This window comes from Rhea americana, unplaced genomic scaffold, assembly GCF_003343005.1.
Source record: "Rhea americana isolate MKP2758 unplaced genomic scaffold, rheAme1 scaffold_80, whole genome shotgun sequence".
NCBI lineage: Eukaryota > Metazoa > Chordata > Aves > Rheiformes > Rheidae > Rhea > Rhea americana.
In genome coordinates this window covers 10010-154188 of record NW_028186979.1, presented here as the reverse complement: position 1 = coordinate 154188, position 144179 = coordinate 10010, and the positions used below count along the sequence as shown (strand labels likewise).

General features: G+C 36.6%; 1 protein-coding gene and 1 long non-coding RNA gene across 2 annotated transcripts; both read left to right on the top strand.

The window, feature by feature from the left end:
- Positions 1-22676: 22676 nt before the first annotated feature.
- PXDN (peroxidasin) lies at positions 22677-82857 on the top strand (the record flags this gene model as incomplete). The annotated part of the gene is made up of 22 exons (XM_085322938.1): positions 22677-22792; positions 24339-24410; positions 30963-31034; positions 37992-38063; positions 38634-38705; positions 40755-40924; positions 42970-43087; positions 45241-45410; positions 46415-46687; positions 47986-48102; positions 49328-49486; positions 51898-52010; positions 52771-52927; positions 55771-55879; positions 56318-56475; positions 60310-61813; positions 62655-62789; positions 66721-66929; positions 75872-75992; positions 78353-78485; positions 79165-79278; positions 79864-82857. Coding segments are annotated over 22 exons (4290 nt in total), but the record flags the coding sequence as incomplete, so codon positions are not given.
- A 44290-nt stretch (positions 82858-127147) lies between these two features.
- LOC146585424 (uncharacterized) lies at positions 127148-131504 on the top strand. The gene is made up of 3 exons (XR_014898001.1): positions 127148-127264; positions 128373-128445; positions 131438-131504. It is a non-coding gene; the product is annotated as an uncharacterized LOC146585424 (long non-coding RNA).
- Positions 131505-144179: the final 12675 nt, after the last annotated feature.

Below are 144179 nucleotides of genomic sequence, written 5' to 3'. Positions count from 1 at the left end.
AAGAACAATGATAGAACTCATTTGGCATCAGTAGCTTGAAGATACCAATTGCATATAAATAGCTAAGAGATAATGTTACTTACTTCTAGCTCTGGGATGTACATTAAGAATAATTATGTGTTATTCTTACATTTGAAACCGCAGTCCTCAGGTCTAAGGTTCTTACTGAATTAGTTGGTGATTTACCAATTATTTTTATCTCCTTACTAAAATTTCTTGTAGGGCTCTGCGTAGCAAAGTTATGCATTATGGAGGTGGCCTATCATCTACAGAGAGATTTCTACTTTCAGAAATAATTTCTTCTTAAGCATGAAAATAAGAAGCAGTTATTTTCTTTCTAGTTTGTCTGTTACAGTTTTTCTTTATTTGGAGACTGTACATTAAACATACTTTTTAGTGTTGGTGATGATAGCTGGGTTTTTAGAAATAATGTATTACTTCAAATTAAATACCTTTCCCCTTTAAAACATGGACATATGAAATCCTGCAAACTCAACTGCTGGTGGGCTAAGCACATTTTTACTGGCATTCCACATTGTCTGTTTTGTCTGTTTTATTTCTTCCTTAAGATATGTATCGACTATGCAAAGTAATTTTCTGAAAACATCATGTTAAGTTTTTCCTTGTTTAAAAGTATATATTTATATGATACTTTGCCAAGCACCAGTACTGAAAAAATGTCCCATTTTGGAAGCTGAATTGACTTTGGTCTACTTCACATATAATTTGTTACATGGATGAAAACAGCATGGGGCCACAACAGCAGGGCAGCCAAATGTTTTTCCCCACATATCAAAAATGTCTACTCCTAATCTTAGACTTGCTTTTGAGAACTATTCACAGCATTACTATTTGCTTACCTTGCTAGTGCTACTTCTGGCCGTACATTTTCTCACTCTCTACTCCCCTTGCTTTCTGGCGCTCTCCCTTCCCTACTGCAGGCCAGGTCCATAGCTTGGGTTTCTTGGGCACAGTGGATGCTGCCAGCACAGAAACTGTCTGTGGAGCTGCCCATGAGCACAAGGTTTTATTCACCCAAGGAGAATGGAGACCCACCTCCAAGGGGGCTTGCAAAGCCTCAGCTCCTTCAGTCCTGTCCTGAAAGTTTACTTCAGACCCATCTACAGACCAGACCTGCYGACACATACTCAGACCAATACTAAAATTCATTCTAAGTTTGTGGATGCTTTTTGATTTTTTTTCCTAGCCATACAAGTATAATTGAATTCCCTATAGTTCAGACTCAAAGACTAAATAAGAAGAGAACCTAACTTGTTCTGTTGTAAACATGCAGTATAAATTGGACTAAAACTGACAAAGAGTTGGCACAGAAGAAAGTGGGCTTGATTTGCATGAACCATGGAATTCAAATTATTGATGAGAAAAATGTATTTGTAAGGCACTAGTAGTACTTCTGCCACATGCAGTTATTACATTGACTCCCCTGTTTGTCTGTTATGAATATTATGTATTTTCAATAAGTGAGTACCATTTTAACTGATCAGAGCTTTGTAGGACATTTTGTAGGAGTCAATTCATTGGCTAGCTATAGATATCTAAGACCACTTGAATTCCCTTATGGTATCCTTTCTGGCCTCCAGCTGCCTCTCCTAAAAGAGCATAGGTCTCCCATTAGTCCTGTATCCTATCTACTAGCTTCTTCTCACATAGGCTCGGACATCTAAACCAACAGCAGACACCACTGTCTGGGCAAACTCCTAGTGTGTGTGCAGTTTAATCATTCCCAAGCTTCGCATGGTGTTGACTGCTCTTTTGTTGACAGTAATGGGAGTTTAAACATGTGTGTAGATATTGATAAGTATTTGTCTAAACAAAAGCTAAAAATATTTTCAGATATCAGTAGAAAGAAACTGGTTGCAAAAAATCAAAGGCCAAGGTGTCAATGCAGAAAATAATTTACTTCAAAGTTCGTTAACTATTGCTAAAAGGAGAGAATTTCTGCTGGCATATCCATTAGATCCTTTTCTCTAAGTACTAACAGATCAAGTGCATATTACAAAAAATACCATCTCCCCAGCAAAGTAGCTTTAGAGGATGTGTAGGATGTGAACCCTGCTAAAACCATCCCCAGGCAATGTGTTGATACTGCCAAGGGAGTGAGCAAGGGCCAAAGAATGAACGTGCTAAAGAGACATTTACACAGCTTGCAGCACTGTGCTTGGTCATTAGCACCACATGAAGGGGGCAAAATGGCAGGCAGCTGGTACAATGTTTGGCATTTACTGGAGGATATTAGAGAAAGTTGCTGAGGGATGCAGCAAAAGGCCCCAAAAAGTATTAATTTGAAGAAAATATCTGCAAGTCACTAGATCCACTAGTGGGAAAGTATTTCTGTCATCTCAGCAGCAAGTCAGGCCTTATCAAATTCTTAATTGAAGAATGGAAAAATGTCTGTAGCAAAATCATACCCATCATTCTTGCAAGTATCTCACTGTATATTTAACACATTCCCATCAGAAGAATATATTGTATTATGTTACCATGAATAAATACAATTTTTAGTTTCAGTCTTTTGTACTAAGATGTATTTTTTACCAGTAAATGCATAACATTTGAGTGTTAGAACATTCAATGTGTATTTATTTTTGGAAAGATATCCAAAACCAAAGATCCATTTGACCTAATGTATGTTCTCTAAGGGTGGCTGACAATGCTGCTTACAAACAAGCGTAGAGCAAGAATGTAGACATTCTTCCCTATAACTTAGAGCCTTCAGTTTAGTGATTTCCTGAGTTACAGGTAATTTCTGTATTTTAAATAAACTTCGATGGATTTCTCCTCTGTGAATTTGTTTAGTCTGTTTTTTTCAACTAATCATACCATTATTTACACCCATGGCAAGAAGTTTTACTAAATTGCCATCTTCTGTAGTTTTAAGCCTGCAGCCTGCCAGCTTCATTTGATGTCCCTGTTACTCTTGTGTAGAGACAATGAATACTGAATCCTTCTCCGTCGGCTCTATGCCAGACATGAATTTATAATCGTAGAATCATAGAATCCATAAGGTTGGAAGGTACCTCTGGAGATCATCTAGTCCAACACCTCTGCTCAGCAGGTCACCTAGAGCATGTTAGACAGGGTTGCATCCAGGCAGACCTTGAAGATCTCCAGAGGAGGCTCCACAACCTCTCTGGGCAACCTGTGCCAGKGCTCCGTCACTCTCACGGGGAAGAAATTCCCCCTCACGGTCAGGCAGAACTTCCTGTGCTTCAATTTCTGCCCATTGCCTCTTGTCCTGTCACACRGGACAACTGAAAAGAGTTTGTCCCTGTCCCCTTGACACCCTCCCTTCRGGTACTTGTACACACTGATAAGATCCCCCCCTCAGTCTTCTCTTCCCCAGGCTGAAGAGGCCCAGCTCTCGCAGCCGTTCCTCCTAGGGCAGATGCTCCAGCCCTCTGATCATCTTTGTAGCCCTGTGCTGGACTCTCTGCAGTAGCTCCACGTCTCTCTTGTAGTTGGGAGCCCAGAACTGGACACAGGACTCGAGATGAGGCCTCYGCAGGGCTGAGTAGAGGGGCAGGATCACCTCCCTCGACCTGCTGGAAACAGTCTTCCTCATGCACCCCAGGAGACCCATTGGCCTTCCTGGCCACAAGGGCACACTGCTGGCTCATGGTCCATCTGTCATCCTCCAGCACTCCCAGGTCCTTCTCTACAGAGCTGTTCTCCACAAGGTCAGCCCCCAGCTTGTCCTGGTGGCCGGGGTTATCTTTCCCTAGGTGCAGGACTCTGCACTTGCCCTTGTTGAACCTCAGGAGGTTCCTCTCTGCCCAGCTCTCCAGCCTGTCCAGGTCTCTCTGAATGGCAGCACAGCCCTCAGGTGTGTCAGCCGCTCCTCCCGGCTTGGTATCATCAGTGAACTTGCTGGGGAGGCACTCTGTCCCTTCATCCAGGTCATTGATGAAGAAGTTGAACAGGATGGGACCCAGTCCTGAGCCCTGGGGGACGCCACTAGCCACAGGCCTCCTAAGCTTCTTCGTTTGTCTCTTTTCAAAGTTGAGAAGTTTTATTGGCATGATGCTCCCTACCTTTCATCACCTGAACTGCCCCTTCCCTCTCTACTGTGTTTTGAGATGAAGAACTAGAAATTCCTATGGTATTTGCGTGGGGTATGTGAGCTAACTGGGAGTTTACAGAGCAGCATGATGGTCTCTCTTGTCATCTTCTGTTCCTTTCCTAGTAATTTCCAGCATAATGCTTCCTAGTTTTTGAGCTGTTACTTTCATGCAGTCATGAAATGTAACTTAAGGTCATGTTTGTAAGTAATAGTCACCAGTTCTAGGCCCCATTTTATTTGTAGAGTTTAGATTGTTTTTTCCATGTGAAAAAAAAATTTTGTTTATATATATATTATATCTACATTTTAATACCCAATCATGGAATTTTAAAAGGTCCTTCTGCAGTTCTTCCCAGTCAAATTTTGTCTAAATAAATGAATATTGTCAGCAGAACTCTCTCATCTCACTACTCACCCCTTGTCCACTTATGAATAAATTCAATAGTGCAGATTCCATCACAGATCCTTGTGAAATTCAACTAGTGACCTCCCTCCACTATGAAAATTCAACATTTGCTAGTAACATTTCTTTACACATTTATCTAGACTTTGYAGGATATTTGCTCTCCAGGTGTTTCAAAAAATTGTCTTTTAATTCCCCAATCTTTTGGAGCTTGGACTATGGTTAGCACAAGATTTTTTTCATTCATTCTACTGAAACATTAAAAAAAGCCCATAAAGGTGATATAGTTCTGTGGGCCACTTAATGTTGCTGTCTAGACCCCCAGCTGAAAATCAGTGCTTTAAATTTCTTTCTGCCTTACTGATTTTGCTGACAGATAGCTCCAATGTTTTCTCAAAACACAGCAAATTTAAAAATGACAAGTTAGGTCAGTTTTCATCATTGCTTGTGGGAATTCATGGGCAGGAGGGACATTGAAGAGAATGGAAAATTTATAAGGAGCAGAGACAAACATGGGATTATTCATTGGAAAGACTAAAAAATGGATCCTTGGGCATGAGCTTACATCCTCTTTATCTCCTCATTCCCAAAGAAGGCTGGTGGAGAAATAACATAGACATGCCTTTCGCTTGCATCATCAGGAAGTTCGGGATCCGTGACACAGGGAGAGGGGTGAGCGGTCTAGTCGGACGTTCTGGTAAACACAAGCCTAAGAGAAAAATAATGACTAATAAATATTCCAGCCTCCTCATTTTTCCCAGTAGCTCTTATTGACTTCTTTCATGGGTGAGGTCAGTGCTTGCTAAGGGATGGGAACGGGATGTCACTGGCCAGCAGCAAATGCTAGCTCTCCGTGTGTGTAAAGGGCCTGGCTTGTAAGGAAACTAAGTTTAAATTACAAAGTTGAAAGTTTAGCAGGAAATAGGATATATGGTGAATAAAAAAGAGAACAGAGTTTGGGGTAAATGTTGAAGGAAGCTGTAAGAAGAAAGCATAATATAGTGGAAGAAATTGCTATTATGAAATTAAAAATAGCAGAGAACTGTTTGGAAAATATCAAAAGAAGAGAAATAGTGCATGCTGTGTCATATTGCATAATGTTTTGTTCTTGGAGTTATAAAATATTCCTTTACAAGAAGATTTTACTTTATATAACAAGTAAAACAAAAATGCTAGATTAATGTTTTCAGGCTCTAATTCTATTCTATACAATGGAAAATCAAATTGTCTCAATATTCACCCATCTTGATTCATCTGTCAGAATGGTATTTTTTCAATTATTTCATGTTGGACTCACATTACTGAGACCCTTTCAAAGCTTACAGTAGTTTACAGTATTATTCCCCACTTCATATTGCTATTTGTGATGGAATATTTTGAACATTGCACGCCTGATCTTGCAAATGTGTGCTGACGCTTAGCTTTGTATATGCTAGTAATGCCCAGGCTTCTGAGTCTCCCGGGGCCTGGCCTTTTGCAAGACTCTTCCCAAAAAGTCAAACTAAGTGTTTACAGGCTTATAGGCCATTTACAGAAAAGGTGCATTTATAAAGGTAACATTTAAAAATTGGTGTCACACATGATAAATATTTATTGTTATTTATCTTTTCAGAGGACTTTATGCATAAGTTCATATTTTAAGTATTTTGTATATGTGTGTATTTATATAATGCATACAGTATATACTATATATATACACATATATACATATGATAGATATATATATTTACCATATGTATTTTTTATATAGAAAGAGGGAATGTCTCTGTGAGTATGTGTATATATATGTTACACATACAGTAAAACTGAAATGACTGGGGTAAATTGTCTTTATTATTTGTTCAATTTGGATTTAATGAAGAAAAAGAAAACCCTGAATCCTACAGGGTTTATTATTGCAAACATGGGCAGAGATTCAAGACACTCCAAAGAGGTGGTGCAATGAGGACTGCCTGGGTTGGAATGGAATGGAATGGCTCGAATATTTCCCTTTGCTTCTTTTGCTTATCCAGCTGCCACATCTGATTTCTTTTTTGGTATGGAATTTTTACTATTGCTAATGAGAGCCAAGTGATTCTTGTAAGAAGAAAATTGAATGAACATTTAAGTTATTGCAAGTAACAGAAGTATTCTCAAACTTCTTGACAAGGAGACACAAGGGAAAGACTGCCGTGGGCTCTCAGCTTCATATCGAATCTGTATTTATGCATACTGATTATCTGTAGCAAAGATTAGGACATTTAAGAGTTTGTGCAGTGTCTGGCATAGATTCTAGATCCTTGTGAAAGCCTGTGGAATGAAAAAGTTTGGTACACTGTCTTGTTCTCTCGTGGGGTTTCTGAGTTACACTGACCAAAACCATCAGCATATGTGCTTTAACACCAAAATTAGTCTCCATGACTGTGACATTGCTCCCTTTTTTTTGGTGGGATCTGTTGTTGTTTGGACTTTCAGATCTTTTCTTCTCTTTCCAATTTCCACTCCCCAGAACTTACTGAAACTTCTTGTTTCAACATTCTTTCCCCTTAAATCATCTATTACCACATTCGGCTCATTGCCTCTCTGGTCTAAAAAAGGGAAAATAATATTATTTTGTACACAGCATTACGTTAACAGTAATGACTATTTTTGTTGAGAAGGGTGATGCCAAATGTCAGTTATACGCATAACATTAGCCAGAGTGGTGGATTTAGTACCTGTTTGTTAGCCTTTGGCTGCCAGTTTCCTTCTTAGGAGATGATAATATCTATTAAGTGAGTCAGTGCTTGCTTTGACTTACCTCCAGGCAGTGTGAGCATCATAGCTGTGGCAGTTTTCTGGACCTGTCAACATAGTTGTTAAATTCAGAGGCCTCTGTCCAAGGTCCACTATGCTCTACAGGAGATAAAAATTATTTGTCTTTGCCTGGTTTCGATTGACCATGTTGAATATAAAACCTCACTCTGATGTCTTATGGTGGCTTCTATTTAGTAACTGATTCAATAAATCTGTCCTCTATYGCCTGATCTTTACACTGTGTGAATCAAAGTCTTACAATGCTTCAATGGTGAGTGATAACGCTTCTTTAATTCCCCCCCCCCTTTTTTTTGAGAATAGATAAGACACCAATATGTGGTCAGTCTGGTGTGCACTGGTGAACCATTCGAAAATCAACATAAATGAAAAAAAATTCCCTCACTATCTTGTTTGTTACGGGAACCTAAAAAGCTGGACCAGCAGTGTGGTGGCATAGAAAGTAAAAAAAAAAAAAAAAAGTAAAAAATACACAACAGCTGTTTTGCTGCTGGGAGGCTGCCTATGAAAGCAGGATGGCTTTTGAGCAGTATTGTGCCACATTCTAGTTCTAGGATAATAGCTGCAGTTTGGACTCAGGATAAAGTTCTGGTTTGATGGTCTTTTGATAGAATTTCTCTGGGAAAATTTGAGAGATGAGAATATTTTAAGTTATCTTTTAAAGATTCAAGCTAAATTATAAATTGCTTGTCTTTTATTCTGACTTAATTAGACTCAGATCTCTAAGCCATGCTTAAAAAAGTGTAAGAGTGCCCAAGCAGGGACAGAATCAGCTTATGTAAATCAATTTAAAATGTTAGATAGTTAGATTTCAATGCATAGATAAAGTATGTTTTATGTGCAGGTTGAAGACATAGCTATCAGGAATGTAAATGATTGTTATCAGGCTTTCTGTGAAGATTTTTTTAGTAGAGAAAAATCTCCTATGCTTTGTTTAGAGGAATTTTTAAAAACTCAGGACATTCTGTTTACTGAGTGCTCTATCAGTAAGCTAAATCACTTGAAATTTCTAATATTTTAATATATACTGCAGCTAGTTCTTTTACTCAGTAAAAGACAATTTTGAGAACTTAAACAGAAAATCCTTGAATTGTACAATTGTGATATAAATATTGTTTGTGATGTTTTCTATTGTATCGACTTTAGGTTCTTTCTGGAGTAGAGGTTGCTTTTCGACATATTTTCTTTGCGTGTTTTGGGTACATCTTGTATGTGAAGAAATACATAAAAATTATTGAAAACAGATCAACTTTCATCCAAAATGTAAGAATAGTCTGCGACAGAGTATTTATTGAAGATTTCTGTCTGAACAGTTTGGCAAAATAACAAATGGCAGAAAACAGAAGTTTATAATAAAAAAATATTAGATAGCATTCAGTGTTGATCTGGTTATATCTGCCTAGAAGATCCATCAGTAAATATAAGATACAGCTATCATTTGAGGAAATTTTGAGCTATGCCAAACACTATTTTCAATGGGTTTACAATATGAATAGCGCTCAGAAAACAGATATAAGAGATACTCAAACTTGCTTACAGCCTACATACTCAGCTGCTGAATATATACATAAATCAGTTATGTAACTATAGTGTGTGCTTATAATCCCTTATTCGTCAAAGCAAGAAACAAGGATTTTTCTTAATTAATCAGTTATGGTTTTGGACTCACCAACCAGCAATCTCAAGGCTAGTTTAAAGGTATTTTACCTTCAAACTTAGTTTGTCTTTTCAATACTGGTAAATTTGTGAATTCCAAGAATATATTGAACAAGTAATATCTGTGTAATCCAGATATATAACATAATAGTTCTTCATTTAATAAATTTTCATTTATTTTTATTCACTTTTTCCTTTGGCTATCCATGAGGAATTGTTTTCTAATAGATCAGCATAAAGCCGATATCTGTCTTGCTTGTTAGTTGTTATTTATGACAGAATTTGTATTTTTTTTTTTTACTATAACTACCTTCCCAAAACATTTTTTTGAAAATCAGACAACATATTTGTAATCTTTAATCTTGAATAATAAATTACATCCTCATCTGTTCTATGAAGTAGAATTTACACTTACAGTATCCTTAAAAATTAAAATAATTTTTCTTTACTTATTGACTTTTCCAATTGTGTTTACTTGGAATTCCAATGATTGGATCGGAATTTATTTGCTTTATTTTTGAACTTTGAACTTTGGAGATAAGTAAACATGATGGTAGATACCCATAAAATAAATTCCCTTTAAGATCTGGTCACACTTGTAAGAAATTCCCAATAGCATAAGGACTTGGAAAAAACTTCTAGAATAGCTGCTTGCATTCAAAATTTGCTTTTTCTTTCTTTCTTCTTGGTTGCTGTCTCTTTGGTTCCATAAATCTTTTGCCTGCATAGTGCTAATGCTTCAGTGGGTGGGAAATGAAACGTCGATTCAGTGCAGCTTATCTTTAGCCCTGTGGCTTGGATGTGCCTGTAGAGACAATTTGATCCTCCTGAAACTTCAGGGAAGGTATAATATGTCTCCAGCTATCGTAGGAGTGCTTGTGTGCCATTAGTGGTTACTTAAAACCTGGATACTGTCATGTCCTAATGCATATTTTAATGCTGATGGGTTTTTTTTGGTTGTGCTGACCTCAGTGGTGGGACATATGTGAAGGGTCCGACCCTCCGAGACTTCGGAGTGAGTGGTCTGAGCCACCAGGGCAGAGATTACAGCCAAGGCGCTRCTGCTCCAGCACAACATCCATCACCTTAGGAAACGTTAGTGGTAGAAATTTAAGCTTTTAAAAGGCTAAGTACTAGGTTTGTGGCTTGCACTCTTGAACCTCCTACATTCCACTTAAAGTATCCAAGGAAATCCCAACTTTAGACTGGAATTTGTATGCCTCTGGATAGATGGCATATTTGTTCTTCTGACCAGTTTTACCACAATGGTATTTAATCATTGATCCAGAAAACTTTCTTTGCAGGGGGGCTTGCAATTTGGTGAATAATACTTAAAGGAGAGAACCTTTTGCACTGGCTTCTAAGGCATTTGTATGGCTGTGTTCTTAGCAGAGCAGAGTATTTTATACATTTCCAAAACGTATAAAAATGTATTTTTGGGTGGTAAACAAAAGTTTCAAGAATCTATAATTCATAGCTGAAAAATAATTAGCATATCTTTTTATTGAAATAGTTACTATTTTTAATATTTGGCCGCAGATAGTACTCGTAAACATGATTCTGTTTGAGATGGCTATTTATATGGTATATTAAGAGAAAATGGTCTAATATCAAGCAGCTGGTCTATTTAGTGTGTTAATGCTAGTGAGTACCTACTTGATTTGTTTCATTTTTTTTGGATTGGAAACATTTGCATCATTTTTAATTCACAGAACAAGTTATACCTCCTTTGTGGTTAAGAACCTAAACCACTTCTCTAGCTGAACCAGAAGTGGTACTTGAAGTTTCTTTTGGTTACTGGCTGCCAACAGTAGTTGCTCATTCCTCTGCCTTTGGTCTACTCAGTTCTCAAAGTTAGCTGAAAAATAAACAAGGAAAAAACATTTATTTTTACTCTGAGTCATTTCAATGGTTTAGGGTAGTGCTCCATACACGCTTGTACTTGCACCAGTGGAAAGGTGATCTGGAAAGGTGCAAGAAGCAGGAGGGAAGGAACAGTTTTGGCCCTAGGGCCACTGCAGGACATGTATGCTAACTATACCTTAAGCCTGTTCCCTTTATCACCAAAGCAGTCCTGCCCTCAGGGAATGCATTAAAAATAAGCTGAGTTTGTAATGCAACTTGAAGAGTCACATTCTGTGCACAGAGAGGGATGTAGACCATAAATTCCAGTGCGGAGGACTTATTTGCTGGAAAAGTCCCATTACGCTCTCTGTTGAAAACTGCCTGCCCTTAGCTCAGCTCTTTCAATCAGATCTGCTGCTGTATCACCCGAGAGCAAAAGCAAAGACCATTTATACTTTTGGAAATATTTAGAATTTTGACTTTCTTAAATTAAGTTTTAATTAATACTATTCTCCTCTAATCAGTTCTCATGCTAGGTATTTATTATGTGTGTGATTTAAAACATTTGATTTTCTTAAAATGCGGGTTTGTGGTTAACTTTATCTTTTAGAGATACTTTCTTTTTAGTCTGTTTTTTCAAGACTGATCAAATGTTCTGTCTTTTCCCCTATTGTTGCATATGGATGTGGTTGAAAGCATTTTTCTTTCAGTTTGAACACTAATGAAGATTTATAGAGTCCAAGTGAAATGCAGTGTTTTTGTGGGAAGTATGGGAAGTTGCTCTCCATGTGACCCAAGTGGTATTTATATTGTCTTAGTGATAGCTAGTTTGTAACTGATAAGGGGTGATGACAACAAGTTGAAAGATTTGTGTTCAAAATGGAAAAATCAGATTAAATGCTAATTCTTAAATATTATAGCATTAAAGAATGAAGGCTGAAGTGCTGTAGGATATATATTGTATCTGCTTGTCTTCACTTACAGTCTGAAATAAACTTTTTTGTCTTAGGAATAAAATACGAGTGCGTAAACATTCCTTTTTTTAATCTAACAATGTTTTATTCTTTCTGGTATTTTTTTGCTTTTGTTAATATGATGAAATAATTCCAGAGATATTACAAAGTGCTTTTTAATTAATTGTTGTCTTAATACTGGCAATATTAGAACTGCAAAGAAGAGAGTACATAATTTAAGCCAAATAAATGTGATCTCATGAAGCCATTGGAATTTAAAATAACTAGCAAACACAGAGAAGACTAATAACTCTTCTTTGGAAGTTTCAAGCCCAGCCACACTATTTGCAGCACTCTGATTTTTCAGTTTTTTATCTGGGTGATCCAAAATCACTTTTCGCAGGGGAAGAAGACAGAAGATGGGAGAAGAGTTGYGGGCATTTTATTTAGTTCAGTTTTKCTTTCACAACGCGAGGTAAAGAGACGGGGGCATTGGCAGGTCCCGTACAGCCTCTCCCGGGGGGTCCATCAGCGGGCTCCTCGGCGTTGCCCTGGCCGGTCCTCGCCCTGGCCGCGGCGCTGGAGGCAGAGCGAGGGAAACGCTGGCTGCTCCGCTCAGCGGCACCTGGCTGCAGCCAGGTGATGACGTACCCGAATCTTTGCTTTTCCTTTCTAAGTCAGTAGGGCTTTGAACGTTGATAGTGGGATGGCCTTGGCGTCCCTGAAGAACCCAGTAATTTCTAATACCTCTGCGTACATTTGGATCTAATAGGGCAATCACTGTATAGAAATAGCTCAGAAATACATAACCGTTGGAAATATGTTCTGTTAAAATCCGCCTAGTGAAGAGGGAGGACTGACGGATTAATAATGAACAAAAAGTTTTTGAGTCAAATTCAGATGATACTTTTAGCTGCAGTAATTCCTTCGATTTTCCACATCCTTTGGCTTGATGTTGATTTTGCATTGCAAGTTCTCTGAACTGAAGAAGACAAAATGAACATTTTTTTAGAAAGGTTATTGTACACRTTGAACATTATTCAGTGACAAAACTTCACTGGTAACACCAGATCGCGTCCACTGCATCAGCGAAGCTGTGTACCGCAAGGAAAGAAAAGTCCATAAAAATGCCGTGATGGGGAAATTGCACTTGGGTGCTATTTTCGCAGTTTACCTGGCCAGACTCTTGCTTCTTTCCCAGGGGTCCCACGTGGCCAGGCGCTGAGCAGTGGGCCCTGCTGCAAGCTGGCGGGTCTGATACTCCGRTACGCGTACCAGTGACCATGAGAGTGCATATCTTCTTTCATTAATTTGCATGCTCATTTGCTTGCACCTGCATCCTGTTTTCCTGACAGGAAAGAAAGAACTAATCCTTCGCAGAACAAAATCAGAAAAATCCTCTTTGCAAAGGATAGCCTTTGTGCATGCGTTCCCCTGCCAAGTCTGTTAGGGGGAGGGACAGGATTTTCATTTATTTTTCTTGATTAGGTTTTAAGAAGGACTGCAGAAAATTTCGTGGATGAACTTTAATATTCCTCCGGAACTATTTTTAGAAAAATAACCAAAGGTACTTCTCACCTATAGCTGATTACTTCCAGGGAGTGGAACCTGAAGATAAATGCATTTGAGCTGGAAACAAATTCAGACTAACCCATTTCATCAGTGAACACTGCTAACAACCAGAGTGACTTGCTTTAGGTTGTGCCTCATTCTTGGTCCTTTTGAGTCACAGTTTTATGTTTTGTCAAAGGCCTGTTTCAGCTTTGTCAGAAATCATTGCTGTAGGAGCAAAATTTCTCTGCTATTTTAGGACCTCTTATACGTGGGAAGTCAAAGGATTGTGGTGTTTCTTTCAGACTGAATTTCATCAGTCGTTGCTCTGAGAATTTCAATATTTTGTGGATATAAAATTTCATCGGAAGCATCCCTGTGAGACAGAGATTGTAAAAATATTATTACTTATTTTGTGAAACGGTAAATAGGGAACAAGAGGCTAATTTATGGTCATAGTAGAAAAACAGTACTTCTATATATATTTTTTTCAAAGTAGTAACTTACATGACAATTAACTGTGAAACCAAAGTAAAATATTAATTACATTTGTTTCAGTGGTTCGTGATGTACCATAAACTAGTCAGTGTCTCCTTCTTGTTTCCTCCTTAACATACTAAAGAAGAGAAACTTTTTTTTTAAAGAAAAGTAGAGTTAAAATGGTAACTATTGAGAAAGAAACTGGAGAGAGGTTGTATCTCCAACTGTTTCTAATCCTTTAAAAATATTACAGTATATCAGTATTTCTTTCCAGTACCAGATGTGCCAATCATCAGTTCCTCTGCGCTTGATCCAAGACCATACCCCGTGGAGCTGTGCAGTAGCATCACGCTCCGGCACAGCTGTTGTGCCCCAGTCTATTGGGCGTGGTACAAACCTAGGGCAAAAAGGCAGGCCTTCCACAAGGCTATTTCTGTCAAAAATAATCATTAATGAATCGTATGACAGTTCTGTCAATAACCTTTTCATCRCTTGGTTTTAGAACTGAACAGGTTTCAGGTTTTTATATTATTTCTCCAGGCTATGCACATAGTGTTACATCTATTTCAATTCTGCTCATTCTTTTAATTTTTTTAAGATAGTGTGAGAATTAAAGGCAATGATAAAACAAAATCTCTGATTTTAAACACTTTTTTTTCTGTAATGGATGTACTTTGGAAAATTCTGAAGTAGCACAAAGAGCCATGATTATGCCAGGGTAATATTTCCATATGTAATGCTTGTAAATTAAGTCTATGTGCATTAAACTTTGAACCAGCAAACTCTACTGGAGGCTTAACGGCACTACATAGCTGGTTGGAAAAATTGGCAGTGAAGACACTGGAAGGATCTAAGGACTTAATAAGACAATACTGTATTGCTTTTAATTGAATTCACATTTAAATGTTTTCTTTTCAACTGTAAAGGCAAAATAATTGTTAGTTATAGCAAATCCTTAGCTCTTGTAGAAGGCTCTGCCATGGACTTGGCATTCACCAGAGAAGAGACCTGATAAATGTATTTTAAGGCTTATAAACTTAAAACCTCTTCAACAAATATTACGTATTTGTGCAAACTAGGTATTATTTAAAATAGAAAACTAATGTGTCTATCACATTTAATTCTGCATATTTTTGTAAGCATTGTTTTATGATCAAGGTGAGTATTGCCAAATGCATTTGCATCTTGTTCTATAGATTTTAATAATTTTATGGTCTTACTCTCCACTTTTCTTACTAAACTTAATGGTATAGCAAATATTATTGACAACAATATCCACTTACTATGTAAGAATTCTGTTCTAATTTTTGCTCTAAAAGGACTAAGTACGATGTACAGATAATAAAATGTCTCAATGTTAATTAGAGAAAATCACATATTGTATATAGCAATTAGGCTGGGGAAGAATTCATCCAGAACATGAATTGCCAAGAAAATGGGAAAGATACAGCTCTGTTTGTAAAAGAATCACTTAGGCTAAATCTTAAAATTAGATGAAAGAAATGTGTATTTCCACTGATATTCCAGGAAGAGTTATGCTGCTTGTAGTGCAGTTTAATATAACTAGCGATATAGTTGAAAGCGAGTTTTGGCTTTATTTTTTTTAGAGTGGTGGACTTTTCTTTGTTTGTTCAACAAAGTGACACATTTTTTTTACAGGGCAGTAGTTAAAGCAGCATTAAAGTGCCATTGACATCATCCAGTTACTGCACTGACTTGATTATATAACCTCTTTTGTGCAATTTTCATGCTCTGTTCTGTTTGAATGTTTTTACTATGCTGATGGCTGTTTTTCATTTCCTGCTGGGATGACCTTGAATAAAAAAAGAATAAGAATAAAGTAGACATAAGCAATGTAGTCTTGCTGGCATTTGCAGATCCTTTGTTCTGCACTGAGAAACATAGTAGTTTGGCATTTATGTTATAGGTTATTTCTGCTGGGTAGTAATTAATCTTCTACTGTTAGAAAAAATTACTTTCTTTTCTCTTATTTTGTTCCTTTGAATTACTTTGCCCTTGGCAAAGTGATCCACTTATGACAATTCCTACTTTATTAAAATATCTGAAGAGAGCAAAACAAATAATCAAGGCGATGACCATTCTTATAAAAAAGGCTATAAAATTACTCCCTCTTTCTTAAAAGGAAAAGAGATTAACTAGTTTTCAATTTTTCCTGGATTCACTGTATATCATGCAGCTGAAGAAACTGTCATTTGTCAGCTTTGGCATTTGTTATTAGTGTTAATCAACATTTTGTGACTACTTTTATGTATGAATAAGAGAATTCATCATATTTTACATCCAACTCTTTTTCAGACTTCTTGTATCTCTGAGTTTCAGGGAGGGTGCATCCATGTGGATCTATCCTTTGAAAGTAGTTTACATTATTCCTGTTGATTCCTATCAAATCAAAGCCACCACCTCCTTTTAATTTGTCAAATCAAAGTAGTGCAGATTTTATTACCATGCAATGTATGGTAATAAAACGTAACATATTCATGTATGGGGGAAGAAATTCTTGTTTAAATAGTTTTCGTTACTTTGAAAAATATCTACTATGCAGGGTTGGGATGAGGGCTTGTTCTTTTATGGTCTACACTCAGCATGCGAGAGCCTTTCAATATTTAAGATACTTAGGAGATATTTCCATTTTGCTGCTGTGGGGATTTTGCTTAATTTGCACTGAGGAAATACCTCTGATGTAGCTGGGAATTAAATTCAAGATCTTTCATGTCCTAAATTAATATCCGAATTGCTGTCTTGAAAAGCGGTAATGAGGTACTTAACTTCACTACTAGTAAAAAATCAAGATTTAATTTAATTTCACTGACAAATATTGAAGCATTTTGCTTATTAATAATGATTGACTAATAAGTCATTAATGCATCAACTTCGTGTTTCAAACATCAGTATATCATACAACTACGTTGATTATATCCAAATTGCTTTTGTCTTTTCTAGAGTTAAAAGATAAATAAGTATTTTCATTTCAAAATATAAAAACAGATGCTTTTCGTATGGTAGGCTAATACAAATTATTACCTTTTAAACCTGAGTTTAAGCGCATTGTTCTGTTTTGCCAGTGTTAAATCTGATGCTTTTGTCTTTATTCTGTCTTGATAGATAACATTTTTGGAGAAACATAGCAGCCCCTCCTTTCCTTTGGAACATTTGTGGGTTTTCTTTATTTTGTTTGACTTTAATTTTTGTGTAGTGTTTATTAGCAAGTATGAACATGAGATACCCTGTTATATCTAAGAATGGTACACTGGAAAATAATCCTTCAGAGCAGATCTAGTAAGTGCAAGTGTAAAAAGGTGTTTAGGATGTTCTGTTGATAACATCTAACATACTAAGCAAAGAAATATTTTCATTTTTGGACAGGAAAAATTTCTGATTACAGTGATCTTGTACAATTCTGAATTATAGGTGATATGGTATGGCAGGTCTACCCAAAAGTGATTTACTAAATAAGAAAAAAATCTCATGACACAAGATTAGTTAGGGGGACTAGAAATAATGCTTGATTAGCCTAGCCTGAGGGTAGTCTTCTTCAGCCTCAACAGTAGAACAGTAACTAATGACTGTATTATTTAATATGTATTTTGTCATCTGAGAGAAGTAGGGTGTATAACCTGTTTTTGAATTAAACCCTTGTCAAAATCAGCAAAGGGTTATAAACAGAAGATGAGATTGCACATCATGGCTCAAATTTTACATTTGCATAACAGTAAGTTCTCCTCTCAAGCATTTTTTAATGATGGAACAAAAAAGTGTCTAAAGTAAACCTAGTTACCTCCTTTTTATTAATTTGAGATTTGGCAGATGCCCTTATTTGGGAAATATGTTGGTGATTCCAGCTGTTAAAGTTGGCAACTATATGTGTGTCCTGATGTTATGTGTTGGAAATCTCACTGTTGTACCTAGCAAATGAGCCTTCGGTTTGATTTTTGTTTAGATTTCTTTACTATCTGTCTGTAGTGTTAGGTTTTGTATGAATGTTTAAAGCTATTGTTTCCATCCTACAGCCAGGAAGATGAATACCTAAGGTCTGAATATTTTCATCTCTCTTTGCTTTTATGAAGTATTTTCTTTAAAGTTATTAATTTGAAAGCTTTGCATTCAGCTTTAAGTGCACTGTAATTAATTCACAGAAGACTTCATAGAAAAAAAAAACTTGCATAACCTGTAAAAATGGAAACTGTACTTCTAATACTAGATTTGAAATCTGGTTAGTCTTTGCAATTGCAGCATTTCAGTGAGATGTGTGTGACACAGAGAGAGCTTTGCTAATGTCCTGGTTTGTCCATTACATACATATATAATGGCACAAAAGAAACATTTTTAAAGAAATCGTCACACTATAAGTGTTTCTATGTCCTTAATGTAGCTAATGGCTAAAGTTATGAATATACAAAGAGAAATAGCTATGAATGAAGCAATGATTTAACATAGAATCACAGAATCACAGAATGGTTGAGGTCAGAAGGGACCTCTGGAGATCATCTAGTCCAACCCCCTCTGCTCAAGCAAGGTCACCTAGAGCATGTTAGACAGAGTTGCATCCAGGTGGACCTTGAAGATCTCCAGAGAAGGAGACTCCACAACCTCTCTGGGCAACCTGTGCCAGTGCTCCGTCACTCTCACAGGGAAGAAATTCCCCCTCACGGTCAGGCGGAACTTCCTGTGCTTCAATTTCTGCCCATTGCCTCTTGTCCTGTCACACGGGACAACTGAAAAGAGTTTGCCCCCATCCCCTTGACACCCTCCCTTCAGGTACTTGTACACACTGGTAAGATCCCCCCTCAGTCTTCTCTTCCCCAGGCTGAAGAGGCCCAGCTCTCACAGACGTTCCTCCTAGGGCAGATGCTCCAGCCCTCTGATCTTCTTTGTAGCCCTACGCTGGACTCTCTCCAGTAGCTCCATGTCTCTCTTGTAGTGGGGAGCCCAGAACTGGACACAGGACTGGAGATGAGGCCTCTGCAGGGCTGAGTAAAGGGGCAGGATCACCTCCCTCGACCTGCTGGCAACACTCTTCCTCATGCACCCCAGGAGACCCATTGGCCTTCTTGGCCACAAGGGCACACTGCTGGCTCATGGTCAGTCTGTCATCCTCCAGCACTCCCAGGTCCTTCTCTACAGAGCTGTTCTCCACAAGGTCAGCCCCCAGCTTGTCCTGGTGGCCGGGGTTATTTTTCCCTAGGTGCAGGACTCTGCACTTGCCCTTGTTGAACCTCAGGAGGTTCCTCTCTGCCCAACTCTCCAGCCTGTCCAGGTCTCTCTGAATGGCAGCACAGCCCTCAGGTGTGTCAGCCACTYCTCCCAGCTTGGTAGCATCAGCAAACTTGCTGAGGAGGCACTCTGTCCCTGCATCCAGGTCATTGATGAAGAAGTTGAACAGGATGGGACCCAGTACTGTCATTTTTTGTTTTACCTTTTTTGTTAAAGATCTTAATATAAGGTCATGACCAGATTTTGTGGTATGAATTAGAAATGACAAATGAAGAGCAATTTCCTACATAAACTCAATACAGTATTTAGGGGATTTCTTTTGATGTGAAGATCCACAACTTGATAAATAGACTGTCATCTTTTGAGGTGCGTGACAGTAGCGCCTGACAGCCTGCTGTCAGCCTGTGGATTAATGTTTTTAGAGAGGCATGCTAATTTAAAAGTCCACCTTGTATAACATTTTATAAAAATAATGAAATCTAAAGCCTTAATCCTTCTCCTTATGTGTCCTTTTGTGACAACAGGACACTGTCCTGTCCCACCCCCCTGGAAATCAAAACGACACCCAATGTGCTTTTTGAAGTATTATATTTTAATTGCAGTATATGGTCTGCTCTGAGTAAAAGAAGTTCTTTCCCTAGYAGAGATTGCTGCATTTGGAATAGAGGACAGTATGAAACTTCTTAAATTGAATTTTCTTAAAAGTGGCATGATGTTCAAGTTCAATGTATTTGGAAGATGTATAATTCACTGTATATTCTATTGTGTGGTTTTCACCAAAAAAGCCCACAAATAATTTGCACGTCCTCAGGCTTGCGCTGCTGTTCCTGCTGTGCTCGGAGCTCTTGTCTCCTGCCCCCGTGCTCCCCGAAAAAGCTTCCCAAAGCCCCGCACGGATTCCCACAGACACGTGGTTGCTATTGGGGCCGGATGGCACTGCGAGGCTGAGAAACGGTGCCTCGGTTTAGTATCGTATTGGTTTCTTCTTCACAGTGGTATGGCATTGGTAAATGATGCTCATTTTGGTCATCGACTGAGACCTTCATCGGTTTTCTGAAGGACTGAGAGCTGTCCAGCTGCTCTGCGTCTCCTAACTGTGCCGTTGAACTGAATTATTTCTACTTCTTAGGGCTTTATAGCTCCTGATCTGAGACATCTTCCAGAATATTTGCGGCCACTCCAAACTTGCCAACATGTTCGTATTTAATAAGGTTACTTTTCCTTCCACCATCCGTATCTTGAAACACTGAAGAATATCTTACGGCAGGTGTCTGCACGATACTTCTTGATTCCACCTTTCAGTTGGATAACAAATTTTTCCTTATTCTCTATCTTTTTCCTCTACCAGTGGTATAATTACTTTGTAGAAATTTCCTCTAAACCATTTCTCTGATTTGTTTATGTGAATGGCCTGTATCAAACCCCTCAAACTATGTATATAGCTAACGGCTGCTAGTAACTCCTTTGTTTCCCTTATCTACCTAGCTTATTATGCTGTTGCACAGGGCAATTCAGATAATTTGATGTAATTTCTTCCTGAGACATCTCTAGTGGTTATGGCTTAACAACTTTCATCTTCTGTGTACAAATAACGCAAGAAGTGTAATTATAACAATTTAGAGAACAAAAGAGATTGTGTGTTCTTTATTTTGAACTACATTTGTGGTCTCTCTGTTGTTATTATGGAGAATTTGGGGCTGAAAACTTAATGTCAAGACTTTAAATTTATGCATAGCAATTTGTTGAATTAACATATAAGCTCTCCTTTGAAGGAATATACCAAAATCTTAATCTTCCATTAACAAATAGGTTGTTTGTTTTCCTCTAATTTTAATGCAAATTTAGTACGTTTTAAACAAAAACATATAGTTATTCTCTATAAAAACATATTTTGTCATCATAGCTCTCTGTGAAACATTTTACTTATAGGCACCTGGTGCCCCCAGCTCTAGGGAAAACGTGACTGCTGTGGTTTGTATGGCTCTTTTTGAAGACCGTTACACAGAATGAGAACAAATGGGTAGGCTTCCAAATACATTTTTTTTCTATAGCCTTAACAAGTTAATATGAGAAAGGAAATAGTGTCAGGAGTTGGGATAAAATATCACCATCTACACTGATAATAAAAATAACACAAATTATTTTGACTGGCATTATGGGTCCAGTTGCTGTAATGAATTACTGTAGAATGGATTTGACAAATCGAAGTGGTGCTCGTTTTGATGCAGACTCGGAGGACCGTCTCCTCGCTTCATTTCATTCGTTAACTTTAACTACTTATTTAACAGCTTTGCTCCGTTATAGCCATTACTGTTGTACTGTATATGGATGAATGTATACTCTTTTACAGCTAGAAAGAAAAGCTACGTTCTGTCAGCGTTCACTTTTGATAAAGATTTATTTTCAGTTATATTTACACATAAATATATATAAAATTTTAACTGTTTAGTAGCTAAATCTTACTAAGTTGTAATAGTATTTTGAAGCTTTTGAAAAATTGAATTGAGCTCCAAAATCCAACTGAATATGGGATTTTTGCCCTTTGGAATTTTACTTGAAATTAAAATATGTTTTTTTTTYGAATCGCAATAGATTTCCAGATAATCTAAGAAAAGTTTGCAGTGCATTGGCATGTATAGTCAATAGTGATTGGAGAGGGATCTTAAGAAGAGACAAGCTGTGTTCATATATATGTATAATATATATACGTGCATATATATACACACAGACATGTATATGTATATGTACACACACASAGCATGCCATGCTTGTCAAAGGAGCTGTCTGACTATCAACATTTCAGCATCTGAGATTCATACAGTGTTAGGATGACTTTTTTTCCTTAGAGGAACGTGTGTTTCGTGTGTGGTAAATGGGTATTTCATGCGCAAATGATGCGTGAAACATGAGTGTCGTTATAACATTTTTTTCAAATCAAGCTAAAACAGTTTGTGCTTCGAAATCTCGAGGCGCCCTGCTCAGCGGGGAGCTGAGTAGCGGCGCGGCCGTGCTGTACGGGGAGTTTGGCCCCGTGCCTTCTGAGTAAGGGATAGCGGCTTGTGTCACTCGTATTTTCCAGTCACCGATCAGTTTTTGCACTGACGAGTGCAGGAGGGGCTGGGATTTTCCTTCTCCATGAGCTGCACCTCCGAAAAGCATATGAAAAACTAAGGGAAAGTATAATTAATTCAGAAAATTATGAAAATCATTTGCTTTGAGCAACTGGATTTGAGGTTTTAGAAGCAGGCCAAGGTGCAAAGCATTTAGACCACCTTATCCAGAGCAGCAGARTGGAGCGTCTCGGCAGTCTCGAAAGCTGCCCCTTCTTCCTTTTTTTCTCCTGATTTCCCCATCTGTTCTGGGGTATTGTTTCCAAACAGATTTCAGGATGCAAAGACGATTCGATTTAGCGAGATGCAGTCCGAGAGCCCGCTAGCAGGCGGCTCCCCGAGGAGGTGGACATCCCTCGCGAAGGCAGGGCCAGCTCGGAGGCAGCCTCCGTGCTGCCTGCGGGTGCCGGATCTGCACCGCTGTGGTGCATCGTCTAGCTAAACGTGTTGCACAGGGGTTGGATTCGGTTTGCTTTGTCCCCCGGTCAAAAGCTACGGTTTACGGACAGAGGCAAACGTCCACAATGGTCACAAAAGACTTGTGCTTAATTCGCTTTTTCGTCTGAAAAAAATACGGAGATTTTTCTAATGCGATTCTTCTCTCTTTATTCTACAGAGACCTAAGATTTAATAGGATTAAAGAAATCCAGCCTGGAGAGTTTAGACGGCTTAAAAACCTGAACACGCTGTAAGTTATTTTTCAACCTAAGGTACTTTCCCTTTTTGAAATAATATGGTTAGTTTGATACCRTGCCAAATTTTCTTTCCTTTCATAGGTAAGTAGTCTCATAGATTTCAGCTGTAATATTTACACAGGTGAGGGAAGCAAGATTTAGACCTGAATTATTTGAAAGCGAGCAAAACCAAAGTATATGCCTATTACAGTAAAAAATCAAATGATTAACTTCCGAATTTTTTATTAACATTCTTCGATAAGAATATGAAAAGTACAGAACTTTATCATTTTTTTCCAAATCTTGTTAAATGACCTAGGTGTAATATCACGTATTAGATCATGCAGTTACAGCAAAGATGTTCAAACGTGTTGCAGTTACAAAATATTTGATAGACTATTCCTAATGTTTCAAAGCAGTCCTGTTCTAATTGGGTAGCCAGGGCAATAGCAGAAGTTGGAAGACTTTGTTCCTGCCCAGCTTCCCTTTATAGAGGTCTCTGGTACCATATATTTGTGAAGAGAAATCCATCTTTTTTACTCTCCCAGAAGGCACATAATGTGTGTACAGTCATAACTTAGTATCTCAGTTTTTCCCTCAAACATGACTTTTGGGACAGATGCATGCGTGTTTCTGTTCTCTTACATATTTGCAGACATGAGGTGGAATTCCTAACGTGGACAGTTGTTTTTCTTTTAAATATAAACAACTGATGATGGCAAATGTGATTGTTTTCTAGAACACAAGTRGTGCGTGAATTGAAATAAAATGCAGTGATATCCATGAGTTTTGCATCATTATTATGTATTTGCCCTGCAAGCATATAAAAGTAATTTCCTGAGACATCTTGGTGTGTAGTCGCATCAGAAAATGATAGGACTTTCCCSCAAAGTCTGTTGTCCAGTCTGTACTACCTAGACGTTTTCGGTCACCTTTCATCACGCCTCTGTTGGTGCTCAGTCCCCAGTTCTGCATTTCAGTTTTTGTCAGATATCCCCCTTCRTGTTTTAGCTGCCCAGATCCCTGAGTCGAGGCTTGCAAGTCCCAGATAAAGACAGGATTCATTGGGTTTGGAATTTCATACATCCGTGCGGTGAAGGCCGGGGGCAAAGCTGTGAATACGGACTGCTCTGTTCCTGTACAACGTAAAGGGTCCAGTACACTGAATATTGCCAAGGAGCACTCTAGGGAAAGCCGCTTAGGTCTACCTGTGAATAAGAWATCTTTGGTTAATATCAATTTTATTGATTTCAACCCTCTGTTTAGGCTCCATTTTAACCTCAGATACCTGCAAAAAGTCAGACTATTTCAGCTTTTAGATGATTTTTTTTTTGTTAATTTCTCTCTAATCTTTATAGAGTTCACATCTGAAAAGGACTAAGAAGCTGTGAGCAGTTCACTTTTTTTCTGCCAACTGTTACTATTAAGGAACAATTGTTATTATTGTTATTTTTTAAATTTTCTTTTTCATGCTGCATTTATATCTGCAGTTACACATTTTGTTTTCTTTCCTACAGATCTTGTATGTTAAAATAAACAGTTGTTTATTTCTTTTTATAGGCTTCTAAACAACAATCAAATTAAAAGAATACCTAGTGGGGCATTTGAAGACCTTGAAAATCTGAAATATCTGTAAGTTAAATGAATATGACCTTTTGTATCAAAATGGAATAGAACTTCTGAAATGGGGAAGTATTTTAATCTGAAACTGTGTTTTAGTCTGACTCACTGTTTCATGTCATAAACTGCTTTGAGAATCTGTGAAATTAAATTACTAGGGGTGAAGGGAGAGAGAATTGTGAACCTTTGTTTCTATAAATAAATCATTTGAGGTTTGCTAACACAAGACTGAGATATTTGTTTAGAGGCTGCTGGTTTTAAAGGAGTTACTATTTACCAAATGCATTTTGTAAAATAATTTTAAAAGGAATAGGTTGAAAGATGTAGGAGGTCACCTCTTAAAAGGTTCACTGAAATTTTCATACTGATACTTTTTTAGTTTGTGTTTTGAAAAATGGTTTAAGAGTAACTAGTCCAAGATTTCTGTTTATATAAGCTTGGAATTTATATAAGCTTTTTAACTACCCCCAAATTGTTCACTGAATGCAGTATAAAGGTTATAAGAGAAAAATCAAGTCAAACCGAAAAAAGAAAATTATCTTTTTGATTATCCATAGAGTCTAGGTCTTAAAGTAACATGTACATTTTAAGAATAGTTCTTCCCATTCTTAGCAAATGTGTCATTTGTCTTAATTACTCAAATAAACAACAGATGTCAAAAAAGCTTTTTCTATAGAAAGGACTCTACAGCTAAATAGTAAACTGTCATGGATTGTGTCTATCTCGTGTAGTATCATATAAGAAACTTTTATTGATTATTTTGAGAGTAATGTACAGGAAAAGAATGATCACTTTGAGAAATCACTGTTTTGTAAATAATTCAATAATACTATTTTYCATCTAATTTTCAAGAATGTAACCTGGATAGATCTAAGGAGGGAGGAGATGGGAGGGAAATAAAAATCACATAGATTTGTGCAGATGTGCCACTTGGTTTTCAAAGCTGTGTTTGATTACATTCCCTAGTCTCATTTTTATGTATATCATCTTTCAGTAATAAAATTGTTTACTCAGTATAAAACTGGAGGGAAGAAAATATTGAACAGACTGTCCCCAATGCATTATTAAAGTCCATACTGTATTTGTTACAGGATATGTTTGTATGATGGAGCTGGTGTTTTGTAACCTTAGATGTAAAATAAGTGAAGTACTTAAGGTGTACTTACTCAGGATGACTAAGCTACTTGACATAGTAACTGTACTGAAATGTTGTTAGGTTCTTATTCGTTCTTTATTTTCATGTGCTTGTTTTTATATAGCTGTATTAAAACTGAGATAATACTTACTGATCCTATGATCCTGTGACCTATGCACCCTGTTCAGTTCAAGTGTGAAAAGAGGTTGCTGAGCTACTACATATGTTTATTTTCATATTTATGTGTTAATGTATTTGTATATCCATATTACCAAGAGGAAGAGTTTTTTCCTTTTYCTCTTGTTCCTTGGAAATTTTAAATATAATACAGAAGTTGAATATAGAAGCTAATTGTGGTAAMGGATTCAGGAGGAGAGAGCTCTTCTTTAAAACTATCCTCTCAGTTTTGCTAAAATGGACTTCAAAACCTTATTGCCTATTTCAGTGGACTGTGCTATAAATGTCCAGAATTGTACAGCCTTAACATTACGAAATTCCCCATACTGCAGATACTATAGAAGATATATAGRAGATATAGAAGGCTTGAATGTACCAAATACAGCTGAGCTGCAGTGACAATGTCAGTTGAGTAAGCACAGGTTAARTCTATTCTGTGGAATGAAGGAAACAAAACCTTTGACCATTTTTTCCCAGTAGGATCAGATGAAATAGAAATTGGGAAGAAGGAGATTGTTATTTAATTAAAGTTAGAAATACTGTTTGGGATTTAATGTTGTATAGACAAATGATCTGAAATGTTTCGGATTTTTTTACTAAGGATGGCCTGATCCTATGGATATTTGCAAATCTAGCTTGTCTTGTTTCACAGGATGAGGTTATTAGTACATTATGCTATTTGTTATTAAGAGAACTGAAGTACTGAATTGCAGTTTGTTCTGAAAATGGGCACTTTACTGAGTAATTTTAGAAAGCCTGTCTTTTCTCAGTGGTTAGCTCTGGCAAAATGTATGTTTTATTGTATATAAAGAAACAAGGTCAGTGTCTGAGAGGGACATATCAAGATCCGTCCCTATATTTCTGTTGCACATCATTTTTTATGCTTTCAGACAAAACCTTCTCCTGCAAATCTCACCAAAACCCCAGAATTTTCGGATGATTCTTTTCATCATTTGTGTCTGAAAATGACTGTAGAGTTTTGTAATACATTTATTTTCAAAATTGTCTGTCTAGAGAGCAAATATTGACAAAGATTAATGATCTTGCATTTATTTTCTGTACACTAAAAATATTAATCATTGTAGAAATTGGCATTTAAATTATAAAAAAAATTATGCACATATGATTTTTGAAGCTCATTTTTATGATTTTTTTTGCTCTTTATATAATTGAAATGTTGACAGTTCCATAAACAGTTTTGCATGTTTGAGCTGTTTGTGGTAATAAAGTGTCTTTGAATTCACATACTGAAAGTTGGACATAAACAAATGTCATTATCATTGTTTTGCTGTGACACCAAGAGGCTGCTTTTTCTGTCTTTCTGTCTTTCTTCTGTCATGTACCTTACAGTTGTCAATTTGATTCTTTAGCAAAGACCAAAAATACATTAGTAGCTTGGATCTCAGCTGCAGTATATTTTCTATGTGTTTATACTGTCCTTTGGTAATTCAGGATAGTTTTCTGGTGTTACATTCCCTATTTTACAAGGGATAAAGTAAACACTGATCTCTAAAATAAACTTTAAAAGTTACCTTCATATGAGCAAAGTAATTGATAACATGTTTGTAATTTTTTGCTCCTGATAAATCATGTGTATGTATATGTATACATGATATATAAAGTACACTATGTATATTTTATTGACTTCCTGTAAGTTGTTCAGCTCGTGGTGATAGTGCAGAAAGATGAGAAAGAAAAGCTCACCAAACTTATAATATAGATGCATGCAAATTTGTGAAAAATTAGTAGGATAATCCTTTCTGATCCTGAAACTCAACAATTTACTCCCCAAGGTAGAAGATAACTGAAAGTTGAAGGTAGAGACATATTACGGGTATAATATGTAGGGTGTTATGTGATCTGGAATCAGCAGTGGAAAAATTGAAGTTAAAGTAAAAAGAAGAAAGAATTTAAGGAGGAGATATAGGGAAAATGTAAGTCAAATGTACAGTAGGAATTGCAAAGAGCTTTCTGGATAAGAGAAGATGCTTGATAGCTACAGAGCAGTAAGCTAGAAGACAGTTTAAAGGAAGTGCTGCAAACGAAAATGGAAAACTAAAATTATTTTGGCAGCAGTATCTAGACATATTCACTTCATAAGAAAAGATGGGATTAGGAATCACATGAGAAAACTATGATAAAAGGGAATGTAAACCATTTTTTAGCAGTATGAAATATATCAGCTTTGGAAATGTATCCAGATTTGATTTGCCTTTGGTGAATCGAGTAATAGTGATGGAATATGCGGTGCAGGTTTGCCAGATTGCTGAATTGCTGACCTTTCTTAAGGACTCACAGGTCCTTATATCTTCTGCTCATATTACATTCTTTCCGTGTAGTCTTTTGCCGTTGTTGCTGTTATGGACATGCTACTTTTTTCTTTGACTACCCTCAGCGGTTCCCAATCTCATGGCTTTGCAGTCTATCAACCATCTCTTTTATGTTTCTATGCAAGTCTCTCTTTGCTATTTTTATTTACTTGTCGTGTTTGACTATACGCTGCCTCATACTGCCATTACTTTTTACCTTTTTTTCTCTACCACACAAGTACCTCTGTTGCTACCTGACTTTTTACAGTCCTTAAAATTATCCTTATAAAGAACTTTATTTTTTCTTTTTTTAATTTAAGACTCATTGACCTACTTTTTTGACAACTGATTACTATTTGGCTGTTCATTTCCAAACTGTATGACCAGTACCTATTGTGACAATTGGTTTTAATTGCATTTCTGGAAGGTGCTAGTTCTTTGTGAACTCTACAGAAAAAAATTAATAGTAATTTTAGAAAATAATATAATGTCATATTAGAATATACCCTTGTTATTTTAGTCCACTGTTATTCATCCTTTGAAAAATACTAATGGTTTAGATGTGTTAACAGAGCTCTTAGGTAAGTCAAGTTACTTTGTCCTTAATTATACTTTTAATCAGTTTTATTCTAGGATAAATTTTGAGAATATTTTTGTTAAGGATTGATTCAGTATTTATAAAGTCTCACTTGTTAGGCACAGCTGAATTTTAGAAAGATGAATATTTTTGTGAGCTCTGCTTACTTTGTATTCTATCATCTCTGATCACTAGGTAAATATATATATATATATGCGCGTTTTTTTCTTTCAGTTAATATCATATTCAGTTCTCCTCTGGGAAACATCTACAGTAGTCTAACTGAAAGTGTGGTGAAAATTCTGTCATAGGAGATCCCGTTTTTTAGTCTTGGGGTTACTGGTATTTTGTCTGTAGAAARGGTCAGTGATGGAGGGAAGTCAGTGGCCTGTCCTGTAGCTGCTGCTTGAGAGGGTTTTCTGATCAGCATGGAAAAAGCTGTAGCTGAAGGATGAATTTGAGCTCATTCTGTAGATTCAAAATTGCGAGGRGTTCAAATCTGCAGATCCACTGTGTAACTGAAGCTTTTTATCAAAAGCATCTGAAAGCACTCTTGTTCATGAGTCTGTTCAGAAGTTTAGTACTCAGGGGAAGAAGCATCAGTTTCCAAACTGCTGAGCTGAGTATGTTGCAGAACAGTGAACGGGCTATTAAGTCTTTGAATTTTTCCAAGTAGTGAGAAGAAATGGCACATTTAAAGTTCTTGCTGGAGTAAAAGGTAGGAATTTAATGTCATACAGATAGGAAAATTAAGAAGAGACAAAGCAGTCATAACTGTATAGTGATCCTCAAATAAATTGATATATCTGAGTCTAAGAAAATACTTGAATACCTATAAGTGGGTATTTTTTGAAAACGGAATAAAAACTAATTCTTCATCCAAAATAAGCATACACTTATTCTCCCACTTTTAAAATRCATTTCTGAGTTTTTTACAGTCATTTCACCTGACAGTATTTTTCTTTCAGTTTAATTTGTTCAGATTTTTATCATTTCAAAAAGTTCAATTTTTTTATTTCCTAGTTGTTCTCTTATTGGGGGAACTCTTCTTTTTGTTCARATACATGTCTATATTAAGCAAGCACCCTGAGTCTATATATCAATATGCTGGGATTTCAGCAACTGATAAATTGAAAAGCTTTACACTCAAGAGAAGGATGCCACTCCATATTGCCTCCCAAAGTTGTCATGGAGTGAACATCAGGTGCCTACAGCCTTTTTCCTTATTAGGGCCTGCTGTGAAATGTTGGACTTTCTCAAGTCAGTGTGAAAACTTCCACCAGCTCCAACAAGGCCAGTATTTTATCTGTTGTGTCAAAAGAAGTTTGCAATATTTCAAGTAAGTTACAGAAAACTACAATGATACAAAAGCCAAAAAGACTACTAATAAAATGATACATGGTTCAAAATGTCTTCATCTCTGTTTTGTTGAAGTCCATGCCTGATTAACTTAGTCCCAAATCATTTGTCAAATAATTGTGAAATAGTTAGGGAACCTGCAACTTAACCTAACACAAAAAGAGAAGGACCGAAAAAGGACTTTCTGTTGTTGCCTCCGTGCAGGAATTGCCGTCATCAGCTGAACTGTGTGATTTTCTCAAACTCTTTCACTAAACCATCATTACTGTTAAGAGCATGATAAACATGAGCACATACACTGATCCATCCAGAAACTGGTGAATTTTATTTCTGTAAGAAAGGTATAGACGACACATGTAAACATACTGATACCCTGCATGTGTTTATTYTGGTTATGTTATGAGTATCAATGGGGATCCATCTTGTATACAGTGATAAAACAAATAAAATACTGTTTTTCTGATACAGTAGCAATATTCTGACTTGTATTTCTGTGTAAATATTTTAAAGGTGATGCAGRAGAAGTTATAAAAATTCTCACTTTTTGTTCTCTGAATCCGGTAAAGAGAAAAATTCCTCTATARTTTGAAAATTTACACCAGTGTTCAGATGAGATATGTTAACAAAAACAAGAGGCCAATGGCATCCCTRATGTATTTTGGAAAAAGCAATTTGATGCAATTCTTTCATTAAGTTGAATTTATTCTGACTTTGGGCAAGCCCATCAAGAAAATGAGGGGCAAAGAAACAGTAAGTAATAGCAACAAGACCTGGGAAGCCAAAGAGAGCCTTAGGGCCTACAAGGCCCCAGATTTTTTTTCCTGGCAAACCTTTGGGATGAATTCTCAAGAGCAAAGTATTTTTTGTGTATGTGTTTGGTTTTTGTTTTGTATTTTTTCCTAATATGTAGTTGAAAAGCTGTCTCCATGTGTCAACTTAATTCTTCTTTCCCACCTCCATGTACCTCTTGTTTGTGTACTAATATTACTGATTGTTTCTTGTTTCAGCTATTTGTACAAGAATGAAATCCAGTCAATTGACAGGCAAGCATTTAAGGGACTTGCCTCTCTAGAACAACTGTAAGTGCCTTTTCTCTTCTGTGCTGTCCTCGCCATGGTTCCCTTGCAGAGGAAAAGTGCACGCCTTGGACAGTGCATTCTGCCTGCATGCTTTGCATGTCTGCACTGACGGGGGTGTTAGTCACATAGTCCTATAATCATTTGCATGTGAAAAAACCAAAAGTGATCTCTGTGTCAAGCTCCTCATTTCTATGTTTGTCTTTTATTTGTGATTTGCATTCCCACTGCCCCTATACATTACAAAATAGCTTTGAAGAAAAAGCAAAATCCTGGGAAAATGTTGAAGAGCAGTGTGTATCACTAAGAGATTCGAGTTTCATTTCCCTAGGTTTTTGCAATTCCTTTGACTACAGCCGTTGTTTTACAGCATAACTAAAGCTCTTGAATTCAGAATAGACTTTAAAATTAAAATCTTACTGTTATTGATACATGCTAATGTTAGTGTACCTGTTAATCATTGCCATATAGAGGCATTTAAAAAGTAAGAAAATTAAATGTTTGTAATGTAGATATTTCAGCAATCTATCTTCTAAAAAGATTGATTAAAATCTTACTCCTTTTCATGTGTAATGACTGACAACTAATATCTGTTGAAAATGAATGAAAAATACAGTCAATAGCATGTCAAAAACTGATTGTATTGATTTCCATTAAGTTTAACTACATTTTGTTTTATAATCAGAAAGCACCACTATACATTCGTTATGGTAATGTTTAGAAAAATAGAAAGTGATATTTCATGACCTGACTGCYAAAATAAAATACCAAAGCAATGAGTTCTGTAGCATATAAATCTGGGAGAGGGGCAACATCTTTTTTCCAGGCATAATGCAAACTTTGAAAACTCATGACAGTTTTCATTATATTACAATTTTTTATTACATATATCTGCTTCCRTGTTACTATAAGACTCTAGTGGACATAATGTGTCATATATTTGAAATAAAATAACGCTTCAGAAAGTGTACAAAATCATACAAGCTCATTTTAGAAGGAAATAGATGCCTTTTGAAGGAAGAGCTTCTATGTAGAACATAAGTGATAATTATAAAACATATATCAAATGGTCATTTGTTTCCTTAATGCCTTTCTCTTCCTCTTCCTCCTGCTCTAGAAAGGATTACTACAGCATAATGACAGCAACTGGTAGGGCTTACTTGCATGATAATAGCAATTCTTATTTTCTATGTAGAATTTTAAATATTGAGGTCCATTTATTGAACTAYAGTCTTCCAAAATAGTATTCTTCCRCATGTCCCAAGCCTGATRTGTTGCAAGTTGAAACAGGTGGACTTTTCTTCCTGTGCTCTATTTCTTGCTGATCTATAGTATGACTGAAAGACATAGATCATTTCAGAATATTGACGCCTTTTTTGTGCGCTTCTCCACTAGGTTTCCATTAAGCCTCTCTGACCTGCAGTAGTATCATACATTACCAACTTAAGCTCCAACTTGAAACATCAGTATTGTTCCATACAAAATTTAGTTTCAAACTAAACTTGAGTTTCAAGTTTGGAAGTGGAGCCTGGAACAGCTGCTGCTCAGCGACTGCCCCTGAACAGTTGCATCAGTTGCCGCAAGGAAGGCATACAGCTGCTCCTTCAAGCTGCCTCGGAGGATGACTGTCCTCTTAGATATAAATTACAAAGCTTGGAGGGTGTGTTTTTTTTTCCTTTAAGAACCCTTTTAATAGGTAGATCTTAAAAAGAAGACTCAGCAGATGAGAAAATATGAGCACAGGAAACCAGTGGCTGGCCTGGAAATAAATTTAATGGAGGTTATTCATTAAGATTTGTGGTTTATGGAGAAAGATAGGCATCTTTAATATAAAAGTAAAGTCCGACTCTACGAAGTCTGTGTCTTCTTCAGAGGGAGACTGTGTTCGCAAGACGAAAGTTACTCTTGGTGAATATATCCTAAGTGCTCTAACTTCAGTTTAGGGCTGTATCGACTGTTCAGTACAATAYGTCTGTGTCTGAAGCTTTTATGGTCTTGAGTTATTAAACACATTTTGCTACCTGGATTTGATGACTTTCTCAAAGATTTTTCTCCTTATCTGTATAGTTCTTAGAGGGAAAGTTATAGGTCAACCTCTAAAGAGAACATTTGATTCATAGTATTTTTTATACTTGAATGAAGCCATGGTAGTTGTATGGAGTTTTTTAACTYAAGAGCATAACAAACACTTTTCCATTTTGTTTGGTTTTTTTTCATTATACCTGTTCTTGAGTTACAATAATGGGAGAGAAGCTGTAAATATAGTTTGCTTTAAGAGCAGTGTTGYGTGTATAAGGGATGACAAATTCAGCATCAGCAAATAGTGCTGTTGCTGGGTAATATCCTACTTTAAGCTCGGTGACAGAATTCTTAATTGCTGGTGTAGTAGAAATATCTTTTTATTCTAAAATTTCTGCCAAGAGAATAAGATCTTTGAATTAGATTTTTGAAACTCACTTGTACTAGAATAAATGCTGAAAAACTTGGCAGCTTTAGATACTCAGACTGAAGACTTTAGCCATATATGTTTTTGTCACCTAAATATCCAATCATGGCAAGTCATGAAAAGAATAAGTCAGATGATTAAAAGTTGCCACTTACTACCAGTTCAGATCCTGCAGAAGATGTGTTTGGGGATGGCAAATAGGACACAAATGCAGGGAATTTGCATTAAAGCAGCAGCTAGAAGGCAGCCAGAGCACTCACGGGCATCTAAAACTGCTTCTGTTTGCCTGTGTTTRGGCAGCTGAATCTCACCTGCAATGTCACAGATACCTGTCTTGGGAAGCCACAAGTGTTTTGTATTTTGATCMCAGAAACTGTGCTCTAAATTTAGTGTATTTCAAGATGCATGTATTTGTTGTGCGGCTTTTCTTCCAAGCAGCTACTGTGTTTTGGGGATCTCAGCTTAAGAATGTTTCATGTACTAGGGACAAAAAAGCTTTCTGCAGTCCTTAACTTATAGGAGCTCCAAATACTAATCAAATTATTAAGTTTTATCTCTGTACCTAATTTTAGTGGAATACTAATTATACATTATCTTTTGTCTTTCATATTACTGTACTAATTTTGCTCTTTATAAACTGTTATAAGAATTTTATGTAGTTTGTGTACATACAGATGTATATTTGGGGAAATGAATACATAATAACGTATTCTTTTACATGCAGTGGTGCAATTTCTTATATTCATTTTATTTCTTTTCGTTAATTCAATTTTCAATAGCTTTGAAATGTTATTACATATTTTTCACTTTCTTTTGTTAGAAAGAGTTCCTGTTTGCTGCATCAATATATGTATGTGCGTTTATGTACATTTAACACAGCAAAGSCTGAGTGAGCACTTGATTAAAATCTCATTGGATTGCTAAGAATAACTATAGTAAGGAATAATGAATAAGAATAAAATAAAATAAAACAAAACAAAACAAGAAACAAGAGCCTTGAGAAGTGCAATATATCTCTATTATTCAAGAATAAGATCAGCCAGGGTCAACCAACATAAATGACTGGAAACAGACATTTATCTAGCCTTGTTTAAAAAGCCTTTAAAGAGAAGATTCCATAATCTCCTTAAGCATCCTGTTCCAGTACTTAAAATCWTTATTGTTATGTCAAATCTAAATCTCCTTCCTTGTGGTTTAAGCCTGTTACTTCTTGTCATACCCCGGGGCATGGAAAGTTCTTTGATAAATGTAGGAAAAATCTATTTGTTCATTCTCTTTCAAATAATCAAACTATCAAATAAACTATTTAAGTACATAGATTATTAATGAATTTCAAGTACTTTTTTCAAAGATAGGGAGATATTATTAGAATTGAACAATARGCCTATATGCCTTCAATAAAAATATAGTGCTATAGAAGATAAAATCCTAAATTTACTGCTGTGAAACAAGACAAATGCCACTAGGAGTGAATTTTACCTTACATATTCATACTCCAGTGTTAAAAATAAGAAATAGAAAAGCTGTACCATGCTTATTTGTTYGACTTTTATTTTCCTCTAGAGGTATTTGTTTTGAATTTATTTCCCTATAGCTATTTCCTTTCTTCTGCTTCCTACTTGACAATAAATTCTGAATCAAAAAAGTAAAACACAAGGGTCTCTTAAAATCACCTTTGCATGCTTTTTTGAAAATCTTTTTTATATCAACTTCATTACATCATACTACTATTTTTTAAAAGCATGTGATATTCTTAACATACAAGATGTCTACAAAGATGTGCCAGTGTGAGGCACTTACTTACTTTTTGGATGAATTTTCAGTCTAAGAAATTCTTATATTAATTACAGTCCTAAAAATCCTTAAAAAGCATTGATGTGGATCATACAAGAAAAGGATGTAAGCAGTAAACCTAAGTGATAACATATGATTAAAGCTCAGGTCATAGCTTTAATAATTTTTAAATTTTTATTATTCTAGACTTAKAATGCAATCTGAGTTCTTCTGCACTTTATTTGAATTACACTTGCTGCTAATGATTTTGTCCATATATTTAATAACATCTTATTCTGTTCATAAGTTATTGTTTTAATTAGATTAGTACGGGTGAAAAAAACAGATGGGTTTTCAGGCACAATAAGCCATTCTTTACATCTGAAATTAAAGCAGTAGACTTGAATACTAAATTAGCAGTTATGAGCTGATGCTCCAAGTTTAATTAGGTATGCATCACTTACACCAACTGGGAAGTAGGCTCTTTTTCTCTGTCTTTCTAATTTCACCTCTGATCCATGGACGAAAAGATGGGCTGTATGCCTGGAAGCTGTTTTTTTTCCAGCCCTGTTAGTTGGGCTAATAAGAGGTATTACTTGTACTTGCCTTATCAATGCCAAAGAAATATGAGAAATCCTTAGAAAAACTAATTGTGAGAAGATAGGGAGACTACTTTTGCAGGTATTCGTGGTTGATAAAAATGCAAGAAGAATTTGCTATGTATACATAAAAACCTGCTGCGCAAGAAAAAAAGRTGCACGTAATTATTTCCAAAAAGAAAGCTTCTTCAGAAGAAGTAATGAGCCCTAGTTGTGTCTGCTTTTCTCTGTGCACTCTTTTCTCTCACTGTGGTGGTCCCTGTGTTGCTTTCCCACCTCCCGAACGTCCCCCAGGACTAGCTGTGCTGGGGACAAGGGAGAGGAGCGCTGCAGCTTTTAGGGAGCAGTGCTCGTGCTGGCTGCATGGCTGGGTCTTGCCCAAAGGGGTGAATTACGCCTCCGTGCTGCTTGTCTTTTCCTCAGAGCTAGATCTAGCTGCGGTCTCCCTTCTCTGTGCTGTCAAATCTAATGAAACCTGCAGGAAGAAACTGCCTTYGAGTTATCTGTCCTTGAAATTTAGTTGAAATTGGCCCGTAGTTTTGAAAGGGAGATGATGAAGATGCTGCATGTTTATGCATTTTTTGTTTCCTTATAAACACAGCAGGATCAGAGTCTCTCGGTGWTATGATTTATCACTGAAATGGCCACAAATTGCCTTGGCAGTGAGCAGACTTGACACTYGGATGCATCTGCCCGCATCCGTGCTGATTTCCTGGCTGTTTCTGTGCCCCCAGTGATGGCTTAGCTGGCACTGCTTACTGGCTTGCCCCTTCCCCGCACTTTTAGTGGGGGAACTGGTAGCTTACCAGGCACGTGCCTGGCTTCACAGCTGCATGCACCAGTGAATAACTGGTTTCTAGGGTAGTCTCTGCTTACTCCTGCTCTCCTGGGTCTGTGGCAGCCATTCAGCTCAGGTCAGGGATGGGAATATGTGCAGCGATTCAGTGCAAGAGAGTTCATGTGTCCTTCTTACTTATCGTGGTGAGGGATTGATTTTCAGGAGATTTGGGGGTCTGGGATTTTCTGTTTGTTTTTAAATGATGGGCTTTTTTATTCTTCAGCCCACTGTGATTTTTATGTATGCAAGTTCTTCTCCAGATGTTCCAGAGTGTAAGTCAAGAGGCAACAGTCAAAAAGGAAACTTTAGGAGTTTTGGATATATTTGGATATAGTTAGGATCCAAAGTCTGTAAATCATTTTCACACTTCCTTGTGCARTTCTATCAATTACTTTTTGTTTCTTTTTCTGCAAAGTTACAGAATACTTACTTGACCTAGTCAAAGCTAGTGTGAGCCTGACTGTACAATCCTTACCTGTGAATAGCCCATTGTCACAGCAGTTATAGACTAATAATTTGGTTAATTTTCCGGTCTTATGGAATTAATAGCTGTATAAAGCTAATAACTTACATATGCATCAGCAAACCATCAAACAGAGCACAGCTGAGGTGGCTAACCATACATTGATCACTGAGAAGTCCTTTGTCTGAGAATAATTCAATCAAAATAAAGTTGTTTTATGTTACATTTTTTTTGGTCTATAGCTGTTACAAGCTTTCATAGTTTTAAATGCCAAGTTAAGTGGAATAGAGCAGATTACCTTTTGGAATCTTTTAAAATTTTCACTCAGTGTGACGGTGCTAAAAAACTTGACAACAGAAAATGCTGTTCTGTTGAAAACTTAAAATATTTTCTAACCAATTTACAACATTTTCCTGTAAAAACCATAATTTTATTTTTTCATATATATTATATGCATATATATATATATATACATGCATTTCACATATGTATTCTATGCATACTAATAAGAAAAGGACTTGACAAAGTGCTCAAAGGGCTGGTAGCTCCAAAATCTCCAAAATAACCATCTTCAAGCAATTTTTTTACATGTGTATGTAAACAGGCACACACATGCACACATGCTTATTAGATATATAGTGGTCTGTAAACTCTTCTTGTCAAGTCCTGTATCTCCCATATAAAAGCATAAGATTCAGATCCTATCAGAAGAAAGTTATGCCACTACATCCCTACCTTTCAGTCATTTAGATGTGTTAACAACATCCAAAYGCTTTGAAATATTTTAGCTTCATTAAATAAACTGTTTCAGTATTTTTCTTTCTGTTTAACATATTTTCAGGTATCTGCACTTTAATCAAATAGAAACGTTGGAACCTGAATCCTTTACCCATCTTCCAAAACTTGAAAGGCTGTAAGTTTGTTTATCTTGGGGTAAGATACAGAAAAGTTAGCTTGCTTTGTTGTTTGAATTAGATTAAATGTTTGAAACCAGAAAATAATATTCCTATCTTTCCTGTAGATAATTTTTAATCTAACATTGTAATTGTTACTACTAAGTAGTCTTTGCCAAGGATRCCTTGGTCAGGCCTACCTTAGACATGTGCAGAAGTAAACATAACTTGGGCTATATTCTTCTGTTACAAAACTACTTGCCAAGGAGTTGTGACTTATATTTGGCTAAAATATATGTTATGAATTGTGAAGTAGGAGATTTATATTGTGACTTTTTTTTATTGCCCCTTTGGATGCATACAAACCCTCTTTTTTTTGATTACTTTGTCATTTTATGGCTTTTTTCTCACATGAACACATCAAATACACCCCTAAACCATGTAAAAAACAGCAGCCAATGAATTACTAAAAAGAGGTTTGTTTTTTGAACTTTGTAAAATTACTTTCTCTTAAAGGAGTTTTAGAAGAATGTAAATAAAATAAGCATTACATTACATTATTACATGCATCTTTCTGTGCTTTTTAACAGATTTTTGCATAACAACAGAATAGCTCATTTGATTCCTGGAACATTTAGTCACTTAGAATCTATGAAGAGACTGTAAGTAAATTGAATTATTATTGAACAAAAGAAAAAAAATAAAATAATCTCATTGCACTCTATCTCTTCTTGCAGTGTTTGCCTTCCTTGACAATGCTTTTCACTGTGTAGTTTTCTAAATGTTACAGATTTTTTCCGAAGCCGAGCTCCAGTTGTTTACTTACCTAGATTCAGACCATTGCTTCCTGTCCAACCGTCTTCAGTGACCAAGTCCTTTTGTTTGTTTCCTCTCTTGGAAATATTTATAGTTTTATGGTCATGTTCATTATGAATCCATTGTTCTGTAGACTAAATAATATATGCAGCTCCTTGTTTTTTTTTTCTCTTGTTTATGTCTTACTGGGTGATCCTTTTATGATCTTTTTCGGTAATTGATTATCTTGTGTTTTCTTTGATATTTTCTTATCTTTATTTGAGTATAAATTTTCAGAGGTGCTCAGTGGTTTAGAAACATAAGTATTATTTTCAAAAGCAGCTCCACAGGTCAGTTCGTCTTAAAATGCCATTCGCTTGGAAAATTGGTGTAGAGGCTTCTAAGTCCCACAGTGACGTATGAACAGTTTAGCTTGAACTTGACAGACTATTAGCAGTGCCAGAATAAGGTTACTTCCAGARGCTTTTGCATCACAGACTTTGCATCTCCACTGATCTAGAATAAACGTTCATAATGAACCATAAATGATCGAAGACTGTCTAAGACTGTCGTTTCTAGCAGAGGCAGTCCCATCCTAGGCGTAAGCACTTTCCTGCCGCCTTCATGCAAGGACTGTTGAGGGTGTGCTGAGCGGTGACTCACAGCACTGACTCTGCAAGGGAAAAGGATCATTAAGGAAATCACAGGAAGCTGTTCCTATGGCACTGCATTGCGGATTGAGAAGGGTCGAGCCAGTTGTGAAGCCGTGCCTGTAGTTGTGGAGGATGGGAAGAACAAAAGAAATCTGGATGATGTGTGCACCTTGCAGTCATAGGCGCGTCACTCGCGCAGCCTTAAAAGTCCTGTGGAGCTGAAAGAAACAAACAAAAACAGATGTTTCTGCATGTAATGCTTTGGTAAAGTAAAATTTTAATTTTGACCATGGCTGGAAATGTGCTAAACTGGCCTGTTACAGCTCATCATTAAATATCATATCATGACTCTCATGTTCAGGATTTAAATTCTACTGATAACACCCAGTGTGCTAGGAGACATCTGTACAGTAATTTGTAATATATTCTTGTTTGTTCTTGCACAATTTTTTGTGGGAGRGCAGAGAAGAAAAAATATCAGGGAATTTGCACAGCAGGGAAAAAAAATCAAAATACAATAAAAGACAAAATGATTGGGGGTTAACTACCCCCAAAAATATACCAAACTGAAGTTCATTGTCATATAGCTTAGATACGCTTAATACATAGTGATAGGTTTCTATAACATGACTTAAAAGTTTGTTTCCCCCTCCCCTAGGGCCCTGCACTACAAAGTTCAATGCCCTATCAGGGACCATCACTATGGTGGAATGGAAGTCAGAGTAATTTATGGATCATTACCTGCAATAGGCAGGTGCTTTAGGAAGTTACTGGCCCAATGAATACAACAGGAGATTGATGCTTAGATAAAACTATGGGTCTTTGTCTCAGTAGCTTGATCAACAGAATGGAAAAGTTTTAAAAATGTCCATTTAGCTATGAACTTACTACAATTGTAAATTTTAAACAGAAAAAAATTGTGGAGAAATGAAATATGTTCCTTGCTTAAGYAAGTCTTGTATAATATCTACATAAAATCTGGTTTATGCTCTAAATGCCGAGATTGAAAAGAAATATTGAGTAAGTCCTTGCTGTGTTGAACACTGTTCTTCCTGCATAGTATGGAAAGACCTGCAGAAATAGTATGCAATTTTGTAATAAAGGCTTAATGCTTGTGAGTAAGTGACCGTCAGATATATTCAAAATAACTCTTTGTCTGTATTCACAGAGAAAGGTGCTGGTGGTATCGCAGAATCATTTTGACCCTAAGAAAATAGTTCCAGCTTGCTAATAGCTATTGTGGCTGCGTCTTGTTTTATGTAGGCGTTTAGATTCAAACGCTCTTCATTGCGACTGTGAAATCCTGTGGCTGGCAGAGCTGTTGAAGACGTACGCGGAATCGGGTAACGCTCAAGCAGCAGCTACCTGTGAGTTTCCGCGAAGGATCCAGGGAAGATCAGTGGCCACAATAACACCCGAAGAACTTAACTGTGGTGGGTGCTGGCTTCTTTGCTGTGTTAAATATATCCAAGTCATATTTTTGTTAGCATTTGTTCTTCTGTTCTCTTTGATAACGCTGCCTACTGCTGGTTAATATTACTGCTGGTGTAGTGCTGGTGGACAACAAATTGACTACGAGCCAGCAGTGTGCCCTTGTGACCAAGAAGGCCAATGGTCTCCTGGGGTGCATTAGGAAGAGTGTTGCCAGCAGGTSGAGGKAGGTGATCCTGCCCCTCYRCTCAGCCCTGSRGAGGCCTCATCTYGAGTCCTGTGTCCAGTTCTGGGCTCCCCASKACAAGAGAGACCTGGAGCTACTGGAGAGAGTCCAGCGTAGGGCTACGAGGATGATCAGAGGGCTGGAGCAYCTGCCCTAKGAGGAAYGKCTGTGAGAGCTGGGCCTCTTCAGCCTGGGGAAGAGAAGACTGAGGGGGGATCTTATCAATGTGTACAAGTACCTGAAGGGAGGGYGTCAAGGGGACGGRGACAAACTCTTTTCAGTTGTCCTGTGTGACAAGACAAGAGGCAATGGGCAGAAATTGAAGCACAGGAAGTTCCACCTGACCGTGAGGGGGGAATTTCTTCCCTGTGAGAGTGACGGAGCCCTGGCACAGTTTGCCCAGAAAGGTTGTGGAGTCTCCTTCTCTGGAGATCTTCAAGGTCCACCTGGATGCAACCCTGTCTACCATGCTCTAGGTGACCCTGCTTGAGCAGGGAGGTTGGASTAGATGATCTCCAGAGGTTCCTTCCAACCTCAACCACTCTGTTATTCTGTGATTCTGTGGTTAATAATGATTGCTTCTAGAAATCTCCTCATTGCATCCTTCTCATTTTTTTATCTGCTTTGGAAARAATCATTTTTTCCCCTCAGCCTATTTTCTATGCAACAAGGACAGTCATGTTTGAAGTTTGTTACTGAGATAACATAGTAAACTAAACATGATTATCCAGAAGGGGCTCATTTTGCCTTTTTATGTTTCATATTTGACCACAAATGAGCTGTAAACTAGGATCTTTGATAGTTAAGCTAGGAGTAAGTTAATATTGTTTGGTGTCCTGTATTCCATTTTGTACAAAGGAAATAGAAGAAAGAAATGTTATGGAATTGCTTCTAGTTTCACAGAACTTCCCGTTAAAACTCTTGTTGACGTTACTGGAATCAGGGTTAGGTCACGGGATTTTTCTTTCCCCTCAGCTATCTTTGTAAGAAATATTCTAYACAGAACCTGAAGTCCTCTGTCTCTGAAGGATTAACGGGTTATCACTTTTATTATAATGCTTTTGTGCTTCTATATTCCTTTACCCTAGTAGTATGCAGGCTGAGTCAGGCAGCTTCTTATGCTGGTGCTCCAAGGCTTTGGACCCTGGCACCTCTCCTCTTACCAAAAGGCAGGTTTCTCCCATCACGTGAGGGGTGTTTTGCCTGTCCGACCACGTGGGGAGGCCAAGGRATAAAATAACAGAGTTATCCTTTTGGTTATGTATTGCATAAACCTAATCACAAGAGTTATGACTGTAAGCACCTACAGGGTCCTTGATAAAGATAGTAGAAGGGAATTTGATATGGGAATAATTCACACGGTGTGCTATCAGCTCTSTCTCCACATCTAAGGATGCTCAATAAGGAAACTGCAGGAAGCAGGCTRGACAAATTATTCTGTAGAAGGTAACTTAGGCAGTGATCCTGACTGAGAGGAAGTTATTTTAAATGGTGCTTGTGCTTACTGCTTTAAAGTTTTTTTTTCATAAGCAAATTGAGTCTTTGTTCAAATAACACAGTTATATTAGAACCTGATATAAATTTGCACAATTCATTTCCAGTCTGCTAAAAGGCCCTAAGAAATGGTGGAGGAGGTCAGAAAGTCAATAGTCACTTTTACATAGCGAAAAGTATGTTTAATCCTGATTAAGCATGTAAATATTTTAACTTAAAACTGTGAAAAATATTTTTCTACCAGGTACATGGAAAACTTATTATTTACCTTTCTTTAGTAATTTTAAGACAAGCAAGAGTTTCTTATGTATTTTATTGTTGATACAGAGAGGCCAAGAATTACATCAGAGCCTCAGGATGTGGATGTTACCTCAGGGAATACAGTGTACTTCACTTGCAGAGCTGAAGGCAATCCTAAACCAGAAATTATCTGGCTTCGAAACAAGTAAGTTTAAAAGAGGAAGAGAGAAACTTGATGTATGTAGGTTTGTCTGGATGTGTGTACATTTCTAGGTGCTTGTTGATACACATTAGCTTCTAAAATGTTTGGAATACTAACATCAGAAACGTATCGCAATGAAATGAAATATATGCAGTAATAATGACCCAGATCTATTTTATTCATTAATCTAAACTCTTACCAGCTGAAAACTTCATAAACTATCATTTTATGACTATAATACTGTTGATAGGCTTTTCAGCTGTAATTATACGTACATGGTTGCACATACACAGAAAACTGTAGATCATTTGTGTATAAGTATCAGATACTACAATATAGACATCTTGTACATATTGTGTTTGTGAGTTTAGCTAGGGTTTGCATATTCTGTGTAGTTCTGGTTTTATTACCTCTCTGGGCAGAGCAATATTTGCTTGTTTAAAGGAATCTAACTGGACAAGAGCTAGGTTTCAAACCAGGACTTTCAGCTCGGCTCCAAACTGGTAAACTTTCCCTAGACATGTAGCTTCATCCCACAAGAAGGAAGGTGCATCGTTTTCCAGACTCCTCAGATTAGTACATGAAGGGCAGGCAAGCTTGTATGTCACAGGGTTGTACATAGGTTGTTCAGGGTGGAAGGGAGCCCAGGAGGTCTCTGCTCCAAAGCGGTGTCAGCAGAGCAAACAGACCAGGTTGCTCAGCGCTTTATCTGGTCAAGTCTTGAAAACCTTCAAGGATGGAGAGTGCWCATCCTCTGTGGGGAACCTGCTCCACTGCTTGTTCTCACTGCTGAGGGGTTATGGAAGAAACCTAAAAGAGTCTTTCAGGAGCCCACAGGACAATCCCATGCGGGGTTTCTGCTAAGGCCTGTGCAGAGCTCTGACTCCCTGCAGCAGCACCAGGAATGATGTGGCTTAGCAAGCTACATGGCAGGAAATTGCCTTCCCTAGACTTACTTGAATTTATAGTGGATGCATAATTTCTGATTTTAACATTAGYTTAATCAGATATAGGCTTAATAACTCTTGTCTATAAGTGGAGAATTTGATCTGTAAAATGAATTTTTTCACATTCTGTATTAGCAAATGAACCATTTCAAATTTGCTTGTTGATAAAAGGGAATGATGTAGAATCCTGTTTCTGCAGCTGTTGTGCTGATTTCAGTGAGAACTCCATGTGTAGCAAGAGTATAGACTTTATTATAGAGTTTGTAAAGTATAGAGCCTTAAACTTGGATCGTGTAATTATTTCATTAAAATTTTCTTTGGCTCATGCGCTTTTCATAATAAACAAAGAAAACATGTATTCAGAATACACATAGGAAAGAGTTTTAAGAAGAAATTTGAGCTTGGGGTGTGGAATTATTGACTCTGGCTTGTTTCCTGGCTACATGAATGAGAGCAAAGCTCTTTGCAAGGTAGTTGAATGTGGCAAGATTTCAGTCAAAAGTCATTGCCCTGTTGAGTGGTATGTTGAATAGATCAGCAGTCTCGGTTTTGAACATATGGGGTGAGATCCTCRTCCCTACTCTGTGCATTTTTCATCATGTAGCAAAGGCTGGATTGAGAAACTGTTCATTTTAATAAAAAGCCCTAGCTCTACTTAGGTAGTATCACAGAAATGATGTGTCCATGACATAGGCTAAAGCATGCAACTTATTCCAAGCAAGTACAAATTATAACCAGGTTCACCAGTGCTCCTGGAGGAATGCAGTTGGAGGAGGGCACCAAGATGGTTTGATAGCAACTACCTCCTCTCCTAGTAGAAAATATCTTGAGTTTTGAACTTACCTATTGTGTATTTCCAGCTGAAATACTTGAAAGTGATTTGTCAGTTAGAACCGCTTGTATCCTAAAAAGAAAATGAGATTGGGTGTGTGTATTTTACTCTTTTATTCTCCCTCTCCATAAGCTTTTACTCATAAAAATATTCTGGCCTTTCGTTTGGAAGATATAATGGCTGCATAAGCAGAATTGTTTTTTCCACTGCTTTTTTTTCTTTAGGAAAAAGCCTAAAAGTTCTATTTTTTTGTTTAACACAGTAAAACTTAATTTTTGTAAGTTATTCTGGTTAATGTGTTTAGGCTTTTATTATTTGACATTTTTCTGTGCTTGTGATTTAAAGGTTTAACTCCAGCAGATTACTTTTTTTCACAGTAATGAGCTCAGTATGAAAGAAGATTCCCGGTTAAACTTGCTGGATGATGGCACATTAATGATTCAGAATACTCAAGAAACAGACCAAGGCATTTACCAGTGCATGGCAAAAAACGTGGCTGGCGAAGTGAAAACTCAGGAAGTTACTCTTAGATACTTTGGGTCACCAGGTAAAAAATACAAAGTCTGAATTTTTAATCAGATATAGAATTATTTTGATAGGAAGATTGCTAAACATTGGATGCATTGGCTCTTATTTGTTCTCGACATGTAGATTTCTTGTCCTTGGACATCTTACTGATTAGATCATGAAGTTTTAATATCCCTAGAACAAAAATGAAAATCAACCAGTTAAATAATACYGTTTATTGTTTTAAGTCAATCTGACGATAGTCATGTGAACTTTTTTGGGGGAGATATATAAAGGATGAAAGAAGAGGGTGTTGCATTGTAATGTTGCTCTGTGCAATAGTATTCTTTCTGTGTGTTAGAAATCTATCACAGAGCTTCTGTCASTCATGAAAGCTTTGATAACACACAAGGCAGCAGTGATTGCACAGCAACTTTATAGTCTATGTATCCACCTAGCCAGTGCTTTGTGTTTGCAAACACTAAATTCCTGTCCAGAACTGTGATTTTTTCAGATTTCAAACTTTGCTGTCAGAAAGTTTGTTTTTACGCTCATCAGAAGTTAAATTTAAAATGCTATTGTAGCTTACACATTTAGTTAAGAAAAGCTACTAAAATGCAGTTTAATCTTTTTTTTTTTTTCCTTTTGTGCACCAGGTAGAACTTACTAGTCAGTTTATTTTCTGGGTCTCAGTGCTTCTGTTTCTGAAAAGACCTTTATAAACTTCAATAGATGAGAAGAAAATGCTGTAAAATTCTCTTGAAAGGGATTTAAGAAAAATATCAGTGCAATGGATATACCTACAATTACAAGTACTAAAGTATATTCATAAATTATTTTAAAACATCTATATGAGTTTTTAATTTTATCTACTGATATTTTAAAATGTTTTCAGCTAGATAAGGTTTAAAGTGAGACAACGTGTGCAAGATTAAAATATCTTGGAACAGACCTATTAAAAAAATCAGATTCCCCAAACAATTGCAATATTTAGCCACATTAGTGTTATGCCAGTCATATTCAGGCATGATTCTTTTCTCACAGCCCGGCCAAGTTTTGTGATTCATCCGCAAAATACAGAGGTATTGGTTGGAGAAAGTGTTACTCTGGAATGCAGTGCAACTGGGCACCCTCAGCCACGAATTACGTGGACCAAAGGCGACAGAACCCCTTTACCAAGTGACCCTCGCATCACCATAACTCCTTCAGGAGGACTTTATATACAAAATGTGAAGCAGGAAGACAGTGGCGAGTATACCTGTTTTGCAACTAACAGCGTAGATAACATCCATGCAACTGCATACATCATAGTCCAAGGTGAGTGCCATCAAACTAGGCATGGCATGCTGTAAAATAGAATGTCAAACTCCATTACTTCAGATTGCATGGCTTTCGTCTCTTTTTCTGAATTGTTGTAGCAAACTGAAATCACAAGATTTTTTTTTCTTTTAATTCTATGTAGTTCAAGGGAATTTTGCAGTATATATTTACCCAGAGTAGGGTATTATATATTAATTCTCTAGAATTTCAGTCTTTTGGATTAACCTCAGAAGTAAATTATTTATATTTTGTTTTTTTTTTATTTCTGAAGTTCTGTTTGCCTGTGTGAATAAACATGCAATGTACAACTTTTGTGGAACTGAAATATGTTCTGTAACGAGTAGCATTCCTAGAGATTAGAGTTTATGATTGGAGTACTTGCAGTGGAGTTTTAAGTATAGATCTATATCACCTCTTTTTTTGTAGGCACTGGGGCAAAAGTGGCTACATTTTCTGCAGAGCTGCATGGAAACTGTCACTCTTCCAACTGAGTYATTAGCATAGCTTTTCTGCAAAGTGGAAACTAAAATACTGTAACTTACTATGATCACAATTATTTTGGTGTTGTTTGTCTGTAATATGCCTATAAAGTATTTCAGGAACAACATACTGAAAAACCTTCTCTAATATATGTTGAATACTTTTGCAAATGTTTCAAAGTGGAACTTTTATTTGAAAAGCTTTTAAGTACCTTTTATTTTTGTGCTCGTATTAATGTCTGTATTGGCAAACAGTTTAGACTGTCAATCAGTACATTTTTTCAAGCTATATGAAACAACCTGTCCGTGCAGTTTGTTCATTTGTCATTTGCTAATGAATGATAGTGAGAGCTGAACAAATTCCTGCTCACATTGATAATGCCATGATGTTGCTGCAGAAACTGGCACTGTTTTCCTTTTGTATAAAGCAGAAAAAAAAAAAGCTGCTTAGGTTGTTTTTTGACTACATTGCATTTCCTCTGTAGTTTAGCTCTGAGTTTTGTAGGTTTGTTTGTTGTGAGAAAGATAAAAAGGTATATTTAACCTCCCCASTTGATTTTACAGGTTGTACATCTTATTTTGGACCTATTGAAGTAGATTCTACAGCTCTTAAATGACTTCAGGGTCATAGTGTGTTAGGAAGTGTTCACATTTTGTGAGAGACAAATCTGCCCATTTGTAATCTCTRTCGTAATTTCTTTAGGGTCCCATTTCCCACAGATATGAGGTATTCGAGTCATGTATAAAATTATATGTAATTCCAGTCAGTTATGCATTTTTCGTATGTTTTTAAATGATTCGTTTTCTCCTTTGTAGCTCTACCTCAGTTTACTGTCACTCCTCAAGACAGAACAGTGATTGAGGGACAAACTGTTGACTTCCCTTGTGAAGCACAAGGCTATCCYCAGCCTGTTATTGCCTGGACAAAAGGAGGTAAGTTTGTTCTGTTTTTACTTTCAAACGAGTCAAATACTTCAGATTTTATTTGAGAATCACTCATGAATTGAARGGGAATATGTGAATATGTATTATTTTATTTTAAATGCTTCTATGTCTGTTGAAGGAGACACGGTTCCCCTTATTCTGCTTTAACTAGRAAAAGCAAAATATCCAACAGTAACTAGTTGCCCAAGTTTTTCATGTTTTCAGTAGAAGGAGTCACTGAAATAAATGTCTCCATAATRGACTCCTAATAGTAAATGTTCAAGAAATGTGAGACAAATCACATTTGGCAATATCTATCATATAACCCACTTACTATAAAATGAGTCTAGCTGAGAGTTGTCAGTAGGAGAACTAAGGTTAGGTGAGGTGAATCTGTCCTCTGTGCTCTCTGGAGAAACCAGATTAGTCTAACCTGTAACTGGCATCATTATAATTTCCGTATGAGGCATTCCTTCCACTTCKTGGGGTTGCAGGAACCCTGGGGTCTGCTCTGCTGGCTGCGTTACCAGATTGGGGCTGTGAAGGCATTAAGCCAAATACAGTGGCAAGGTATACTGAACTGGATGTTTTATCAGTAAGCAGATATTCCAGTTGGGTCGAATAAAATAGCTGTACCAGGACAACCAACCGTTAAGAAATTGTGGATTGTGGTAGATAAAGTAGATTTTTAACAAATGCTTGATCGTTTTGATGCTGGTAATGTTCCTGTTTCTCCCTCTGCCAAGGTTACTCCAATCAAATGAAATTTCTAAAGAGAAGGAATAGTGTCCACACACTGTTCTGCCTTTTATTTCCTTTTATTATGTTATATTGCAGTTTTTCAGGGCTGGATGTGTTTTTCTGATGGTTCTCTAGAYGGCCTAGGCAGGTGTGGTAATTGTGAATGTCTTACTATGTGGTAATATAACAGTAATACCTGTTGGCATTCTTCTTGTAGCACCTTGTTGAGATGCTTTAGCATGCTCCTTAAATGAAAATACCTATTTTTACCACAAAAATAGAGGTGGAAAAGATCAGGAAGAACATACGCTTATGTGTGTGTATGTTCATATTCTGTAAAGTATATAACGGGTTTTAACTCTTCTTTCTTTTTGAGACACTTCTGATTTTGTCAGTATTTTATCAAATTCTAAATTTTCCTGGATTTTCCTTTTTCTGTAATAGACTAYTTTATTTTGTACTGTTATAAAAAGCAAATATTATTGTGTTTCAGGAGGCCAATTGTCTGTTGACAGAAGACATTTAGTTCTGTCCTCTGGAACCTTAAGGATTTCCAGGGTTGCTCTGCATGATCAGGGACAATATGAATGCCAAGCTGTCAATATTATAGGATCTCAGCGAACTGTAGTATACCTGACAGTGCAGCCTAGAGGTATGTTCTCCATGTACATATTTACAGCTGCTGGAAAGATTAGGTTTAACCTTAGTCTAAAGTACTTAGTAGTGTGCTTGATTTATTCTTTTCCTTTTGTAAAATGTGAAAATTTAAATTAATAGCAATTAGATCCTTTTAAAGGCATCATACTACATGCAAATATGAAGTAGGTGAAATTTATCTTCACTTAGAGTTAGAAAAGCCTCGAGACAGGTCTAAATAGTGCTTGGATTTTTCTTCTGAGTTTTTACTGAATGTTACAATAATTCCTAAGCCGCTATTTGTGAATTACGAGGTATCTTATAATTCTTTTTATAAATTGAGGGTGTTAGACAATATGCCCTGTTTATAATCAAAGTCACTTGGAAACTACTGCTAAGCATGATCTTTTCTTGATAAAAGCTTCTCAAAATAGTACTGTATATTTTGTCATTTAGAAAACTTGCTATCCAGAGCACTTTCACATTTCTGATTCATTACTCTGATTACCTCTATTTTTAGCTTTGAGGTGTTTTTTAATAAATAACATGTGTGGATGCCAGTCAGAATTTATGTAGAGTACTGTTTCTTTAAAACAGTCTGTCTTCTGTGGAAGAGGTTTATCTGATTTGCTGTTTTTTGTAAAGAATGGAGGTTTGGTTTTTGGATGATTGCATTATCAGCTTCAGGAAATTAATTTGTTTTCTTAAAATAATTGCCTTTTTCTGATTGCATATTATAGTAATTTCTTATAAAACTGTACACAGCTAATTACATAATGCAGTTAATATAACGTTTTGCTGGGCAGAACCAGAAGTATCTATTGTACAACAGCAGACTGACMTTCGCAATAAAATATCTATCCTTATACTTTAAATAAGCTAACACGAAAAAAAATTCACCCTATTGATTTTATGTTTTTCTCCGTATAAATTACAAATAAGCTACTTTTAGGATTAAGTGGAATCACGTTAGTAGTTATACTTCAGTAAAACTAAAGCATTTCTTGTTAGTGACTTCTGTTAAAATATAATCTCCCTGAGCTTATTTTTTTGTCAAAGATTTTCCATTGATTTCTGCTAGTTAAGAATAATACTTGCCTTAAGGGAGATTAATTTTTTCAAACAATAGATTTTGTTCACCAGTATAAAACTGTTGACTAAAATTCAGTAAAGCGAATTGTAGTTTTATAAAATTTTATAGTCTTCTGCCTGTGTTAAACTTCATTGAATTCATATATACCTTGAGTTTAAATCTCTCCGTACATTCATTGCAATGTCATTTTCGATTGTGTGAGAAAGGGAAAATGGGCTCTAATGGAGGAATAACTAACCAAAGAACTCTGATAGAATTGGAGGCCTCTGGGCTTCCAATGGCAAGGACCGTTCATCTGAGGATGTCTCGTCAGCTTTTCTTTCTCCTTGGTCTCTGTGACTAAATCTGTGTTAATGTATTAAACAGTGCAGGATCTGTTCACTGGTCCTTGGCACGACACGGTTAACATCCACAGAGYGAAACTCCTACATCCCAGGGCCAGATGCCTGCATCCAGTTTTTGTATTTGAAATGGTTCCTGGCCCTGATAACCCCCCACCCCATCTGCAGAGGAAGGAGATGGGCCAAAGCCCTGCCAAGGACTGAACCGGCCATACAGATCACACCAGGGACAGATTAGTTCGGCTATATAAATGTATGCTGTGTGGCCAAATACGCCACTGTAAAAACGTGATCCCGTAAAATACTGATGTGTTACAGCAGAAATGCAGTTCTTAAGATCTTTATAATCAGTTTTATGTGTTCCTCATGATAATATCTGAGTGCTGGACATGAATGTGGATGTGAAAGGAGATTAGGATAAAAATGCATTATTTTTCTTTACACTGATTTTAGGTAGCTGTGTACTCTGTTCTCAGAATACTTAAAACTGGAGATCATGTTTTAATGTTTAAAGCCAAAGGTTCACTGATTTCAGATACAGAGGAGTTCTGTGAATGCTTAGCACTTCAGGCAATGCAAWTCAGGCTGAAGCACTCACAGTTGGATGGGTTCTGGAAAGTTTGTTTTTAGCACCTAAGAAATCTCTGTTGTTATTTTAAAAAATATACTTTAACAGAAGTTGATGGGATTTTCATACTGATGACTTTGCTCAAATTTAGCTATTTAAAGAAATTTTAGGACTTTTAGGTTAAACTTAAAACTACTAGTTTATGTTGCTGGAACAGGATAATTAAAAAATCAGCCTGAAGCAGACATCAGGCATAAGGAATTTTATCTCTAAAGTAAAGTTATAACCAACTAAAAGCTTGCAAACAAAGCAAGCATATAAACTGAGAAACTGAGTAACTTAAAAAACTAAGCAGATCTGACTTCTTTTAGGTTTTTCCACGAGTTGTATTTTGTACTTTTTCAACGTGTCATTTGTTTTTTCAGTGACTCCTGTATTTGCYAGTGTTCCCAGTGACATGACAGTAGAAGTTGGCACCAATGTTCAGATTCCATGCAGTGCTCAAGGAGAGCCGGAGCCAGTGATTACATGGAATAAGGTAATCTATATATATATATAATACAGTTTTCATAACTTTTTTGGTAACTCATCTCCCTATAGCAGTTTTAAAAAATGTTTTTTCTAATGACAGTACTATAAATCACAGAGAAGAAACCAGGTGAGAAATATCGGATAAGGCTTTTACTCTGTCTTTGATTTGCAGCAATAGCAATAGATAATTGTTCAGAGCAAGGAATCAGAAATGTGAGAATTCACTGTGTGAATTAAAAATGGGTTGCTAATGTTGATCTTATATTTCCTTAATTATCTTCTCTTCAATTAGTGATCATTCTAAAATTTGCCTTAAATTGCTGCTAAATGCATAGCATAGGAAGAACATATTGCTCTTTTCTGAGACATTTTAAAAGTAATTAATTTTGAGTAAGCAAATGTGTATATATGTTCTTAAGAAATGCTATCATACCATTTTTGTAGCTTAAATTTTCTGTAGTGAGGGCCTTCAATCATTAAAAAGCCTTCATTAATAATAAATAATTCTTTTTAAAGTAAATAAATTGTAGAAGTTAGATCTATATGCAAATCATCCTGTCACAGTGGCATTTTTTTTATTTTTTTTATATCTGTATATATCTATTTGATGATTGCCTTGGCATGCAAAATATAAATACAAAATAGAGCATACAATCGTTCTGTTTACTAGCTCACTCTATGAGAAAAGACAGGAAGAAGACACAAATTCAAGTTTGAAAACAAAGTGTAGATATATAAGAATAACTAAACACTATGCTTTGCTGCAGGATGGAGTACAGGTAACTGAAAGTGGAAAATTTCATGTTAGTCCAGAGGGATTTCTTACTATTCGTGATGTTGGAACAGCTGATGAAGGTCGATATGAATGTGTTGCCCGGAACAGCATTGGATACTCCTCTGTCAGTATGGTGCTTAGTGTTAATGGTAAGGTTTATAAATCAGTAAGAGATATGAGTTAGATAATTAGTTTTATTTTAATTTTTTAATTGATAAGATGCAAAAAGTTATCTTCAGCATCAAATACTGTATTCCTTCTTCCCTTACTTATGTTTCTTCTTCTTCCATAATCCTCTCAATTTTTTCATTTAATTCAGGCAAATATGAGGATGCAGATATGAGTAAGATAGGAATACATCAGCAAAAATATGTCCAAGACTTAAACTTCAAAGCAAACAATGCTTTGGGCTCCAGATAGTCATCCTAGTCTTCTCTTGAGATTATTATTTGAACCTATTAGAATTTACTAGTGAAATGCATAGTCTTATCTTTCTTTAGGAATAACTTGGCAAAAGGTTCTCTGGCATTTTTAAAGGAGAACTTACACCAATCAGTTGAAAACTAAGTTGCAACTAAATGAAAGAATTCAAAATAGTGTTATAATGATCTTAAGAAGCTAAAGAAGAAAACAAGAAGGAAAGAAGACAATTTGAACTATTCTAATTATTTCCCAGGAATAATGACAAATAATCAATATTAATAAATATTAACTTACACTTAAGTTTCTTTTAGTAGGCTGTATCAATCTATGCCTTCCTTTATCAAAAATAAGTTATTTGCTTCAAGCTGTAAATTGGAATTTCTCAGTGAGAARGTTTCATCTCCATTTATAAAATCTGCAAATGTAAGGGAAGTCCATAAAATCTGAGCTAATCATGGTTACCCTGGAGATGCACAGAAGGAAACAGTTCTTTCTTTTTTCTTTAAGGGAAAAAAAAAAGATTAATTAGATCCCAAAACAATAAGGGCTCTGAAAAATGAAATGTTGAAATCAACTGTAATCCCAATGAAACAAGTTTCATTCATTTAGTGCAGATGTCAACTGCTCTTTCTCATCTGCGAAAATTAGCAAACTACAAAGTTCTGTGATTGCTGAAGTACAATCTGCTGTATTTAATTGAAATCTGTTTATTTTTTGTAAACTCCAACATCCATAAGCCTATAAAAGTGAAACTCCCCTTGATTTGTCTGCACTCAGTCTAAAACTGTAAATGATATTTCTTATTGAAACAAGTAGTATGTCTGATATTGTTTCTGTATTGTTGCTATGTAAATGAAGTTATCATGAGAGGCCAGAGTTATCAAGCAAAGAGGACAAATGGATAGATTATAAATATTGACGTAGCCAGAAACATCTAAAAACCTTACTTGTGAAGATTTCTTTTAAACAAAGTTCATGTTTTATTAACATAATATATTAAATATATTAAAATATATAAATAATATATTAAAATATTTAAATATATAAATATATATATATATATATATATATATAGGTATATATAGTTATATATTATATATTAATTTATTAAAATCTTTCCTTAAGTGTTAAAAACGATTCATGGCACACAACTAAATGACTGAAATTATGAAGTAACTTGTAATTAGCGGGGACCACGGACTACTGCAGTTGTGCAGTGGAAAGGTCCCTCTGCTTTGGATGCTGAGAGTGCGTTGTGCCTGCGGCAGCCTGTCCCRGGGCAGCTGCAGCCTTACGGTACCAGGGACCGTTTCCTCTGACAGTAAATTTAATTGCCCAGGTCCAGACTCTCAAACTCCTACAGACACAGCCTAAGCTGCCAGTTAAAAGGAATAATAAGATATTGCTTAGAAAAGAAAAAAAATGTCATGGAAAAACTTGTAAACAACAGTTTTATGTCAGCTGCTTTTGTACAGCTGTTGATTTTATTCCAGTGTATTTGCTTTGGACTTTTTTTCCTACTTTAGCCTTCTTCCTGTCTGACTTTTCCAATCTAAACAGTCTCTCTGGAAATTGTTAGCTGTTGCCTCTGGATCTAGTAGTTCCTGGTTTAGAGTAAAAGGAAGGTTATTAGCCTTAGATATGTTGTATAAACATCCAGCTGCAACTGAACACTTTATAAAAAGGCAGCTGAATGGGCCTGTGCATTAGAGAGTTACTAGTACTATGAAGAGGCATAAATAGCCTGTTAAGCTTGTGATTTTTAACCTAGTATTATAAAGCTAGAAAATATTAAAGTAGAAAAGAAAGTAGTGATCAAAATAAATAAAARATTTATAGCTCTTTAAAATTAATGTGCATCTTTTGCTCAAGTAAACTAAGAATAGGAACAGTATTAATTAGCTATTTAGGAGTATATAGTGTTTGGGKTTTTTTTGAATTATGTTTCTATGTGTTTATTTTTTAAAAGATCTCTTCAATTTTTGTGATGTATATATATGTGTGTGTGTGTGTGTGTGCGCGTTGGCGCGCTAAAAGGCAAAATTAAGTCTATAAATAAGTTGTTCTGATTGCAATGTCTTCTTGTTAACCCCATGAATTCCTACACTAATTTCAAGACTTCACTCAGTACTAACTGAAATGAGTAAGAATACATCCATTGATTTCAGTGGATGTAGATCAGGCTCTTGATTCCAACACTTGAAAGCTAATAACAAACTCCACCATGCAAACCCTTAATAATCATTTATTTTTTGCTCTAGTCATTTTTACTTGTAATTGTAGGACTAAATAGCATACATCTAAACCATCGTAGGCATTTTATCCTCACATCATTTTATTTTAGAATTATAAACAAGCTGGCTTCTTGACTAATATTAACAAGAGTCCATAATTTTGCTCTGATGTAATGTGTTTTGATAGAGTTCCAAAATGGTTATGAATTTTGTACTTGAAAACAGGAGTTTACGTTGTGCAACTGAAATGAAGTCGTGTCTAGACTCTGTTTTATAGAAATATCTTTTTGTGTGTGGTGATTTTTGCAATAATATATGAATTTCTGTTTCTGTAGTTCCTAATGTCAGTCGAAATGGAGATCCATTTGTACAAACATCAATTGTAGAAGCAATTGCCACTGTTGACAGAGCAATAAATTCAACACGAACGCATTTGTTTGACAGGTATCTCCTTCTTTTTTAATTGCAAAATTAAAATTAATTTAGAGTATACTAAAGAAATGGAACAATTAATAAACAAGAAACTACTTTATTATTTAAATAACATTGTTATCATCTGGCTAGTTCTGGGAATACCAGCAGTTTAGCTTGTAAAGACTCCTATTCTTTAAGCACTAAGTAGTGGAGACAAAATTTTTGCCTGTCAAGATCTTTATTCATTGCTACAATTTTTCTGGGGAGACAACGTGTTTTAAAAGGCTAAATGTTTAATTCCATATTCTTTTATTAAATATATATATATTATTTCTTTTTGCCTTCCATTTTGAGATGAGTAACCAAGGTATGTTCTAATCATGTCAAGTTGCAAATTTTTACACTATATTGTGTTGTTATTTTGTAATGCCTGTGTACACTTACTGTTTTTTTCAAATTATCTATTAGTCGTCCTCGCTCTCCAAATGATTTGCTAGCCTTATTTCGATACCCAAGAGATCCATACACTGTTGAGCAAGCAAGAGCTGGGGAAATATTTGAAAGGACATTACAGCTTATTCAAGATCATGTACAGGACGGTCTAATGGTTGACCTGAATGGAACAAGTCAGTACACTCTCCTTATTTTTCTGTGTTGAAGTTTATTTGTCTTCCTAAGATTAATTTTCAGAGTATGGATCCTAACTGGAGAACCATTACATTGGAATCAGCAGAGTGTTTAACTCTGAAAAGCTTCACCAGATATATGGTTGCATGATTCAATCCTTGATTTGCACATTGCTACACTGTGTTTTAACTCAATTTGTTTGACCTTTGATGACAGAGTATGTTTATTTTCCTTCATGTTGACATATTAGGGAAAAATTGATGTTCAGATTCTTCTACTGGTCTTGGATATTTGGTGTATCCAAAGTGCATAATATTTCCTGCCTGTTAACTKACCAGATATTAATTCAAAATTCATTAGAACTGCTATTTTTAGCAAAATGGGCCTTTATGTTATGTGTTAAAAAGAATCAGTATTTTGTTGCTATTTTTTTAAATAAAATATTTTATTGCCTGCATGCGTTACCAAAGAGAAAAGATGACATATCAAGAAAGTTTTGTGTACTTTACAAAACAAGGTTTCTGCATGTACTACAACAGTGTTCAAATAATTTTTTGCCACTCATGCTTTAAGTACACTTTCAAACTAAGATAGCTGTTTCCTTGAACTCTATTCTGATGAAATAAGAAATACAGTTTTTTCTGCTTTTTTATACATAACATAAAAATGTGAATTTCAATATTTCTGCCTTTTAGTTATTGAACTCCAAATTCAAATTCGTAAAGTCCAGCTGGAGAGTATACAATTAATGGGTGTAGATATGTGTGTGGATATGCYTGAGACATAGGATTAAAGCATTTGGAAATAATGACGGAGTTTTAGGAGAGCTTTTGAGACTTGAGACATAGCCAAAAGCTACACTGAAAATCTAGAGGAAATATTTTTACTTACTATATTTCTTTTGATGCTTATAATTGAGCATTTATTGTTCCTTCCGAAAACGTTAACTCTGACCCTGAACTAGGCGAATATTTGTAAGCCCAAAGACTGCAAGCTTTGGGGAGTACTGTAATATCTGCTAGTAAAAGAAGCTTCCTACTCATTATTAGAGCTAAGAAAATAATTTGTGATGAATAGTTTACTGCAAAAACGTATTCAAAATTCTTTGAAGGCTTGTGTTTTATAACAGTGACCAACTTTAATTTGGCTCTCTGATTAGTTGCATATGTGAGCATAATGAATGTAATACTCATGAAGTGCAGTGCAACAGCTATGTGACATCTAATGTGTAAGAATTGGTTAATTGCTTTTCACTAAAATTCATAATAGTAAAAGTAATCATTCCAAGGTTTACCAAAAACTAGCATACATATATACAAAGGCAGCTTTTTGTGATACTGGAAATTCTGTTCACAATCGAAGCTTGCTTCTGAGATCTACAAAGTCCATAGAAAATTGACTTTTATGGAAACTAGAATAGTAAAATAAATCTGTTTTTATTTAAACAATCTAATGCTCTTTTTTTTTTAATATTCGTACTTGTCCTTATTTGGTTATATTTCAAAATATAAAAGTGTTATTTACCACTTTTGCATTTGGAATTTTTGAGAAATTTGATAACTTTGTATTCAGATACTTTTTATGTAAAATCTGGGAATATCCCGAAGAAGGATGATGAAGCCAAATTCTTTTCGKTTATGCCAGACAGTATAGCAAGGGGAATGGCCATAAATTTCTGCTTGAGAGGTTCGTGTTGAATGTTAGGTAACACTTGCTCCCTGGGAAGCTATGCAGCACTGGAACAAATTATCTGGAAAGGCTGTGAAGGTTTTTGAGACTGCTAGACAAACATACAGCTCACATGTGTTTAGGTGAGAGATCCCTTTCAATCAGTATTTCTATGAGCCTGTGAACATCTTCCTTGCAGTTTGAAAAAATTTAGTTAATAGTATGTGAATTGAGTTAGCTGGGAATGCTTGGGGGCCAGCATTTTAGAAAGCAGAGCCAGAGCCAGTGCCTACAGTGCATGGGGTAATTGAGGTTCTGAGACTGACGTTTGTAACAACCTTCACTCTGATCAGAARGCCATCAAATCTAATCTGTAGATGAGAGGTCCCATCCCACGTAAACTTTTTGTGAGCAGAGAAGCTGAGCCTTTTCTTTTGAATTGATAAAGAAGGCCATTCCATCCATAAGTTTCACAGCTGAGTTTTAATCACAGCTTCGTTTCAGAAGTGTGAGTGGAAACCAGGATAACCGCAGCAGACAAATGTAAAGACTACATGAATATCAATCATAGGAAGAGAATTTCATGGTAAATGAAGATCACCAGAAAGGGTGTTACAGACAAGGAGACATGTTTTCCTAAGTGTAGTTTTAGAAATTGCCCTAGTAATGAGCATATTCTTCTATAATATCAATAGTATCCCCAAAGAGTGTATTGTGCCACATTACCCAGTGGCACTTACTGATTTTGCTCTCTGGTTTGGTCTTGTATTTCCTCGTCTGGGATATTCCATAAAATAATATGTGTATGTGTGCAAGAACAGGTAAGTTTTGCACAAAGTAAGCAGTAGGTCTCTAATATCTTTGCTTCCACTTGTAAACCATTTTGGAGCATATATTTGTCAGAAACTGAGTAAACASAGAACAGCATGGTGGAAGGAGCAGAGCATGGCTCTAGTCCCACCACTGAACACATACGGATGCTAAACTGTTCTTTATCCTTTCCCAGCTGAGATAATGTGCTCAGCTCTGAGCAGTTCCAGTCCGGTTCAAGGTAAAGGCAGAGAGGGGGCTTCAGCTGGCTTGTTTGAAATTGCCGTGAATTGTAACAGTTGATAAAGTGCAGCAGTGTATCTAGGGCATATTTATGTATTGAATATAGATAAGGCATGCCATAAATGACCTCAGGATTGAAAGAAGAATTTACTGAAGCTAATCTGCATCCACCTCTTGCATTACTGCATTCAGTTCATACTCTTGAGTAGTTAGGTAGGTTAGGTGGTCGAGGTGGGAACCCCATGAGCCTGTGTGAACAAAATATCGCTATACACTCACTCATTTCCATTTTCCCTTCTGCCTTCTACTGAATCCTTCCACATGCTGTCATACCACTGCAGAGATCGTAAAACACATGCCCTCAGTTTGAAACTGTAAAAACACCACTCTAATGAGTTACTGTGTATATTATTGAATCCCTCTGAACTGAGAAAAAACTGCAAGAAAGTGCTAAGTATGTCCTTGTCCTAGAGGTGAATGGTATGAATCCAAGAGGAAAGCAATGCAGAGTGTTATGCAAACGTTAGTTTGCTTTAGTGTGGACTATCCTGAGTAATGTGTGAATTACTCCACACTGTTTGGCCTAGAGATGACTCCTAAATTGCCTATGGTGATTTTCTTTGACTTCTTTTTTTGATTCTTTTTTTCTTAGAATTCTGCAACTTCCACTGTAATAAAAACAGAACAGTAGTAAATTATCAAATCTCTAAAGTTTTGAAATACATATAAATTTTACTAAGATTTTTTTAAAATGCTTTTCTGACATGGAGAACATTTTCCGGTTCTTCTCAGTGAGAGATTATTATTTCTAAAAGTATTACTGCTTTCCTAGGTGATCAAATAGGAAATGAGCTCTTTTTGTGAACATTTTTTAAAAGTTCTACTGGAACTGGCATTTTACAGAACTGCCTTCTGACCTAAGAGTAGTAGGTTGYTTGTTCAAATAACCTAATGGTCTAAATATACATAGATTATTGTTCTTTTTAAACAGTAGTGATACTTAATCATATGGAAAATATAGTAAAATAATATCCACAGAAATTCATGATGTTGGGGAGCCATGAATCTAGTAAAATAAGTCTTTGATWTTTTTTGTGTCTTTCTTGTTTCAGGCTATCACTATAATGACCTTGTATCCCCGCAGTACTTGAACCTGATAGCTAATCTATCCGGCTGTACAGCTCATCGGCGAGTGAACAATTGCTCAGATATGTGCTTTCACCAGAAGTACAGGACACACGATGGAACTTGCAACAACCTACAGCATCCCATGTGGGGTGCTTCTCTGACAGCCTTTGAACGTCTGTTAAAATCAGTCTACGAAAATGGATTTAATCTGCCTCGTGGAATTGAGCCCAGGAGACTCTCCAATGGATATGCACTCCCAATGCCTCGACTGGTTTCAACTACTCTGATTGGAACTGAAACGATAACTCCTGATGATCAGTATACTCACATGTTGATGCAGTGGGGTCAGTTTCTTGACCACGACCTTGACCTCACGGTTGCTGCACTAAGCGAAGCCAGATTTTCTGATGGTCAGCACTGCAGTTCAGTTTGCACAAATGATCCTCCATGCTTTTCAATCATGATACCGCCAAATGATCCTAGAGTTAGAAATGGTGCACGCTGTATGTTTTTTGTACGCTCCAGCCCAGTTTGTGGAAGTGGCATGACGTCTCTTCTGATGAATTCTGTGTACCCCCGAGAACAAATCAACCAGCTAACTTCATATATTGATGCATCCAATGTGTATGGCAGTTCAGACCATGAAGCACTAGAAATCAGAGACCTGGCAAGTCAAAGGGGTCTTCTGAGACAGGGCATTGTGCAGAGATCTGGCAAGCCTCTTCTTCCATTTGCTACTGGTCCACCAACAGAGTGTATGAGAGATGAAAATGAGAGTCCAATTCCCTGCTTCTTAGCTGGTGATCAGCGTTCTAATGAACAGCTGGGTCTTACCAGTATCCACACGTTGTGGTTTAGAGAACACAACAGAATTGCCACAGAGCTACTGAAACTCAATCCACATTGGGATGGTGACACAATATATCATGAAACACGCAAAATTGTTGGTGCAGAAATGCAACACATAACATTTAGCCACTGGCTACCTAAGATCTTTGGAGAGGTAGGCATGAAGATGCTTGGCGAATATAAAGGTTATGATCCCAGTGTTAATTCTGGCATAACTAATGAGTTTGCAACTGCCGCTTTTAGGTTTGGTCACACACTCATTAATCCTTTTCTGTATCGGCTGGATGAAAATTTTGAACCTATTCCACAAGGCCCTCTACCTCTTCATAAGGCATTCTTCTCTCCATTTCGGATTGTAAATGAAGGAGGCATTGATCCACTTCTAAGGGGATTGTTTGGTGTTGCTGGTAAGATGCGTGTCCCATCACAATTACTCAATACAGAACTAACAGAAAGACTCTTCTCAATGGCACGTACTGTGGCTTTAGATCTGGCAGCTATGAATATTCAGAGAGGCAGAGATCATGGAATTCCTCCCTACCATGATTTTAGAGTTTACTGTAATCTTTCGTCAGCTCAGACTTTTGAAGATCTGAAAAATGAAATTAAGAATCCTGAAATCAGGGAGAAACTTAGCAGGTGAGCCTAAGGTGAAGAAAAACAATTATCTACCTGTGCATGTTAAATTAGTAATTAAATGTCTTATCTAGAAGAAAATATTTGTTAAGAAAAGCATAAAGTCATTTTTCAAGAAATTTCCATTTGTATCAGAAAATAGATGCAGAAAATTCCTGTAGGCAGTTAATTTCTCCACTTCTAGATCTCTATGAACAATGTTAACACAGACTATATTCATGAAAGTATTAATTTGAAATATCTTTTTATAAATACTATTAAATATGAATATTACTTTAGTATAAAGATGTATTTAATGCCAATCTCCTGCAAGCATTTGCAATTTCAGTTTTATCTGTTGCATACACTGAATAAAAGTAGCAGGAATCTAGCTGAACTTGGTTCACTACATTTTTTGTGTGTGCGACTTTCACCACAAATAATCTGTCCTTCTTTAAAAGTATCAATGTTTGAAAATAAGTCTTCAGCTAACTGCCATCTCTAGCTAATCTATACAAAATCAAACGCAGAGAAGAGGTTCAGCTAGGGTGAAAGAAAAAGTGTACAGAGGAACAGGAAAGAAAAGGTATTGAAAAGGAAACATGTAAGGAATCGAAAAAGAGATACTGGAAGAAAGGGAATCATGAGGTAAACTTGTAGACCTCCCGTGGTGCTGCTTAGATATATAATCTACATTGCCGGGTTTCTTGCATATACCCCAAAGGTTATACACAAAAGATGTAGTAATATCACTGTCATTTATACTGTGCGTCGTTCAAWTCTCTTGCACTTAGTTTTACCATATCCTCATTATTTTGTAAATATATATCATTTTAAACTAAATATTTGTGCTTTTTTCTTACAGGTTGTATGGTTCACCACTGAACATAGATCTATTTCCTGCTCTAATGGTAGAAGACTTAGTTCCAGGAAGCCGCCTGGGGCCAACTCTGATGTGTCTGTTAACCACACAGTTTAGGCGTATTAGGGATGGAGACAGGTAAACTGAAACACCATGAAAAACAGAAGTAATTTTAAATAGACGCTGCTTAATAACAGTTACAATGTCTTTGTCTCAAAAGCAAACCTAATTTTTCACTTTCATTCATGATTTTAATATAGCTTCATAGAATCATAGAATCAGTAAGGTTGGAAGGGACCTCTGGAGATCATCTAGTCCAACACTCCTGCTCAAGCAGGGTCACCTAGAGCATGGTAGACAGGGTTGCATCCAGGCAGACCTTGAATATCTCCACAGAAGGAGACTCCACAGCCGCTCTGGGCAACCTGKGCCATGGCTCTGTCACTCTCACAAGGAAGGTATTCCCCCTCACRGTCAGGTGGAACTTCCTGTGCTTCAATTTCTGCCCATTGCCTCTTGTCTTGTCACATGGGACAACTGAAAAGAGTTTGTCCCTGTCCCCTTGACACCCTCCCTTCAGGTACTTGTACACACTGATAAGATCCCCCCTCAGTCTTCTCTTCCCCAGGCTGAAGAGGCCCAGCTCTCGCAGCCGTTCCTCATGGGGCAGGTGCTCCAGCCCTCTGATCATCTTTGTAGCCCTATGCTGGACTCTCTCCAGTAGCTCCATGTCTCTAGAGTACTGGTTTAAAACTGTGTAGAAGGCTGTGATTAATTTATTTTTAAAATAGGTTACTTTTAATGGTGAATATATTGTGCTAAGCTCCGTAAGACACCAGTCAACACATGATGATTAAGCATGGGACTGAGGGCTAGAAATTCACATGTTTTCTTTTACTATTTATTCAAGTCAGTTAACCACCTGCTCTACTCTTTTGAAAAGTGGCTATTCCTCATTCACTTTCATTTGTATTTAATTTACAGTGGATAAAGCTTGAGGTGTGCAAGATTGGGTTATTGGCCAGCTGTCTCTGGTGGCAGTATATTGGTCTTTCTGAGGGAGCTGGATAAAAGCTTCAAGGAAGTCTGCAAATTGGGTACCTATGGGCATGCTTCATTTTGCAATCATAAGTCACTTTAGAGAACCTGGTGAAAATAAGGTTAAAAAAGGAACTTCTGAGCACTTGAATAGGTGTCCTGAGTATCAGTTATCTCTCATCCAATAGTTAGTTATCTAACCATCAGGTATCTCCTATCAAACTAGTATGAAAAAGCCAAATCTCTTCAGAGAAATGTTATCCAATGAGACTGAATAGAGCAATAAAGTCTTGTTAATTTGGTTGTTTGGAAGCTCCTGCAATGAGTATAGTCTTTGATTCATCTTCATAAAAAGAAGAAATGTATGTCCTCACAGTACTCGGCCGGTGTCAGGCTGTTCTGACGTGCTGGGTAATCTTGTCAGTCAGTGACTTTGTTTCCTCATCCTATTTTTTACCTAGCAAAATTCCTTTTCAGATACGTGTCAGAATTCCTTCTTCATATAAAAAAAAGACAGAAGGCTCCAACTATATTCACCTATGACTATAAAATTTTCCATTCCAAACAATGAAAAATATTTAACCTAGCAAAATAAAGTTTTGGTGGATTTTGTCACTTGATGATTTTTGAAATTATAGATTTGCTTGTAGCAAATAGATCAGCTCTTGTAGCATTTGAAGTGGTGGCATAGCATGCCAATCTGGAGCTTTTCAAAGTTTGCTTCAAGATGCTCTTTATTTTTTCAGCTCCTTAATATATCCAAGACATACATACCAAATCTACATGCTCATATAAAAAAAATGACCAAATTTTCTTGTCCAAGTAGGATTATTTCAACTCAGGCTGGATATTGCAGTTACGGAAAAAGCTGTCAAGGGTGTAGTTGGAGTACTGACATTTATTGTAGTTTAGTGGAAAGAACAGTCAGGTGAAGAGTGATGAAGCATTTCACCTAGTGGACGTTTCTCCACGACTAGCAAAAAGAAGCTAGAATGACTAGCTTCAATTTCTAAGTTACTTTTTTTACGTGTGAAGTTAGGAGAGATTAATCCCTTCCAAATAAAAGACCGCATATACATAGTCACCTGAAGGGGAAAGAAAAGGTATTTAAAGAATTGAGATTTAAAGAATCTCTTTGAGATCTATAGTTTACTTGGATTCTATGATATTCTTCCATTTTTTTCCTCCACTATAGAGACTAAATTATTTTACTGGTGAAAGATTTTATTGTGGTGGACTTTTCTACCATCTGTACTACTAAGCATGGGCTGGTAAAGCATTAATCTCTGTATATGACCCCAATACATATTTCTGCACAAATGGTCTGTGCACAAAAAGTGCATTAAAAGCAGAAAATGTGTGCAACCCATACATGCAAGTTATGAGTAACTTCTCATTCTCCATTTCCATAGTATCTGGAAAAAGAAAATGCTTATTGTTATTGTCACAGCACCCAGAACTCCTTTGATTAATTTCAGCACTCTTCATTCAGAAGTCTGAAAATCAACATTTCCCTCATTTAACATAACTAAAGAGTAGAAAGACTGATGCTGATTAGACCCATCCTAGTAAAAGAAAAATAGAGGATGAATTAGGCAATTAGATTTCATTCAGTTTATCTAATATTATTTACTTTACATAAGTTAAAACATTGCTATGTAAGATAGTATAAAAGCTTTTTTGTTTCCATAGTCAGTACTACAAATTAAGCTGTGAAACATAAAACTGTACAGTTCATCTGCTTTGAAGCAGAGGCAGTAAAAGGAGAAATATGAGTAGTAAGATGGTGACAACAAGTACCTACTTTTTTTTTTTTCTGAAACAGCGTTTAGGAGATATATGAAAACATTGAATATTTAGGAATGGGATTCTGCTGTCCAAAATATACAGATGTTTTGAAGCAACATGCCAGCAAATAGTAAAATATTATTAGACATAATGAAAGCAACTCTCACTTTGAAGAGCCTTTACAGTGGAGAGAGGATCAAAGCTGTCAACACCATGCAAAACAAATGTGCCTGTTCAGGGAAAATGAGTGATGTTTGAAGTGAGTCTTAACTTCCTGTGAAGATGGAAATACATAGTTAGAAGTTCCAAAATCTGTTTTTCTGGTCCCAGTGCTTGGGATTATGTTATCTACTGTCCAATGTATGCATGAAAATGATGCAATAAGTAGATAAGATAAAATTTGTTGACTGTTCTTCTAGGCTTAGTATAAAATTATTAGTTTTTTTAATTAAGTTTAAAGAGCATCCTACTTACTTTTGGTTGAAATAGACCAAAACCTACTAGTTTTGCAATATAACTTTACATTTTTGTGAGATATAAACAATATTGTAATAAACAATTCCTCTAAATTAGAATAGCATAACATGTTTTCAGATCCTGATAGTCACTTAAAATGTTTTATTATACAAGGACTGGCTTGTTTTTTGAAGCAATGTATTATTTACATTTTCTTCTGGTAACAGGCTTTTTGCCCTTTACATATGTAAAGTAAAAATAATACCACATTTCCTACTTGAATTGAAATTTACTGAGCATATATTAATGTCTATTGATTAATGTAGTTAGTGTAGATCTAAACAAAAAACATCTATAGTAAACCATCTCAGAAAACAATCTCAATTATCTGAATAATAAAATAGATGTAGACTAGCTATTCTCCTAATCTCCTCAGCAATTCTATCAGGAAACTAGGAAGGTTTTCTGGAAAAAGATATGTATGGTAATTTAAGGCTTTACYTTAAAGCACTTTAAGGATGCAATTCAATTTCCTAAACTCAGCGGTTTCATGCCGAGTTTTAGATGTCTAGTTTTACATGTCCCAAGGTACCCAAGACATCCAAGTAGGGCCAGAAGAGATGTCAAAGCATCTGTGGAAGACCCAGGCCCTTTTAGAGTGGCAGCTGCAGGCAGTGGGGGTACATATATATGTATATATATATATATATATTTATTTATTTATTTATGATATATATATATCACTAGCTAATCTGTCTAAGAGCTTGTCTTTTCTGTGAGATTACAGGTTATGGTATGAGAACCCGGGTGTGTTCACTCCAGCTCAGCTCACTCAGATCAAGCAGACTTCTCTTGCTAGAGTTTTGTGCGACAATGGTGACAACATAACCAGGGTACAACGTGATGTCTTTAAAGTGGCTGAATTCCCGCATGGATATAGTAGCTGTGAAGATATTCCTAAACTGGACCTCAGGATGTGGCAAGATTGCTGTGAAGGTCTGTATACAGATAGATTTGGATATATTTATGTATGCTTTATTTTTCTATATTTATCTTACTTTGATAAGATATTTAACCATTTTTCAGTTTCTATTAAGATATTTTGCATGGTTACAAATTCAAATCTGGAGCATGGAACATTACTTTTTAACTTTCCAATAGAAGAAAAAGGATGAGGGCAATTCTCATTTACTAAGTGTCTTCTTTGAGGAGTTGTCTGTTCATCTACCATTGTACCAAAGGTTGGATTCTGTATCATTGCTGATAAGCTGTGATGTTGAACCATGTCARCTTTTGAAATAACCAGTTTATCTTCATTCATTGCATTGCAAAGCTGTAACAGAGAGGTAAAAAAATGTCCCTTATTTTATTAATAAGTTCCATAATCATTGTTTAATTATTGATCATGCCATATTTTATATTAAATAGACATATTCTAAACATAGTATAGATCTGAGCACTGAGAAGGTATAAATAACTGCTTTCTTATTGTCTTCCTTCTGTGGATAAATATTCATATTCTTTGTCATCACCTTTAAAAGTTAGGACAGTGGGATTTCTTTTCTTCAGAACAGATTTTTTTCTCAAGAAAAAGAGTTTAGATAGCACTCAAGAAGCAAAAGATGTTGATGATGCTTTGCAGCTAAGATCTTGGCCTCTAACTCACTTCCTATGCACACATTGTGTATGGCCTCTATTTAGCCATCAACATATCAGACTTCACTTCATCTTTAACATAGTTAGAAGATCTCTCCTTAAGAGAAACTTGTGAGTCATTAAAGATTGGATGAATTCCATGATTTGGAGTAATATCAACAACATACTTCACGGGACAAATGACATCTTCCTATTGAGTTTTTCTTGGCATTAGTTTTATTGTCTTGATGAAGCATGGGCATGATCTTCATAACTGAAAAAGTATATTCAGGAGGTTCAGAAACTTGTCTGTAGAACTTTGATGATCTAGACATTAGAGTCAGGCAAACTGTTGACTGTAAATAACTTGCCCGTATCAGAGAGGGTAATGATCAACTGAAGTTAACCATTATTAAAATCTTAGAATTTACTTAATAAGAACCTATCACTCAATACTTAGCTTGTGAAAGTGTTGGTAGAAGATATCATGGAATCAGTAAGGTTGGAAGGGACCTCTGGAGATCATCTAGTCCAACCTCCCCGCTCCAGCAGGGTCACCTAGAGCATGGTAGACAGGGTTGCATCCAGGCGGGCCTTGAAGATCTGCAGAGAAGGAGACTCCACAGCTGCTCTGGGCAACCTCTGCCAATGCTCTGTCACTCTCACAGGGAAGAAATTCTCCCTCACGGTCAGGCCGAACTTCCTGTGCTTCAATTTCTGCCCATTGCCTCTTGTCCTGTCACACGGGACAACTGAAAAGAGTTTGTCCCCATCCCCTTGACACCCTCCCTTCAGGTACTTGTACACACTGATAAGATCCCCCCTCAGTCTTCTCTTCCCCAGGCTGAAGAGGCYCAGCTCTCRCAGCMGTTCCTCATGGGGCAGATGCTCCAGCCCTCTGATCATTTTCGTAGCCGTACGCTGGACTCTGTGCAGTAGCTCCATGTCTCTCTTGTAGTTGGGAGCCCAGAACTGGACACAGCACTCGAGGCCTCCCCAGGGCTGAGGAGAGGGGCAGGATCACCTCCCTCGACCTGCTGGCAACACTCTTCCTCATGCACCCCAGGAGACCCATTGGCCTTCCTGGCCACAAGGGCACACTGCTGGCTCATGGTCGATCTGTCATCCTCCAGCACTCCCAGGTCCTTCTCTGCAGAGCTGCTCTGCAGCAGGTCTGSCCCCAGCTTGTCCTGGTGGCCGGGGTTATTTTTCCCTAGGTGCAGGACCCTGCACTTGCCCTTGTTGAACCTCAGGAGGTTCCTCTCTGCCCAGCTCTCCAGCCTGTCCAGGTCTCTCTGAATGGCARCACAGCCCTCWGRTGTRTCAGCCACTCCTCCCRGCTTGGTATCATCAGCAAACTTGCTGAGGAGGCACTSYRTCCCCTCAKCCAGGTCATTGATGAAGAAGTTGAACAGGGTGGGACCCAGTGCTGAGCCCTGGAGGATGCCACTGGCTCTTCACCTCTTCTACTGTTGGTCCTCTTGGGTTTACAGCTGCTGAATAGTTCTTTGGTGATATATCTCAGCTTTTAAGGCAGTAAGTAGACTGTAAACTGATGGAAGATGTCCCTTCAACATACTGTAGATAGAGTTAATAATGAAGAGTTTTTCTAACTAGTATGGTTTTACAGTGATAACAAACTCAGGTATCCTTAGAAATGAAAGAGCAGGTAGAGATTTACTATTCAAACATGTTGGATYGTTTAGCTTTAAAGCTGATGACAGAGTCTATGCATTAGAGAATATACCTATGTTAAAACTCTTGGGAGTCCATGCTTTTCAGCCTAGTAGGAAATAATTCATATTTATGCTGCTTGAGAAGTCATACAAACAACATTATTAACTCTAAAAGGGCAAAGTTTCTTCCACTCCATTTTTGAAGAATGTCTTTTGATTCTCAAATGTATCTACCTGCCTTATGTTTTTTTTTATATGTATAGAAATCTGATCTAAAAGCTGCCCATTTGTCATACATTGATTAATATTTTAAATATTAAAATGTATTTGCATTTCATGATAGAGCCATCATTTTATAAATCTAGAATTCTTCCTTTGAAACTTCTGTCATCTCTCTTCCACAGAGGAAACATTTATCTTACAAATCTTATACACATGGTATTTTGATTAATGGAGATGCTATGCATTAAGTGGTGGTAAATATATGATTCACTAAGTGCTCACCCACTTGGATTCCAGAGTTATTAAAGCAAAATCTCTAAGGACCTCTTTCCTTAGGCAGGCAGAATTAATGAGAGCTCTGTTTCAGTCTGTCAAATGATATATCTTCCACAGGACATGTTAAAGGAAAAGAAGTTATCCTTTTAGAATTGAACTCTTAGTTCACAATAGAAACCTCTTGTCACAATATATTATGTATTTTTGTTGTCTTGCTGGAGTTTGCATCTGTTGTTCGTTTTGTTGAAACAAAAAAAAATCCCACTGAGTTGTCACAGCTATTTTTCGTGTTATGACAGCAAGATCCAAATGATGTTTGCAGAACGCCTTTTTTTATGCTAATYCTGGTAACTATTTCTAGTAACTAAACCAAAGTGAGGGCACTGATCTTCATGGTCGTCAGGCTCAAAATTCCTGATCTAGAAGAATCTTCTCTACTAAGTTCAAGTTTGTCAATAAAATTACTGCTTTTTATTCAAGGGAAGAATACATTCAAATTTTTATGAACAACAATGCTATGGTTATATATAAAATAAAAGCTACCGTAATTGATAAGACTAAAATTCATTTAGCCTAGTATCCTGTACTGCAGTGGATCAGCAGTAGAAAAGCATGCTGCTTAAATAATACAGAATAATCATTTCTCAAAAAAATTTATCAGTAGTAATTTATCCCCCATGCAAAATTCAGGCTCATTTTCTTGCTGCATTTGCAAACTATTTTCAGTCTTGACACATTTAAAACTTTTGTGCCAAGTTGTATCTAAAATAGTAAAAGGATTAAAAGGTTGTTTCTACCAATTAAAGGTAACATGTTTGAGTTCTGTATTGTCTTGCCAGTAAATGACTCCTTGAGTAATAAATCATTGGATGACAAACTTCTGCCTTGGAAGATTTGGTTCAAAACGGTCGTTATCTTTGTAAGGATACTAGGAGAAATGAATACTTAGTTTTTAATGAAATCTTGTACAATTTTCCCTAGATATCATTTCATTTAGGTCTTGCCATAATATTTACCATCTTTTTAAGTTATTCAGATTAAAAAAAAAAATCTTTACCATTTTTTTCCTCTCCAGATCAATTRTAACAGCTTACAACACTCTCTATATGGTTAAAGTATTATCATTTTATTTACACAAGACAAAATCTTTCAGAATATCTTCAAAATAACTCTAACATATGTTAGAAACATTAAGAGAAAATCAATTATCACCCTCCAAGTGTTCTACTATAAACAAATTAATCATTTTCTACCAGTTCAGGATAAGTTTACTTTGCCACAGCTCATGCAACTTGGCAGAGAGTTTCCCAAACACATTAGTTAAATCTCTTTGTAAAAATTGTAAAGCTGTTCTGTGAAATTGTGGTGATTCTCTAAATGTTATGTTATCACTGAGCCTCCTAGAGCAGATGTTATCCTTGGAAGGTCTTTAGAGTATTGAGCCCTTCAGCAGTCTAGCGTGTATTTTCATTCAAGAATGTTCCTACTAGAAGGTAGTCCTGAATGCAGTACAGTTAGATAACTGACTGCCAGGCAAAAGAAGTAAATATCTAAGGTGCTTTAAGAAATTACCTATCTGTATTCCCTTCTTYTCAACTCTTTTGAAGTCTGTGCAGAGATTAATGAAGTAATTGAAATACGAGTGCCTTGAACTTCTTTCCTGTGTGGATGAATGGGAGTGATGGTATCTATGGGAATCTAAGTTTAGGCAACTCAGTATAAAATATAGTTTCTTTCTCTGGCACTGGAGACATATGGGGAGGTGGAGCACATACAGAGTATACCTTAAAGAACATTGGTTACTTTAAGGTAAATAAACTATGCTTGTTTATTTGTTCTTTTCATGTATTTTTATATTTAGAAAAGAAATATTTAAAACATATTCCTTCTCCACAATTAAAGTATTTCTCATGATTGTATGATTAAAATTCTCCTAGACTGCACTAAGTTAAAATTTAGAAGGGAAGTATTGATATTATATCATCATACTTTATGTATGCTTAATAAGTGACCCATGTGTTCAGCTATTTTAGCGTCATTAAGGTATTAYATCTGTTTTTATTATCCTTCCTGTTTTGTTCAAGTCAAAATACTTTTCCACATGAAAAACAGAATATCTTGTTAGTTACAAAAAGCTACTTCTTAGATTTCTTGAGTAAAGCCAATATTTTCTTTTTAAAAAGCAAAGCATTATTCTCTYTTATAATAACAATACCAAATTACCTTTAGATTTTAGTTAACAAATCATGTAACGTAATTACTCGTTTTTGGTGACTGAGGTACACAGGATTTTCTTCTGGCTTTCTTGACTTTCTACCCTTCTTCTTTTGTCACTGACAGTGAGGAATTACTGCAGAATGTATCATTTGAGCAAAGAGCATCCAAGCTTCAAATTTTCCAAACAAGCAACTTCTGATGCTTTTTTCAGGCTCTCTAGTGCAAAAGAATTTTATTTTTTTAAGTACTCACTGTAGGCTGCCATGACTACCGTTACTAGCTTTGTATCCCAGCTCTGCATGCAAAACACAGAAATTATAAAGCTTTCTTCCTTCAAAGGTAAGCATATTAATTTGGACAAGACCAAGATATGAGTTATATAAAAAGAGTCTAGAAAGTAGATGTGAATAGGTTGACTCAAATGGAGCCACGATTTTACTCCAATTATCTAAATTTGAAATGTTTTTCATCATATCTTTAAAAGTTTCACAGCTTTTTTTATAAATCAAAACCAAAAATATCTTTAATCTGTTCTTTCATGTCAAACAATGACCCAGGAGGAAGTGATTCAGATGAGATGCCAGTCATCCTCATAAGCATAAACTGATTTAGGAAGAAGGTTTGGCTTAACTGTTTGTCGGTTAGGAAATAATATATATCTGCTGTACCAGGTGTTGTTCTTACACAAATTATGATTAAACGTGCTTAAATCCCACTGAATTACAGCAGAAGAGTTAAGATACATACTTAATCTGAGTGCATTTATGCATGGTCGTCCAGTAGGATAGACTTATATTTATGAATATCTGTATTTTAAGACAAAATCAACAATTGTCATATACTTCTATACATTACTTCTGTTATTGACCACATTATTCTCTTTTATTTGAGCACTGCTTTCAGAAAGGCATCCACCATTTCTTTTAATTATTCCAATTGTGCTTTATTCTAAATTATAATTTGTCWGGGTTTTAGTATTATATTTTGGTTTGCTCTTCTCATACCTTTATTGAAAATAGTAAATAACACTGAGCTAAGTATTGAACACTGTGGAACACCTTACACATAATTTTAAAATGTTAACAGCAATCTCAGTATAAGACTGCAAGAACTTTTGTGATGATCAAAGTTGTTTACTAAGGACTCTTCAAAGTATCAGAGTTACATCTTTTACCTCCTGTCATGTCACATACCTCATATACATCATACACGAATGCTCAATACCTCTAAGTGCCAAGATTTCCTATTCCCTATTTACTTTGTAGGTGCGTTTTCAGAACCTTTTGGAAAAGAGAGGACTTTCTGAAGATGTGAACATGGTTACAATATAAAAAATGAATTATCCTGACATCTGCAGTGTAGCAATACCTAGCTTCAGGAAGAAAACGTTGTTTATAGAGAGAAAGAAATATTAGGTTACTCTTAAACATTCATCTTTTGTGCAGAAAGTGAATTGGACTGGATATAGCTAATTTGGAGAAAGTCTAAGTAGATTGAAAAAAAAGCAGAAACTTATGCTGATTTTAGTAATTTTTCAGTTCTACTAAGGTAGTCAGGTAGTCTCTATTTTAAAGAAGAAAAATTCTTTTTGTTTTAGGCTTGCACCTCTCAGCAGTGACAATCCTCTTCCTAATATCAGGAACTGAAACCAAGAACAAGAATTGTACATCTGGCTAGCTGACACTCTTGTGTCTCTAAAACTAGAGAAACGTCAGGTCTGTGTACTTGAAGCTGCCGCCGAACGTATGTTTCTCATATATACCTGCCTAAGGTGATAAACCTAGACTAGGATTCCAAGGATTTCAATGCTTTGATTCCCCAAACGGTCTAGGAATAAATACATATTTWWWAAAAAAAGGCCAATCATGTTATTGCATCAAAGAAAATCTGCAGTATGCTGGATAGCCTTCGYAGGTATTAAATGAAGGAGATAAGCAGCAGCAAAGGCAGCAGAATGCAGCAATTGCTTCCAACAGAAATTATAATTTCTATGTAATTTAGCAAAATTTTAAACAACAGATTACTTTAAGAATAAATTCCTCTGGCAAAAACTGCTTTCTCCTGTGACCCTTTAGAATGTGATCCCTCTTCTCCTCATGTTGAATATGGAGGTATGGAAGGGTAATCAGAAATGCCTCCGTGCCAAGCATCATATCGACCCAGCAGTCTATATGCTATAGTCTATATTTATAGTCTATGTTTAAGACATAGTAGACTATATATAAATACAGTCTATATGTAAGTCTGCRTGAAAGAGCTTAGCTTTTAAACAGCCAGCAAGACGCTCGTGTGAGAAACAGCAGAACATGCAAGAAGAATGAACAGTGTGTTGGCAGTAAATATAATGTTAGTTCTTTGGTGGTGCCGTTGTTATTGGAGGAAGGTAATAAATTTGCCTGAGATGAGGACAAGCTGTGAGGAAAGAAAAGGGAAGGAGAACTGTGTGGATAAATTGTACCCAACAGTGATCTGTAGGTACTTTTTATTCCCAGAATTCCCAGAAGTAATTAATCACTATGTATTTTTTTTTCCTTCAGTAATACTTTGATTGGTTTTAAGCTGTGGACAAACTAAATGTTTTCCTAACAGCAAAATGATAATAGTCTTGTTTAAATAAATGGCCAATATAAATAAAAATAGTCTAAGGTATTTTCATATAATCACAGAGCAATCAATGGTACTATTTCAGTTTCGGTTATATGAGACAAGAACCTTTACATTTGTTTCTCAAGTCCCTCAGCTGTTTCCTTGACTTYAAAGCTGTGCAATAAATTTTGTTAATACTTTAGGTATTAGATCTAAATACTGCCAAATTCCAAAATAATGCTTTCTAAAATGTTCTTATCTTTCAGAATGATTTTATTCTGTTGCAAGTTTACAAAAACATTAGGGAAAATGACTTCTTCCTCTAATTAGTTGCTTTTGTGACTCATTTTGCTAATGCCAGACTTAACTGGGCTTTGTCCATGGGATTCTGTATTTAGCTTTGCCTTCCATTTTCTTAGCAATTTCTCTGCTTCTAATGGTTGAACATATTCGCAATTTCTGTTGCAGCCTGGTCCATTATAATTTTTCTTTTTAAAGATTCTGTGAGCAGAAATGAGAGAATTGTGTTTTCCAGTTTTTTTCTCTCCAAAGTGCTTTTTCCAGTTTTGTTTTGTTTTTCTTTGCTTTCTTAAATTGGACTCCTTCCAAATACTAATGATTTTTGGAAAGCTGAATAAAGTGAACTGAAGGAAAGACTTACTTCATCCTTTGAAGGTATCCTCCTGGGACTCTTAGGAGAGGAGTTTTGTCATAATTATTCTCAGGTTTGAGATATCTGCTCAACATGGGAAAGTGTCTCAGGATYGAAGTGACTGGTGATCGCTTTGAAATCCCTAAACTTTGGAAATGGAGCTGTCAGCCAGTAACTGTCTGCAAAGATTCTCCAGGATTTAGTTAAAGATTCTCCTCCAAATGCCAAGTATAACAAATAATAATACCTGGAATGGATAAGGAAGCAACATGCTAGGAGTTTTTTGTTTGTTTGTTTGTTTTTAATAATATTGTGTTCCTCCATATATAACACTTAATTTCCAAAGCAGACAATAATTAAAAGCCAGAGAAGTAAGAGCGTGGAAATTTTAAAAGTGAAAAGAGCAGTTAAAATATCACTCATCTACATGGGAAAATAGTCTTTATTCCTTTGTTTTGCCTTGAAGATCTGGTCTGTGAGTAATCAGATTCGCTGCATGCAACTGGCTTAAATTCTGAGATGTATTCAGCCACARTCAAACCGATTCCAGACAGGATCAGATTGAATGTATGAACTGCCTTTGCCAATACAGAAGATGTGTGTAAAATCATATTAATATTATAACTGCTGATTAACAGTTTAGTTTGTAAAGTGTAATTCTTGTCTAATTTCAGACTGTAGAACTAGAGGACAGTTTAATGCATTTTCATATCACTTTCGGGGAAGGCGTTCTCTTGATTACAGCTTTCAGGAGGACAAGCCCTTAAAGAAAATGAAAATGTCTAAAACAGTAAGGTGAGACTTTTTCCTCTTTTTTAAAAAAGTATGAAAAGTATTTCTTTTCAAATTAGTATGAAGCTGAATGACTTCTTTGTAAATGCAAACTACTTTTTTTCCACTCTCTGTCTTTTCAAGTTTATGATTGAGATATTTCCTTTTGACATTTCCTCATTTCCACTAATAGTAAAAATCACATTTTTTCAAGCTCAAATTTTTGTAAGACCTTTTTTTGTGTATAGTACAGTATAGTACTTCAGTTCGTCTTGTGTTTTTCAGGAGAAAAGTCTATAATGAAGCTTAATTGTGGGGATTAAGAATCCCAGTCCTGCTGTGCCTGCAGTGTCCAAGTTATGTTCAGAAATTATTTCCTTTTCTCATCAGAGCTGCCAGGCCCTCATGTAGAAATAAGAGGGAGCCAAATGTTGATTACAGCAGTGTGGTATTTATGCTATTAATAATGATACAGATTGCTTCTAGTACCAAAATAGTCCAAGCAGGAACGGTGGACAGGAGTGCTACAGAGACTGTTTATAAATCCTTAATCCTCAAAATACTCTAGCAGAGAGGTAAATCACAATGTCAGTCACAAAAAACCAACTGCGTGAAATCGCTAYCATTTCTAGGGAGTCAAAACTTATCTATGAATTAGTGGAATAAAGGGATTCTGCTCAGACTAAACAGTTTTTGTGATGCTTGGGAAAAAATTGAACTGAAGATCCTTCATAATGATCAAATTTGACCCCTTTTGAATTATCCTCTCTCCATGTATCACCATTCTTTTAGCAAATAAAATTATTATTACTTCTTTTGCAACTGRTGTGTTAGGAAGAACACTTATTTATATTCAACCAGAGTCTACCCACTCAAGGCAAGGGAAGCAGCTATCTAGATAAACAGGTATATCAGTGAATTTATTTCAGCAAATTTAAATACTATTAAATGTTGTAACACCAAAGATAAGCCAAAATTATATTTCACTTCATTGAGAGCTGAAAACTGTCTTTAATTAATAGAGCCTTTAGATATTTAGGATAAGATGTGTATCTTCTAATTTTAAACATGAAAAGGCAATGGCTAGGTCTAAACTCTCATTTAKATAGCAGAAAAGAAAGGTTCCTTTCAAGGAACCCTCATTTAAGGACGTTTCATTCATCATTGCAAATGAACTGTATTATTTACATAATAACTAAAGTTATTGCAACATCATTCATCAAACATTCARTTTTCATGTTCAGTTTTGTATTTAAGTTGCATTCTTGGTTAGAAGAGTTCTGTTTCCTTTTTCTTTTTTTTTCAATTACTAGAGCAGGTGGAGAAGATTAAACTATTTGTTACACAGTAACAGCTGGTTTACTTGAATTTTGGCATAWTGTGTGGCTTAGAATTCATTTTCTGTAATTTAGATGAGCAAGTATATGAAACTAAGAAGTTTGAACACCTGCCCATTAGTGCTGTTTCAATTTATGCAGAAAGATTATAAACCATAAGTTCTATTTTGAGAGCAAGTACTTCTATGCCAGTTTATTCTTTGGGTGTCGCTTAGCCCTGGAGAAGACATATTAATAAGTAGGAATGCTTGGTGATACGAATTTATAGATTTAAAGATTTTAATCATAAACAATAATTAGCGTTACCCTTGTTTTTGAATGCATGCTTTTTTTAAGTCTTACCAAATAAAATGATCTCTTATGAGCATTCCTTTGGTAGGCTTATAGTTTTTCCTGCCTACAGATTGAACTGCTTAACACAATTTAGTTTTGTAGATCTCTCTCAGAGATCAACTGGGCAGTACAATAGACAAAAACATCTAGGTCATTGTATGTACTGCAATCTGTATTGATTTCAAACATGAATTGGACACAGGTTTCTGTCCATATGTAGAAGTATTTTTTTCTYATGTATTTATGAAAAAATCATTTTCTTTTTTAAATAAGGTTTTCTTTAAATATATATTTTGCTAATGAACATTTAGAGGAAGAAACTATTAAGCTGAATGGGAAATATGTTAACAAGCAGTGCTTTTTACTTTTGTCTGTTTTTGTGTTTAAAAGTTCAAGAGATTCATTGGTTCTTTTCACACTGACTTTAGGRTGTTGCTTTAGAATATCTCTGCTCATAATTCTGTGTTTTCCCCCTGCTTAAATATGTTTATTATTATTCTCACTGGAAGAAACTTTCTGTCACTGGTGACATAGCAGTAATCCATAACTTACCTGGCCTGAGCCTGTGACCAGCACTGGTGGGTCTGGTGTCCTGTCGTGATTCATAACTTTGTTTGTTGCTCTCCTTTTACGTTCTTCATAAGTGTTCTAAAATAGGTAAATAGACAAAAATGTGTTAGATGAATAATCTGATTTGGTGTTAATTTYTTGTAGTTCTGTGAAACGGAGTAAGTATTTTCTTAATGCCACATCAGCCTCTGATGAAAACAGAAGCATGCCCATAGTGAATGACTTCAAAGAATTTGTTTTGGAAATGCAAAAAACTATTTCAAGCCTCAGAAACCAGGTAAGRTGCTATAATGGATAGTTTCTAATTGTAGATTTAATTTATAATGTTTTCATAATATCACTATGCTGATAGTATTTAGACATTCATTGCAGCCAAAAAACACCATTTCAAACAAAATGGTACACAAAGCAGTGTGTTATCATTCTTCGTTTCTCTATGCTTTTCAAATCATACCTAAATGATCTACAATTTTGAGATCTACTGTACTTGGTTTTRTCTTTTTTGAATGCAGAAAATGTTTTAAAATGTGTTCATCTAATTAGTGTTCCCAAGAGGCACACAACCAGCAAACTAAACTARTGATATAAACCTTTTTCATGATGAGGGAGAGAATACAGATAATCTTTTATTTTATCTGCTTTTCATTTATACATGTTGGTAAGTTTAGATTTGTCCTTCCATTCACATCAKATACAGTTTGTTTATCTTTGTTTGCTCTAGATATGTGTTCCAATGGTAGGAAAAAAACACCTGTTAGTTTTCTTTTGCAAATACTGTTTCTCTATGTATTAACTATTTCCAGTCCTGTAGTCTTTTGAAAACTTAAGTAGTYAGAAGGAAAAACCAAGAGCAGTGTTTATCATGGACTGCATAGCACAGCAAAAAAGACAGAATGGCTTACACAAATAAAAACTTTACTTTGCTTCAGTAATTAACTTTTTCTTAATATTTTCAGATAAAAAAACTTGAATCACGCCTCAGTAAAACTGATTGCACTGATGAAAAGGGTAAATCGTATTCCAGCAATGAAACCTGGAAGAGGGACCCTTGCACTGTGTGTGAATGCAAAGTAAGTATGGTGAAATCTGTTTGTGAGATATAGAATATGCTCAGTTCTGCTTCTAAAACAGTTTTCAGTTTTGTGCTGCAAATTTCTGGGTARTAGTTTCTAATTTCTTTTTACACGTCTTCACTTGTTTGCTACAAAAAACTGATACTCTTCAGATGTCCCAGTGTTGAAGAATCCAGCCTTAACATACCTTTATCTTTCCAGAGACCTTTTTTTGAAAAGGTCTATTAAAAAGCACTAAAATCAGTAAAAGCTCATCTAGGGTGGTGCAAAGATTTCCTTTTTTTTTYCTTTTATCATGGTGAAATTTTTTWAAAAATGTAGTTATAGGGAAGAAAAGTCTTTGTATTTGGGATCTTGGAGTTTCATGGCTRAATGTTAGATTAAATGATATGTTGCTTCGTTAGAGAAGGTGTCATATAAAGACAATTCTAAATATCATTTTTTACTAAAATAAATTGTGTAAATTTTATCTTAGTAGCAAAGATCTTAGAGAGAATGAGAATATATTCTTCAATAACATGAAAAACATGTCTTGTTTTGAAACTATAGCTATATTTATATTTTTGTTTCTTTCTGACATAGGTTGGTCAGATTACCTGTTTTGTAGAATCATGCCCACCAGCTGATTGCGAAGCACCTGTGAAGGTTAAAGGAGATTGCTGTCCAGTCTGCTTAAAACAAACTAATAGTAAAAAGAAGAAACCATAATTCTTCTTTTTAACAGTTTAGGGTGCATCCTCATCAAATCATATCAATGCCTGCTGCTGGCAAAAACAGGTAACTACAGGCTTAAAATAACAGCAAGAAACCAAAAATCAAGATTTACATGACAACGTTCTAATGGTGCTGTAATAGTGTAAGATAATGTATTGTTTTATTTTCTGCCCATAAAGATAATCACAATGCAAAAATATCGAAAGGGAAATAAGCAAACAGGTCAAAGATAATTTTGTGTTAAACTTCTCAGGTTAGACAACTCAAACTGGTGCTACTTTAAAAGAACACTGTCAGGTAGTTTTAGGTATCCAAAATGACTTGGCTTAAGACTGACTTACTCTAAAAAGAGCACTTCCCAGCTATAAAACATTAGGGACAGTAAAAGTTTACTCTCCATCTTCAATTTCAATCTGACTTGATGTTTAGCTCTTTGTTATTATTCAGTGAATGCAGGGAATAGAAAAAGAAAAGATCACTGTGCCCAAAGCAATGCCATATAGGGCTAGTTTCTGCAAATCCCTGGTGCATGGACCTCCTCTTGAATCTCACTGTCAGTTCTGCATATGGACAGGGAAGGAAATAGAGAAAACTACATGGCAGTTTCTACATACTTTCAACATAYTAATTCAAAAAGGAAAATTAATCATCATCGTCAAAAAAAACCCTCTAGAATTAGCTGGGGAATATAAACAAACATAATTGGAAGGTTAAAAAAAAAAAAAGCCCCCAAAACCCAGCAGTTGAATGTATATTACAGATGTATTTGACAGTGTTCCTCACTTTCGGGAAAACACATGAAAGAGTAGCGTTTGATCTTAAAATGAACAAAATCTTTTTTGTCAAAACGTATGTAATTGCTTGGTAAGTTTTTTTTGTTTCATTTATTTTAAATCATTGTAACATGACCATCCAGTCCCATTTGTAAGCATGCTTCTCTTAATCTCAGATCAGCTCACATATATGTTTGGCCCTGTTTTGAAAATGTGAAAACATGTCACATGCCATTTTGTATACAAAGATACCTGCTGATCCATTGTACATATTGTCAATAGACATATGTTCCTGATTATATTGTGGCACTGTTTGTGGGGGAAAAAAAAACAAAATGAAGCATCATAATTAATCATGGATTGACTACTTTTTCTGGCAAGGTATTTTTTTTTAAAGTTTTTTTCCAGTTTCATCTAATGCATATATATTTTTACCTCAATATGTTTATCATTCATGTTAGAAATGGTCTGCCAATGGACTTTATTTCCCATTTAATAAATGTTTAACATTATAGAGTATATGTTTATGCWAGCATTTCAAAGTTTTATACTTTTTGGAATACAAACTTCATATTTTTGACCAGGAATTATATATTATATTCAGTGAAGGACAACTATCATACCTCATTTTACAGGKTTTTTTGTGTTTATTCATAATTGATTTTCTCCCTAAATACTTAATATTGTAGAATTTATAGCTCAGACCTTAAGTTCCAAATCAGRTTTAACTAGAAACAGAGCTCTTTCGTTATTCGGTCCACTGACTTCTGAATTTGTTGTTAGAATTTATGAAGCAGAACTTTAGGTATTGAAGAAATCTGCACAAAATTAAACATATATGTCTTAAACATTTCAAATTATATAAACAACCTGAATACATAATTCTTGCATGGTAAATCAAATACCTGTCTAATAGCTAACCTATCACAACAATATGAGTTCGACTATAATATTTTTGGCACATGATTTCTATGATTACTAATATTAATAATTTCTAATTTGATAAACTGATACCATGGCACACATTCGAACTTTGATGTATCATCTTTAAAGCTTACTACAGAAACTTGTTTCACAGTACAGTAAGAGCAATATCTATATGTGAGTGGTGTTTTAAAGATGTGTGGTAGAGGTTCATGTGAAACTGCAATTTATATTTTTAAAAATATTTTAATTGATTTTATATACAATGTCTTGATTTATGTAATTTTCTATTTTAATACTTTAAGAAACTGTGTGTGGCGAGCATGTATGAGTATCATATRGTTTCTAGAGGTCATCATTCCCGTATTTCTTTGATACTCTGGTGTTTTGTTGACTTTTGTTGAAAGTCCAAGCCACGTGTCTCGTACTGTAAGTCTAACTCAGATGCAGCTCTCACTGACCTACGCAGGAATTCCTCAAAGAGGAAGGAATGCGGAGCTAAACCAAATATAATTTAACTGTCTAAACAGTTATATAAATCAGTAATACATCCAGTTGGTTACCACTTACATTCTTTTATTCCAATTTTATATTAAATAAACTTGCTCAAGATTTCAGCATATAAGAGAAGAGAGTTTCCATTTATACATTACAAAATGGTACCATATACCTGATTGTTCCTTTTCTCCAGCTTCCAGAATAAAGTGGGTTTTTTTTTTTTTTTTCATTGTTCAGTGTTTATTCATATGGTATATAAAAAGGGCTAAAGAGTCTAGATATGCTTAAACAATTTTAGTATTAGAGTTATCTTCCATTATGCATCTGATTACAAACCATTCAGGAAAAACAGGTCTTTATCCACAGTTTAAAATATACTCAGTCATGGATTGTACTAATTCAGTTATCTTGCAGTGTCTGCAGAATCAGCATTGATTTTTAACRTTTCTGAAACAATGGCCAATGGCTAGATTACCATTTCCTCAGTATCCACTGTGAGAATATTGCTGTAATATGTTGCAAATTTTACGTATTTATTTTCTTTTTCTAATGTTACCTAAAGCAAAGTCTTTGTTTTTATTTTAATCAGTAAATTTACCAAAGAACTGTTTGCACTGTATAATGAATGCTTTTCAGTTAAAATAAAATGGGCCACATTTCCAAGTAAGCTTGATTTCTTTTTGCTACATATATTGTTTAGTTTAATACCTGAAGATTCTTGTATGTAGATTTTTATTAAAGAACCATATTACTTATCTTATGCAGGATAATCAAGATTGAGACTCCATCTCTGAAAACTAAATAATCAACTGATGAAATAAGTAGATCTCAGCTCTTTAACATTATTACATGTGAAATTAAAGTATCTACTCACTGTTCTCTTCTAGGTGATAGGAGAAAATAAGTGCAGGCCCAGAAAAGGATATTTAAAGATAAAATTATGTCTTAGCACAAAAGCTTATTTGAAAGCTTTCTTAGTGTTAAACATTTTTACCTAAAATATTTAGCAGAGAGATATCTCGATGGCAATGCTGTAATACTCTCCTACAGCCTGCTGTTACGTAGTTTCTTCTCTTTCCTCATCTCTTCAAATAAATTGTCATGAAGCTGCTTGCCTTGCAGCTGCTTTAATGTGTTTGGTTCTACATTTGTCCTTCATTTCTTTCCTCAAGCGGGTAGCCAGGTTCATGCAGTCTGTTGTTTGGAGCTGGATGCTGCTGAAATATTGAGACCGCGTGGACAAGGCAGCAGGAGGTCCCACTGCTTGTATCTGCTCTCGCCAACGCTTTTTATGTTCTGGGGATCATAAACTACAGCAGGACTCTGACCTCCCTAGGTGGTAACTCAAGGAGAGCAAAACTAGAGCAGAATTAGGATACTCTGCTGGTAACGGCAGTCCTGAACCACATCTGTTCCGYGCAGCTCTGAAATGAGCCTCCTTTCCAAAAGAGATCCTTTCAGTAACCTCCTACCGTTTCTCCATCACAGAACATGAACTGCTGCTGGAGTCGGGATTGGTCACTCTCATCTTTTGGTGAGATGTTAGGGTCTCTGGGGTCCTGGGTGGCTTCTTTTGCAAGCTCTGCCRGCCGATTGATCCATTTCTTCATGACTTAATACAAGCGTATCATGATACAATAGCATTGCTGTTAATATAGTTCTAGGTTTGTCCTAGTGAAATGGGAGAAACTAAAAATGAAACCCAAGAGGTGCAGTTAAGAATAATTTCAAGTTGCTGTTGGCTCTTTCTGCTTCAGTATAGTTTGGCTTTGAATATTAAATAAAGCTAATCTAGAAAAGTAGGATTGCAAGAGATTAATCTCTGTTTTCCAGCAGGCTGTTGAACTATCCCTTTTCTCTTCCAGACCGTTGACAGGTAGTATTCAACTGCCATCCTATTTWAAAAAAACAAACAAACAAACAAAACAGGGAAATCAGACTATTTTTTCTGCAAATTGAGGTAGGATTACTTTGACAAACAAAGTATTGGCAGATATTTTCTAATAACTTAGATGGATAATGATGTTTCTCCTTACAGATATACTGAGTTCCTAAGCTCAATCTAATAATAGTCAAACATTTAAGCTTCAACTCTTTTCTGGTTTGGGAAGGTTGAGTTTTAAAATACAGCTTAATACTGCAAAGAAAATACTTTTGGTTTCACCACAAGAATAAGTAGAAGGAACCTTGAAGAGAAGGTTTTATTTCAGTCTTTGCCTTATCTTTGTCTGAGTCCAAGCAAGACAACAGCAGGAGTTACAGCTAGTTAGTTACTAAGAACTTTGCTAACTTATATTTTTTTAAAATTTTTTTTTAAATAAAAATAGTGTTTCACTGCCATAGTGTCTGTCATTATATGATCTAAAATATTTTTCCAAATTTTTTTTTTTAAATCCTCTGTAAATTGCATATTTTTTCCTATACTCTTCCTGTCAGATTAGTAATTTTTACAATGAGATATTCAGGTGTATTAGGACTATTCCATTACTTTTTTGTGGAAATTAGAATGAGGTATCAAAAGCTGGTATTTTTGAGTAGTTTTATAAAAACTTCTGCATAGTGTTGTTTAGATCTATCCAGATCTACCTGTAATTATTTTAATTTTCATTGAAGTCATTTACTTACGGTTTCAAATTCCTTGATCTGGTATAGACRTTCTGGTGCAGCTACAGGTGAATCCCGCTCTGAAGCTCTTTTGCAGCAAAATATCTGCCAAGTGGGTCTGATCACACTTGAGAGAGCAGGGAAATAGAGCAAAAAATAGAGAAAGGCTGAGCCCTTGCTTCCTTTCTGTAGTGACAAATTGAAAAGGGAAAAGGCTGACGACAGTTGCTGTTGTTTTCTCCCCATCTGCTGCTGTTTTTTTCAATCTTTATACGCTGTTTTAAAGTATGATCGCTTTGAGAGAAAGAGAGAATGGCTTTGATAGAAGAAAGATAGTAACATATTGTGTAGGTTGTGTGTTTCTACTGATGATCTGGTCTCTCCTTACCATTTTAGGCCACAAGCTTGTCTGTATTGCAGACATAGTTCTGTCTTTAATTTAAACTAAATTAAAACAAGAATAGCCTGCACTTGTGAAAAAACAGAAAAAACATGGCTGGGAAAAGTTACAAGTTTAAAGAGTTTGGACATTAAAGGGTTTGGTACGTTAAACCATTGCTATGGTCAGCAGTTCTGCATACTTCGATGTTGGATTTGCACCACTGGAAAATAAAATGTCGTGTTGGCTTATAGAACAGGGATGGCTTGCAGATGTGAGGACTTCCCAATGCCAGTGAACTTCACCACAGTTCCCGAAAAACTCTTCAGATACAGATGAAGCCCTGGGTTCACTCAATCCATACTGTCTCTGTTGAGGCTAACACTGTTGAAGCCAGTCATGGGGGTTTTGTGATAGGTTATTCTAAGGGAGTGAGTGGAAGGGACTAACTCTCCGGACCATGTGAAATTGCTTTTCTTTTTGATGAAAACATTGATTTTTCTTCTTCCTTAGAAACACTGTAAGCCATCTTCCCAGTCTCCTAGGAGCAATGACATTAGCAGTAGTCTATGGCTACAGCCACATTAAAACCACCATGTATTTTGTTGACTGACTGGATAAGAGAAAAGATGTTTGCATGTTTTGTTGTTGTTAATCACTATCTCAAGTGGCCAGAATGGAAAGGTCATTCTACAATAGAGAAACAATGCAAATAACACAGCAACAATCAAACATATCCTTTGTAAAGCAGACATTGAGTGGTTGATTGCTTATCACTCAAATGCAAGCTATAGTGTTTGTCCCAGACTTTAAAAAATGATATAGTTTTAGTTTCATTGAGACATACAAAGCAAACAGGATAATAGTACTACTTCTTTTCTGAAGAAAGTTCATAACAATGACAGTGGCATCTCATTTAAACTGTTTTAAAATTGTATTCTTTAATTCAGTGGAATTATTGAAAATTTCAGCATTTTTACTTTGGGATTTTAATAAGATGACCCTGCGAATGATATTCTAGTTTCTAAAATGATCATTGTTTTTCTATTTTGTCTTCCCATCTTCATCCAGTCAGGGGATGTTTTTCATTCTGAAATCCTATCAAGATCTGTTATAGGGAATGAAAGGAAGACTGGAATCTTGTCTCCAATAAACAAATGTGGTAGGACCAGGATTTCACCCCARATATTTTAATAATATTATTGTGGTTCTAGATTTTGCGTTTTAAGAATAAGAAGGAATTAGGTCTTTTCTCTGAAAAAGATTTTTTTTCTTTTTATTGGGCTCTAGAACACAAGAGATTGGTTTCAGTAATGTCAGTCCACAAAGGTCAGCAGGACAGCACTGAACAGTATATTTTTATCAGGAAAAAATATTAATTATTATCCGTAACATTCCAGTTCTGTCCCCTGACTCTTGCTTGCACCACATGTGCCCAGCACTCCAGAACAGTGCACACAGAAAAGTCACAGGTGCAGCTCAAGAAAACTGAAGTATCCTAAGAAACATAATCAATTTCCGTATAAAACTTTCCTAATTCGATTGCTAGGCATACTATGTAACTATAGATTAAGGGCTGCATTTCATTGAAGGAATTTGATTATAAAATGACAAACCTGAAGTTTTCCAGAAAAATAAAGCCTTAGTGACATTATCCTGGAAAATATTTTAATTTTCTTTCTTGAAGACCATATATTATGCAAGATCCATCCCTGTGAGTGCCTAGCTACAAGTGAAATTAAAATCCACATATAAAGTAACATATCTTTATTTGGCCAGATTTCAGGAAATCATTCAGTCTTTAGAGAATATCTGTAACCCGCCCAGTAGATATACCAAATTATCCTCGGCAGTTTGCCAAACTGTCAAGATGATGGCTGCTATCTTGGATTTCAGTTAGCATGTTTTGGTCCTCCGTGAAGATTCCCAAAGCTTACACTGTTACATCAGTCTTGGCACAACACTCCGTGAAAACATGCGCAAGATCATGACTTACATTAATACATTTTTTTCTTTCAGGCTGAGAATTAAAATTCTGGCAATCAGGCAGAAAAGCCACACTTCCCTTTTTCATATAAACTTGAGAGCCAATTAGTTAAAATATCTCTACAGAATACATGAATTTTCTGCTGTAGACAACAAGGAAACTTCCATGGGATAAGATACTCCTTTACTGCACAATAATTTATTTTAATTATGAAGAATTCTTATGTTTTTATATCAGAGTGATTTGTGACTGTTGTCAATATATGAGAAGTTCCTGTACTAATACAATGCCTATAATATATGATATTTGCTATCCCTGTCAAATGAGTTCCTGCCTCCATCTTATATGACATGAATGGACAAAATAAGACAACAATTCACAGTTATTTTTAAGGAAATATTTGGAAAAAGCACCTGGGAGGAAGGGRATTGTTTGAGGTGATTTAAATAGAATCAGTTTTGTAGTAGAAAAGAGGTTACAGAACATCAAGAAACTCTATTAAATTCCTCAAAGTATTGAATAATCTCTGAAATAAACTTAAGGGAATCCCCTTGCCTAATTTCTCTAATTTTCTCTACTCAGCCCTGGGGAGGCCTCATCTCGAGTATTGTGTCCAGTTCTGGGCTCCCCAGAACAAGAGAGACATGGAGCTACTGCAGAGAGTCCAGCRYAGGGCTAYGAAGATGATCAGAGGGCTGGAGCACCTGCCCTRKGAGGAACGGCTGTGAGAGCTGGGCCTCTTCAGCCTGGGGAAGAGAAGACTGAGGGGGGATCTTATCAGTGTGTACAAGTACCCGAAGGGAGGGTGTCAAGGGGATGGGGACAAACTCTTTTCAGTTGTCCCGTGTGACAGGACAAGAGGCAATGGGCAGAAATTGAAGCACAGGAAGTTCCGCCTGACCGTGAGGGGGAATTTCTTCCCTGTGAGAGTGACAGAGCCCTGGCACAGGTTGCCCAGAGAGGTTGTGGAGTCTCCTTCTCTGGAGCTATTCAAGACCCGCCTTGATGCAACCCTGTCTACCATGCTCTAGGTGACCCTGCTTGAGYAGGGAGGTTGGACTAGATGCTCTCCAGAGGTCCCTTCCAACCTTACTGATTCTATGATTCTATGAAAGAGAGAAAATAGTTTTCAGCAGTTCCAGTAAAGCTATGAATTAGCCCAATAAGTTAATGGAATTTAGAGGAGGAATTTTCACCGTTAAACACATCAAAATTACATGTATTTTGCATGAGCATTCAATAGGACTTTGCTGCTACATGCTTCTAGGGGTTGTTTTTTTGAAATCCTCTAAAGAAGCCACCTGGACTGTTGGATGTTTAGGAAGGACGTCTGATAAATGTAATAGCTGCTGGCTCTGCTGTTTCCAAGGATGCTGGGATTYTGTATTAATACTTTTTATTATCTTGACTCTAAAAAAAAAAAAATCCTAATTGGACCAAACCAGACCAAATACGTTTCAACCATTGTCTGACTAAATCTTGAACAGTTTATTGAAGGCAGAATGGCCCTGAAGATAAGAAACAGGACAGTTTTATTCTTGAATTAGCTTTTAGCATTCTTGGGCAATTCATTTAATCACTCAATGGTTGAGTCTCCTATAGGTAAAACAGAAATAATAATGCAGGCCTTTTAAAAGTTCTTTAAAACCTACTGAAGCGCACAAGTGGTCTTTTGTATCTCAGTGAAAACCTATTGTTATTCCTTCTTCTGTGTTATTTCCCTTTCCTGTATGTTTTCATTTTTACTATCTTTCCCTTTAAATAGGAATGTGATTGATCAAGTGAAAACAAATCTGCCTCTTTTAACACTTCTGTGAATTCGTAACCAGAAAGGAAAGTCAAGGCATAGATTGTCTGATTATCATAAAAGTTTGCCATGTCTGAGAGTAGCTGATAACGCTACTGCTGCGCCTGTAATTTCCCACAAGCTGCTCTGCAATGGAGAATAAGGTGTAGAAGTTACATTCTCTGTCCTTTCTTTCTCCTTTTCATGTGTGTCGTGTCAGGCTTGTGGAGGATTTGTAATAGCAGGACAATACTTACATATATCTAACTTCCTATTATATGATCTATACCTTTAAAGATAAATGCTCAGATCACTTGAACCTCAGATTATCCACCTAAAATTAAATTGAAGAAAAAATAATGGCAGTTTATATTAGCTATTGCTTACTGCTTAGTTACTGTGGAACAGTGTGTGATTTGAAAAAATCATAGAACATCCCAGAATTTCGTTGAATCCCAGTGAACTTTGAGTCATCATTGGTGAGAAGAAGCATACACAGTATGCTGGCACTGTTAGCAGATACAATTAGGTTTTTATCAGTTTAACTTTCTGACATGTTAAATAGGTCTTAAAGCCCATCATTCATCAGATTTTCCATGTTTTAAGACAGCCTTAGGCTTGTATTCATCTGGAAAACATTGGCTTTCCAGCTTGTTTTCACCTTTTCCTTCCTTAAGTTTCCCAGGCAGATGTGAGATCAGAGGAACTGAGACATGCTTCCACTTTCCCATCATAATAAAGCTTCTGCGACCAAGCAGTGCCCAGTCTGCCCAGAAGAGAATTTAAGAAATAAAAGAAAATTTATTTAAGCTCTGCACCACAATCATCATGATAAAGTCACAGAGATGCCCTTATTCACACACACATCTCATGCAGAGCGGGTTGAGAGACAGGCTCACTGCTACAGGACTCGAATTCTTTTGACTGAAGATGCATGTGTCTTGGTAAGCATGAATTGCATTTGTATTCCCTTTCTGCAAGAAGAGTCAAGAGCTTTAGTTCTATTCAGAGGTTCAAACTGATATTTCCCTATAAAAGATTCAGCAAAGACTAAATATGGCTTTTGCTAGATACACTTTGTGAGTCTTTAAATGCTTTATCATGCTTTATCTTATTTGTCTACTTGTTTTTACTGAGAGGTTCGTAAGATAATCAACACCACATTGTTGCACTGCAGCAAGCTTTCTGACAATTAAGTGCTTGAGGTTGCAACATTAAAAGTAAATTTATATTAATACAAATCCCTAATTGGAAGAACAACCTTATAGTCATCCAGATGCTGTTGACAGAAAATATTGTGTACAGCAGAAGACATAGGATTTTTTCATTAAAATTTTTCAAATGGTTGGAAATCTGTCTAAAGATGGCTACTTTACGAGAAATACAAATATAGTCAGAGAAGTAAATGGCATCAAAGTTGGAATACCAGGTAGGTGTTCCATTACTTACAGTGCTGGACCTTCATAGTTTGCTTTTTCCACATATCCGTAATAATACAAATTTTCTGTTCTTCAGGGATGTTTACAGGGCCCAAGAGAAAAAGTAACCCCAGTGCTGTGTAAGAGGAACTGTGTGATAAGTACAACTATTTGTGATTAATAATTGTTGTGTCTATATATTTTTGAAACTGTCAGTGTAACTGCTTTATTACAATTCAGTAAAAATAGGAATATTATGTTTACTGTGATACAAAAATTAGCAATGTCAGAGATCTTACAAGAACATCACTTTGGGCAGCCAGAGAATTTATTGTTAAATTGGGATTAAGCACTAACCTCTTTTCCTTTATAATCAAAATCCAAATCTGAAGCAAATTATCAAAGATCATGATTCTAGCAACTCCATGCAAGAACTTAGTCTCTTTCCATTCACATCACAGTTTATGTTTGTCAGGCTGTGTTCAAAGAGACCAAGAAACAAGAATCTACATTTGCAGGAGACCAGGTTAAAAGTGCTTTTCCCTTCCGTAGATGAAATTTGTCCTATGTGCATAACTAATTATGTAAAGGCCCAGGAGTTATAGGCCAGTGCTGCTCAGTGAACATTTAAAATGTAAGTACTACGGCAAAATAAGCATGCTGTTACTGTGATGCAATGTGTGAAGTAAAACCAATCCAACTTTTAAGTCGTCTCAAAAGGTTCTTGACTAATCACTGTGCTGATCTACCTTTTCTAATGAACAAAAAAGCAAGTATGCAAAAACATTGTCACGTAGCTAAGTTTCCACAGTTTCCAGTTCCATGTTATGCAAACCTCTACAAAAGACATCACTAAATGAAACCCAGCCGTAACCTGTGTCCTAATTTGCATTAGCTGTGGAGTAGTCCCTTCAGGAATTCTTCTGACAAGACAACAGTTGTTTTGCAAAAATATAAGCTCATAGAAACAAGGCCTGACTTTATTATTAACACAGGCTAATCAATTCTACAGATAGATATTGAAGTCRCTAGTAAGACCTTACAAAAGATATGTGTCCCTAACTTTCACTACTGAGGTTTTGAAAATTAATAAACACATAGATAACTTGCCTAAATCTGCTATATAARAGGAGGAGGGAAGAGGAGCATGAGGAAGGACATTATCACGTAAAGGCAAATATTTTTTCAATAAATAAACTGTATATTTTGATGTAAATTACACTAATATCACCAGATTTCGCTGTCTTGGCTGGTCTTTTCAAATGCAGGAGCATGCCTCTTTTTGATCCTTGTTTATTGTGACTGATTACAGTGTACTTTGACTTCTTGGCCTGTGGGTAAAAAAGAGGTCCAAATGCAAATGTGAAATCCACAGAAGTTAGCACACCAGCTGGTTAATCAATAAGAAAAGTATCCAGAAATAAAGCTCTCTTAAAATGGAAGAACTTTCCTAGATAAATTGCTATCAATCAGGCACTCAGCTCCTGGGGGGAAAAAAAAAAGTCTGTGTTGGATATTAAGTTTAATACAATGCATAGTGAGAGTTAAGAAATTGAGAATGGGATGTACAAAAAAAATATGCTGATTAGTAAGCAACCTAACCTAATCAGAAGGGACACACTGAGAAGACAGGGCTGTATATTAAATGCCATCCCTACCTCTTATATTCCATTCCCAAAGGTGTCCAAAGCACCATTGCTTGTTCCAAGAAGTAGCACTGAGTGTAGAGTTTAGCGATCTTTTTTTAAAAAATACTTCTGTGAATTCGCATTTTCCTTCCTGTAACTGAGAAAAGACATGCTACTGCTAACTTGACATGCTTCAGCTACTTGTTGACACTTAATTTAAAACTCTACTGAGGTTTATTTTTTCAGTGCTTTTTTAGTAATGTGATGATTTGTAAAGTGGCAGAGGAGTAATTGAGAGGCTGAGAACTAGGTGGTGTCTGATATTAAGTGTTTGTGGCAGTCACCTAAAGAAAATTCACAGCAGAATCCTGTAGGGACTTGAGAACACCTTTATCCTAAAGCTAGGCTGTTTTAATGGCAAGAAGAGCAGATTATGAGACAGGGTGGTGATGCTGACATGCTGCTAACTCCAAGGGATCAGGATTATGAAGCCCTGTCTATGTTAGTAAATAAAACCATGACGGGCTCCATACTTGCCCTGTACTGTTTTGACAGAGAGAGCTTTCACACTTTGTTTCACATCAGCTAGAACATTCCCCCAAATTAGCATGATCAGGCCAATTAGTTTTAAAGCATGGGAATTTTTTGGCATCTTTGAGGAATTAATAGACTTAGTGATCCCTGTGATAAGCTACAATTACCCAGTGCTGCTTGAAGGCTACAATTGCGTTTAATTACTACTTCAGATGACACTCTGGATTTGGATCTAACCCTTCAAAAGGAGGGGAACATACTCATCTCACTTTATCAAGGAAAAACATAAAATGAAAAGTCAACATATTTCAATGAATTGGCAGTTTTAAAATATAAYAAATTTTCTCAGATAACCTAAATTCTATTATATTACGCCATTATCTCCAGTGGTACCTATAAATTGTTATTTATTGATGAGTCCCTGAGATCTATGGATTCCAGTCAAAATTTATGGGAATTTTCCAATAACTGCAAATCTTGGTCTTGTAGGCGTCTTGTGCTATTTCCTCACTTCTCTAGTACACCCTTCAACTTGCTTTACTTTGCTGCGCTGTCTCCTTGGTTGCTTATTCCTTTTTTTCTTCCTTGCATCCTTAACTCATCTTAATCCTTCCACCTCTGTTAGCTTTTTATCTTAGTCCCCTCATCTCACCCCCACTTTGGCTCCAACTTGGGCTTAGTTGGAAAAATCAAGTATGTCAACAAGCCCCAGTAGAGCAATTTTGAGTCTAACATAAGCAGACATTTCCTGTAAACCTGATACCTGGATTATTTCCATGTTACAAGGATGATAAATGGCTCACTAAATAATAGTCTTCATAAATACATTATCATTTCAATGAAATGTTTCATAACATTTCTGAAAAGGCAGTAAAGAAGTGAACTGCAGTGTCTCACAGCCAGACCTAGTTTTAGATTCATGTAAGATGCTGAAAAACAAACTGGGACATGATATCATCACCAGATGTTGGATATATAACTTGATGTATTTCTTGTGGTTAGTGGGCTGAAGAGCTGATCGGATCATTATTCCTTTTTGTGTAAAAGCAGCAATACATCTGTTAGAAATTGCATTAGGACCTCTGGAATTTTCAAATGCAGCAACGCAATTTTGCAGATGTAGTTTGTCATATACTGCTAAATAATGAAGATTCAGACTTTTGGGGGAGTGGGGAAGGGAATGTATTCTGTATTTTATTTTCTTAATATTATAACTAAATGTATATTTTAGCTCTATTTGCAGTGGTAAGACTTGTAAAAGAAGCATTTTATTCCTTTTTTTTTTTTTTTAAGAAGTGGCAGCTACTGCTACCTCCTTGATCCCTTTACACAGCCACATGAATGTCGTGATATTTCAAAGATAAGATAAGGTGTGGTTACATGTTGACATTATGCAATGGCTAGCACACAAGAAAAATGCAAGAATTTTATCAGTGATGCATAAATATATGTCACAAAATCATGATCGTTGCCTTTTAGTCTTGAACAGGAAGAGACAAAACAAGATTTCTGCTGAATCTGATATGTTCTTGATGATAGATACAGATTGTGTTCCTTGAAGTTTCATAGTTCCAAAGGGGGGAAAAAAAATCTGACTTCAGTGGAAGATGTAGGGCTAAAACCTAGTTCTCTGGAAATCTCTGTGTTTATACTGTGGAGTTGAGCTGTAGCATGTAAAGGAGCTGTAGCATGTAAAAGAACAGTGTTGTAAAACTTGCCAACACATCTGGTTGGAGGGTTGTCTCTTTTAGAACATAATCCAAACATAGRTATCATTTGTAGACCAGCAGTTTAGAGTGTTTATTGAGGCAAGTAGTTTTTACATTTGCTGAAGAAGTATGTATACCTTGGACAAAATCTCTTGTGTTTGACTAATGCTTTTTTGTTGTTGTTGTGGTGGTGGGTTTTTTTGTTTTGTTTTGTTTTTTACTGAATATGCCTTTATTCCCAACAATAATTCAGAAACGCCTGACCTCATTTATGTTACAGTGATGAAGTTTCAGGTCAGCCTGTGAAACAAGTTCAGGCAATACCTAAGTATATCCTCATTTTAAAAGACTAATTGTTTTTCCTGTCCACTTAAGAAATTCTTATGTCATCTAGTCAAAAATATTTGTTTTTAATACTCACCAACAGAAGGGGAGGGAAATATCAGACATTTGCTCAAATGGCTTGTCTCACTTGATTTCTGGTCTGATATCCTGAGAAACAATGCAACCTAGATTGTTCAGAGTTTATCAATGTAAAAAAGGGATGTTAGTCAGCAGGCTCATCTCTTGCAATCTGACTCCATAAATTCGGCTAGCTTATTTGGATGATAAAGAACATTATACATGTGCACTTCCAGCCTCAGCCTTCTGAAGCAGAGTACATGGGATGTCTTGCTGCAGAAGGTGACTTCTTTAACCACAATCATGAAGTTTTACTCCAAGACAGAAGAATAAGAGAGGAATCTTAAACAAAAAAACTGGTGTATGTATTTGATAAGTGCTATATGAGGGACAGAACTAAGGGATACCATAGGTGTATTTTAAAGGCTTGAACAAAATTTCAGACTTCTGTAGTAACTGTAGGGTCTGTCTCATGGCCTCTGCATACAGGGAGATTTATTATATGCAATCATTAAGAAATGACAGCTACATAAGGGAATCTCTGGCTTGAGCCAGATTTGGCCRTTCTCATGTGGAGGCCACCGCTGACTCTCTGAGGCCCTGCAGCTATGGTTACGCGGAGCATGAAATCAAGCCCTATGCTCTCTGTGGCACAGTGGGACTTTATCCAGCACTCTCAAACCCTAACTGGGGCTCTGCTCTAACTGCAAAGTAGCCATTGCCTAGACGAAGGCCATGCAATCTGCTCACAGGCTCACTTTTTCAGCCAAGGGTCTTTCAGAAGTGGGAATAAGGAATGAAAGCTATGTTGCCACAGATCATACTGAGGGGAAGCAAAGGAGGACCTCAGCAAATGATATGGCTGGTAGCATTCGTGCATGTGTAGTTGATTGTCTATTAATCTGGAGATTTGCAACAAGCAGAACATCCCTCTGACTGCACAAAATCCCATTCTCAGGGCTTTTGCAGGAATCTTTTGTTCTCAGCCTCRAGTGTTTACTTTTCCCAGTAGAAGAATTTAAGAACTTTAAAAAGAATCCCTGAATCTCCTCTAACTCCTGCTAAAGCTCTCTACTTTGCACTGAATTATACAATAAGTTTGAGGTTTTTCTCTTCAGTTTCAGGTTTGCAGGATAGGTCTGAAAAATACACTTCCAAAATAGGACAATAGGCAAGCTACTGTGTGCTAATTTTAAAGCTTGTTAGTCTCCTGACATGTTTTTTTCCTTGAAAGAAAGCAGCGATTATATGTTTAGTCATTTGTTTTGCAGTTTAAAAAAATCTCTCTTATTAACCAGGCCAGTTTGTAGGCACCAGGGAGTCCTTACAAAGCAGCTTTTCTCAATATTTTAGTTTCTTCCAGGTGGCTGAGGAAAATAATGCATCTGTTCCAAATCTCAGCAGACCCACACATTACAGACGTCACCAGAGCCCTAAAACAAACATGTTGTGTAAAACTGGAARTGTTTCAAGAGTTCCCACAATTATGAATTCATCTGCTATTCACTTGAGAAATATAAGAGCTTGGAACAGATTATCCTTTCTAAACAACCTATCTGTAGATAGATTTTCTCCTTTGTGTGTGTATATATAAAGGGATAGGGTAGGCAGCTGGGTTCAGCAGTCTCCGATGTTTAGGCAAAAGGGTCAAAGGAGGTACCCAGCAGCTCTGAGATCTATGATTGTGAATGAAGTAACAATTTACCGATCCCAGATTTTATTCTTCTCTGGTGGTTTGAGTTGTAGTACCCATTGATTGAAATTRTCAGCAAAAGATACACGAGGAGAGAGCGAGTTCTCAATAACTCAAAGGAGACCMTTTCCGCCAGAATTAACTCCCCTGCTTACTTTATTGAAGCTATTTATGCATTAATTCATCAGGAAAATCCCCCTTGTGACACATTTCATATTTTTCAAATAGGTCCTGGGAAATCAGTATGACTTCACTGTGGATATTTTAGCTTGTCTCTGCCTGGGACATAGCTGACATCATTCATGTTTCTTGTGACAGGAGATTTTATAACAACTTTTTAAAGGATTTTCAATAACATTTTTTCCTTATTAAACATCAACCAAAAATATTACCCCTAACAATACAAGGTGTTTTATTACTGTAACCATTTTCATATTAGTTTTTTTCCCWATCCTTCATCCTTATAGTAATGTATAAGCATTCTTATCTCTTCAGAYGTTACTATATTTTTAAGTCTCTTGTTACTATTTCTGTGCAATAATACATGATAATACAAAATGTTTGTATCAAATAATTGCCTTGTTAATTTAGGATTTTAAAATCTCATTATTGCCACAGATCATGAAATATACCTTTAGTAATTGGTACAATTAAAAAGATATTTTTAAGAAATCTAAAAAAGACTGTATGAACAARAGGTAAATATCTGTGAGGGATAAGACATAAGGGTCTTAATGGCAAGATGTATGAGAAAGCAGAGAGAAAAGGAGAAAGAACAGAAACAGAGGTTTGACTGTATAACAAGACTTAGAGTGTTGATACAGCCAAAGCATTTTATGGCTTCTTTTTAAAGGTGACTCTGTAAATTATTTTAAGTCCTATACATTGAACTGATGCCAGCCTGTCTCTAGTTAGRTTTTCTTGTTTTTAACCTATGCATGCTTCCAATTTCTGCTCTACTGTAGCCTATTTTCAGCCTTTCTGTATTTCTTTTCACTTATTTATACTCTTTATTAGTTCCCCTCTTATTTTTGGCCAGAAAGTATGGGRTGGATGAGAGCAGAGATCTTCCAGATGCCTATGGGCTTGAGGCTCTCCCTCAGTACCTGCAGGAGTGAAGGAGTGAATAGCTTTTCACTTGGACTGCTGAACTGGAGGCCCAGCATAGGACGTTATGAATACCTAGAGTCTTCATATCCATTAATAGTGAACTCTTCTAATCCAGGGATCTAACTCTTCCTGTTCCTTTGTCATACTTTCCCAATGGTTTGGGCCTCTTGTTGCCTTCATAAACTCCAGTGTAGCTGGAGAAAGAGCACAGCTTTGAGAGCCCCATACTTTTTTACTCTCTGATTAGCTATGTGTTCATGTGAGTGAAGTGACACTGTTCATTCTCTGGTGATCCTGGAGACTTAGGGTCTTTCATTGAATTCATAAGGTATACTGATATACTTTGCTATTTGGGATGCCCTGGATCAAAAGGAGACAAAAGAGTGACAAAACAATATACTTCCTTGCTATGAAGTTTTGTCTACATCTTCCACTGATCTTGCTSCTACTGCACTGGTGTCGCTGCTGGTGTGCTTTCATGGCCATGACCTTTCTGAGACTGCTGAGCTCTCTGACGAGAAAGAGGGGGTACAAGCAAATAAGCAAATGCAGCAGAACTAAATGTAGTGTTTTGGGCTCCCTGTGGCTTCAAAAAAAGAGAAATATTAATAATATTCAAAAATTTTTGCCTTGTGATATGTGGGATGAGTTTTTATGTATGCATAAGAGATTAAAAGTTTAAATTTCAGATTTAGAGAGCCARTTGGTACATGCTGTTAGTCTAGAAATGTTCTTACCAAGATGAACATGGGCACATCCTGGACATATTCTGTTTTTCATCTGAATTTTTTACCTGAATGGAATTTAAGGATTTCAAAAATTTRTGGATATGATTTGTGTTATGAGATGTAGCCACTAACTGTAGCCACAACAACACAGACTAGTAATGCCTGTATTGGTTCTGCTGTACTGTACATATYGTGTGTATGGTTAATTGCTAGCCCATGCTTTGAATCCACTTGACCTATTGAATAGGTTTACCTCTGCTCAAGAAGGTCAACCAGTGCATCACATATGCAATGGACTCCACATGCTCTGGATCTGTGTCCAGCTCACTCCACTTGTGCTCTAGAGCACACGTCCACATATTTCTGCCTAGGAAATACCAGTCAAAAACTACTTAGACTGTAGTTTACCTAACCTGTGGCAGGAGGAAGGGAACTCACAACTCTTCTGGTTTCAGAAGTTTTGGTGATTYGGTTGCAACTGTGCTGAAACTTTGGAAGTGATATAGAGGAAGGAAGAATATGGAGGGATATATTTCAAGGTGTAATGAATGCTGAGAATAGCGAGGTGAAGAATTTTTCTGTATTTGTATTTCCTGGATGGGAGGCTTACAGTGACTGTCACTCTTCTGGAGAGCTGCAGAAGAGAGTTGTTTGACCTTTAGAGCGGGATGCAGGAAACCCCTTTAAGCAATCATCTATTTTGGTAGATAGGACTATTTTGCTGATTTGCAGAGCATGGGTGGGAATACTCAGTTATTTATACAGTGATTCAAATCAGGTATAAATCAGGGCTTCGAACTGCAGGAATTTTCCCACATAATACTTTGCTTTGCTAGTTGCTTTATTGTCTGACATAGGCAGAATTGCAAATTGYGTGCTTTAGTTCCCTGAAAAACTCTTAACTATTATACTTATTAATATATTGCTTTATACTAGTGATATTTTTGTATGTTTTRAGATACAGGGATAATTGAAATAGTTGTAGTGGTTATCACATCTGCTTTACATGCTGAAGATCCTGGGTTCAAGCCCCAGTAGAACCAGCACCAGGAAATCTTTGGGAGGTTGTACTAGCTGATCTCCAGAGGTCCTTTCCAACCTTACTGATTCTGTGGTTTTTAGAAATCTWATTTAATATATCTGATTTTAAATGTTTGTTACAGATACAATGTTAAAATGAAAAGCTATGTTATGAACTTAATTACTATGCCAGGTGTCCATCTTCCCCTGTCAGTTCCTCCAATTCTCTGCTTTGCATTCATGCTCCAGACTGTCATCCTTTCCCCAGTGCTCCTTGAGAACATTTCCTTCCTGCTCTCTAATTTCCTGCAACATAAGCAGCATGATCCTCTAACTTCAATAAACTCATCTGATCTTGGTATACTGAAACATCTAGTTTGGTATACAGGTATATTGACACATCTAGTTATGAGCAGCTCATATTTTCCACTTGTGAAAATTTAAATGAGATATTGCTGTGACAAGAAATTCTAGGCTACGGCTTATGAGCACTGATGGGAATGGTGCAGATTTATTACATGGTAACAGGTATTACTGCCCTGGAGTAAGGGAATCCCACTCATGCTTGGTGGGATTGGATACCCCAGTGGCTTGGATGCATCTCTGAAGATGATTGCTGCTGAGTGCTGAGCAAAATGAGATGGCGAGGGAGAAAGCGAAGATGTAAGAAATGAAGAAAGAGCAGCATAGCCACCTACACTGCTTTGGAAGTATTTGGAGACAGGCTACTCTATAGTAATTTTACTGTGATTATTGTGTAACTTAGAGCCATGGGACTTAGTTCAGAGACTGTCCGATCAGGAACCCTAAAGGAGGAGAGGTTAGTCTGTGGAAGCTTCGGCAGTAGCAGGGAAATACTAATTACAGCCTGAAACCTACTTCTATACCTCAAGTCCCACCATAAAACCACAGAGCCTTGGGTCAGTTCTTTATTTTTCATCCCCTTTGTGACACTTGGATCCTGTTTGCATACCTAAAGTTATAATCACAGTGTACGTTATTGCTGGTAGGCTGCAGAGATCATGCCTTTTCTTTGCTGTAGTCAGGAAGGGTCTGGTTTTCTCATAACATTTTTTCCACTTGTCCTGAGAACAACTTATTGCTCCAGTGGTTACCATAGGGACTAGAAAGAGTTTCAGCATATTCTTCCACAGTGTTTTTGCCTGCTCTAAGAGCCTGCACCATTCCAGTAGCATGATACTATGTTATCTTTGTTTATTTAAGACTTTATCTCCTTTCTTAAGGAAAAATGCATTCTGAATTCTAGACAAGTTTGCAAGAAGTGACAAGTAGCACTGGCTATTTCATTAGCTCATTTTTGTTTCATTTCTTCATTTATCTTTAAAGTAACTTAAAAAAAAAGAAAAAAATAAAAAGCAGAAAAACACACCTCAACCCTTTCTGAAATCTCTGGATTCAAAAACTAGAGATTGCCCTTAAACTAATAGAATTCTGATTACTTTGGTGTACCTTATTTCATGTCTTTCCTTCATACACCTAGAAAATAGGCAGATGTGTTCAAGAATATAAGAAAGTTAACACAAAAGCCACATCATTAGTGTTCTGGGAGTAGCAGAACAAGAATCCTTCCTTGTTATTAGTCATTAGATCAAAGCTACATTATACAGGAATGTTGTATTTATGTTCAAAACTTGGATTTCACCCAGCAAATGGCTTTAAGCCCAATCTTTGGTGATTAAATTAGGTACTTAAAGTCTGATTAAGGACTTTAATGAAAAAAATTAAAAAATACTTGACCCAGGGTTCACAGTTATTTCTGCCTTGTTTTACTGAAAAAGTAAGAGTTTTTTCAAAAGTACCCCAGTGGAACACAGTTCTGTTTATTTTTCAGTGCACCTAATCAACTACATGTCAAGTGATTTGGGATGTCTCAGTGTGAGGGTAAAGATGCAAGGCTCATTAAATCATCCTCTGGTTGTCCTGCAAAATTTCAGGAATCTAAAATCACTCAGCAATTTAGAGAATCTTACCCTATCTTCARCATAGTGCCGCCTTTAGGTGGAAAATTGCTGCAAATTCTTTTGTAGCTCAGGTTGTAAAACCTCTACCCTTAGCAGCAGGATCTTCTGTTAAATATTTTCCTTATACTTGGTAAATACGAGTATTGTAATAAATGGAATTCTTACCCTTTTGGAAATACAGAGAGATTGGAAAAGGGGGGGGGGGATTCTAGCCTATTGTCATCCTTTTTCTGAAGCTCGTCTTCTAATCTGAATAACTATGAACTCTATGTCTCAAACCAGACAGGCTGAGCTTCCCTGAGATTTTTTTTTTTCCGGTAAATCCAGCCCCATTTTATTCTGCTGTGAAGGCAGGTACTTGTGTATGCTATTTGTCTGATGATCAGGCCAAAACAGAAGAATAGTGCTTCATTTCCTGGCATGGTTCTGGACACTAGAGCAGATCCAACAGAAATGTCCTGTTCACAGAAAATAARAAAGGATTGCCTTCTCAGATACCCTTGAGATACAGATACACTTCTCAGGTACACAGTGCCTATCTGCTGTGCAGCGAATATCCAGATTTCCCCATTCACTCTCCAGGCTGCAGAGCTGTGCCATACTCCACCTACCATAGCCTTTCCTGCTTGTGTTGTCTGTTTGATTCTTACATTATATTTTGGATTGGAGTATGTGGTGTGCTTTTATGTGAAGAACTTCACATTTTCAATATTTGCTGGACACTCAGCAGGAACTAAGTTGTGTGCTTAATCTAGTAAGTCCTCACATCCCCAAGTCTGTGAGCTGTTCACACCATGAGGTTACGTGAGAATTCATGCATACTTGGATGTGTTGGGCTTCTAAAAATACCATACTCTAACGTACATGCATGCTGACAGCAGAAATGCCAGACATTCCTCACTGCTCAAGGGTTTTATATTGAATGTGTGCACGTATGAAAAAGAACCAGTTCTAGGAATCGAACCACCTCCCAGTAAAGCAGTATTCTCTTAAGAATGACTTTACCAGAGTTTCTTCAGTAATTGTCCATAGATTCTTTGTTTCAAATAATCTGTAGTTTTAACAGTTTTAACTGCACAGTACAGATCTGCTGCTGCCCTTGGCTATTCAGGCAACTTGACTAACTGCAAAAACTATCAAATGAGTGACTGAGAGGGGGGCTGCAGTCAAACGAAATTTGCTATTGAAACCAAAGTGAATCTGCTTCCCTGCCAGACTTTCCATGGACAAAAGGGTATTTGTTTTCCGTTTGGTACCSCTGGTGGCATGGCTTTCATTAGAAAGTTAGCAGGCCAAGGTTACAGCTGTGCTGCATTGCCAGCCAGCTTTTGCAGCTAAATGGTCTAAAGTAATCCCTGAGAGCACAGCTGTTTCACAGTACAACGAGGTAAGGAACGTATGATGAGTAGCTAAGTCTACGTCTGTGGGTGAAGTGGGGAAGGAGAAGAGAACACCAAGGCTATCACAGAATGCAAATAATACAAATTATTCTGAGAATTTGTTGTCACTTAAACAAGCCCACATCTGACAGCGCCTGAAAGAACAGATGGATCAAAACTAGGATGTCATATCCAACTCATCCCATCTGCAGCCAAGAGGGGAGGGAAAACATTTGTACTTCCAGYTTCAATGTCTCTCCTATGCTTAGGGTTTCCTGTAAGATTTCAAAGATAGAAGAGCCAATTTTCCATTTAAGATGCAGCCACATTCTCACAAAACTATAATTCTCAGGAGATTTCATGAGAATTTTTTTTCTTCCAAAACCTCATAACTATTAAAAAAAAAGGTGTTGGCACAGTTGGTTTTGCCACTAACCCAAATGGTAATTCTGGTAAAATTCCAAGCTTAAACTTTCAAGATAAAGCCAAGATCAAAGATCTTTCCCCTCARCCCATCTTTACTAGCAAATATATCTGTTATTTTTCTATTGCTGGAATTGTCCATTTTTATGTTCAATAACTTGGAGTAAATCAATGCATTTATTGAATTTGATCTTGCATGTTTAGAACTCTCAAGTGCTATGGGTAGTTAACTATTTTTACATATAAGTATCTTTAAGGCCCTAATACCTTATTCATTTTGGAGTACCAGCAGGTCCTACTGGCCATGCCTAGCCTCTTCTTGGGCTCAGGGCCCCACTTCTTCTCAGCCCGGGGCCATCAGTTTCTGCCTAAGCCATGGTATAGGTATGCCTTGCTGTGACCCTGACTTTGGCCCCATCTCCTGGCTGGACTTTGGACTTAAATTGTAGCTTTGTTTCTATCCCTATTTTGAGCCCTGTCTCCTTTCACTCCTGGCTGGAGCCCCTGGATGGCCCCAGATGCCCCTGCCCCTGAATGGTTCATTGCTGGCCATGTCAGGGCTGTTGAGGGACCTCGTTACCAGTCCTAGCTTTGCCCCATGTTTGGCCCCATGGGACTGCTCCCATCAGTGAGGACATGACCTGTGCTGGGTCACCCTTGGATGGTGGCCATAAGGGAGCTACCTGACACCAGCTTTTCATCAGAGGATTTGTTTTAAATAGAATCAAATTTTGTATGCAGCTCTGCAGCAGCATTTAAACCTCAGCTAGTAGTTACACTCTGATTCTTATTTTAAAGAAAGAAAGAGATATCCTAGCTTCTTGATGAAATGATTTGTGTTTCTTTTTTCTGTTTCTGACTCAGGCATCTCTTTATGTGGTGTAAACACTCTTTCTACAAATGGAAACTGATATCCAGTATAGGAATCCAGTATAGGGAAAAAACTTTATAAGATTGGACAGTCCTCTGTATTTGGCAGTAGTTCCACATTTCCAGAGAACCTTGCTCCTGCCAAAAGTCTAGCTCACGAGGGTGAGCTAAGCAGTAATGATGAACTAACTATCTGAATGGAATCTGCTCTGATGCACGTGCATGGGAGAAGAAATTATATTGGCCAGAAGTGCTCAGTAGGGATCTGCATTGGAGATGCCCTTGGGTCTTTCTTCCCTCCTCTCTGTTACTCTTAGAGGCAGAAAAGATTGAGCTGTGCCAAGTATCCCTCAGGCCCTACACACTACTTGCCTCAGTCTAATGAACTGCGGCATTATCTGCCTGCTTCCATGCACCCTGTGTTACCAGCAGTATAATTTACCTATATTAATAGAAATTAATCATTAATTAATCATTAATCAAAGAAAAAAAATCATAATTTTTTACCTGTTGGCATGCATGTGAACACTTCTGTTTCAAGAGAGAKATTTAATTTCTAGGTCAGGACACACATATACATGCTCTTATTTCTCAGAGAATTCTAGAAAATAAATCACAACAGTATAAAAACCTGTCTTTCATGTGAAAAGTTAGCGATATCTTTGCTTGGAGGAAGGAAATATTCCCAAGTGATGTGCCTTGCCRCACTTCTTCTGTAACACTACAGAAACCTGCCTAGATACACTCCTCCCGAAACATTACCTCCCTCCTCTAGGTAATCTATTATTTGAGTACACTGATCTCAAGGCCTTGGCTCTAACTCTAAAGATCTTAAAGGGAATAGGAAAAAGCACCCAGGTGCTTTTTGACAAATGAGTCACCCTTTCCCTTGTCTGTAGCTGGAATGTGTCATCAAGTATCTTATTTGTCTCAAGCTTAAAAGGTCAGAGAGAGACAATGTTATGCCAAAGGCTCCTCTTACTCCTTAGCAGAGCTGTAAAATATGTGCTAGTGCACACATTTACACGCTTGAGCACTGTCCTTTGCATTTCTCCTGTAGTGAGTGATATTGTTCTTGTTAGAATTTAGGATTTTAAGCAATAAAAATGTCATAGGAAGTAGGTCTGGGAGTAGGGAGGGCACATCAGGAGGTTGTCAGCCCTGCTTGTGCTAGCTAACCTGACCTACTGTTGATCTAACCTCATTACAATGATGAGAAGTCTATCCAAGCATCAGTCCTGGTACTCTTCTCCCAGTGGTGAGCATAGAGATTTTATTCTCTTTCTTTCTATGGTTAATTTTCACATCTATAATTGCAAATTGTCGTCCTGGTGGACCGAGGATGAGGCCAGACTCTTTTCAGTGGTGCTTAGTGACAGGACAAGAGGCAGCAGTCACAAACTGAAACACAAGAAGTTCCATCTGCATATGAGGAAAAACTTCTTTACTGTGAGAGTGACAGAGCACTGGCACAGGTTGCACAGAAAGGTTGTGGAGTCTCCTTCTCTGGAGATATTGAAAACTTGCTTAGATGCAATCCTGTGCAATGTTCTCTAGGTGACCCAGCTTGAATAGGGGAATAAGGCTAGATGATCTCCAGAGGTCCCTTCCAACCTCACCCATTCTCTGATTCTGTGAAATTGATTTCTCTTGTTAGCCTTATGTAGACTAGCCAATCCTTACCCCTCTTTATAGGACATATTTTCAAGATATTTAGCCATTCTTCTGGCTTATCTGAACTGACCTACATCCTTCTTGATCTGCAGTGCCCCAAAATGGATACAGTACTCCAGCTGAGGTCACACCACTGACAAATAGAATGAAAGAATTACTTCATATGTTTTGCAGACAATATTATTGTTTATCTATCCCAGTATGATATGTTTTGTTTTTTCCCCTTTTTTTTGTAACAGCTTAATATTGAATCATATTCAGCCTGTGACTCACTATAGTTCACAGATTTTTTTTTTGTGGCACCAGAGGACATAATTATTCATCCTGTCATTATACAGCTGACTGCTCTTAGTTATGTGCAAACTTGATATTCATTCTTACTGAATTGCATTATATTCTTCTTCAGACAATTTCTCTAAAATTGCTCAGTCATTCTTCTGCATTTCAGTTCCACTAACAAGAGTTAGAAAAAGTGGCTAATGCCACTGTTCCTGATGCCTCACTACTGCAGGTAGCATTTGCACTGTCAGTTCCATCATTCTGCTTTAGCACTGCCCAGACACGGAAGGCACTCAAGGCACCTCCATGTAGATGTTTATTGGCAGATATCTATGGGTATCTTAAGTGTCTAAACTTCCATTACAGTCAATAGAGAGTTGTTCCAGCATGATTTAWGAATACTGGAGGATCATTTTCTTAACCAGTCCAACAGCACAGCAGTTCCAGAGTGCCATCTGAGTAGCCCTAGGCTGTTCCAGACATGCACAGCAACGACRGAGGGGACACAGCACCTCTGGGAGGTCTGTGCCCTTCTGGATGACAGCAGGAAGTCAAACAGGAAATTTTAGGACATCTCAAATGGCACTAGATGCCTTTGATAAACTGAATCAAGCCTTGTGCACTTACTGCAGGAGGAACTGAATTGCTTTCAGGCTCCACTGAYTGCACAAATTGGATCTTCATACTACATAATTGAACCTTAGCCTATCATACTGACAGATACTTAAGTGCCCTAACTGTAAATTTAAGACCTCATGTCATAGCGGGAGGTGGAGAGCCATTGTTGAAAGGGGAATGATTATTTTTATCCTCATATAAGTGTGACGTAATGGATCTTCTCATGCTACTTCCCTCCTCACAGAGGAAAAAATGGGCTACTGGAAGTGAGAAGGGAAAGACAGAGATTATACCAAAAGCCTGGGACCTGCTGTCTCAGTTTACAGACTTTCTCCTTGTTATGGAGACAAAAAAAAATAAAATCTATAATGAATTGTAACTTTGATTTTTCTGTGAGAAGTATTTGAAGGTGCAAGAGCTGATAGCACATATTTGGGSATGGATATACAATTTCAACTTTGCTCAGCTGAGTTACTTGCCAAGATCTAAACAATGACTGGAGTTTTTCTTCCAAGTACAATGATCTTTTAAAGTCTAAGATCAATGAGGTCTTCACTTGGCAAAGAACTCCAGGAATGCCTAGTATTCCTTAAAAATTAAACATGTTAAAAATCCATTTCTAACTCTTTCAGTATCTTTTTTGTATTTTTTTCAAACAAAAGTCTTATGACATGAAGTAGAAGCAAAAAATAGGATTTCCTTTCAACACATGGAAATAATGCTGCAGTGACTTTTAGATTTTAATCCTTCAGGTTATTTTTCATTCTAAAGGAAAAAAGAGATTGTAATCCATTTTTGGTTCATTAATATCTCAAAAATTCTGTAATATTTTGGTGTCAGGATTGATGGTTCTAAACGCCATACTTTTCTAGGTATTGCTTTCAGGATGTCTCTTTAATGTACCTATTCACTCACTCAGTTCTCTGGACTCATTATAGAAATATCTTGCTCCTGATCACTAACATCAGAGAACATCTGCAAAATGGATAATAGYATCTAGGTGTTCAGCAGTGGCAAAGTTCATATAAAGAGATTAATGTAAGCTTAGCTGATGACTCTCTATTTTATTTATTATCACTCAGCCCAATAATAAATTAATTTCACCTATCATCAAGCCATTTTGACACACTCCTTAAAACTGAAGGAAAACTCATAATTTCTACAAGTCAAAGCATGGCATTCATAGAAGCAATATTTTATTCTAGATCCATGAGAATCGGTCTTTTGTAAGGAAATTTAAAATCTGTCTAAGGGAGGTGTTTTGGCTGGCTGTGCCTGATCCATGGGCTAGAACCTGCATCGCAAAGAGGAAGTGAAGGGCGATGGTAGCCAGAGATTCCCTAGGGGAGCATGACCTTGACAAGCTGAAGAAATGAGCCAAAAGGCATATCATGAGGTTTATAAAGACAAATGCAAAGTCCTGSACCTAGGACAGAACAGCTGCATGCATTGGTATAGTCTGGGGAGTGACTATCAAGAGAGCGGCTCTGCAAAAAAGGACCTGGGAGTCCTAGTGGGCAGCAAATGGTACATGCACCAGGAATATATCCTTACAATGCAGGGCCACCACATACTGGTCAGCATTAGCCAGTCTGCAGCCAGCAGGTCAAAAGAAGTGCCTATTTCCTTCTAGTAAAGCTACCAGTGAAGTGTTGTTTCTAGTTTTGGGTCTCGTAGTATAAAAGAAATATTAACAAACTTTAGCCCTAAAGTCCAGCAGACATCCACCAAGGCAGATAGTGATCTGGAGCACATAAAGTATGAGAAGAAGCTGAGGGAGCTGGATTTGTTCAACCTAATGAAGAGAAGGCAAAGGGCAGATATGTAATTGCTGTCTTCAAATACTTAGGGGAAAAGGCAGACCTACATATTTCTTAGATAGGGACAATGAAAGAAGGAAACAGCTACAAATTGCAGCAAGGAAAACTCCAGCTTGATATGAGTATACAATTATCATTGTGAAAATGATTAAGCTTGGGAGCAGGTTGTTCAAATAGGCTGTGGACCTTCATCCYTGAGACTCTCAAAACTCAACTGGGCAGATAAGTAAGCCCTGAGTCCTGAGTAAGCTGACCTGACTTGTAAGCTAAAACTGCTTTCAACAGGGAGTTGAACTGGGTGGCCTCCAGGGATATCTTCCAACCAAAATTATTCTCAACAACAAAGATTCTCAACAACATCCATGTCCTCAAATCTAAACAATGCTGTATTTTCATGTCTTTAATTTTGCTTTCACATTATTTTTAATTAAGGGATGGAGGGCATAAAAAAAGGAGCATCAGTAACTGAAGGTATTTGCTTTTTTTAATTGAGAAAACAAACAGAAGTCTAAGAAAACAACTGAAAATTGCTTAATTCAAACTCCCTTAATTAAGATAAATAACATTTTTTATCAAGCCTGTTTATCAAGTTGCTGATGTATTTATTTCTTACAGGGAGCTTTTCATTATTGTCAACCATGAACTGAGAAACTGATGGAGCTGGAGAAAGAGCAGCAGTTCCCTTGCAGAATTGGGAACAACATTTACTTTTCCCAGTGCAGTGCTCAAAGCTTTGGACAACTTTGCCCATTCCCTGTGGAGAGAGCTCTTTTTAGACCTGCCATTAGTTTTAATGGATACCCAGAACTAGGCAAACACTGCGCATGTTCACACTCAGACGAAACATAGCCAGCTTGCTAGATCATGTTAGGAAGCACTTCAGGGGAAAATATCTCCCCTGATAGAACTTCCCTAAATTTCTTTGACTTAAATGACATTTACATCATCTGAATGCGCCATATTCTAGTGAATTACTGAAGAAAGTGGAARGTAAAAAAAGCAGTCTATTTTTTCTCCCAAGATCCCAGCATAAAGTAGAAATATGAAGCAATATCCACCACAGGAAAAGGCTTTTTGGTTCCAGCTGCTCTATTATGACAGCTTGAGCCTGTGAACGTTCTGTCTCCTAGCGAGCTACTCCTTTTCCTGTCTTGTTTTCTCCTGCCTGAAAGCTAATTTGTTGGCTCCCCATTCACTTCTGCCTTCCTTCAGACTTTTTTCACAGCCTGTTCTGTAGCTTTACTATCCTTTCTGTGCTCATTTTTGGGTCATGGCTGTGTGGATGCTCTTGGCAGGTCATTGTCATTAATCATGTGCCTGTGTCCAGCCTGCTTTACTGTAAAACCTCTCTGAGGAACACATACAGTGGGATTGCAGTTAGAAGCTGGTTCATACCTTAAAGCCTAAGGACTTCTATATCAAGGAATATTTCTCTGAATCTTTTCTATCCTGTGGATATTTTTATTATTCATATAAAGGTCCAATATTTTGGGTAATATAGCTAAGCCATTTGGCTACAATAATGTCACGTCTATATCTTGTGAAAATGTATTCATTCTTCACAGCCCATAAAACATATAGGAATATTTCACATCATAAAGTAAATTAAAATTAACAAAATTCATGCACTGGAAAAAAAGTTAAATGTAGTGTTTAGATCAGAGAGTAGTTCTGTTGAAATTGTGGGCTGGAAAGAAAAGAAGATCTAGATTACTCTGTTTAGCACAGGGTAAGTGAACAGCATTGGAGCAAACGTGATGACTCAGTGTTGTTAAATAGAATTATCAGTCCCCAAAGGAAATGGCTTGTTTTAGTCTCTTTATTCAGCTCCCACTTACAGCAATAACAGCTGCAAATGAAGATCCAGGGTAATTGTGGGTGGGTTAACATGACTGCTTCTTTACAAGAAGAATTGGAAGTATATACATATTCCTTTGTGTAACAGAAATATTCTTCATTCTAACAATATTGATCATATAATCACAGAACTACTTAAGGAAAATGACGTCTACAAATAAAACGTATCAGAAGTGTATGCATTTGTGAGGCAAAACAGAGAAAAAGAAAAACGGCTGGTAAAATACAGTACTTCAGCTTGTGTCAGATAATTTTGTGTGATAATTTTGGATGAGATCCATTCTACCTAAAACATCTATAGCAGTAAATAAAGTAGCGCTAGAATCATTACAGAAAGGCAGTTTGGATGAGGCCACCTTGCTTTGGAAAGGTAAGGCGATTTATTATTAGTGACATGGACTGTTTCATGTCAGGTTGCCTCGGTCCCAAAGAAAATTCCTAGACATAGTTAACTTACTAGTATAGCTATATATCTGAGGTCCATTTTTCTTCCCAAGTTAGGACTTGAATTCCTAAAACCCATTTAAGTTTCAGATAGGAATCTTATCGGACTTTACTTCAAGGTGTTCTAAAATTCTTGGCAGCAAAATCAGTTAGGCACATCCTAAATTGGCTTGAAGCTCCCATGATACTTTAGGCCCATTACTTCTATTTGTAGTGGGGTCATTCTACAGAGAGAAGCTTTGCATTTGTCCGTGATTCAATGCACATCAATAGCACTTATTTCTTGTATGCCATCCTTGTGATTGAAGTCTTAATTCCAGAAACAGGATGCATAAGTTTCAGTGTGAAGATATTGACCTCCTCTCACTAAAGGGTTCATTAATATGCAAGTCATGAGTGTGGAAGAAAATACTTTTCATTACCCTTCAAATTCACAGTGCAGTTCACTATATAAGCTTCTTGGTGTGAAAAAAGAGGAAGTAAGAGGTGCCTAAACGTTGCTGAGAGGCTAGAGCTGGGATGACCTTAGGTTTTCAGATCTTGTTTCCTGGAAGGTGTAGGTGTTTTACTTTAGACTATTAATAAAACATACAAAAACCTTTTGTGAGCAGGAACCAGAACTCTATCTCATCTGATTGCTTGAGCAACAGCATGGAAAATGGTGCCTTCTCACTCATTCAGCACAAGTTCTGGCATACTTTGGTGCTCAGCATTTTGTCTTCAAAAAGGGATTTAAGATAAGAACCTTTCCCTCAGCTATTCCATGTTTTTTCTGTTTAGAGGTTTCTATTTTGAACAGAATTGAACCAAGAACTCAGATTTCTTCTTTCCTGTTGAGTTCTCTAATGATTAAGCTGTTAAGCCAGAGTGCGTACAGTGTGTCCACCGAACATACTTATGTGGCCTTATCAAGAAAAAGCCATGTATAGACTGGATCCTTGCTCTGTGTAATTTTAAAGACAAATGTAGACATCTAAATTACTCATAGTGGGCCAGCCTTAGGAAACGGATGGGCTTTGTGTATGTTTCTGGAGCTGAGCCGAAAGGTCCCCTACTTTTGTAGGTGTGGGGAGGTCTCTCCATCCAAACCAGGAAACTTAGGCACTAATTCTGGATAGAAAAAGTTCATGTTAACGTATATTACAAGTGAAATGTTATTCAGATAGACTGTATCATGAGTTAATTAAATATTCATTTTATTAGTACATCATTGAATGGGAAATGTCAGACTGAAAAAGTCAGCAGCTCCCTACCTAGAGCATCCCAAGCTTGAAAGACCAAAACAAAAATACTAGGAACTACAAAACTACAATTTTCAGGGTTTCTCCATATTGTCCTTTATAATGCTATCATTTTTTTTTGCAGTGCTGTGAACTAGTGAACTGAGGGACAAAAAGAAAATAGGACAGATTAAAATGACTGGAAAACATTTAAGATCCATTCTGAATTAGATCTAGTTTGTATTAAGGAAAGAGGCATGTTGAGGCTTTTAAAAGAGTCTACAGGAAGGTTATAATATGAAGATACCAATGTAAAAGTGGAACAGAAAACTGAGTCTTATAGTGTCAAGAGAAAGTACCATTTGAAAATAGTCAAATAATGTGACTTTTCCCTGGGAACAGTTACAACTCATAGCGAAAAATGTGAGAGGTTATTGGCTCAGGATCTGAGACATTAATTCTCAATCCGTCTTTATCTGAGCTGACACAATAGGCTACGTATTTATTAGGAAACTAAATGTGCCTGGACTATCCTCTGCCATTTAGGCCAAGTGGCATGGGAGAGAATTTGCAGCATCTTAGCAGCCAGAGCAGTGTGGCTGCGTGCAAACCAGCCTTGGAGAATGATCCTTGGCCTGCGCTAGCTCTCAGACCATGTCTGGAGACTGTTTGGTAGAATGATTGTTGGCCCAGGAAAAGGGTGCCAGGGAATGTTCTAAGAATTTAACATCTTTGAGTTTCAATGCCCAGGAATGTTCCCTGGCACTGCTTGATTTATTAACATAGATGTAGCCAAAATCCTCTCGTTTTGGACGCTTACAATGACACCTGAGATAGCAGATGACAAGCTCTGTGCAAAATCAATGTAAAGTATCCATAGGAAAAAAAGTAACACAATGGGATGGAGAAGGTGGTAGATGAGAAGAAATATGAAGGCTGCAGTTAACATTTTATTTTTTTACTGGGTAAATAACTGATAAAATAGATACTCATTAAATAATCTCATTTGATTTTACAATTTCGAGATAAAGAATGGGATTTTGCTTTTAGAACTATCTTTCTGACGGCATTACACCTAAACCTTCTGAAGCATCACTGTGCTTTCTTCCAAATGCAAACAATACTGGCCATCTTTTTCAGCCTTTTCTATATCATTTTATGGACTTACCATTTCTATAAAATGACAGTCCAATACAATTTTAATTCTTAGATCCTGTACGGTTATTTCGTATTGTCCTGATTGGTGCTGAGGGTCAATTTCTTTGTATCTCTTTGCTTCACATTTTCTAACTTCCAATTTATATTTGTGATAATCAGTTGTTCCAATTTTCTGTATATTATGGAATTTGTTCTGTTATTTTTATAATTGTTTTCTCATTTTGGGGTTCTTTCTTTAGCCAGGCTTCTTTCTTCATTATAGGTTTACGACTTTTCAGGCATGTGCTAAAAATTCCTTAATTGATTCCCTATTATCATATGATTTCTCTGAGTAAATCCTCTCTGTCAGTTGAATTGACTCAAAATTGTATCCAGTTTTGGTAAACATCTCTTTTCAAGGACTATTTGCATATATTACTACTCTGGACTTTATTGTGCTTGATGTAGCAAGTGTAATAACACTGTTATTGTTTGTATCTACATTACTATTAATTTTTAACTATAAGATCAATTTCTCCTTACGTCTCAAAATGAGATTTCACCTTGCTGTATATGTACTCTTCCTGCATGTGAGACCTATTGTATGATATATTCTGAAATTCCATGAATGTCTGAGTACTGGCAGTACCACTTTTTTTGCGTGTCATTCACATTGATTTCCCCATATTACAGATTTTTTTCCTTGCTCATTAGGCTGACGGTTACAGAGCTGATCATCCTATTCTATAGAATAAGTTGGAGATTTTCAAAACACAGCAAGTAATTCTCCATGTTGTACTTCACCTTTTAAGGCATTGATCCTTAAACCTCTAAGATTATTTCTGGTGGAAAGAGTTACTTTGCCAAACAGTGCTTTCTATATAGGTTATATATCATTAATTTCAATTTATGAATGTTTTCATTGCGTATCCAAGACATCACTTCTGGCTGCAGATAGGGAAGAAAACAGGATGTAAATCACATCTAGTGGTGCTGCTCCAYGGAAGTTTACCATGAAATTGAGTTTAGAATTAGATTTTTTCTGTTTCTTTTTTATAGGCGGGGAAGCTTAATTATTTAGACTTCAATCCTCTTCATCTTAGAGCTCAGCCCTATTCCCATTGCAGTCAGGACTAGTCTCTCCATTGATCTAATGACAGGCTTATTGTCATATATCATCTATATTTTTTTTGTTTGCTTTCCAATTTTATTTTTGTACTTCCATATTTTTGATATATAAGCAGTGCTATTGAGTGCTATTGTTTTGGAAATATTCACATCTATTATTTCTCAATTCTGCTCTCAGTATTCTAAAAGACATGTGAATATAGATAAAGAGAGCTTGTTTGTACCCTTAAGGAACGGTTGACAATACAGAAAGGAATCAGAATGAGACCTCATGCACAATTTTATGTTTACTTTTTTGGCAGCCTGTTGCAGCAAGTAATAGGAACATGAGTGTGATAATGTGTGCTCCATATCAGCATAGTTATTACCTTAGTTCAAATAACATAGATGTTCTCTGATCTATGGCAGCAATCGCACACTATATATAACTTAAAATAGTGCCTATGGAAGAAAATAAAGCCTCGTCTAGGGAGTTTCTCTGCCAAGTAAGGGCAAGCAGAGGAAATATTTTGACATCTCTATCCGTTGAGCTGGAAGAGAATAGAAAACTCCATTCTAGACCTTAGGTAGGGAGACAAGGGGCATATAGACAAAATCAATATATTTTCCTGTTTCTTTTGGCGCTATGGAGGAAACAGAATCCTCAAGAGTTTGTCCATTTTAGTTACATCCTTATTTTGATTAAGAATGAGATTGCGCATAATTTTGATTGTATTTTTTTATTCTTTTCTTACAGAACCAGCAAGATTAGTCATTCTACAGTACAAGTATCAGATCCTGCCCTATAAAAAACAATAAGATGAAGGAATGCAAAAATCACAGATGTTTTTGACTGATTTTTAGCTTGCACCTCACATTGCAATAAGAAAATATCATTAGCAATCCAATTTGGAAGTGCTCAGTACCCAAGAACAGGAGTCTTGTTGGCCAAAAGAACTCTTGAAGGAATTTTATTTAGATATGTAAAAAAATCAGAACCACCACCCAGGAGAAACTATAAACTAATTGGAAACTATATTTATAGCCAGAACAGGAGAAATTAAGATAATAGATTTGTTCTCTTTATATATAAAACTGGCTGAGCCCTGGAAAGTCTTAGCCTGCAAGCTGTAATTCACTCCATGATGTCTGCTGAATTGCTAGCTCCCATTCACATAATAATTCTTTGCAAATGTTTTTTGGTGCAAAGACTCAAAATGTTAAGTCTTGAAAAATGCTCAGGCTTGAAGGCACAGTTTGTCTTTCCTTCTCTCATACATATTCCAATTGGATGTTCTTTTTTCTTTTTTTCTTTTTTNTTTTTTTTTTTTTTTTTTTTTTTTTTTTTTTTTTTTTGACTAAACAATGGGAAATACCTTTCTCACTGTGAGATTTACTGCTCCCTACAAATATCTGACAGTTAACCTTGGCAATCACTTTATTGCAGAAGGATGCAAGAAAAGTTTGTGAAAGTTCTGGGACTTTGCTCATCTGGCAGCTRAAGGATTCCAGCAAAGCCTTTCTTGGCCTGAGGCTGAGAGCGTGGAAGTTTTAATTGTCCATTTGAATATGCTGAACCAAAGAGAAACTTGAATATTGAGAGGAATTTGCCAACATATCAGCCTCAGACATTATAGATGAAGATTTAGCTGTTCTTGTGTTTCATGCTATTTTTGTTGTCAAAAATGTTTTCTACTCATTTGTTTTCATTGAATAATTACACTGTAGGATTATTAACACTAATCAAGCATTCTTACCCATCCATTATTTCTCCCACAATTCTAAGTCATAATCTAACAATATGATTTCCTGATACTTCCTGTGCACTTTCTAGCGACTTTCAACAAATATATGAACTGACACACACTGATATTACTGGCAGTCCTTTCATTCACCACAAAAGGGTATGGATCAGGCACATACTGGTGAATACAACATTCTCAAGCAATTTAGGGGGAATTTTTAAAGAAATATACAAAAATAATCTCAACATTGGGAAATTGTAATGTGTAGTAATAGGGTTTTTGATAATATAAAGATGTAATGGAAGTGAACCTAAGGATAATTCCAGGGSAGTCAGTGGATAATGCTTTTTTAAAGCTTTTTTTAAGGGTATTTTTAATGCCCTAATCTTACTCATTGAAGACATTTGCTTTTCCATCTTTTGCACAGGAAGTCTGTGTAGGCAAATTTACTACAGCACTCCCATGATGCTATCCAGCCATCCACAGACACTTTTGTCCTAGAAAACATTTCTCCAGGTGATAAATAGTTTGAGGTCAAGAAGAGGCTACGCACCTTGAAAGGAGAGAACCGAAGGGGTAAAACACTGTTCTGTGGGAGAACAGTGGCTGTGCGCATAGCAGCAACATGAGTAGGAATAATACTTGGAGAATGACCAGATAGCTAAAATTCCACAATTCCTTTGAGCATGGAACTTGGCATCACCACCTCTGGGCATCAGATGGTTTTGCTGGTGTTAGCAGCCACAATCAGGAATGCCCCTGTCTTGTGTGGAAGGTGACAGGTCTGGTGTCTCCTCATTATATGGCTTCCAATGTGAGGCGAAGAACCTGAAAACAACAGTTCTGAGTTCTTGGATACAAGAGCTGTAGAACCTACGTAGGATTGCAAAAAGGTTCTGACACTGATATTTGCAGTGAAGTAAAGTTTGTACCAGCTGAAGATCTGCACCATATATTTTAAATGTCAAAAGTCTGTTACTTTTTGTAACTTTGGGCTTTAAAATTCATTCTTTTTATGTAAGTCTAGCTATGCCTGGCATAAAGGAAACTTAGCTAATGAGCTGAAGAATAAGGGGCTACATTAACTGTAAAAATTACTTCCCATGGTAGGCTTTTAATGTTGGCAGAGAATCACAGGTTTGGTTTGGGAGTAAAGCAGAAATCAGCCTGACTGTGGTCCAGTGCTAACTGGCCAATTTTGTCTCCTCCTACCCTCAGGGTTTTAGTATTGATGACTTTATATTATGTATGTTGGAAATCAACATGAGAACACAATAAACAGTCACTTAGCAAAAAGCCCTGAGATCTATGAAAAGAATTGGTTCAATTTTATTTTATTTACGATTTGAAGAAATGGGTGCTTAAGACTAGATGTCCTATAAAAAAGTACTTAACAGAGAGAGGAGTCTATATAAAAATCATGTATGGATGTATTATATGAAGTCAAGCTAAAAACTGCTGAAACTGAACAACAAGCAGCAGAGATTTACTGATAATGCAACAACTTAGAGTTAGCTGGGGAATAAAGATATCTGCATATTTCCGGATACTTGACCATCTGCTATTTTTCTGCCTACCTGTATGATTCAGATTGAGATTTTAAAATTTGCACATTTTAGAGCTGCAGAACACATTAACATTTATGTTAACACAATTCACTAATGTTATTTTCAACAACTCACGTTGCTCCTTGAATAGGAAAAAGTATCTTAGAGATCTCAGAGGAGTAACTGGGTAAAGCAATGCTCCATCTGACATTATTCAATATTTTTATGAAAGATGAAGAATTAAAATGTTATGGAATCAGTTTTAAATATAAATGAAATTCACAGTAGAAATAACCTCACTTAAATTACACATATATGCAGTCAGTAGTAGTCCCTTGTATGTACAGTAATGTTGAGCTGGAAGATGTTTTCTTTTTACATCTAACTGCAAAAATAGAGGTTACACCTAAAGAAAGTGTCTTGCATTCCTGCTGGTCTATACAGTAAAATTTTTGTGCAGACTTCTTGGCAAGAAATATCTTTTTTCAATAAAAGATTGCTGTGGATAATACCTTTCAAATCTACTCCAAATGTTTGCTGCCAAAGTGGCTTGACTCCAGCTATTTTGCAAGTAAATGTTTTTGAATGTTGCCAGGATTAACTCTGAAGTCTTCTTTTGGTAGTAGAAGTACAGTGCAGACAAAACCATCAAAAATTTTAGTACACTGCCTCYTGTATACTTTACATTATGAGAGGATGATCTATTGCTAGATCTTCAGTCAGCATAAATCAGTCTAAGCCAACCATGAGGATTTTTGCCAGCTCTGATCTAGTGTCTAGTCAATCCTTGGCCTGTTTGCTAAAACAACAAATAAGTTTGCCAAGTTGGACCAACTAGCTTTATTTGTATGCTTATATTTCAATACAGTGAGAGAAATGTGGGCCTATAGTATGGATCCAAAACGCATTGTCTCTCCTTCACTTTGGTGCCCCACATTTTTTTTAGCTGTTCTGCTATGAACTAGATCCATTTCATTGTCCTCTTTTGCATTTTTCTTGCCTTTTCACTTAATTCATGCAATTCAAAATAGCAGTCTCTGTCATTGTTTRTTCTGGCTCTTGACTCAGCTTCTGTAGGGCCACATAGAAGATGATCACACAAAAACAGCAGTCATTATGTAGGAAGGAATTTTTCTGGGAATGAAGCAGTCAGGATGCTTATCAGAGCTTTTGTCATGCTATGTTCTGGAGTAATCATGCTTTTCCATTGCAAAAGTATTTTTATTAGCTGGGTTTTTGCCAAGTAGATGTTTTTGGTTTCAATATTACCTTGCAAACTTCCCTGGAAACATTTGTTACTCCAAACTGTGCCTGAATATTTATCTATTTCTCTAGCAAGTGTTAAAAAATATTGCTTGTATTTACTGATGCGTGAAGAAACAGACTAACAGAAACATAACAGAAAGCAATAARGCATTTGGGGTCTGATTGTCCAAAGCTTTCTCCAGCAACTTTGATGATGTTACTCATACTTACTGTATGCTGTACAATTTCAGGATTGGCTTCATCCTTTGAAACAAAGCTTGGTTTGTGAGACAGCGAGCGAGACTTTTTAGGTGAGCTCCAGAATTTAGATGTCTGAAATTTGGGTGCCACAAAGCTCAGATGTCTTAAAACGTAAAACTCTTCTGCCATCATCAGAAGAATTTGCCTGTTGGATAGAAACTTAGTCAAGAATTGAAGGAAATTCCTGGAAGAGTCACCCAAAGACCATTTCAAATACTGGTGTTGGGGAAAAGGAAAGTTTAAGGGGAAAAGAAGTATGTTCTTCACTCCTATTTAAGCAGATGTACTCAGTGCCTTCTTAATCTTTTCCGACCTGCCTCCCACGATATCATGTATGTGCTTCACAATTGCCATATCTTTGCTTCATTTCTGAAAATGCTGTGGACAGCATAACATTTCTTGACAGTATGCTAGCATGAGATAATATTTGTACTATCAGTGCTGATAAAGATTTTGGATCCACTTGTCCTACAGTATCAGTGTGCAGTACTGAGCCATCCAGACAGCGTAAGTCGGTGGTCAGTTCCACCAATTTAAAGGCTGAGTGGGTAAGACATTGCCGCTGGTGAATGGGTGTAGGCTGCCTTTGCTATAGTTGGGTGTAGTGGCATATAAGAATCTTTGCTTTTATTTTATATTATATGAGACATTCAAATATGGCTAACACACTATGGAACAGAAAGATATCAACATAATATCAGACTTTTTAGGGTTAAAAGCACACAAAATGGTTATTTTTACATGTTTATTTTCCTAGCTGGCAACATTTGGATTTCTGGTTTTCTTTTTCTGATTTTTATGAGTTTTTCAGCTTTGTGGAAAACATATTTGTTCTCCGCATCATCTCAAACTCATAGACAGTGGTAGGATCTGATAATTTTACCATGCAATGATTATTCCCCATTCTTCCTGGGTAATGCTTACTTCTGACAAAAAATTTTGCTACTTTCCCTAGTAAATTTTATTTTTTTCTTTGCTCCAGGCATCAGATAAAGGTGACTCCTGCACTTAGTGTCACAGAACTACTCCTTATTAGAGAGTATGTCTCTAAAAAAGTTTTTTTCCTCATTCATTTTCATCCTTTCTCTTGATAATTGACAGGCCCTTCAATATTTATTTCAATGGCCTCAGTTGGCTAAGAGGTGTTGTACTTCAGTTTGTCTTGAAATAGTATCTATTTTTTCCACAGCCAGTTAGAAACTAGTAACAGAGGTATGATAAATTCTCACTTCCACTTTGTTATTTTGGGATTACACATTTCTTCACAGTTTATTTTTTTCTTATTTCAGCATTTATCTTTTTTTTTTATTTATTTATTTTAAAAAATGGGTCCTTTTTACTTTAGTTGTCCGTAAAAACACAAATCTTTACATACAGGCATGTGCATGTGTATAAATCTCTGTTTCCTTAGCATAGGCCAGCATACTAAATGTAGAATTTTGATATCTCTTTTTTCTTAAAAGGTAAATTTTTATGAGCTTGTAGAATTTGCGGTGGAAAAGAAACTGGCAGGCAATATGTATGGGGAGTGAATCTTGAAATGATTTGGAAGAACAAACTTAAGTTGATGCTCTGATGGTCCTTAGTGACTCACTGCTCAATAGTGTAACATGTATCTCCTCTAATTCCAGCCAAATAGACAAGAACATTATTTCTCAATCCTATTTTTATTGTTTTCATTAGCATTTTTATCCTTTTAGTATTTTTTGTTTGAGTCAGATTGGAGCTTTTCATTTTTTTCAAAATTTATCCTGGGAAGATGGTATGACATAGCAATATTAATGAATGGTATCCTGTAGGGAAAGATTGAGATCTGTCTGATGTGTAAAGGGTTGACTTTACAGTCATCCTGGACCGTAAGCTTAAAAAGGTTACTCTCTCACTATTTCTAGGGAGAATAATGCAGACAAAACAGGATTTAAAGCTTTGATTTCTGAAACCAGTAGTTCCCATGAATGTGGGAGACATTTTGTGGTATGATTCACATATATTTTGTCAGAAACAGTCTCATGGATTGAAGGGTAATCTCAGTTCACATGGTATGGTGTGTATGTGTGGGGAATTTTAAAGTGCATTCAGTAAAATGACAATAACTACAGTGATACACATCTGCAAACAAACATAAAGTCCTGTGTGAACTGATCCTCAGCTTCCTGTGGGAATGGCATCTCCAATGGATTACACATGAGCCCACTCAGCATCAGCTGGGATGACAGCTGAGTGGGAAGCTAYGCAGCAATACTGCCTGCCATCTGGTTTTGTATGCAATAGTGGTACCTGTACTTAATAATAATGTAATAGTAGTACCTGTATTTCTACCTGTAAGTACATTACCTGTATATTTACATTAGAAGTAAATATAGAGGTGATATATAAAGTGTACTCCCTTAAGCTTAATTTGCTTAAAATTCCTGTCATTAAACAAAACCTGTAGAATCTTCATTTAAAAGCAATGTGTTGATGTGACTATGGTAATAGTCATATAACTTACATTTCCAGAAGCAAGAAAAAGAGCCAATAGGAATAGGAAAGTTTTARTTTAACTGTGTTTTGCTTTCTTTTCAATGTGAAGAGAACAAATATAAGAAGGAGTGAGTATAATATGTTGGTGAATTCAAGTGAGACTAACTCAGCAAGTCAAAGGTAGTTCAAAGAAAGTAATATTGGAACACTCAGGGGAAGATGAATTCTACTCTGACTTTGAGTGTCACTAGAGTTAGATTCATTTTTGCTTTATGCTCAAAGAATCTGGTAAACAAAACTGGTGATAACAAAATCTAAAACAATATATTCTGATAATTAGTCATTTATTTCATAATGTTATAATTAAAACAGTAAATTAATATTTTACATTTGCTGGGGGTAAAAACAGTTGATCAAAGCTAGTAAGAATAGTTTGTAAAAATAAAAGAAAATCAGAACTTTCTGAAAGTTTTTTAAGTGAAAAGTTGTTTTAGGGAATGGAAATAAAGTTTTTCTCTCATTTTGGCTTTACCTTATTGGAAAGAAAAAAAACAAACCTAAAACAACCATGATTCTTGATTTATTTATTTATTTTTGTCTGGAAACAAAACATGTGACTAAAACTGTTTGAAATTAAAGAAGAGAGCGTTCCAATAGCAATATTCCGAATAAGTTGAGCTGTGAATCTTCTGGCTTCTACTACTTTTTTATAGTCATACTGTAGATGGAGCAGAATATGGAGCTCAGTGGAAAAGAGAATAATTCAAATAGAGACTTTGGTCATACACTGAGCTAGCAAAACAACCCCAAAGCTCCTGGAGACATTTGCATGTGATGACACTTTCCTTTCATAGGCACTTTTTTCCTTTTTAGATAGCAGRGTACACTGCCCTTGAAGTGTTATTATGCTTGCCTTTCCCAGCTAGTCCAGCTCTCCCCTTGAAAGCCAAGCTATGCCCATGCAACTATTAAAAAACAAAAGCTGCAAGGAAAACAGCTCTGTCTAGCCTTCTAGCACAGGAAAAAGCCTCATACCTTTCTGAGATAAGAAAAATTATTATGCAAATCTTACGCATTGCTAAAGACTGTGACCTATTTCCTGGAGTGCATTAGATTTTTCTAGGAACAAGTTTACAGCTGTGAGAGGCACTGAAAAAAATCCTCTGAGTGTGTAGATTGAAACTCTGGGGAGGAGGAAGGGACACTGTGGTGTTACCATACCAGTTAGACATGAATATTTGGCATGTATAGCTTCTGCTTACACTGACTCTGTGGAGGACACACTAATGTGGTCTCAGCTACATATACTCCTATACAATTTGTGCATGTTCATGTTAGCACAACAAATCTCTGGTCTTGACTTTAGCAGCTGAATGTTACTATACAGCAAAATATTTGTCATAATAACGATGTCACAGGCAGCGCTTTAAAGATGAAGACTCCCAGTCTCTGTTATGCACACACAAAATATAAAAATTATTTCTCWGTTCACTAGTGGAAAAAAAAATTCCAATTTCTCTATCTGTATTATAGTATAAAGAATTTTATACCATCTAGTTACTGACATTTAACTTAAGGAGCTAAATTAGAAGTTATTCTTGACAAACCAATGATGAGGGAGAGAGAAATCACCACAGAACCAGAATCACAGAGCAGCTGAGGTTGGAAGGGACCTTTGGAGATCATTTAGACAACCAGCCCTGCAAACTAGAGCAGTTCACCCTGGGCTCTGTCTAGATAACTTCTGAATGACTCCAAGAATAGAGATGCCACAATGTCTCTGAGCAACCTGTTCCAGTGCTCAACCACTCTTATAGTAAGAAAATGTTTTTTTTCCCATACTCAGATGGATCTGTCTGTGTTTTAGTTTCTGCCTGTTGCCTCTGATCCTGTCACTTGGCACCACTCAGAAGAGTCTGGTCCTGGTCCTTTTACTCCCTCCCATCAGGTACTCATGCTCATTGATAAGATGCCCCCTCAGTCTTCTCTTCTCCCAGCTCTCTCAGCCTCTCCTCGTCTCAGAGATGATCCAGTCCCTTCATTATCTTTATGGTCTTCTGCTGGACTCGCTCCATGTGTCCATGTCTCTTTGGTACTGAGGAGCTCTTGGCACTGGACACAATACTCCATGTGTGGCCTTACCAGTGCTGAGTAGAGGGCAAGAATCACCTCCCTTGACCTGCTGGCAAAGCTCTCCCTGATGCAACCCTGAATACCATTGGCCTTTTTGGCCACAGGGTGGCACATTGCTGGCTCATGGTCAACTTTTTTCCACAAGGAGGGCCTTTTCTGCTAAGCTGCAGACCCTGAACCTGCACTGTTCCAGCCAGAGAACACGAGACAGAGTCTTACTCTCAAGCTTTCTCATATTTTTCTAGTCTTTCTGCAACTATCACATTATTTCAAATTATCTGAAGTGATCCCACTCTGTGTTGCTTGACCCTGGCACACGAACTGTGGATGTAGCAGAGAGCATGCCTAGTGTCTCCTGTGTTGTAAGGAATCACCAAAAGACATTGTTAATGGATAGCGTGATAGCTGGAGAATGATTTGATATAATTTAATCTCAAGTGAATGTCATTACCGTGGAATGAATAGTATGTATGCTRACAGCTGTCAATTGTAAAATAATCTTTTATGCTAAAATCTCCAGGATGTAGAAAAGAACAGAGCAGCTTGGCAGTATAAAATGGTGTGTGTGAAGTACGAGGATTTCCTGCTAACATTATTTTTGGCTTTTTCTGCTTTGTACATTGAATCAGTGGCACTTCATTCAGTATGTATTTTTCTTGAATAACTTAAGAGAGAGTGGGACAAATGGAAAACTCTTTAAAGGTCTTGTTGATTTAGTTTGGGAGTAAGTTATGTGATTTACTTCATACTCTATTCAAAGTCAAGTTGCCTGTCATAATTTTTATCGGTATTTTACAATGTACTTTTCATTCAACAACCTTCTCATCTTGACTGATCCTCAGTTTTATATATTGTACATAGATAGTATGGAAACTTTATATGTATTGTATGTTCTTAGGGCACCTCAAATGTGGTAAGAAAATTGACCTAAGCCCTTCTCTTAAGTATGTTATTCAAATTTCTGAATGCCCACAAAGATGAGACTAATCCTGTATCTACCTTTAAAATACAAAAATACAAAAACTGTGCTATAAACAAAGCTCTACTTAATGCAGCAACATAATCTGTCTTCAGTTAGAACAGTGATTTGGATTAGACTCAACCACATCCGTTTTTCTTACCGTGAAAGGAAGAAGCTTTGAGACAAGCAGCGCTGTAAAAGTTCTGTGTGACATATTCGAAAAAAAATGATTAAGGATGTTATGTAAACATTGTGTTTTAGCTCTTGCAGAGGAAGGAGCTCTCTGCTCCCATCTTTTGGTGAACAGTAGGAAATATGCTCTTTTTGTCTACATCGTATATTTACCTACAACTGCATCTGGGCAGAGGCTCTAGGTCTTTGTGCGGGTCGATCACACACATTCAGGGATTCCTGTCACCATGAGCTCTTTTGCCTGCTGACAGTTGGAGATACCTGGATTCTACCTCCAAAATACTGTTAGCATATAGTTTTAGAAGTCATTTCAGGTTTCAAAAATGGCAAGAGGGAGGACCCAGGTAACTATAGRCCTCACCTTGATCCCTGGAAAGGTGATGGAACAGCTCATCCTGGATACTATGGATACCTGGATACCATGGGTACCTGGATACCATGGATACCTGGCACATGAAAGGCAAGGAGGAGATCAAGAGTAGTCAGTATGGCTTACCAAAGGAGCAATTGTGCCTAACCAATCAGACTCTTCTGAGTGGTGCCCACGTGACAGGATGAGAGGCAACGTGCAGAAACTGAAACACAGACAGGTCCATCTAAATACGAGAAAAAAACTTTTTTTTTTTTTTTTTTTTTTTTTTTCCTGTGAGGGTGGTTAAGCACTGGAACAGGTTGCACAGAGAGGTTGTGGAGTTTCCATCCTTGGAGACTTTGGATTCAAAAGCTGTCTGGACACTGTCTTGGGCAACCTACGTGATCCTTCTTGAGCAGCTAAGCTAAAAAGAAAAAGAGTGAAAAAAAATTAAAAAACAGTTAAAATTCTCCTGGCTTCTGCATGTTTTCATAATTTTCTTGAAAATCTGTACAGATCTGACAACCTGATCCTCTTTCATAAAGTGAGCAATGAAACTTTAGAGAATTTTCAAAGATCTTCTCTACTAGATACAGTAAATTATRAATCAATTTCAAGGAACAAGTTGATTTTTTCTTATTATATTTGTTCTCAATGAGACAGTGTAGTAAAAATTATTGAAGATACCTATTTATTTCTTATACACCTTTTTAATACAAAACAGATACAATGATTCACTCAAATAGAGAGGAGTTTTCTTACAAGTGCATCAGGATATCATAGATGCAATGGTAGTATGGGTGTTGAAATTAATGTAATTCACTTTACTCCTTCCTGCAACAGCCACTGATATAATATCTAAATAGCATACTTGGAGGAAAATTCTCCCAAAGTGGTAAATACTATTTTCCACGTAATATCTCATCACTGCACAACTTGAAACAACTTCTGTATGCAGATGCTTTGGTTTTCAGATAATGAACTGGACAAAATATTTCTCCACAGTGTGTTGACTTATCTATGTGATTGGATGGTCTTCATGTACTTCTATCTTTCATTCTACTTCTAATCTTCATTCTATTTTTTCACTTGGAGAACCATTCCCAAACTCTGTATTACTGTCTGAAATTCTACCTAGCTATCTCTGTATATAGCATTACTGCTACCTGAAGTAAAGAAACAAAACAAGTCATAACCCCAATGGATTACAGTGAAACTGGAGCAAGGGAATGTTGAATCAGGCCCACAGTATTTAAAATACAGCTGTGACAGAAGTGAGGAAGGAAAGAGAAATGTGGGAGGATGAGTAACAAAATCAGAGAATTATATGGAAACTCTTGAATTTATTCAGGGGCATTCTCCACCCCACAACAAAATATGTTGGTTAACTTTTTAAATTTCCAACAAATTATGTAAACTCCTTTTCTGTCTTTTCCATTGTACCACCTATTGGTTTATCCATGTGCTATTGATCTCTGTGAAAGAATCAGAGTGCACCATTTGATGTAGCAAATGTAGATGTCTACAATCATCTATAAAACTTTAACCCCTAGCCAAGGATCTAGTCAGTGATTTAATTCTTCTAATTAGTTAAACCTGTGACAAACTGTCACATTTTCCCAAGCTAATCTTTTTTTTTTTCCAGGAAAAGAGTCTTTGAAATTGGCCTCATTTTTTTAGCTCTCAAGCAGAGAATTCTCTGTTGCTATGTTCTCACAGGATGTTTCTCAGCAAGCAAGTGTATTTATAGTAAATATGGGAAGACATGAATTTAGATTTCATTTGCCTTGTTGAAAAGTGTGACAAAATATACAATCACTAATGCCCATGTCTCCAAAAGCCACTCAATGATAACAAGTCTCATTTTTTGATAGAGATAGCCTCTACTTTTTGAAAAGCAGACTCTTTAAATTAACCAAGTCAAGCCCCAGATATAAGGAAAATAAAATCACTATTTATGTCTGAAATATGTGTGTAAGAATCTAAAGAAAGCTAGATATAGCATCCAATACTCACAAACAGAAGTCCTCAGTTTTACCCATAATCARCTTGATTAAGTACTTGTAATCACATCTCAAAGGAATTTTAATGGTGATTCTGGTTTAGGACATGTGGTGACTGGTAAATAAAAAGATAGTGTAAGTGAAATAAACAAACCAGAAGTTTCCCTGGGCACTAAWCAGTTTCATAAAGAAATGAATGTAAGTTTATATTTAGTAACAAAACTCTTTTTTTCACAGGCTAACAGCCTGAGAGAAAGTATCAGACTGTAGGTCTAGAAACTTTGGACAATACTGCGTCCAGATGCACTTTCTGCAAATACATGGAGACCAGAGCCTGAGGTTTTGAATTATGAACCCTGATGAAGTGAGACATAAAGGCTGAAGGTCTAGTGGGTGAACATGAGTTCCTCAGGAGGCAAAATGCTGAAGGAAGGTCTGCTGAAGGCAGATTCATATATCTTAATCTTTATAATGTGTAGAAAGACTTTATGAACAAAGGACACAAGGAAAGCAAGATAGTACAGTAAGATCAATAAGGGTGTTGCTGTGCAGTAACCAAACTCCTTTCTATAAGAATGAGGACAACTGGAAGAGYCTACATTAATATGCAATAGGTAATAACAGTGTAACAGGAGTCTGGAGCCAAAATAGTAGATGATGCTTAGTTACATATAACTGTTAAGGCTTTCTTTTGCATTCTTGACTTAACAGGACAGGAAATCTCACAGTCCTCTTGTAATACAATTATGGAGACATTTGTTTTGTAAATGTTTGTGAATTGTTTAGACACAGCAATTAGCACAGTCGATTCTTACTTTTCCCCTTATTCATTTGAAAATAAACAATCATGAACCTTTCCTCCCTTACTCCATCAAAAATGAATTGAAAAATAAAAGATGTTTATGTTTCTAGAAGCAAACATGAAGTTTATACTTTCAAAATCACAAAAAGAGCATTTCAGCAGAAATATGTTCTCTAGGGATACTCAACACCTGCTTATATTAAATTCTGTTTTTCCATTGAAAATTATATCCCTTTGACAGAAAGGGCTGACATTTTTAGTTACCTGTACTGACTTCCCTTTAAGATCCCTGTTTGAAGTCAGGCAATCCTAAGAACAGCTGTGATACTATGAGTAGAGTGATAATGCGGGCAAAGGGAAGCTTTCAATTATTTATCAAATACAGGAAACGGCRGCTGCTTTCCCACTTTGTCTCCTTACATTTCTGCTGAAGAAATAGGCAGTGATAATTAACCAAACTGCATGGGAGTTACTGCATTGCAGTCCTTTAGGACAGTGAAATCCTTGAGGAGTGAATTCTGAATTGCTGGAAGGTGCTCCCAGACAGGGTGTTATAATACAATCAGCATCTTCTGTGTCTCAGTGTAACCGGACTTTTTCCAGCATATAAGATCACTAAGCAATGTGGAATAACTTATTAATTGGTGAATGATATACTTCTCTTGCACAGCATATTTTTAAATCTGACTTTTTATAACAGACAAAGACCACTGCAAGCCTGGGGCTGACAGAGCCTTATAAAGGTGAGTACGTAAAGGATGTATCTGAATTTACTTAGAGATTGTATTTTGTTTGTGATGGAAATCTCTGATTCAGACTGGGTAATTCTTCCAGCACAGAAATGCATGTCGTGCTTTAATCAATTTGAATGCTTAACTTCAATTCACTTAATGTGATATAGTTGGAAAATAGGGTGTAGTCTTGATAGCGTTAGATAAACATGCTATTTTGGAAGCTTGCCACACTTAAAAAGACTTAGCAAATCCATAGGCAAAAAAAAAAAGTTCTAAATTTCAATTATAATAGAAGCACAAGTCCACCAAATAAAGGCCCCACACTGAACACAGTTACATGATAAAATAATATAGATTATGCAGCTCAGGATGCTAGCTAGTCAATGATCAGAAAGGTCCCTAAAACCTTTGCTTTCAGACTCTAAGGATTTGAAAAACAGTTAGCAGCTAGCAAACTAGCYAGTACTAGGAAAATACTGAGGTATTGCCCCAATTACTCTGGGGACAAGGTTCATTCCTTGGAGCAGTGCATGCACTCCATTGAAAAATCAATGAGGCAGAAAAACACATCAAAAAGAACTAGCTTGTAATGTAGATATATCTTCCTCAGACAGGCAATCTCAGGAAAAAATAAGTCTCCTAAAGAATGYCTAAGCAAAAATAGGGACACAATTTGCACTGTTTTGTAAAGCAGAACTTTGTACATTGCTCTTTGTCAGTAACCAAAAAGCAGAAGGATGAATGTATTTTGCTCTGTTGGAATAACTTGAAGGTAGTAGCAGAGGATGATGGATGTAGGACAGAAAAGCGTGGCAAATGCAGTAGGATGCTAATGTGTGTATATGTTAACAGTGACAGCTGGAGTTGCAATATGTCCATCCTTTATTACTCCTTTTCCTCCCTATATACCCTTGAAAGATATTCCTTCTTTTCACATATATCCTGGAGGTCCACTGACTTACTAAAAAGGCTTTACTATGCTCTAAACTTAATGAAATCACTGCAAAACAAACACAATGGCAGATGATAGATATTTCAGACTCTCAAAGACAAGCCAGGACCTGCCCAGATTCATTCTACTCCATTATAGACATCTGTAATTTGAGTATCTACCCTCAGACTAGTCAGGCTTAGTTCACTTCACCATCAATGAAGAGAAATCAACACTTTTGCGGTTTGTTTGAGCTGACCTCACGTGCATGTTTGTGCTGAGGTGAATCATGTTCTGGAAATGACTTCTCCTCTTTGCCTGCAAAAGGAACCTGTGGTGACTAGCTCGGAGGTAAATGTATACCTCAGATATCTGAAGGTATGAATGAAATGAATCTCATCGAAGTAATTCTTTGTGAACAAACAGCTCATATATATTATGCACCATTTTGTTTTGCAGTGGTACAGCTAAGGGTTAGAGCATAAGAGGTCTTTAAAAATATTTGTTTCAAAACACTTTCTATTGTAGCAAAGAAGGAAGTCATATGAGAGCAGCTGTAGTATCTACAGTGAATGCAAACTCTTCCATTCCTATGGGTAACTAGTTAGTCAGTGCATTTCTTCARATTCTAACTAATAAGAACATTATGAATTCCTTTTACAAATAATGCATGCTCAGTTTTGAGTAGGAATGAATCGATAATTGAGTGCAGATTATTTAGTTCTCTCGTCAGCTAAAAAATGAGATAAATGAGAGTGACCTTATGGAAAGGAAATTACAACATCAAAATACAGAAAATTGTTGCTCTTCCTATTAAATTAAACTAATTGACTATAATCTACTTTGTTAGGTATTTGTGTATAGTTACAGCTGGGTAAAGCCATTCATTCAAGACCGTGTACCTAACCTAACACTTCTAACGGCTGCTTGTCCGTCAGTGTTAGATTTGGAAAGTGCTCATAGTATGTGTTTTGCAGAAATTTATTTCTTTCACTCCACAGAATGTCCTTGCACCATCCAAAAGCCACTTTATTTACTGTTTTAATAATTTACTGAATTCACCTCAAATGTATAGTTTGAATATGCGTATTTTACATATTTAATAAAAAATCCTAAATAATAATAAGACATTAGTAGATTCCTTTGATACAAGACAACAAAACTAATAGTAATAGTTCAGAAGTCTATCAGTTATTCCCACAAGAATAAATAAAGTATTTCACTTGTGCCTGGGTTTCTAAGCCCAACACCTGGACTGAATTATTTTATTATGGATAWAATGGTAATGGGTTAAAAGTGTAAAATCAAGATGTGATTTGAGTGACTCCAACTTCGTTTTCTCTGATGGTGATGAGACCATCACCACTGAGATGTTCTGGAATCACCTATTGACTGCAAGATGAAAGTCAAGCTTAGAGGCAAGCTATCCAGCTTGCCTGACTTGTTATGAGCTCCCACGCCAAAAATGCTTCAATAAAAAATGAAACAAAATGATTGGGGACTGTATTTTAGGACCCCCAGCAAACCCTCAATACGAGGATGACTAAAAACCCATAAGAATTCATTTCTCACCTCATTTTACCTTTAGTCTTCTTTGGACTTTCATTTACCATACCAGATCAAGAAAAGAGTCTGATCAGGCTTACTCCCTGGCACATGATTGAACACATGGTACATATGAGCAGATGCCTGCTGCTTAGGCTTGACTTCTCCAAAGAYGGACCCAAGCTGATGACTGACCTCAGGGTTCCCTTCCCTTCCCTTCCCTTTTCCTTTTCTTTCTTTCCACTTCTACTTTTGCTTCTGACAGTGTAGAAAATAAAGCTCTACGAGTTGGAATCACTGGCCATAATGAGGATGTCTATGCGGCAGATGTTTACATTAGTCATCTAAGTGCCCTTTGCCCTGGGGGGTAATTCATCTCATCCTAAAACACATCTATAATAAATCAGATGTGTGTGTTTCTTTCTCTCCATTGACTACCCATGCAACCTGTGGGCAGGGGCTACATTTTTAAAGACTGGTGAAGTAAGTATGTAATTTCAACACACTTATGTCTTTCCTGAACAGAGCTGAAGAAAAGAATGTATACTCAAGGAGAAGCTGCACAGGAGAAAGCTCTGAAGCTCTGCTGCACAAGGTTTTACCTAGCAGTTCTACTACTAAATGATAGAATTTCAGTGGTTGTGAAAAATACCTTAACTACTTAAAAAAAAAAAAAAAAAAAAAAAAAAAAAAAAAAAAAAAAGTCCTCTCCTGTAGCAAGGAGCAACATACTCTAAAATTCTGCCAAATAACATGAATCTAAGGTTGTTATTTATTTCTCCGCTTTGTACACTGGAATGTTTGCTTGTCTTCCTAGCACATGAATGGTATGTTCCAAGATTTTTATCTATTTTTTATCTTGAAGGCAGCTGAAATTGCCTCTCCAGATGTTATTAAATAACCAAAGCATGCTGTAATCAAGCCGCCTARTTCTCTGGAAAGGGAAATAATTTCCTGTACCTTATTTACATATCTCTAATTTTTTATAAAGCTTGCAGAAGAGACTTATGACAATGGTAGCTGATGCTGTTTTCCCATTTAAGAGCAAATAGTTTGAATTCTCTGCTGCCATAACCCCACTCACTCCCATCAACTAGCCCCTCTGGGAATCCTGTAAGAACAACTTGAATAAGGGTGAGTTTGGCACTTTGTAGTATAAGGATTTAGCTATCCCACAGGAAGAGTATAAGAAGCCGAGTGGAAAATCGACATAACCTTTGCTTCTGTGAGCTTGAGAGCACAGGCAAAAGTAAATGCATCTCTTCTAAGAGAACGAGTTATGTGTTTGTTCTCTTAAATGCTAGCAGGATACACATACCTTTAATTGGATAATATAACCCTTGCACATTCTTCATTACCATTTTAAGTACAGCTCCCATTATGTATTCTGAAGCTGTAACTTCTAGCAATAAAAAGAAATATAATACCTTAAGCTAATGGTCTTGAAACATTTGCAGACATGGATACTTTCAAATAGTCCAGCTCAAAATTAGATTTGTTTTTGAAGAACAAAAATTTCAGAGTTTTTTTTAGTTTCTGCAGTCTTGCTCCACCCTGTGTACAGATTTCTCCCCGAAACTGAACAGTATAAAGTTAAGCAGAATATAAACCAGACCGTAAAATAAAAGCATGTGTGATTTACTATATAGCTGACGTAGTACCTTAGTTTGGAACTCATCTTTTATTGCATTATTACTAACAGGCAAAGTGTTGTTTAGAGCAAAGGATGGACAGTGACATTACAGAAATTTTCTCTGCGTTATTGTTGTGAATGTATATGTCCAGCTTAAGTTTTTTCATATTGTTCTGTGTGTGAACRTTATAATCTCAAACTTTGGCCTTTCCAGTAACAAAGAAGGAAGGAGAGGAAAACTAAGATAAAAAGAATATCCTGCAAAAAAAATCTTATTTTGTGTCTCAAAGGGACATAGGGCAGACTCTGTAGCTTAACGTCAGAGTATGAAATGTAAGAAGTTCCTCTCCTCTTTTTCCCTATGCATCATTAAAGGCCAAATCTAGCCTCAAAATTCATCCTCTTGAGCCCCTTACAAGTTGGTTCTATGATAGCCTATTTCAAGAATTTACCAGTTTTTYAAATGAGGCCTTATTAACAGTGGATGAAGTTCTACAATAACTTCACAACTCAGCAGACATGTCCTGGGACTTAGTTTGTCTTGTTTTGTTGCTGCAAAATCACATGCAGATGATTTATTATGTACAATCACTCCCTGTTCCCTTCTCTGACCTATGTCCTATAACATTAACATTAGATATTATAAACCTCAAATGCATTAACATTTGAGAGTTTTCATCTTAGAAGTCATACAATCTCAATGAAAGACATTCATTAAAARCAACTCACACTCACAACAACTAAACTTCTCATTAATGTTCTTTAAAGGTCAGGGAAATGATGAAGGAAAAAATCTATAGTAATACTTAATAGTAATGGTTTACATTTATAAAGCACTTTTACTCCCAGCATGCCAAAGTATATTAAAGAGATGATGTATGGAAACATTTGTACTAAGGGTGGTTTGCTGCAGAAGAAAACATATATATCACAGGAACTGAATTTTGAATAATTTGCTGGGATACACAATGTATCATCTTAGTGTATCATTAGGTTCTAAATGTGACAAAAGGGGCCCAGGCACCAAGACAGACCTAAGCTGCTACGGCCCAACTCAAAATGAATACTCAGAAATGTTGTAAAAAAATGATTTTTTTTAATATCATGTAAGTTATTATAAAGCCATGAAAAGTTTCAAGTTAGAGGTCATGCTACCTGGAAGGAGAAATYGATATAAGAACACCAATAAAATTTCATGCTGTGCAATATATTACTATGTAAGTGTATAACTACAATTCATTTTATTTCTTTAAAGAAGTAAATCAAAGTTTATGCTGGGGACTTTAGGGTCACATTTGACTCAGAGATCTATTAAGCCTGTTCAGCATTTCACAGATAGTAAATGGTTAATGGCAATATATCTATTTAAGGAATCCCCTTAATAGGAAAATAACTTTTCCTTAGGAGAAATGCTTTGAGGCTGTAAGATGACACATTTCGATAGTTCACTTGCAATCTATGCACTCTAGTAAAACAAAAATATAGCTAATGACAGCAACATGAGAAAGATGGGATCTTCTGAAGTATCATTCTGTCCAATGAAACAGATACCAGAACACAACTTCAGCTATGGGGCCAAAAGCAGAATCCGGAATGGTCGTTAGGAATGGTGTTATGTCTTTTACCTGCTATATATTTTATTGTTTTGTCTTGTAAATGTTTCCAGAGTTCTGTCACTAAGCATGTTCAATTTTACTCTGAAGAATAATTGAATCTTCTCATTTGCTTCTTAACCTTGACTGSTAATAAGCAGAATTTTTCAATGAACAGCTGACTTACACAGTTTATTGTGTTCGTATGAAGAAACAGGGTCTGTACAAAGACACACTTCCACAAGAGACAGAGAAAACACTTATTTCTCTGCAAGGCCCAGTTGCATAAATGCCATACCAATGAAAGCAACAGCCTATGACAAGTAACATCCAGCATCACGGCATGCAAGCAGCCAAATGGTGTAAAAGCAGCTTAAGAACCAAAGACTATGCAAACTAATCACAGCAAGTCTACTCAGAAAAGCGATTATCCTGGGAATCCCTTTCTTGCTGAACAGATCCATTCTTCAGTTCCACTCYACAACTGGAAAACTGCCATTAACTTCAGTGAGCTTTGAATAGCATGTAATGCATATTTAGGCCTATATGCTTATGCTAGTGACAACATTAAATTCTTAATGCATGTTACTCCTTTTAGCACTGCAGAGCCAACACAGGGGTCTGAGCAAGGGAGCTGGACACTAGGCAGGCTTGTGCTTCATCAGCAGATCCGTCTCCTCTGTCCTGATCGCTGTTTCCTTGCTGCTGGTGATGATTATAAGCCAGGAAAAATCACAGCTGTTGCTTTAAAAACCCTTTTCAGCAGAGTAAATCTGATCCTATATCACTGGCAAGAYGATTAACATAAAAGAATCTGTTGCTGATTTTGCAGCCTTACTTTTTAGAAGGTATCAAACAGAAAGCTCAAAAATAAGAATCTGCATTAAAGACATCATCTTTACATTCTCTGCTTTAGAGGAAAGAAAAAAAAGAACCAGCTGTCACTATACCTGTTTTAAATTGCTCAGGATACACATTTTAGAAATGCTGAGAAGGATTCAGAATACTCCCCCAGAACTGGATTATTTTTTAAAATACACAATTCCCATTCACAACAGGGGTCCAAAATCTGCAAATTTCTTTTCATCATGATTTCACGTCACATAAAATTATTTATTCTAAGTATATGATATCATGCTTCAGTGCATAGTTAGATTTTAGAGACATAGAAATGGTAGTAGAAGGAGATTTGTGTGCTTGAGCAGAAAAGTAGGCCTTTCTCAACAGACAAAAGAAGGTAAGGAGAAGCAAAGGCTATTGCAATGCTGCCACTTACTGTCTAAACAGGAGAGGAGTCACTTTCTGCTTTCTAGTGCGTGATAATTAATCAGAGTAGAAGTAACAAATTGTGTTAAAGCCAGGAGAACTGTAATGCCAGGAAAATAGCAGTTTTTGTCTCCTTTATCTATTGAGACCCTAAGGTCTTCAGAGCAGGATTTAGCTACTGCTGTGAAGTTTTGTGCTACTGGAGCAATGAATGTGAGTGGGACTTACAATTACTAGCCTAATACTAACATCCTAATCTAATAAAGAAGGTAAAGACTATAAGAGGGCATAAACACAATCACAGTGTTACACTTGGCTATGCAGTCCTAAGTCATTTGTGGTAATTGGTGTTTTAGTAATGTAGATAGAACTAGACAGTAAAATAGAGGAGTATTATATAGAAGAATTAACTGATACTTCTGAGGGAGGGTGACATGTCCTGTAGAGTAAGAGTAGCTCCAAATGATAGTACTTCTATTATTCTAAGGTCTTTAGATAATCAGTAGAGCTGCTCTGAAAATAAAATTTTGACAACTTGGAATAACTGCAGAACCTAAACTACTTAACACCTATATCTGCCTGTGTTCTGCARTGCCCTGGCTTTGTTTTCCCTTTCTGATGTGAACAATTTATTKTGCAAAATGATTTTTGAACAGCTGCTGATGTTTGGAAATTTCTGTTTTTGAGATCAGAAACTGAAAAACAAGAAGACTAAATCCTACGTCAACAAAGCACTTAACTTTCATTGAAATTGATTTAATTGATTTCAGTGCCTGAATACTTCTGAAAATATGAAATTTAAAGAGATCTAACAATCACAGAGGAACTGTATAGTGAGGRAAGGGTCTGAATATTAGCTTATGGAGTTCAAGGCTATCATTGAAATGACCCACTGGCTGAATCAAGAATATTTCTTTAAATGTTAGTAGTCACTTCATATTACCTGTAAATTGAATTCAATAATTTATTCTTGCACGTGGCTTATTAAATTCTAATATCAGGGGCTTTAATACAATTCAGTTTAATTAAATAAGGTCTCTTTTACCATCAGGATGTATGTGGAAACTTAATTGGCATTTATGAAAATACCCTCATTTTAATTGTATTAGTAACAAAATCTGTAAAGCTCTTTCACAATGAGTATTTCAGCTTCCGAAGAAGCTTCTCATATGAATTACCTATTAAATAGACTAAAATACCAATATGTATTTGACTTTTTGCAGATAGAAAATCTACATTTGTACTTGATTTATTCTGGAGCCAAAGACCTAAATGCGTGTGTTTTCATTTCTCATTTATTTTATGCCAAATTCTTCCTATTTATTGCCTCAAATTAGAATCAGCTGGGGAGTATCTTATCTAACAGAGTAGTTTTTTGCATTCTATATGTAGTATAAACAATGCATTTTTTCCATTTATATGGATCTGATGGTGCTTTTGAAAGATTTCTCTGATTTGCCTCCAGACTCTCCATGCTGAGAGAATTTTTCTTTCAAAGGAATTTGCAGGAAAGAGAAAGCTAGAAAGATGGAGCACCTTCCAGTCAGCTCTTCTGGACACCTGCTACAACTTGCCCTGCTCTCTGGTCAGACTTTTGCTTGTTTTGACTGGATCCAGTCAAAGGGTTTCATGCCCTTTTAAGCTCCATCAGTCTCTGGATGATGAGTGATTGCTATTCTTAGCTTCAGGCATACCCAGCTATTAATCCCCTGTCTGGCAGCCTTGGGGGAGTGGGTCTCCGACCGGCAGTATGCTGAGCTTCCCAGACCTCAGATGCCTTGCTTGGGCATGTTCCCAGTCAGGTACAACTTGGGACTGRCGGCTTTGGTTTTTAATTACACTCTGAGCACTGAATGGCACGACACTTGCTGTGTTTTGAGAGAAAATAATAATCTAGTCATTTAGACCCAAAGTGCATGACTTCAGCACAAGAAATAACTTGAAGCTGGAGCTGTTATGTCTATGTCAGCAAGTTGTGTGGTGTACTAAGAGCAGCTTTATAGAGAGACCTAGTGCTAGGTCGCTGATGGCCACACTTCACACATTCTGGGCAGATTTTGCTCTACCTCTAGTTTGGTCCCACAGACTGAACAATTTCTAATGGTTGGAGCATGCTTTTGGGTTTTATTTCATTCAAAAGCAGCCCCAAAGCAYGATAAACAGAGATAACTGGGAGAGTCCCTTCAAAAATGAACTTCTGATCTGAAGTAAAATGCTAACATGATTCTTGCCTGTAATTCTTACCTGTGAATCTGGCATGTGTGGAGGAGTTTAAATGTACTCCTGATTTAGGCTGCTGGTAACAGCCATTCAGTAAAAGTATCCCAGGTGAGCTAGGCTTGCCTGCACAGCCTGGACCCAGATGCCAGCGGCTAGGAACTTCACGCGTAGGTGTCTCACTCCCTCTATATTCACAGTATATGTAACAGGAGTACCCAAACCTAAACTGTGAAATCCATGTCTGCAGCCAGGGACCCAATTTCAATGATATGCTTCTCTGTCTAAACAGCTGACCATTAGATTTTAATCAAGAAATCTCTTGGGACACTAGATTTGCAACCCTTCTTTAGATATCATGCTTTCACCCTCCTCTCCAGTACTTCTTTATACCTTTTGTACTGTTTAAATAAGCTCACTCAGTGTATAATACTGATGCTGCRATATTAGTCCATGCAAATCTATGGACTAGAAGTGAAATAATTAAAAGTACTTTAGACTATACCACTCATGAGATCACTTTCCTCATACTATTCCTTTTACTGTGCCTCTTGATGTCAAAAGACGTATTTGAAATGCTTTCATCCGTATTTTATCTTTTCACATTTGCCTAAACCTTCTCTCTTTTGTGTTTTTTAGTCAGTCAATTTATGCTGTTTCTATGCATATGCCTAATGCATCTAGAATCACTATTTGAATATAATCTGGATATTTTCAAGCACATTTCTGGAAGGTGCACTTTAAATCTTGGAAAGCTTAATTTAAATTCTTATTGTTTAAATACTGCAGAAGTCTGACATGGCAACAGCAGCTCTGTGACCTGCTGTGCCAATAGCCCAGGTCTTTTTACTCCAAAGCTCCATCTTCTTTGTGGAGTCTGATCTTTGATTTTCACAGCCACTCCCCCCAGTCCTGTTCCCTCATCCCTCTCACAGCCTTCTGGCAGCCAGAGCCAGCAGGAAGAGGAAACAGCACCAGAAATCCTTCTGGAGAGGGGGATATTAAGTCAAAGAGCAGTGAAGATTTACTCAATACTSCGCCTCTCAGGTTCCTATCCCTTCTAACATACAGTTTTCTACCTTCTATTTTCCCCTTGACTGCTTTGGGTAACCTCATTTCCCTCACTGTTTTCTTCACCTTTCCATATCTTATTATGCATATTTCATCAGTCACCACTCTTATTCTTGTTTTTGAAGATTATAGGTGGTGGATTTGTGACTCCTTGTGTACATTTTCACTAGCTAGAGTCAAAAGAAAAAAGGTTATTTCTTTATTGGTGAAAAATGCCGAATAGATAAGTATATTTTAAGAACAACAAGAGTAGGGATGGAGGGGGGGAAGAACTTGCAATAAGGCACTGTGGTTTGGATGAGAGTATTACTCTGGAAATACGTTATCCAGCAATAGCCTGGATGGTGATTGCCTCTTGGGGCTTGTAATTTGCTGCTTGGTGTCCACCAAAAAAGACTCAACCCGTGGAAAAGATGAAGGAATAGGACCTCTTGGTGAAATACTATGTATGTATACATAGATGTTTCCACATCCACACAGATTGTTGCGGTCACTAAGGTAGGACGGAAAATTTACTCATTAGGTTATTAGGAGTGAGGTCTGCTGAAGTTTTGGAAGAAGCCTGCCTGGACTGAGATCTATTGTCTCGAAGTATGAAGGAAAATATGCCTGAAAAAATGGTTCCTGTTTCAGGAATATTCGACTGCATTTGTGCATGGGAATCCAATTACACATATCACATCAGTATTGTGGAAAATGATGAAGGGAATGCGGAGAGAGGTTGGAGAAATACACACTGAAACACATGGCAAATGTCACTGAGCAAATGCATAATGCTTTTTTGTGGCTCTTTTGTAGGGAAAATGCTACGTGAACTCCAGTGTACATCTATGGGGAGTATACTATAGACTTGCATTTGTTCTGTTGAAAACAGCATAGAAACATCTTTCAGGCCTCATGAAAATAGGGAGAAAGAATATAGTTTAGAATTTATTAATAGTTCCAATAGGAACTGCAGCAAGGAGTCACCGCATAATTTTCAGAAGATGTTGATGTGATTGAGATGAACTATGAATATCCTCTCCCTTTTCTGATAAAATAATGAATGAATTCCTTGAAATAAAGGTATTATAATGGATTTAGAGTGAAAGTGTAAAATATTTAGCACTAATAGAGATGGAACAGTAAATCATAATGAGCACCTGAACTGGGTGAAACTTTATGGTCTCTTCAATAGGAAACTCAGAATAATATAATTAGGGATACTACAAGATATAGAATTTGAGTGTCGAATCTTATGCCTTCCTCAAAATTCAGTGGCTAAGGAAAGTTATTATTTTTGCAAGAAGTCAATCATGATACCAGCACAAAGATTCAGATTCTATATCTCCTGAAATTTTGACTAGCTAAAATTTTTAAAATCCCTTTTAAACATTCCTTTAGTCTCACTTACATTAGTCATAATTTATAGTGGAGAGGAAATTCTGATTCAAACTTATTTCTGCTAATTTTTTTCTGATGTTTTTACTACAATATATTTATGACTATGTTTATGACTAAAACAGGTTTTCAGGAAATAAATATCCTTGAGGCAAGTGAGGTAGTTAAGAAAAGTTTTGCTTTTTTCAGGTGGGATACTTTTTCATGGGTTTTCTCTTTTTTTCATATTGTTTGCAATTATGTAACCCCACATGGTCAGTAATCATACTTGTGCAATGTATCATGAATGGACAATTATACATAATAATCAATAATAAGTATTCCTAGTACAACATTTGAACCTGCTATTTGTGGTTAATGTTTGCAATTTTGATTACAGAGACTTGGAGATTGCATTATGGGTATAAAAAAAGAGATAACTTGAGAACATAATCATTAAAGCAAATGCACTTTTTATGCATTCCTCTTTTAAGAGATAAATTTAAAAGTTAGGATTTTCTTTCTGCTACAGACAATTTTTTTAATAAATAATACTCTTTAGTGATGTTAATTACCATTTCTTCCCACTTGTCTGGTTTTGACAAGCTTCAAAATATCCACTTATCATATAACAAAGCTCCCACTCTGCTATTACCAACATGGGAAATGTGCTTATAGGCATTTTGTCAAGCCCTGTAGTTAGAATAGTCAGCAAAACCTACTCATTCACGTTTCTCATGAGCTTTCCCCCTCTCTTTCCCCCTCCTCTCTGACCATCTCAAACAAAAAGCTGGCTCTGTGTTTGCAGTGTACTGTGAACTGTTTCATTGCTGGTGATTAAAACCAAAGTCTAACCTTTGTGGGAATTTATGGAGTGGTAATAAATCCAGTACATGCCATCCATATGCTTTTCAAACCTCCTCATATAACCTTTGTTTTTTGTTCTGGGATAAAGAAGCATGGACTCTGCTAAATTTAACAGCTTGAAAGAGGGAAAATCCCTACGTCCCATCCTGTGTGCCCCCTGCCTCCCCCAAGTGCTATGTTTATAACAGGAGATTAGAGGGTGAGAGGATACTTCACCAAAGTATCCTAAACTCTACAGAGGCTGGAGGCTGTAGATGACACAAAACTGTCTTTGCTTTTGTCAGATGTAAAAACAAGTTAAGGAAAGACCCAATTAAAAGGAACTGAGGCAGAGTACAGTTACATGGAATAACACAGAAAAAGTAGGATATAAATTTAATCTGTTGTGAAAACAGAGTAGTAATAGTTACAGCATTGTACTTCAAATGATATTAGAAATGTGTGAGACCCACATCGATAACTAACAGACAAGTTAGGCCCAAAGTTTGCTTTATCAGAACAAAAAGCAAAGGAATGGTGTATGCAGTCAGTTTTGTACTAGTGAATATTTGGGAGAAAATGCAAAACTGCACTCAGGTTTCAGCTCTCATCTTTGGAGTTGTACAGAAAGCTAAAACTGACTTGCTAGCTGAGGGCTTTCCTGTTCAGAGATATTTACAGCAGGCATGATCCAAGAATGATTGGGACTTGGCAGGGAAAGAGGCAGAGTGTGTGCCCATTCTACGTTACGCTCTAGGAGTCAATAGCCAGCAGTTTCTGAGGAACCGTCTGCCAACTTGCTCTGGATGGGACTACAGGACTTAAGGATCATATTTGTTGTGAAGATAAAAAAGAAAAAAAAAACACTGGCTTACTGGCTCTTGCTTATTTATAACATTTAGTTAACCATTTAGTAAAATGTCTTCTAACTGTTTATCATACCTATTCTATGCACAATTCTATAATAGAGCTAGTTTCATGACAATAAATAGCAGAGAGAGTGCAATCAAATTCATCAGCCCTTCCAATTTAAGACTTTTAATAGAAAGCTGAAGTACTTAAGCTGAAGACTTTTCATCAGAGAACATAACCTGATATAGTAAAGTGAGAAATTAAGCAGCAAATAGTCATTGTTTCATTCCTCCAAACTGGTCACCAGGGAGTGGAAAATACGGGCTTTGTGTGCCGGCTGGCAGGCTTGATTTCCCCACATGGCAAAAGTGCTTTGTGCCAGCGGAAAGCATGGAAGTCCATTTCCCCAGGAACTGTCCTTTCCTTTCTTCTCTCCCCATTCATTACAAGCCTTTTCTATTCTGCAAGATATGAAGCAGAAGTCCTACAGATAGCAAAAACTATGAACTTTTCTCTGTGAAGTATTTTAAAATCTTGAAGGTTTCTTCTTCTCTTTAACTTGGAGTACAGTAAAATTTAAAAACTCTTGTAAACAGCCCTTCTAGCCTGTGCATAGTGGCTCACTGGCTCAACAACACAGCTTCCCCTCCATTCTTGTTTCCTCTTCAAGGCACAGTWGCATTCATTGATTAGTTGATAGCAGTAATAAGTTGCTATCACCTATGCAATAGCCACRAAAGGGAGTTGAGAATGCTTTCCAAAAAGAGAGGGCTTCATCACAGTTATTTTGGAAGGAATAAAGTAAAGTGCCAGAACACTAATACTGAACAGCACAGATAGCTCATGGGCAGAACAATTCCCATACGCTATTTTGGATCATTTCAGCGTAAAATGAGCTCTGGCTTTCACAGTTATATGCTGTCACTAGAAATGTTGGCTCGGAAATCAGGATCTGTGCTCCAGTTTTAAGGGAGACTCTGCTTAACCTGATTCAGACACTTTGGACCATCTCTTTTCCCTAGCAGAACCTTTCAGCAGACACCCCCTCCACCATGCCCTGGTGTCAGACCTCTCTCCTATCCCAGCTCCTCTGTCAAATATCTCCCTTAAATACCCTTGTTTCTAGACTTTTGCTCAGTCAATGCACATTTTTGTCTCTAAGCTTCTGTAATTTCTTCCCACTTCAGCTCTCAGATCTAGTCTCTCAATCCTCAGTCTCCCTGGTTTGTCTCATTGCCTCCCATCCCAGTTTCCTAGCCCAGTTAACCTTCCTTGACTTAATGAGCTCTTCAGTCCTCTACTGGACTGCCCCACTCTGTTTACTTTCCAGATACAGTACTGCCTTGCAAATACCTCCTCACTCACAATCCTTGCCCCATAGACTTCATTTTGGCCTTTCCTGTCCCGTTCTCCATATCGTCCAAAGTCTTTCTGCTTTCTGAGTTGTCTCTTCCCCCTTCCTTTGAAACCAGCTGATATGACCTCTTGCTCTCCTACATGTTTCTTTTTTCACTGTTTCTCCAGCACCAGCTTCTCCTCCTCCCTCATTTCCTCCACCTGGCTCACGATCATTAGCCCCTGCAACAGTGCTGCTCCAAGAACTAGAGTTAGCCATGACTAAGCCCCATTTCTGCAGCTCACGCAAGGCACTGTTTAGAAAACTTCCTCATGTGTATTCCCATTTCTGCTGCCAGCAAAAGCAGTGTCTGGAAGCTGCAGCTGGAGAAGAAACAGAGGGGTGCTGCTGGGGAGCTTAGAAGATTTGGACTGGCTTCAAATTTCCTTCAATGAAGCATAGGGAGGCAATTAATGGGGAAGCCTGGCACAGTGCCCATCTGCAGAGCCTGCCTCTGCTCTACAGCTGGCCTTGTTCATTTGAACATTTTCTTTGGTTCAGTTCACCACATGGCTTTTCTTCACCAGGATTAGCTCTTCAGTTGTTGTAAATTTATACAGCCTTATTGAAGGTAATGTAGTGATGCTGGTTTACAGCAAATAAGAATCTGGCCATCTTTTCTTTTTTTCTTTTTGCCTTTAAATGGAACCAAAAATTGAAACCAAGTTTCACTTGGTGTCATGTCAAACCTCCAAGTTAGAAATAATTTCAGCATAAAACCTCAAAGTGGTCTGGGTGGATATGAAAAGGCTCATGAACTTTAAGGAATCTTTAAATGGGCTTGATTTCAGTTCCATATATGTAATTATCTCATGTGGTTCTAAGTGTCAGGTTTTACTGCAATAATTTTGCATTAATTAAATTTATCTCCAATTGGAAGAATATACRTTAAAATGTACATGGTGAATTCAGACTTAAGTATTTGTTAATCCTTATTCTGGGTCCCATATCTTCAACAGTCTGAAATTCTCAGTTTCACAGACTTCATGGAAGTTAAAGGTTAAAGCTACATTGGGAAGTTAGGTTAGAGCTAAA